We start from the raw sequence: 144179 nt of genomic DNA on the forward strand, positions 1-144179 counted from the left end.
ACCAATTCTAAGATGACTCAAAGTAGGTATCTAGTGAGAAAAGTTATCTGGATACAGAAAAGACCTCCAGGGAAGATGGGAGGGGCTTTCAAGAGGATGAAGGAAACTTCTGAAAATAAAGAATAATGGAAAACAAAGGTACATGTCTGTCACTGCACAATTGTCACTGGGCTGCCTGCCTGGCTTCATTAAACCTGAAAAGCTACAAAAACAGAACTTATCCTATCAACATTTTTTGGGGGGCTGGGTGGGATTTTGGAGATCCCAAGGCCTTGACCATGCAAGGCAAATTCACTCCTGCTGTATTACATCCCTGACTTACTGCCAACTCTTTTTATTTTTGTTTTGTTTGAGGCCAAACCCAGTGGTGCTCAGGCATCATTCCTGGCTCAGGGAGCTGTATGGGCTGTGAAATATTGAACATGAGTTGGCCATCTGCTGGGCAAGCACCTCACCTGCTCTACTATCTCTCCAACCCCCCTGTCAACTCTTAACAGTTTGACAAGTGAAACTTTCTTAGAAATAGGAGAATTTATGGATGAGAGCAATACTACAGCATGTAGGGAGTTTGCCTTGCTGGTGGCTGACCCAGGTTTCATCCCTGGGATATCATATGGTTCCAGCAACAGCAGGAGTTTTTCCTGAGTACAGAGCCAAGAGTAACTCCTGAGCACCAAAGGGTATTGCTCCAAAAACAAAATCAAACACAAAACATAGAAAAACTTGGGACAAAGTATATGGTAGAACATATGACTGTGACACTCTGGGTTCAATGCCTGTCACTGGCATAATAATGATAATGATAATAATAATAATGATAATGATAATAATAATGATAAACAATATTAGAAAAATAATGATTATTATTCTTTCTGTGTACTGTTCCCTGAATCACCAGGTCACTGTCCTCCCGTTGTTCATCAATTTGTTCGAGCGGGCCCAGTAACGTCTCCATTGGAGACTTTTGTTGTTACTGTGTTTGGCATATCGAATACATCATGGGTAGCTTGCCGTGCGGGCGAGATACTTTCGGTAGCTTGCCGGGCTCTCTGAGAGGGGCGGAGGAATCGAACTCGGGTCAGCCATATTGACTGCATGCAAGGCAAACGCCTTACTGCTGTGCTATCACTCCAGCCCGTTCCCTGAATAATGTTCCAATATTTCAAATTTATTTTATTTCTTCCAGAAATCTGAAGGTAGATGTTATTATTATCCTACACTGCAAAGGAAATAGACAACATGCAAAGACCTAAGTTCAGTTCTAGGTAGACTAGGTCTGTCTGTCCCCTCAGAGCCCTGAGCTCAGCCCAACAGGGGTGTTCTACACTCTGGCTCTGGAATGGGTGCTCAGAATTTTTGAGCATATTTGAAGACTTAAAAGGCATTCAAGACAGAGGCCATTTAATAACTAAAGATTTTGAATACAGAGATTATGAGATATACCAGTATTGTCTTAAAGACCTCTTGTTTTCCTAGTTTTTAACAACTCATAATAAAGACAAGATATTGGCAAGGCCTTCAAACGATAAACCAACTTTCTGTATTCTATGATAGGGAGCATAATTCTGTGTTCCAGGAAACCCCATGCACAGAAAACTCACATGATGAAGTTGGTAGTGTGATTTCTGAGGGGAAATAAGGAAATGGGCCACACCCAGTCATGCTCAGAGGAATACTCTGGGGCTTAGTGGTCAGAGTACTTTGGGGAGTCCAGGGCTAGAACTTAGGCCTCTGGCATGCAAAACACACACTCCAGCCCACTGAACTAGATATCCAGTCCCAGAACAAGCTATCTGAGACTATATTGAAATTTTAACTGACATATTCTGTGTACTTAGTAATTCTACATCTGTGTGTTTATTATATAGAAAAAAATACAACTTTATAAACACACATTCAAGGATGGTTGTTATGTCCTTCTTTGAAATAGCAAAGATCCATAAACTGAGAAATAGTCTTCCAGATTATTGTCGAAATAATTATTTTTTTCTATATTAGACATGGCAGTCTCCTGCCCCCGCGCCTGGCTGTCCTCACTGGGGCCCGTTGGAGGGGAGCGGGTTGAGCTTTCCTCCCCACCCCGACCAGGGCTCTGGCAGCCAAAGACCTCCAGGACCAGCCACCACCATGCTGAGACCACTCTCCACACACATGAAGGTACTGGCAGAGGGACAAAGCCACGCGGGGTTCCGGGGCCGAGATCTCCAAGCCTACTCGGATTGGGGCCGAGCATCCTCCACCCAGATCCTCCAAATTCCAGTAGGCGGGGGTCACACCTACCAACTGGCCCCCTGGCACCGTGTAATCCCATCATCAGCCAAGACTCAGAGACTATAAAAACCAGCTCCCGGAGGAGAACAGTGCAGTCTCCTGCCCCCGCGCCTGGCTGTTCCTCTCCGGGGCCCCTTGGAGGGGAGCGGGTTGAGCTTTCCTCCCCACCCCGACCAGGGCTCCAGCAGCCGAAGACCTCCAGGACCAGCCACCACCATGCTGAGACTATAAAAACCAGCTCCCGGAACCGCGCGTGACATCTTATTATGACATCTTATTATCTCATTCCTACTTAGACAAACTGACAGGCTATCGAATGTAGCCTGCCCACACGGCAGAGTCTGGCAAACTCCCCGTGGTGTACCCAATATGCCAAATACCAGTAACTATGATGTGTCTCATTCTCCTAAAGAGCCTTGAATATAATCTCAGGGCTAGGATGAAGGAGACGTTTCTGGGGCCTGCTCGAGGCAATCGATGACTAACAGGATGATTTGTGATATTAGACATCTTCCAGTAGGTAGGCTTTACACCCACCAACTGCCCTCGGCTCCGCCCTTGTAATCTCATCAACGGCCAAGACTCAGAGACTATAAAGCCAAGTTCCCAGAAGAGAAAAACACAGTCTCTTACCCCTGCGCCTGGCTGTCCTCACCAGGACCCCTTGGAGCTGGGCAGGTTGAGTTTCTCTCCCTGCCCTGAGCAGAGCCCTGGCGGCTGAAGACCTCTGGAAGCAGCCACAACCAGGCTTAAGAACACTCTTCACACACTCAGACGAGCCTCACGCATGAAGGAACCGTCAGAGGAACACAGGTGTGCAGGACCCAGGGCTGAGATTTCCAAGCCTGCTAAGATCCGGACTGGGCCTCCTCCATGCAGATCCCCTATCTTCCAGTAGCTAGGCGTTACACCCACTAATTGCCTCTGGCTCCATCCGTGTAATCCCATCAATGGGCAAGACTCAGAGACTATAAAATCAAGCTCCTGCTAATGTGGCCGCGCAACCTCTTATTGTCTAGTTCTTGCTCTTGGAGAACCCAGCAAGCTACCGAGAGTATCCTGCCCACACGGCAGAGTCCGGCAATCTCCCCGTGGCGTAATCAATATGCCAAAACCCAGTAACAATGATGGGTCTCATTCCCCTGACTCTGAAAGAGCCTCCAATGTGGCACTTGCTAAAATCTCAGGGCTAGGACAAATGGAGACGTTACTGGTGCCTGCTCAAGGAAATCGATGAAAAATGGGATGATGGTGATACAGTAATACTAGACATCTAATAGAATAATATATGCCTATGTAATCTGAAACAGACAACTATCTTAAATGTTTTATTAACTTAATCAAAAAACAGAGAAAAATATTTTTATAAGATGCAATTTCACAAATAGAAGTCATTCAGGGGTGCTCATGAACAATATTTTAAAGGCAAATATTCTAATAAATGGTTGTCTCTGGGATGGAGATCAGAGGAAAGACCCACTGTCTATGTTTTGCCTATCTTCATGCTTCAAATACTTAATGGATATATTTTGAATTTATTTTTCAGTTTTGGGGCCAAACCCAGTGGTCCTCAGGGTTTACTCCTGTTTTAGTGCTCAGGGATCACTCCTAGAGTTGCCTGGGCACTGACAGAAGTGACTTCTGAATATAGGCCCAAGAGTAATCCCTGAGCACAGCTAGGTATAGAAAAAACAAAAAGGGAAAGAAAAGTTAAGAAAAACTAAAGCAGGGATGGAGAGATGGTGGAGTTGGTAAAGCATTTGACTTGCACACAGCCAACCCAACTTTGATCCTTGGTACCACATCTGTACCCCTAAACCCTGATAGGAGTAACCCCTGAGCACAAAATCAGAAACAATTTCCAAACACAGCCAAGTGTGGTCCAGAAAACAAAATACTGTTTCAAAGTTACACAGCCCCGTATGTGACACACAATTTAAGAAACTAGATTATATTCTTTTTAGCAATGTATTGTTTTCATTAGTAAAAATATAATTAATACCCCCTTTTACTGCTGTTCTGATCTAAAATCATCATCTTTGTTCAGAGAGTCCAGATTTTTCACTTGCCCGAGTAGCTAAAATTCATGTGTAATCCTCAAAGCAACACTGCCGGGACTTTCATGATATGCAGACTCACATAGTTACCCCAACTTTACGCCCACTCACAGGTTGGCCAAGGTGACTGGGACTCCCTATTTCAATCCACAGTCTCTTTATTGTTGATTTTTGGCATTTACTACATTTTGGTGTGCTTTCTGTTTTAAAAGACCCAAAAGTATAGTGCCACAGTGCTGTCTACTTTCTTAAGCACAAACTATAATGTATCTTACAGAGAAAATGGAAGTGAAAGTTCATTCAGATGTTACAGTTCTACTAGCTATGAGTTCAGTGCAAATGCGTCAATAACACACACATACGCTCATATACTAATATGTGGGCTGGAGCGATAGCACAGCGGTAGGGCGTTCGCCTTACAAGCGGCCAACATGGCCGACCCGAGTTCGATTCCTCCGCCCCTCTCGGAGAGCCCGGCAAGCTACCGAGAGTATTCGATATGCCAGACACAGTAACAACAAAGTCTCCAATGGAGACGTTACTGGGCCCGCTTGAGCAAATCGACGATCAACGGGAGAGCCTTTACCTTTACCTTACTAATATGTATTATATAGTGCTTTCTTAGTTAATTAACCACAACATTCATCCTGTGAATTTATGTACTAATCAGTTAATAGAAGTATGGCCAAGTAAGGCTATAGGAATCTAAGTCTGGGTTTCTTCTGAGAGCAATGAGTGTGCTAATTCTAATACTAATTCCATATTCATACAAACTTTCTAACACATAACTTCTATGAATGGCAGAAGCAATTGTGCTCCAGTTTGGGCAGTCTCGTTGCACATGGAGGCTTCAGAGCTTCAGTACTATTCTCATACATCTATTGTTCGAATCCAAAATCCAGGCATGATGAGCCAAGATTTTAACTACTAAGACTCCTGGGTGGGCTAGGGAAGGTGGATAAACAACTTTTTAAAAATATTGTTACTGAATCACAATGAGATACACAGCTATAAGGGTGTATATGATTGGATTTCAGTTATAAAATTCAATGACTTTATTTACAGGACTTCAGTCCTAAACAGGCTTTGCTTTTTCTTTCCCCTCTAATCTCTAATGAAAATCCAGTCTCTTTTCATAAACATCCCATCTGTTAACCTCCACTCTGGCTTCTTGTCATCCTGGCTGCTGTGTAGGCCTTTTTAGGTGGTGCAGCTGCCTAGAGCCGAGTCTCATGGCGTGTCCTTATCACAATAACTGAAGATTGCCAGTAACCACAACTCTGGCCTTTTTTTAAAAAAAATTTATTAGTGAAACACCATGAGGTACAGTTGTAGATTTACAAATTTTTGTGCTTGGGTTTCAGTTAGCTTTGCCCCATTGGCTTCTCAGCCAAGCACACACACCAAATGTCTGAAACTGCGGTTCCTCAGTTTATTCGGTTTATTGGGGTCTCCCAAAGAGGAATCGAAAGAGCTATGCTTGGTGTATCATGTTTCACTCAAATGAGAGAAAGAATCCGGAGTTCCGACCTCTGTCCACGATCAAGAATCAGGGATGCTGTCTCGTTTGCCAAGGCGTCAAAAATCAGATGGGCTGGACACATAATGAGATTTGGAGATGACCACTGGACTAGAGCCGTTACCGACTGGATTCCATGGGATGTCAAAAGACCGTGTGGCCGCCCACCTACCAGATGGTCAGACTTCTTCATCAAGATCCTGAACGATTGGTTTGAGGCTCTTCGTGTACCTAGAACTAACAGACGCCATAGGGCTACACTAGCACGCGACTGGGACAAATGGAGACATTATTGGCACCCACTCGAGCAAATCGATGATTAACAGGAAGTCAAGTGATCAAGTGTGTTTCAGTTATACAATGATCGGGTACCTATCCCTCCACCAATGCCCATTCTCCACCCCTAATGATCCCAGTATCCTTAACACACACACCCATCTCCCTCCCATCCCACCCCACCTATGTGGCAGGGCATTTCCTTTTGTTCTCTCTCTCCTTTTGGGTGCTGTGGTTTGCAGAAGAGGCATTGAGTGGCTATCATGTTCGGTCCATAGTCTACTTTCAGCATGCATCTCTCATCCTGAGACAATCCTCCCAACACCCTTTACTTGGTGCTCCCTTCTCTATCTGAGCTTCCTTTTCCCCTAGCATATGCGGCTGGCCTCCAAGCCATGGAGTGAACCTCCTGGTACTTATCTCGGCTATTCTTGGGTGTTAGTCTCCTATTTTGGTTACTTTATATTCCCCAGATGAATGCATTCTTTCTATGTCTATCCCTCTCTTTCTGACTCATTTCGCTTAACATGATATTTTGCATGCAGTACCACTTGTATGTAAATTTCATAACTTCATTTTTTCTAACAGCAGCATAGTACTCCATTGTGTAGATGTACCAAAGATTCTTTAACCAGTCATCTGTTTCTCGGGCACTCGGGTTTTTTCCAGATTTTGGCTATTGTGAACAGTGCAGCAATGTACATAGAAGTGTAGATGTCATTTCGACTGTAATTTTTTGCATTCCGGAATATATTCCCAGGAGTGGTATTTATGGGTCAAATAGGAGCTCAGTTTCTAATTTTTTGAGAATCATCCATACTGTTTTCCAAAAGAGCTGAACCAGTCGGCATTCCCACCAGCAGTGAAGGAGGGTTCCCTTCTTGCCACATCTACGCCAACACCGGTTGCTTTTGTTCTTTTGGATGTGGGCCAATCTCTGTGTTGTGAGATGATATCTCATTGTTGTTTTGATCTGCATCTCCCTGACGTGAGCATTTTCTCATGTGCTTTTTAGCCATTTGGATTTCTTCTTTGAGAAAGTTTCTGTTCATTTCATCACCCCATTTTTTGATGGGGTTTGGATGTTTTCTTCTTGTGGAGTTCATTCAGTGCTTTGTATATTCTTGAAATTAACCCCTTATCGAATGGGTATTGGATGAAGATCCTTTCCCATTTTGTATATTGTCTTTGTATTCTGGTCACTGTATCTTTTGAGGTGAAGAAGCTTCTTAATTTAAGATAGTCCCATTTCTTTATCTCTGTTTCCACTTGGTTGGTCAGTTGGAGTGTTGTCTTTGAATATACCGTTAGCCTCAATATCGTGAGGGTTTTGCCGACCTTGTCTTCAGTGTACCTTATGGATTTTGGCCTGTTGTTGAGATCTTTAAACCATTTTTATCTGACTTATATGCATGGTGTTAGGTCGAGGTCTAAGCCCATTTATTTGCATGTGGTTGTCCAGATGTCTGGCTTTTTTTGAAACTCAGGATGATTCTACAAGGTCCCCCAGCTCAAGAGGTTCACTTTTCCAGTACCAGTTTTTGTCCATCTTATAGTTTTAGCTATATTTATTCCTTTCTTATTTCACAAAGACAAAAACATTTAAATTCTTTAAAGATGTAGGAAATCATAATTACAGTGATCATGTTTCTTACTTTTGGTATAAGACAACTATAATACTTTCTATAAGTACTCTCATCCCTGTATCACATTTTAGAAATCAGTAAGAATTCTTTCTTTTAAGTGTAATAGTAACAAAAGGAACATCCATTTGTGAGTACTTGGACCACAATGCCTTTGCCTAATTTGGCACAAGTATTTGTGGGTTAGTGAATTCTTAGTATCTTTGTATTCTGATTTTTTTCAGGAAATCATCCACCTTGGCTTTCATAGTAACAATTGCAAAATGCATACTCATGGATCCTGAAATCACTTAGTGGTTAAAAACACCTTCCTTGCAAGAGTGAAGCCATGAATTTAATCCCTAGTGTCAATTATGAGTACCAAGTGCTACCCCTGCAGCTTGTGTACCTGAAACACTCAGAATAGCAACAGAACAATCTGAAGTATACCATTTGTCATGTGAAATCACTGCAAAGAAAACTCTGCAAGTTCCTTTCAAGCACCATGAATGCGATGTGTGTAGCTAGGAGAGCAACCCCTGGTATACGTGTGTGTGTGTGCGTGTGAGTGCACACATACTTGATTGCACATGCTACACAAATCCTCAAAAATACTGCAATAAGAATGTTTATGAGCACTACACTGGAGAAGTGTGCCTCTAAGCAAGAACCAGCTACTGTGGTGTGTGACCCCAGCAAACACCACAAACAAGTGTGTCTACACCACAACTAAAAAAGTGAATTCTTTGTTCATCTCAGCAACATCAAAACAAAGAGAAGATAAGGGGGAAATATGCATGCTCAGCTCTACAAGTGAACCACATGGGCTACAGTTGACCATGAACAATAAATATGAAAACTCTTCTAATCTTTTTGACATAGTTTTCTTTAAAATTCTTCAGTAATAATTTAAAAAGTAGTAGCTTTCATCATTTTCTTCTTTAATAATTTTAAATGATATTTTATGAGTTAAGGGAAATTCATAATAGTTTACAACTTTATTTTGTAATTTTAAACATTTTATATTAACGTGTAATTTTATTGTAAAATTTTATTGCAAAACTTCACTGATAGTAGGAACAATCAATGGAGACATCATGCACAGCAGTTGCCATCTGTGGGCAGACCTGATCTGACACGGAGAGGATCTGTCACTGTCACTGTCCTGTCACTGTCCTCTCGTTGTTCATCGATTTTCGTGAGCGGGCCCAGTAACGTCTCCATCATGAGACTTGTTGTTACTGTGTTTGGCATATGGAATACGTCACAGGGAGCTTGCCAGGCTTTGCCGTGCAGGCTAGATACTCTCGGTTGCTTGCCGGGCTCTCCAAGAGGGGCGGAGGAACAAAACCCAGCTCAGTTGGGCTGGCAGCTTGCAAGGCAAATGCCCTACCTGCTGTGCTATCGCTCCAGACATGGAGAGGATCAAGATTATAAAGTAAAGGCCCTCCCGTTGATCGTCGATTTGCTCGAGCGGGCCCAGTAACGTCTCCATTGGAGACTTTGTTGTTACTGTGTCTGGCATATCGAATACTCTCAGTAGCTTGCTGGGCTCTCCGAGAGGGGCGGAGGAATCGAACTCGGGTCGGCCATGTTGGCCGCGTGTAAGGCGAACGCCCTACCCGCTGTGCTATCGCTCCAGCCCAAGATTATAGTGAATGATTAATATTATCAATTAGTTTCTACCAGATAAATTTTCTAGAGCAGCGCATAAAACTATAAATTCATGATAAGACTAAATAAAACACTTTAATTATGGATTATCAATGATAAGACATTAATTATATTGCCTAATGAATTACAATGCAGTAAAAGTCCTGATGGCTAAAAGCAGAAGTAACAATTTCATCCTGGTATCAAAACTGCAGGATGATTTGTACATCAGTAACAACATTAAATATTATCACTATGACACTACTGATAAAAAAGGTAAAGGTAAAGGCCCTCCTGTTGTTCATCGACTTGCTCGAGCAGGCCCAGTAACGTCTCCATTGGAGACTTTGTTGTTACTGTGTCTGGCATATCTAATACGTCACGGGGAGCTTGCCAGGCTCTGCCGTGCAGGCGAGATACTCTCGTTAGCTTGCCGGGCTCTCCAAGAGGGGCAGAGGAATCGAACTCGGGTCGGCCAAGTTGGCTGCGTGCAAGGCAAACGCCCTACCGCTGTGCTGGGCTGGAGAGCCCGGCAAGCTACCGAGAGTATCTCGCCCGCACGGCAGAGCCTGGCAAGCTCCCCGTGACGTATTCAATATGCCAGACACAGTAACAACAAAGTCTCCAATGGAGACGTTACTGGGCCCGCTCGAGCAAATCGACGAACAATGGGAGGGCCTTTACCTGGACATTACTGATAACATATTTAAATATTTTGTACTGAAAGATCACCATTTTGGGGCTTCTGATGAAAAAGTGGAATAGACATGGGCAAAGTTCCTGCTTTAACACAACCAGAAATCAACTATATATAAAAATCCTCAGACTCGTTCAGCCATGTTTGCGCATATGTCTGATTGAAGGTGTGTTACCACAGCACAGATGGGAGGAGTGGGACCAGTCAGTGCAGCATCCCAAAAGGCACAGTGCACACCAACTGCCAAATGTGGGCAGACCTGATCTGACACAGAGAGGGCCAAGATTATAAAAGCATGATTTCAAACAGAAGTGAAAGACTATTTTACTAGCAGAAAATAAGAACTTGGACCAAAACAAACAAGCAGCTGAGCTGACTTTTATCCTAGCAGCGGGACTGGCTGTTCCCATGCTTCCTTCATCGGCTGGGGGTGCAGAAACGCGCTGTGGCACAGAGCTGGAGACCTTTAAGGCAGATTTTTTGGCAGAACTAGGAATAAGGAGTGGCCAAAGAGTCAATATGAAATCTCTGGGCTATTCTCCTCTTACCGCACTGAGCATCCTGTGATGAGTCACGGATGTTCCATATTTTTATTGGCCTACCCTTCCCCATTATGTCCACAGAAACAGAGGAAAATTGATATATTAAGGTCATAGCTAACCTGTCAAAAATAGAAAGTTAACCCAGATGCACGTGCAGAAAAATGCTTCAGGTAACCACTGCCAAAAAGACAAAACAGAATTCCACAAATAAGTCTTCAGAGGAAAAACTTAAAAGCAAGGAAATAGTGAAGATAATGGAATGAGCAAGAAGCATTGTAACCAAAATTAATGAAACTTGATAATGTCACTAAACACAGAGAAGCAAATTAAGATATCACTAAAAATATACAAGGAGCCAGAGATAGTATAGGAGGCAACACATTTATCTTGAATGCAGCTGACCCTGCCTGGTTCATTCCCCCAGAACAATACAAGGTCTCCCAAACACCACAGGAGTGATTTCTGAGTGGAAAACCAGGAATAAGCCCTGAGCACAACCAGAGATGGCTCCAACCTTTCCATCCCCCAAAAGTAAAAATCCAAAAAGAACATGTTGAAGGAGAACTTTTACATGGAAAGAAGAAAAAAAATAACAGAATACTAATTATGGGGTAATAGTAACAGTAACAGAAGTATAAGCAACAGAGATATGAAAGAATGACAACAGATAATTTAGAAGGGGTAAAGGATAGAACTAATACAGTCAAATAGTCACGTAATACAAATACGCAAAGAAAAAACTTTTAGGTATAAGAAATGTGAAAGAATCATAAATAACTGTAAAACGATGGAGAAGAGATAGTTATAAAAAGCAATGAAGACTCTGAAATAATGACCAGAGAAAATATTCTTCACAAAAACACAAATAAATAGAGGAGAAGACAGAAAATAAAATATTAAGTGATAATAAGTAAGCTTCACTATCAATAATCACCCTAAGTATAAAATGTCTAAATTTACCAATCAAAAGATAAAAAGTGTCTGGGTACATTTAAACTATATAAACAAAAGTCTCTCATCAGATATAAAGAAAAATATTCAATATGCCAAACACAGTAACAACAAAATCTCCAATGGAGACGTTACTGGGCCCGCTCGAGCAAATTGATGAACAACGGGAGGGCCTTTACTTTTACTTTACTTTACTTATAAACAAATTGAAAATCTGACAGTAGGTGTTCAAGACAATATAGTGGAACAGAGAGAAGAAAATGTTATTCTCATTTCCAGTAAATTGGTTTTAATTAAATTGTGATCAAAGCAATGATAGATATTATATATTGATCAAAGGGTTAATCCATGAAGAAAATAGTAGTCATCAATATGCATGCAACCATCAAATGAGCACAACATATACACAGCAACATTAATCAACCTCAAATATTGAAATTAGAACAACATAATAGTTGTAAGGATTTCAATACCCTATTTGCATCAATAACAGATTACCCACACCAAAATAAAAACTGACAAGATGATAAAAACTGACAAAAAAACTGACATTAAGTGAAATATTTGGGAAAAGTGTTTCATAGATGTACACAGAAATTCTCATCCCCAGAGAAATGAATATACATTCTTCTCAAGTGTACATACCCAAGGATATATATAATATGTTACAGTAAAAATAGAAGCCTTAATAAGTGAAGACTGAAAAACTCCCAAACACCTTTTCCATAAAGGTGTTAGAAAGCAATAACATGAAAGAAAAGTGGGGAAACACAGCATTTTATTTAATTATTTATTTTTCAAAGGTAAAACATTTTTAAAAAATATTTTAGTATTAAATACCGTGGTTTATAATATCATTGATAGAGTTTCATATACAAGACAATACTCCACTGTAAACAATACAATATATATAAAGCACACCCATCACCAGTGTGTCCCCATCAATGCACCCCTCACCCTCATCCCTGCTCTGTGGTAAGAAACTAAGACCAGTTCTATGTTTCTTTTGTTTGGGGTACTTGTTACTCCCTCCACTGTTTTTTTTCTTTCTTTCCTGGCATATGAGAGAGATCATTGGGTTTCTGTACCTCTTCATCTGACTAACTTCAGTCAGCCTGATGCTCTTGAGTCATCCACATGGAAGCAAATTGCATCACTTCTTCTATTCTATTCTATTCTTTTTTTTCTTTTGCTTTTTGGGTCACATCCGGTGATGCTCAGGGATTACTCCTGGTTTTGAACTCAGGAATTACTCCTGGCGGTGCTCAGGGGGACCATATGGGATGCTGGGAACCAAACCTGGGTCGGCTGCGTGCAAGCAAATGTCCTCCCCGCTGTACTATAACTCCAGCCCCACTTCCTCTATTTCTAAAAGATGAGTAGTATTCCATTTTGAATATGTACCATACTTTCTTTATCTAGTCATCTTTATGGACATATTGGTTGCTTCCATGTTTTGGCTATTATAAATAGAACATTTTTGAATATAATTTTTGCCCATGGGGTAGATGCCAAGAAACAGGAAATGTCAATTCTTCTTCTTCTTCTTCTTTTTTTTTTTGCTTTTTGGGTCACTCCCAGCAATGCACAAGGGTTACTCCTGGTTCTTCACTCAGGAATTACTCCTGGCGATGCTTGGGGGACCATATGGGATGCTGGGAATCGAACGTGTGTTGGCCGCGTGCAAGGTAAATGCCTTACTTGCTGTGCTATCGCTCCAGACCCCAGGAAATGTCAATTCTTTTTTTTTTAATTTTATTTATTTATTTATTTTTTAATTAGTGAAACACCATGAGGTACAGTTACAGACTTAAAAATTTTTGTGCTTGGGTTTCAGTTATACAATGATCAAGTACCCATCCCTCCACCAGTGCACATTTTCCACCACCATGGGTCCCAGTATGCCTCTCACCCCCCCATCCCCCCATCCCTCCCTGCCTCAGTGGCAGGGCATTCCCTTTTGTTCTCTCTCTCTCCTTTTGGGTGCTGTTATTTGCAAGAGAGACATTGAGTGGCAATCATATTTGGCCTATAGTCTACTTTCAGCATGCTTCTCCCATCCTGGGAGGATCCTCCCAACACCCTTTGTTTGGTGCTCCCTTCTCTATCTGAGCTCCCTTTTCCCCTAGCACGTGTGGCTGGCCTCCAAGTCATAGAGCAAAATTCCTGGTACTAATCTTGGCCACTCTTGGGTGTTGAGTCTCCTATTTTGTTACTTTATGTTCCCCAGATAAATGCAATCTTTCTGTGTCTATCCCACTCTTTCTGACTCATTTCACTTAACATGATGCTTTCCATGTAGTGCCACTTGTATGTAAAGTAAATGTCAATTCTTAATTGTTAGAAAAGTTCACAGGGCTGCTATCGCTCCAGCCCAAGGCTGGAGCGATAGCACAGCGGGTAGGGCGTTCGCCTTACAAGCGGCCAACATGGCCGACCCGAGTTCGATTCCTCCGCCCCTCTCGGAGAGCCCGGCAAGCTACCGAGAGTATTCGATATGCCAGACACAGTAACAACAAAGTCTCCAATGGAGACGTTACTGGGCCCGCTCGAGCAAATCGACGATCAACGGGAGGGCCTTTACCTTTACCTTTTAGAAAAGTTCACACATTGTTTTCCAAAAATGAGGAATCAGTCAACATTGTCTCTGTTCTTTGACATGTGCCAGTCTCACTGTTATGAAATTATAATCTCGTTACTGTTTTATTTTGCATTTCCCTGATGATAACTGATACAGAACATTTTTTATATATGTGCTGGAGATTTATATATCTGTAACACTGTAGCACTGTTACTGTCCTCCCGTTGTTCATCGATTTGCTCTAGCGGTCCCAGTAACGTCTCCATTGTGAGACTTGTTGTTTCTGTGTTTGGCATATTGAATACAACACAGGTAGCTTGCCAGGCTTTGCTGTGCAGGCGAGATACTCTGGTAGATTGCCAGGCTCTCCAAGAGGGGTGAAGGAATTGAACCCGGCTTGGCTGGGAGGGCTGCACACAAGGTAAACACCCTATTGCTGTGCTATTGCTCTAAATATATGTGCATTTATACATATAAAATATATTTACGTATATTTTGAGGGAGTTTTTGTTCAATTCCTATTTTAATGGGGTTATTTGGGGTTTTTTTGTAAATTTTCATCAGTGCTTTACATATCTTGGCTATTAACCCTTTATCAAATAAGTGTCAGGAAAATAGTCTATCCCAGTTTATGGGCTGTGTTTTTATTCTGGTAATCTTTCCTTTACAGTGCAGAAACTTCTTGGTTTTTTATAGTCCCATTTGTTTATCATTGTTTCAATTTGCTAAGTCAATGACATTAAATCATTGAAAGATAGCTCCAGTTTTAATGTTATTAAATAAAATTCTACCTATATTTTTCTCAATATAATCTGTGTACTCAGATTTGATATTGAAATATTTAGTCCATGTTGCTTGACTTTTGTTCATTGTGTTAAACAGGGAACTAAATTCACTTTTTTCTTGTGACTCAGTTTACCCAACACAATTTGTTGAAGAGGCTTTCTTTGCTCCACATCATACTGTTTGCTCCTTTGTCAAAGATTAACTGTCTACATAACTGGGGACCTGTCTTTGGACTCTCAATTCAGTTCCATTGCTCTGAGAGTATACTCTTATTTAAGCATCATGCTGTTTTGATTACTACAGCTTTATAGTGCAATTTGAGATAGGGAGAGAGAAGTTTCCCATCTTCTTTTCTCTTAGGATTTCTTTGGCTACGGTGGGTAGAGGAGATTATTACCCTATGTAAATACTAATAATATTTTATTTATGCTTTTGAAAAATATCATGGGTATTTTTAGAGGGGTGGCATTAAATCTGTATAATGCTTTGTGCAAAATTGCCATTTTATATTTGGTGAGTTGGAACCACATTCAGCTCTGCTCAAGGCTTACAGCTGCCTCTGATTTCAGGTATCACTTCTGGCCAGACTTTGGCTATCATTTGTGGTTCCAGAAATCAAACCTGGGTCAGCAGCATGGCAAAAACCCTATCCTTTGTACTATCTCTCCAGCCCTGGCCAACATTGTCATTTTTACAATTGAATCATTCTAATCCATGAACATGAGATATGTTTCTGTATTTTAACCAAGATTAAACATCATGCTTCTGGAAACCTCTTTTGTCAGTGAAGTGATTAAAAGGAAAATGAAAATTGTCTGAAGAAGAACAAAAGCAAGGATAAAGACCATCAAATTCTATGGGGTGTAGCAAAAGTAATCTAAAAGGGAAGTTAATTATTATAAAAGCCCCTAGCAATAAACAAAAAATATTAGAAAAATAAATAAATTTTATATCTTAAGGAAAGGTGGAAAACAAACAGAAAAGTGAAATAGAGCAATAAGCAGAATCAAAAGTAAAGGGAAGGGATTAAATAATACAAATCAAAGCAGAAATAAATGAGATAGAAACCAAGAAAGCAATTCAAAAATTAAATAAAACCAAGAGCTTGTTCTTTGAAAGGATCAATGTAAGTGAACCTATTAAGAGACACACCAAAAAACTATAGAAAATTCCAGTAAAAAGAACTAGAATGATGGATGGGGCCCAAGCGATGGTTCAGCAGGTAGAGTGCTTTCCTTGCATGTGGCTGACCTGGGATCATTCCTGGCCCCACAGACAGTTCCCCAGAGCCTCCCCAGAGCGTAGACATTCAACAGCCCAAAGACAGGAATAAGCCCTGAGCATTGAGGGGTGTAGCCAAAAACAAAAAGGAAACAAAATGAAAAAGTGATATTGATGCTAATACCACAGAAATGCTAAGTATTAGAGAGTAACATGAACATCTACATGGAATCAAATTGAATGACCTAGAATAAACAGACACATTTTAGATCACTTTCCAAGATAATCAGGAAGAAACAAAATTTTAATAAACTACAAATTCAGAAATCAAAACATTATTCAGGTCTTTCTTAAAACAAAATATGAGGAATGCAATGTCTCCCCACACAATCCCTTTTTTTTGTTCTGTTTTGTTTAGGATTGAAAACTGCATGCTATTAGAACAAAGATAGACCTGTAGACCAATGGAACAGAATAAAGAATTCTGAGTTAAGTACCCAGATTTATGGCCAGCTGAACAGTGGAACTAAATAAGTAAAGTGGAGCAAAGAAAATATTTTTAACAAATGTTTAACAAACAAGGATTAAAGATCTTTGGATTGAAGCAGAATCCATAAAATACATTGAAGACAACATTGGCATAATTTTCCAGAAAATTAATTGCAGAGGAATTTCCAATGAGATGAGCACAATGACAAAGACAAGAAAAACAGAAACAAACAGATAGGATGACATCGACTTATAAACTCTGCACAGCAAAAGAAACCCAAGTCTTTTTTTTTTTCCCTTTATTTTATTTTATTGTTTTTTACAGTTGTAGATTTACAATTTTTTGTGCTTGGGTTTTGATTATACAATGATCAGATACCCATCCCTCCACCAGTGCCCATTTTCCACCACCATGGATAATATCCCTCCCACCCCCATCCCCCCATCCCCCCTGTCTCTGTGGCAGGGCAATCCCCTGTGTTCTCTCTCTCCTTTTGGGTGTTGTGGTCTGCAAAAGAGGCATTGAGTGGCAAACATGTTCAGTACATAGTCTACTTTTGACATGAATCTCCCTTCCTGGGAGGATCCTCCAAACATCCTTTATTTAGTGCTCCCTTCTCTATCTGAACTGCCCTTTCCTCTAGGATACCCGCTGGCCTCTAAGTTATGGAGTAATCGTCCTGGTGCTGATCTCGGCTATTCTTGGGTATTAATCTCATACTTTGTTACTTTATATCCCCCAGATGAATGCAGTCTTTCTATGTCTATCCCTCTCTTTCTGACTCAAGAGAAACCCAAGTCTTAATAAAAAGACACCTGACTAAATAGGAGAAAATATTTGTACAAAATACTTCTGATGAATGGTTAATATCCAAGATATATTAAGCACTAACTAATCATCCTAATAAAAAAATTAATGACTCCATTCATAAATAAGATAAGATGAACAGACACCTCCACGAAGAAAACATACAGATGTTCAATAGGCATATTAAAAAGTGTTCATCATCACTCACTCATAATTAGAGAAATGCAAATTAAATAGCAATGAGATGACTTCTTATACCTATAGAAATGGTACATATCAAAAAATCTAGAAACATCCTATACTGTCTGGGGTGTGGTGAGAAAGGAACTTTCATTAGCTGTTGATAGGAATGCCATCTGGTTTGACCTGTATGGAAAGCAATATGAAGATTTCCACAAAACAAAAGGGAGGAACTCCCATTTGATCCAATACCACTCCCTAGTAACTGCTCCCAAAACACACAAAAATTAATTCAAAAGTCTGTATATACGTCTATATTCATCCCTGCACTTAATATCCTTAATAGTTAAGTTTTGGAAACAACTCAAAGGCCCAACTACAGATCAATGGATCAAGAAAAAAGCTCTGGTATATATACACCATAGAATACTATGTAGCGCTAATAAAGAATAAAAACATACATTTTCAGCAACATGGATGGAACTAGAGTATATCATGCTGATTAAAGTCAGTCAGAATGAAAGGGACAGATACAGAATGATCTCTCTCATGTGTGGAATTTAAAGATATGCAACACGGTAACAACAATTACCCAAAGACAACATAATGGGGGAACTGACATAATTAAGTTGGGGATTGAGAGGGAGAATGACTAAAGGCCCTTGAAGGAAGAGAGATGGGTGAGCTTGTGATGGGAAATATGTCCATGAGATACCATTTTAATAGTGTCATAAATCAAAAGCTAAGAAATAATAATAAGACATTTTTAAAAATACAAGAACCTAGTAGCTTCTCCAGTAAATTTTACAAAACTTTAAAAGAAAAACTGACACTATCCTATTAAAACTCTTCTTAAAAATATTGAAGGAATATTCATTTTAGGTATGCAAAGTGGTTCAATCTACACAAATCAATTAATGTAACAAGTTAACACAAAAAAGATACCAATTATTGTGAAAAAAGCTTTTGAAAGTGTCAGCATCCATTTATGACTTAAAAAAGCATCATGGGTCAAAGCGATTGTACATCAGGTGGGGCATTTGCCTTGCATATGGCTGACCCAGGTTTGATCTCCAGGACCCCATATGGTGCCCCAAAACTGTAATTCCTGAAGCAGAACCAGGAGTAAACCCTGAACACTAAAGGATGTGACCCCAAAACAAAATAAACAAAAAGGCTCAACAATTTTGTAACATAAGTTGAATAGGTCAACATAATAAAATTACATATGAAAAACTCAGAACTAAAGTCCTACAGAATAGTTTTTAAAATGCAAGTATTTTCTTTAGTGTCTAAAATGCAATAATACCATTTTGTCAGTACTTTTCAACATATTTTTGAAAGTACTGTCCAGAAAAAATAGACCAAAAAGATTAAAAAGGAATTAAAATTTGAAAATAAGAAATTAAATGATTGCTAATTTCATATGGTTTAATAACATAAATAGACATGCCTGAAGACACCATCAAAAAAACTACCTGAAATAATTAATGAATTCAGTAAAATGGCAGTGATAAAATCAATACACAAAATATTTTTCATTATCATATTTAAGAAATGAACTGAGAGAGAAGGGATCACTAAGTCAATGATGGTTGGAGGGATTGCTCAGGATGGGATACGTATGCTGAAAATAGATAAAGGACCAAACATGATGGCCTCTCATATTGAAAACCATAATGCCCAAAAGTAGAGAGAGAGTAAGAGGAAAATTGTCTGCCATAGAAGCACGGGGAGGGATGGGATGGGGTGGGGGTTGAGGACGTGGGTGGTGGAAAGTGTGTACTGGAGGAATTGGTTTTCGTTCATTATATGACTAGAACTCCAGCATGAAACTTTTGTAACTGTAGCTCATGGTGATTCAATATTTTTTTTAAAAAAGCAAGAAATGTACTGGATAAAAGTTAAATGAAGAAAATAAACCCATTTACAATTGTATCAAAATATAAAGGATGAAATATCTTGGAGTAAATGTAATAATGAAATAAAGGATCTAAACACAGAAAACCGTAAGTCATTACTAAACTAGATAGAAAAAATGCACAATGAAAAGAATGGCATTCTCGGTTCACTTATTCAAAGAATTAGCATTATTAAAGTGGCCATTTCACCTAGACAAGTCTAGATATTCAATTTAATCCTTTCCAATTAGCAATGAAAATTTTCAAGAAAATGCAGCTAACATTCAAAAAAATATATGGAATGCATAACATAAGCATTACCATAGCAAACATAAATATTCAAAGTGACTATAATGTTAACTTTTTTTTGTTGTAGTCCTGAATTCATTCCAGAGCCTCCAAAGACTCAGTGGAATAAAGATGAATGTCCTTAGAGAAACCTCCAAGTTAATCCTCGATAAAGGAAGAAAATATATGAAGTGGATCAAAAAAAGTTTCTTCAACAAGTGGTGGTGGGAAAACTGATTAGTTTTATACAAAAAATTAACTCAAACCTCTTTATAATGCCATGCACATGCACAAAAGTCAGCTCAAGATGGGTAAAAGACTTTGATATCAGATCTGAAAGCATAATATACATAGAGGAACACATAGGCGAATTTCTCCATGGATTGAATCCAAAGATATCTTTAAGGATGAAATACCACTGACCAAGCAAGTGGAAGCAAAGATAAACAAATGGGACTACATTAAATTAAGAAACTTCTGCACCTCAAAAATGATGACCAGGACACAAGGACAACACATAGAATGGCAAAATTATGTATCCATCATTGATCTGATAAGGGGTTAACATGTATAAGGCACTGGTAGATCTTCACAAGAAAAAATATCCAACCACATCATGCAAATAGGGAGAAGAAATGAACAGAAGAAACACAAGTGTCCAAAAGACACATGAAAATAATACTCTATTTTGGGAAGATGCAAATCAAAACATCACTGAGATATTATCTCAAGCCACAGAAACCAGCACACAACAAAAAGAATAAGAATAACTGGTTCTGGCAGAGGTGCGAAAGAAATGGATTCTTATTCACTGCTGGTGGGAATATCCATTGGTTCAACCTCTGTGGAAAATAATATGAACATTCCTGAAAAATCAAGTAATTGAGCATCCATTTGACCCAGCAACCCCATTTCTTATAACACTCCCCAAAGGCCCAAAAACAAAAAGTTGAAAAGACATTTGTTTCTTGCAGCATTATGCACAATAGCCAAGTCTGGGAACAATGAAAATTTTCAAGAATAGATGATGGGATAAAGAGACTGGCTTTCCTATACACAAACAGTGAGAGAGAAGAAAGAGACATGAAAAAAAAATCCTGTTCAAAATCGTGCCCCAGAAAATCAAGTACCTAGGAATCAACTTAACTAAGGAAGAAAAGGACCTGTACAAAGAAAACTACAAAACGATACTTCAGGAAATAAAGAGGACATGAGGAAATGGAAAGATATCCCCTGCCCATGGGTCAGGAGACTTAACATTGTCAAAATGGAAATACTTCCCAAAGCATTGTACAAATTCAATGCAATCCCTATAAGGATACCCATGACATTCTACAAAGAAATGGAACAATACTCCTGAAATTCATATGGAACAATAAGCCCCCACGAATATCTAAAGCAATTCTTGGGAAAAAGAAAATGGGAGGAATCAACCTCCCAAACTTCAAGCTCTACTACAAAGCAGTAATAATTAAAACAGCATGGTACTGGAACAAAGGCAGAACTGCAGACCACTGGAATAGGGTTGAAAACACTGACATCTCCCCTCAATCAAATGATCATCTAATCTTTGATAAAGGTGCAAGAAATGTGAAGTGGAGTAAGGAAAGCCTCTTTAACAAATGGTGCTGGCAAAACTGGACGACTACATGCAAAAAAATGGGCTTAGAACTCTGCTTAACACTATGTACAAAAGTAAGATCAAAATGAATTAAAGACCTCAACATCATACCAGAAACCATAAGGTACATTGAAGACAAAGTTGGCATTGAAGCTAATGGTATCTTCAAAGATGTCACATCACTGCCCGAGCAAGTGAAAACAGAGATAGATAAATGGGACTTTCTTAAACTAAGAAGCTTCTGCACCTCAAAAGAAACAGTGACCAAAATACAAAGACAGTCTAGAGAATGGGAAAGGATATTCCCCGAATACACATCTGACAAGGGGTTGATATCAAGGATATATAAAGTACTGGTTGAACCCCACAAGAAGAAAATATCCAAGCCCATCAAAAAATGGGGCAATGAGCTGAACAGAAAATTTCTCAAAGAAGAAATCCAAATGGCAAAAAGGCACATGAGAAAATGCTCTACATCATTAATCATCAGGGAGATGCAGATCAAAACCACAATGAGATACCATCTCACACCTCAGAGACTGGCCCACATCCAAAAGAACAAAAGCAACCCATGCTGGCACGGATGTGGCAAAAAAGGGACACTCCTTCACTGTTGGTGGGAATGCCGACTAGTTCAGCCCTTTTGAAAAACCATATGGACGATTCTCAAAAAATTAGAAATTGAGCTCCCATTTGACCCAGCAATACCACTCCTGGGAATATATCCCAGGGAGGCAAAAATGTATAGTCGAAGTGACATCTGCACTTGTTTGTTCATTGCAGCACTCTTTACAATAGCCAGAATCTGGAAAAAACCTGAGTGCCAGAGAACAGATGACTGGTTAAAGAAACTTCGGTACATCTACACAGTGGAGTACTATGTAGCAGTTAGAAAAGATGAAGCCATGAAATTCACATGCAAGTGGTACTACATGGAACGTATCATGCTAAGCAAAATGAGTCAGAAAGAGAGGGACAGAAATAGAAAGATTGCATTTATCTGGGGGATATAAAGTAACAAAAAACAAGATTAATACCCAAGAATAGCCGAGATCAGTACCAGGAGGATTACTCCATAGCTTAGTGGCCATCCGGGCATTCTAGGGGAAAGGGCAGCTCAGATAGAGAAGGGAGCACCAAATAAAGGGTGTTTGGAGGATCCTCCCAGGAGGGGAGATGCATGTCGAAAGTAGACTATGGACTGAACATAATTGCCACTCAATGCCTCTTTTGCAGACAACAAAAACCAAAAGGAGAGAGAGAACAAAAGGAAATGCCCTGCCACTGAGGCAGGGTGGGATGGGGGGGGATAGGTGTGGGGGGAATACTGGGATCCATGGTGGTGGAAAATGGGCACTGGTGAAGGGAAGTGTATTTGATCACTGTATAATCGAAACCCAAGCACAAAAAATTGTAAATCTACAACTGTACCTCATGGTGTTTCACTAATTAAAAAAAATTAAAAAAAGAAAGAAAAAAGAAACTATGCGGCATATACACAATGAAATATTACTGGACTACAATAAAAAGTAAAGTCATGAAATTAACTGCTACATGGAGGGACCTGGAAAATATCATGCTGAGTAAAGTTTGTCAGAAGGAGACTGATACAAAATGATCTTTCATATGTGGAGCATAAAGAAACATAATAACAAAGGCTACCCAAAGGTAGTGGAAACAAAGAACACAAGGACTGTTATTCACTAGGGCAAGTGCTACTTCAGGAGGCTAGGGGATAGGATAGGGAAGAGAAAAGTCTTTGGTGGAGGGATACATTCAACTAGGAGAAGGAGGTGGTGTTGAAAGGTGGTTAAGTGTTATGACAGAACCCTACCAGCAACAGTACTGTAAATCACATAGTACCACGGTAATTTTTTTAAATTGCCTCTTGTGAAAGCAGGGTGGGAAGTAAATGTGCATGGATGGAGGGAAGCAGACACTGATCAGTATTGAAACATTTTATGTCTGGAACCCAATCATAAATAACTGTAATTTTATGCTTATTAAATTAAAGGTAAAGGCAAAGGCCCTCCCGTTGTTCATCGATTTGCTCGAGCGGGCCCAGTAACGTCTCCATTGGAGACTTTGTTGTTACTGTGTCTGGCATATCGAATATGTCACGGGTAGCTTGCCAGGCTCTGCCGTGCGGGCGAGATACTCTCAGTAGCTTGCCGGGTTCTCCAAGAGGGGCGGAGGAATCGAACTCGGGTCGGCCATGTTGACTGCGTTCAAGGCAAACGCCCTACTGCTGTGCTATCGCTCCAGCCCAACACAGTAACAACATGCCAAACACAGTAACAACAAAGTCTCCAATGGAGACGTTACTGGGCCCACTTGAGCAAATCGATGATCAACAGGAGGGCCTTTACTTTGCTTTACTTTTATTAAATTAAAAATTTATATTAAAAATAAAATCAAGATGCAAAGTGTCTATGGTCTCACGGTCCTCCCATTGTTCATCGATTTGCTCCAGCGGGTCCTCCCGTTGTTCAGTAACGTCTCCAATATAAGAGTTGTTGTTACTGTGTTTGGCATATCGAATACATCACGGTGAGCTTGCCAGGCTTTGGCAAGCTTTTTTTGCCCAGCGGGCGAGATACTCTCGGTAGCTTGCCGGGCTCTCCGAGAGGGGCAGAGGAATCAAACTCAGGTCGGCCATGCTGGCCGCTTACAAGGCAAACGTCCTACCTCTGTGCTAATTCTCCAGCCCATCAATAGAAAAAACAAAAAAAAAAAACTTTCATCCACTAAATAGAGCTCAACAAGTAAGAGAATTTAAAAAAAAAAAACCTGCGGGCTAGTGAAATACTACAGCAGACAGGGCACTATCCTGGCTGACCTAGGTTTGCTCCCTAGCATCCGATAGGGTCCCTGGAACACTACCAGGAGTGATCCTTGAGTGCAGACCAGAGAGGACAAGTCCTGAGTACCCCTGGTGGGACCCAAAAACCGAATAATAGAATAAAAGGGAGGAAAAGAAAAAGACGAAAAACTTCCCAGGATCCTAAAAAGGAAGAGTGGCGTCTGGCTGAGGAAGTAGCCAGCAGCCCCGAGAAGGTTCCCACTAGGAGATGACCGAGCTCCTGGGCGTCTGCTCCTCTCTCACACACACCCCCAGCCCCCCGCGACCAGCTGAAACCAACCATGGAAACTCTGTTTTCATCTCTCAGAAAACCTGTTTCCTAACAAATGCTTGTTCTTTGAGCTGCTAAATTTGGGGTATTTGTTCTACAGTAACAAAAAGTACAAAGGGGCCAGAGTGGTGCCGGACTTGACACTCGCACCGGGAAGGAGCTCGGGCCAAGCCTCACGCTGAGCCATCGGAGGTGACAAAGTCGAATGTCTTCTCTCCTGGCGTCCACAGCATCCACGAGTCCCACGCTACAGAAACCCGCACCTGCACCCATTTCGCAAGGGACCCGACCCGATCCAGCAGCCCGGCGCGTTTCCAAAGGAAAGGCGGACTCCTCAGCTCTCACCACCTTGCTCCCATTCTCAAACTGGTGGCGTCTTCTGTGACGTGGCCCGTTAATGGTTTTTAAGACAGTCCTCCTTCAACAAATCACAGTATAGCCTGTCAGCGGTGGAAACAGACCTCTGAGCAGTCCAAATCTAATCAGAATCAGAAGGAAGCGGAGACTCCGCAGCTGAGACGCAGGCGAAGGGTGAAGGGAGCTGGGGCGTGAAGAATATGTGGGTCCCCTGGGCCCTTCCAGGAGTGATCCCAAGGCTCCTTGCAGGAGTGATCCCTGAGCACTACTGGGTGTGGCCTTCTCCCCTCCCCCCCAAAAAAAACAATAACAAAACTAACTCACCAAAACAATATAAGCGCACTGTGGTGTTTATTTAGTAAAGTTAGAAAACTTTCAAGTTGATAATGGAATTTTCTTTACTGTTCAGTTGAGACAGAGGTCTCTCAAGAAGCTTTTCTTGAATAGACATTTACTCTTAAATAAAAGTTTGGAATTTAAAACGTCTCAACTTTTCTAAGTTTGCATACTAGCTCTAGCGATGTTGAATCTGCTTCTATATGGAAGCCGCTACCTGTACCTGTATAGATGAGTTGATCATATTATTCTTTGTGTTTTTGATCCGTATTTGTATTCCAACTCGAATATGTTGTTTCATTTTATGGAAGCCGCAGCTGCTTCTGTAGGTTTTTCTGGAGGAATGCGGGTGTCAAGTGAAACGTGCGTTTTGTGTAAGAAGAGAGGAGGGTGTGGGTGTAAGGAAGGAGGATGATAGGAAAGGTGCAGATATGGAAGTTCATGGTCAACCCGGGCCTTATTTTGTGTGTGTAGTGTCGGGGATTGAACCCAGGACCTCTCACTTGTAAAGTAAGTGCTCTGCCTCTGAGCTACCTCCCTGGCCCTAGGCCCTTCCACATTTTGTGGGGGGCAGAGCGATAGTACAGGGGATAGATAGGACGCATGCCTTGCCTGGGCATACTCTGGTTTGATCCCTGGCACTCCATAAGCCCCTTGAGCCCAGAGACAGGAGTAAGCCCTACGCATTTTGGATGCACCTCAGCCCCCTTCCCCCTCAAAGGGGGTAAAAAAAAACTATGGAAATTTTGTGGGTCCTGTTTGAACCCCCTAAGTGTCACTTAAAAGTTTTAAAGGTGAGCTAAAATTGCTTAGGCGTCGGGAAAATAGGCCAAAACCCTCCTTCCAAGCCATATGATTGGGAAGATCTTTTGGCACAGAGTTTGAACTTTCAGATTTCTTAGCACAGGAAGTCTGCATGTTGCGGGTGTTTTCCTGTCCGTGTGCCTGAGGCTGCGAGATGCCTCCTGTGAAGGCAGGGTCTATAGTAAATTTGCTTTTATTTGGTCAAAGATTTACATGATGCTTCACATGTGAAAACGCCTTAATCACAATAAAAATGCCACTGATGATCTCAAAATAACATCTTACAAAGTGTGGCAAAATAATTGAGGGGTGGTAGTAAGAAGAGGCAGACTGAAGATAACAGGAGCAGGGTTCAGGGGCCCTGCTACAGAGGTTGTGTAGGAGTGTGAAATACTTATATATTTGAACCACAGAGCAAACAACATTGAAAACACGAGGCCCAAACTACGACAACCAAATTTTAACATGTGGCTCTTAAAGAGGCAAGTTTCAGGGTTGAAAAAGAATCTGGGAACACTGGTGGATATAAGTCGAAGCTGGTGTTGGGTTTGACGTTGGAACATTGTATGCCTGAAACTATGAAGAACTTTGAAAGTTGTTCTTGAATACACCATCCACCTAAAAAAACTGAGATCAAAGGAAAGTTCTCAAGACTTCTTGGCAAAGAATCAATATTAATGGAAGTTAATTTCCTTTTTCATTTTAAAAAGGAAAATATCTTGTAAACTTAAGCAACTGAAAATGCTAAAGGAACTGTTTTATATATAACATACTTACTGTTATATCCTAACATGTGGGTTGAAAACTTAGTCATTGATAGACAATATTTTATTTTTATACATATTTTTTAAATTCTTTTTTTAATTGTTTTTTGAGTCACCATGAGATACAGAGTTACAAAGCCGATCAAGGTCAGGTTTCAGTCATACAGTGTTCCAACACCCCTCGCTCCACCAGTGTGAATTTCCCATCACCAATGTTCCCAGCATTTCCCACCACCAATGACCTCAGTTTCCTTCCCACCACTCTTCCCCCAGCCTGTCTCTATGGCAGACACTGTTCTTCTTTCTTTCTGTCTCTGTCTCTGTCTCTGTGTCTGTCCGTCTCTCTGTCCCCCTCTTTGTCTCTGTCTCTGTCTCTCTGTGTCTTTCCCCTTTGGGGCATTATGATTTGCAATACAGGTACTGAGAGGTTATCATGTTTGTTCCTTTACCTGTTTTTGACATGCAGTTCTTATCCAGAGTGATCATTTCTAACTGTCTCTGTCATGGTGGTCCCTTCTCTATCCCAATTGTTTTCTTACCTAGCATTTGAGGTAGGTTTCTGATTGTAGACCAATCCTCTGGCTCTCATATTATGTTTAAAAATTATTTAAAAGCACAAGCATTTGCACTTTTTTTCAAGTGCACATGGAATATTTTCCAGGATAGATCATGTGCTGGGGTATGATTCAAATATCAATATGGTCACAAAAACAGAATCATGATAAGTATCTTCTTAGACCACAGTGACTTGAAGGTAGAAATTAAATACACACACACACACATAAACACACACACAAATACAGTGACAAAACCTCCAACTGGAATCTGGACAACATATTGTTAAATAGCAACTTGGTCAAAGAGGACATCAAAGAAGAAATAAAAATATTTCTCAAAGTGAATGAAACTGAAGGATGATCAGAACTTATGGGACACATCAAAAGTTATGCTGAGGGAGAAGTTCATTAGCAATACAGATTTACATCAGAAAATAAAAAAGTTCTAACCACACAGCGTAAGAAACTAAAAATGAACTGAAAATTAATTCAAAAGTCAGTTATAGGAAAAAATATAAAATTTAGATTATTATTAATTTAGATTGGGCTTTAGCAATGACACTTTGGGTAGGGTGTTTGCCTTGCACACGACCCATGCGGCCGACCCGGGTTAAATTCCTCTGCCCCTCTTGGAGAGCCCGATAAGCTAGTGACAGTATGCCACCCACATGGCAGAGCCTGGCAAGCTATCCGTGATGTATTCAATATGCCAAACACAGTAACAACAAGTCTCACGAAGGAGATGATACTGGGCCTGCTAGAACAAATTGATGAACAACGGGAGTACAGTACTACAGTGCAGTGCTATTAATTTAGATTACAGTAATGATAAAGAAATCAAGAAAGCAATACAAAGGATAAGTGAAAAAGATTTTTTTAAGTTTTTATTAGTGAAGCACCATGAGGTACAGTTGTAGACTTACAAATTTTTGTGCTTGTGTTTCAGTTATACAATGATAGAGTACCCACCCCTCCATCAGTGCCCATTCTCCACTACCACTAATCCCAGTATCCCTCCCACCCTCCATCCCCCCATCCCACCCTGCCTCTGTGGCAGGGCACTCCCTTTTGTTCTCTCTCTCCTTTTGGGTGCTGTGGTTTACAAAAGAGGAATTGAGTGGCAATCATGTTCAGTCTATAGTCTACTTTCAGCATGCATCTCCCATCCTGGGTGGATCTTCCCAACACCCTTTATTTGGTGCTCCCTTCTCTATCTGAGTTGCCTTTACCCCTAGAGTGTGCAGCTGGCCTCCAAGTAAACCTCCTGGTATTTATCTCAGCAATTCTTGGGTGTTAGTCTCCTATTTTGTTACTTTACGTTCTCCAGATGAATGCAATCTTTCTAAGCCTGTTCCTCTCTTTCTGATTCATTTCCCTTAGCATGATACTTTCCCTGTAGTACCACTTGTATGTAAATTTCATGACTTCATCCTTTCTAACAGCTACATAGTGAAAAAGATTTTTTTCAAAGAGAAAAATTAAGCTAGACAAACCCTTAAACTCATAAGAAAAAAAGAGGAAAAACCAAATAAATCAGGCATCAGATAAATGGTGAGTAATTACATATACACCTCATAAGTGCAAAAGCTCATATGAGATGATTATGAACAACTCAATGCCACTAAGCTTAAGTCACTGTTACTGTCCTCCCGTTGTTTGCTCAAGCGGGCCCAGTAACGTCTCCATTGTGAGACTTGTTACTGTGTTTGTCATATTGATTACATCCCGGGTAGCTTTCCAGGCTTTGCTGTGCGGGCGCGATACTCTGGGTAGCTTGCCAGGGTCTCCGAGAGGGGCGGAGGAATCGAACCCTGCTCGGATGACGTTCTGTGCAAGGCAAACACCCTACCACTGTGCTAAGAACCTAGCAGAAATGGAAGACATTTTTGAATAGTACATTTTTGAATAGTACAGTCTCTCAAAATTGAATGAGGAATGTATAAATCCTGAACTGTGGGGCTGGAGCAATAGCACAGTGGGTAGGGTGTTTGCCTTGCACGCGGCCAACATGGATTCAATTCTCAGCATCCCATATGGTCCCCTGAGCACCACCAGGAATGATTCCTGAGTGCAGACCAGGAGTGACCCCTGAGCATTGCCAGGTGTGACCCAAAAAGCAAAAAAAAAAAAAAAAAAGAAAAAAAAAGAAAACCTGAACTGACCAATCATGATTAAGGAAATTGAAACAATAGTTTACAATCTCTCGGGGCTGGAGTGATAGCACATTAGGTAGGGCGTTTGCCTCGCACGTGGACAACCCGAGTTCGATTCCCAGCATCCCATATGGTCTCCTGAGCACTGCCAGGAGTGATTCCTGAGTGCAAATCTAGGAGTAACCCCTGAGCATCTCCAGGTGTGACCCGAAAATCAAAAAAAAAATCTCTCTAAGAACAAAAACTGTGGTCCAGACAGATTCAATAGTGAATTCTATCAAACCTTCATAGAATACTTACATTATATACTCCTCAAATTATTCCAAAATATTAAAGAAACAGGAACATTCTTAACAACTTCTATTGAGCCAACATTATCCTAATGTCAAAAGCAGAGAAAGATTACTAAAATTATATTACTAAAATATACAGGATTATATCCCTAATGAACATTGATGTACAAATCTCAACAAAATCTCAGTAACTGAAACCAACAATGTATTTAAAGAACCATACGTAATCAAGTATAATTTAGTCTAGTGATTCAAAGATATTTTAATATATGAAAATCAGCTAACAATATACAATGTAGATTAAAAAGAGAAACAAAGATTGCATGATCATATCAATTAATGTAGAGAAAGTTTTGATAAAATTCAACATACATTCTTGATAAAAATTCCCACCAAAATAGGGATAGAGGGAACTTTTCTCATTAAAGTAATGGTCATTGGCCACAAACCCATAGCCAACATCATACTCCATGGCAAAAAACTCAAAGTCTTCCCTTTAAGATCAGACACAGGGAGAGGATGTCTACCTTCACCACTCTTTTTCAATATAGTCTTGGAAGCACTCACCACAGCAATTATACAAGAAAAAGAATAACAAAGGGATCCAAACTGAAAGAGTTTAAACTATCACTATTTATAGACTACATGATAATAGACAACACTATGTATTCTACTAAGAAAAGAATTAAAACAATAAACCAGTAAAACAAAGAATCAAGCTACAAAATTTATACACAAAAATTCGTTGCCTTTCTAGGTGCAAACATTGAGTTAGAGGAGAAAGAGATTAAAATGGTTACTTCATTTAGAATAATATCCCAAAACATCAAGTACCTACTAATCAACTTAGTAAAATATGTGCAAGACCAATATCTTGAAAACTCTAAGTCACTTATGAAACAAGTGGAAAAGAGAGGTTCATAACTAAATCTCAAAAGAAATACGAGCCAAGATGCTATAATTCATGGGTACACCAGTCTCTTATCTGAAAACTCTGGGGTTCCCTGCGGGTGACAGGGGTGGGCTGAGTACCAGCTCTGCCCAAGACCCAGCAGCTGAATCCACACTTGACAGACAGCTGCTGCCATGGCAGTGACCCAACTGAACTGAATCCACTAGTCTGCAGAGACACCAAACAGATAAAAATTCCAGGTACACCAGTTTTCAGGCTGAGAATTCTGGAGTCTTTTCAGAGTGAGGAAACAAGTCCTTCCACATTTCTATAAACCATGGAAGCCACACCCACATCTCACAGTCCCTGTTATGTAAACTCATTGGTCCAGTTCCATAGATCCTAAAGTTTCTGGAGCAACACCTCCAAATTCCACAATAATGACATCCCAGTAGAAGTACACAAAATTCTATGAAAAATAACAGAAGACAACTAAGCTCAATAAACAACAACAAAAAAATAACCCAGAAGGTTCAGATAGCAAAGACTTCAGAGACTTAATAATACTGTGATTAGATATAACAATTTTCACAAATTTTCTATTACTGAAATATTTTTTGATAAGTTCATTAGCCATTTAGTTGTAATAGGCAATATAAAGTAAATTATTTTGTACCTGCTTAAAATAAAAGGGGAGTGGCTTAGGGAATAGATGGCAAAATGGAAACCATAATGGGTTTTAGCTCACTCTGGTGATAAGATTGGTGCTGGAACGTTAACTCCTGTGACATCTGTATTATGAACAACTTTGTAAACCATGGTGTTTAAACAGAGAAAGATTTTTTAAAAAGAAACAACCCAATAGGAAAATGGGTAGAGGCACCAGGCAAGTCTGTGAGTCTGGAAAGTTATTCTGGTGTAAAGCTAGTAAGAATTTCCAAACTCTTCTGTTATTTGTGCTTTGATAATGACCAGGTAGCGTACAACCATGAGTTCTCCACGCCCCCCTCTATTTCTTTTTGGTATTGGGGCCATACATGCAGTACTCTGATCATAATCTTGGCTCTGTGCTCAGGGATCACGTCTTCAGTGTTCAGAGGACTGAATGTGGTGCCAGGCAAGCACCCTACCTGTGGTAATGTTTCTCCAGCCCAACCAGGAGTGTCTATTTCTCTAGGGAGGTAAAAGATGTGTCCCCAACAATTCCTTTAAAAAACTGAGAATCATGAAGTCTAAATAAAATAATATTTACATCCCCCACTTGACCTCTCACCCGCCCCCCTCACACACAGATACATACATACATACACACACACACACACACACACACACACACACACACACACACACACACATACCAGACAGAGATGTCTCAATGGACAGAGGTGCATACTTTCCATGCACAAGTCCCAGGTTTGATCCGCACCTCATTGTCCCCATAACACTGTTGCAAACAAGTAAGCTGGGAGTAGCCAGTAATGGCACCTGATGTGGCCCCAAAACAAAACAAAACAAAAAAGGCAAATATGCATCTTAAAAGTTTACTTTCCTAAATCATGGAGATATTTAAAGGGCTGGAGCCTGAACCTTTCATGCAGGAAGCCAAGTTTAACCTCAGTCACCACATGGTCCCTCAAGCACTGCTGAAAGCAGAGCACTGGGAGAGAGTAGCCCCTGAACACCACCAGGTACCATCCAAAATGAACAAACACATTAATTCCTGAGGGCCTTATGGTTACTTTGAAGAGGGAATAGCAAAATCAGTTTGTGAGCATAGATGTTAAAAAGACCCTGAGCTGCCAGTTGCAGTCTAAAAACAGTGGCATTTTAATTTTATTTCCTGTTTTGAAGAACTTCATGACAACCTCCAAAAAAGATAGATTTTACATATGAAAGCATATAATTTATGTAAGTATATAGAAAAGTTAGGTTATATTGTAAGTCTTATGAATAGCATCTCATCTGTTCTCATTCTGTAATTCACTTCCTCAGGCCTGAAAACAGACATTTTTCACAGAAAAGATTGATACTGTGTGAGCCACCAAATATATGCATGTCTGTGTATCGTCAGTGAAGAAAAAAGATATTAATATCCCAGAGAAAATTAGTTTAGAGAGGGAATGTAAAGAAAGAGAAATAGAAAAGATTTCTAGGGAATGGGAAAATATTTCATGTTCTTGGACTAGAAAAATAAGTATTGTCAAAATGAGCATTCTATCTAAAGTACTATAAAAATTGGATTTTTATTGCCATAAAAATTCCAATATTTCAAGGATATAAAACAATCATGAAACACCTAGATATCCAAACCGTTCTAAAAAGAAACTGAGAAGTATAACATTCTCTAATTTTAAATTATGCTACAAAGTTATGTGAGAAAAATAGCATGATATTTAAATAAGGATAGATTATTTGAACAAGTCTTAGAATTGAGAGCTCAAAGATACAACCTCAAATCTATGGACAGTATGTGAAAAATGGGCTGGGTGCATGAAGTGAGACAAGGAAACATTTTTCAACAAATTGTCCTGGAAAAGGTGGATAGATACATGGGGGGGAAGGGGAAGAAACTATATCTCACACTGTACACAAAACTTATTTCAAACTGGAACCAAGACCTTGAGATTAATTAATTAATCCATAAAATATGTTGAGGAAAATGTAGATAAAATGCTGATTCCATTGGCAAAGATAACAGAAAAGAGTAAAGAAATAGTACTATGTAAGAATTTAAGAGCTTGGTGTTGAGAAGATAGTATAATAACTTAAGTAGTACCTTGCATATGGTACGCCCAGGTTCAAGCCTATGACTCTGATATGGAGTTCTACCAGGAGTGATCCCTGACAACACATTCAGGAATAACCCCTGAGAACCACCAACTGTGGCCCAAGAACTAAAAAATAAATTCCAAAAATGTTTTTGCATGTTAAAGATACTCAAAGTAAAATAAAAAGTCACTGTATGGAAAGGGAGAAATACTAGCACACAATACATCAGATAAAACAGTAATATCAAGGATACATAAAGCCCTCACAAAGTTCAACAATTAAAGATACCAATAATACATTAAAAATAGGAAGAAGAGATGAGCAGATATATCTATAAAGAGGATGTGTACCCAATATGTATACAAAAAACTATTCATCATCACTTAATAAGAAAATCCAAATTTAAATAATAATGAGGTATTGGGGCTGGAGAGATAGTACAGAGAGTAGGGTGCTTTGTAAGCAGCCAACTGACATTTAACTGGCATCCATATGATTCCCTGAGCTCACCAGGAGTGATCCCTGGGCAAATACCCAAAAATGATACCTGACAACCACCAGGTGTTGCCACAAACAAACAAAGAACCAAAAATATAAAATAATAATGAGGTGTTCTCTCACACCAGTGAGAAAGTGTACATCAAAAACAATATAAATACAAGTGTGTTTGGGAATGTGGTAAAAAATGAATTCTCATTCACTGCTAGTGAGAATATTTTCTGATCAGGCTCCCACGGAAAGCAGTATGGAAATTTCTAAAAGAAGTACAAATAGAATTTCCTTAAGATCCACTTCTGAAATATTCACCAAAATACTAATTCAATAAGATTTATGCACCTGCATATTAATTATAGCATTTAGTAAAATAGCCTGGATATAGAAGCAACTCAAATGTTGAACAACAAACTAATGGATAAAGAAATTATATAAAATATGATCATTTGGAATATCATACATACATTAGAAAGATAAAAATTATACATTTTGCTGCAACTTGAATTGAACAAATGGGTATCACATTAAGCAAAGTTGTTCAGAAGCAGAGGGATGGCTATTATATGTTCTTCCTGCAGCTATCATATGTTCTTTCTATATGCATAGAAAGACAAGGTAATGGAAGACATTAATGGAGGCAAATGCTTGACCTTAGATTCTAGACATGAAAATGTCAAGGAAGGGATGTTGGGGAGGGGACGAGAGTGATAAATTTAAAAATTCAAGTATACAAGTATATCTAGTCCAATGTAAAACGAAGTATGAACAAATAAATTATTATATATTTGAAAATAGAGGACCTGATGGTACAAACGTGGAAGATCAAGTATAACATCATTAGTCTGACTGAGATGAGAAGGCATCAATCACATCACGCCATTTTCGACACTGGAGAAGAACTCTTTCTTGGAACATGCAACAAAAGAGGCGTCGGTGGTGTTGGTGTCGTTGTCAAATGAACTTATCCATGATAATTGATTCATTCGAATGCCTAACAACCTGAATAGGATGATTACACTTGAATAGATGTGGCTCACTACCAGCAGTTTCTATCTTCATTGTCTACACATCAACATCCAATTACGATGAAGAAGAAATTGAGAAGGTCTACATGGAGCTGGAGCAGTTCTATAAAAAAGATCACACCTTCTACAAGATCATTGTCAGTGATTTTAATGCCAAGTTAGGGCAGAGAAGATCAGCCAAAGAACTCCACATCAGGACCCATGGCCTAGAATGGAACGAACAGAGTGAAAGACTGTCTGAGTTCATCATGTCAACCAAGACCATCCATGGAAACTCACAGTTTCAGAAAGTCAAATCTAAACGTTGAGCATGGGAGTCTCCCAGTGGATGGTTCCACAACAAAATTGACCACATCATATTCAATCGACGATCTTGCCTGACCAATGTCTCTGTTGTCCCCAAATTCCAGATGGGATCAGACCACCATCACCTTCTTGCAAAATTCTACTTCACAGAGCGGAGAGAAAGGGCTGCAAAGTTTAAGAAGAGAACTCCCAGAATGACCACAACTGGGAGCTCTTTGGCACTATTGAAGCAACATGGAAAGATGCCATCATTGACAACATCAACAAAGAATAGGATCGACTGGTTCAGCACCTCCATGATTGTGCGAGAAACGCCAAAGAGAGAGAAAGCCACAAAAAGATGGCTGTCTTCGGAAACTCCTGAGCTCATTCGCCAACTTGGCATGGCGCAAGCCTCAGGCAACCACAAGCTGATGTCCAAGCTCTCAAAACAGTGCAGAGAAGCGATAAAGGAAGACCTCAAAGAAAGAAGAGCAGCAGTGCAGGCAGATGCAGCAGAAGCCAGGAAAAGCATTCGCAATGCCCGCCTGTCCTTCGCCAACTACAAGACCAAGATGACTGCTTTCCAACATCCTGATGGATCTATCATATCTTCTAGAAGGGCAATGGAGAAGATTATCCATGAATTCTACTCGGATCTCATTGAAAGCCATGTCAACCTGCCCACATACCAAATTCCGCAGGATGGATATGTTGTTCCCAACGTTCTCCCTTCCAAAATTCAACAAGCCATTTCGTCTGTAAAGAAGCGAACAGCACCCAGCCCAGACAAGGTCAGACCCAAACACCTGAAGAACCTGCCATCAGTACTCATCACTACACTGACTCAGCTCGTCACAGTCTATCGGCCTGAATGCAAGGTTTTGTCCCAGTGGAAAACCAGCAGGACTGTTCTACTGTACAAGAAGGGAGACATCCACAACATTGGCAACTATCACCCAATCTGTCTGTTGTTCATCGTCTGCAAGCTGTTCACTCAAATCATCCTGAATAGGATTGGCAGAACAGTAGATGAAGGACAACCATGCAAGTCAACCAGGTTCTGAAAAAGGTTCAGCACAATAGACCATATCCACACAATAACCAAGCTCACTGAGGTTTCTCGGGAGTTCAAGATGCTGCTCTCTCTCATGCTCATCTATTTAAAGAAGGCCTTTGATTCTTTCAAGACTGAAGCAGTCATCGAAGCCCTAGCTAAACAGGGCATTCAAACTCAATACATCAGGATCCTCCATGAGCTGAAGTATGGATTCACCACCAGGATCTTACAATTCTACAAGGAAGTGATCATGTACATAAGGAGTGGTTCAGCAGGGTGACACCATTTCACTGAAACTCTTCAGTGACACCCTCGAGATGGTCATGTGACGACTGGAATGGGAAGAAATGGGAGTGAAGATAGATGTTTGGCAACTACACCACCTCCGCTTCACTGATGACATCGTTCTAATAACACCAAATATCAGCCAAGCGGCATGAATGCTGGCCAACTTCGACCGTGAGTGTGGAAAGATCAGACTGCAGCTGAATTTCACAAAGACAATGTTTATGAGAATGACTCATTTCAATGGAACGAACATCTCCAAATGCAGCAATTATATGTACCTAGGTCGATAACTCAACATGATGAAACACCTGGCACCTGAACTGCACAGGAGGAAGAGAGTGGCTTGGAACGCCTTCAGTAGCATTGAAGAAATTGCTAAGAGGATGAAGAACCTCTGGCTCCAGGCACATCTCTTCAACTCCACCATTTTTCATGCATTACCATATGCCTCAGAGACCTGGACCCTATGAAAACAGAATAAGAACGCTATTCAGGTCTCCCAAAGAGGAATTGATAGAGCTATGCTTGGAGTATCATGCTTCACTCAAGTGAGAGAAAGAATCCTTAGTTCCCACCTCCATCGACGATTGAGAATCTGGGATGCTGTCTTGTTTGCCAAGGCATCGAAAATCAGACTGGCTGGACACATAATGTAATTTGGAGATGACCGCTGGACTAGAGCCATTACTGACTGGATTCCACAGGACGTCAAAAGATTGAGTGGCCGCCCACCTACAAGATGGTCAGACTTCTTAATCAAGACCCTGAATGAATGGTTTGAGGCTCTTCATGTTCCTGGACTGAGCAGACACCAGTGGGCTACAGTAGCACATGACATTTACAAATAGAGAGGTTACTGGTGCCCGCTCAAGCAAATCGGTGATTAACAGGATGTTGTCAAGTGATCAAGTAATTTTTTAAAAATGAAATATTATTCAACCTTTTTAAAAAAAGGAAAGAATTTTAACACATGGTACAGTGTGAAAAACTGGCACAATATTAAAGGTAAAGGTAAAGGCCCTCCCGTTGATCGTCGATTTACTCGAGCGGGCCCAGTAACGTCTCCATTGGAGACTTTGTTGTTACTGTTTGGCATATCGAATACATCAGGGGGAGCTTGCCAGGCTCTGCCGTGCGGGCGAGATACTCTCAGTAGCTTGCCAAGCTCTCCGAGAGGGGCGAAGGAATCGAACTCGGGTCGGCCATGTTGGCCGCTTGTAAGGCGAACGCCCTACCGCTGTGCTATCGCTCCGTCACAAAAAACAAACAGCACTTTTATGGGGTGTCCAGTGTGCCTAAACTCATAGTTACAGAAAGTACAATGGTGGTTTCCAGAAGCTATGAAGAGACTGGAAGGGGTGTGCAATAGTGTGCAGAGCTTCAATTTGGAGAATTAAAAGGTGCTGGAGCTTGTTAGCATAGTGATATAAATATACTTAGCACTTTGAACTGAGGACTTCAAGGTGGTTTAGAAAATAATTTATGTTTTATATATTTTCTGTAATTTAAACATATAAAAGTGAAGACTGGAGAGACAGTACATTGAGAAGGCACTTACTTTGTATGCAACTGATCCAGGTTTTTTTCTCCAGCACTCCATATGGCCCCCTGAGCCCACCAGGAGTAATTCCTGAGTGGAGAGCCAGAAGTAACTCCTCAGCTTGTGAGGTGTGACCTCCAAACAAAATAATAATAATAATAATAATAATAATAATATTATGACTGGTTCTGGAAGTTTTCAGCTGCCGGGGCTCTGCTTGGGGCAGGGAGGGAAACTCAACCTGCCACCCTCCAGGGGGCCCTGGTGAGGACAGCGAGGCACAGGGCAGGGGCAGGATAGTCTGTGCTGTTCTCTTCCGGGAGCTGGGTTTTATATCCAGAATCAGCCGCAACTATGGTGAGACCACTCTCCACATGCATGAAGGTACTGGCAGAGGAACAAAGGCATGCAGGTCCTGGGGCTGAGATCTCCAAGCCTGCTTGGATAGGGACTGAGCATCCTCCACCCAGATCCTCCATCTTCCAGTAGGCGGGAGTCACACCCACCAACTGCCCCCTGGCACTGTGTAATCCCATCAACGGCCAAGAACCAGAGACTATAAACACAGCTCCTGGAAGCGCGTGGCTGCAAATGCGGCCAGGTGACATCTTATTATCTCAATCTTACTTTGGACAACCTGGCAGGCTACCGTATGTAACCTGCCCACACGGCAGAGTCTGGCAAACTCCCCTTGGTGTACCCAAAATGCCAAATACCAGTAACAATGATGGGTCTCATTCTCCTAACCCTGAAAGAGCCTTGAATAAGGCACTTTTTAAAATCGCAGGGCTAGGGCGAAGGAGACATTACTGGTGCCTGCTCCAGGCAATCGACGAATAACAGGATGATCGTGATCGTGAATAATATTATTATTATTATAAATGTAAACATAAAGTTATGTAACCTTCCCAATATGTTATTGAGAGTTTTTTAAGGTCGTGAGCTAGAGCTGAGTTGAAAGCAAGAATTCAAGAGAAAGTCCAATGCCATTTGCAGAGGTTCTCAGGGGAGTGAAACTCCTGCAGCCCATGGTGCTCATTGCATGCTAACAGTCAGCCTAGGCCTCATTCCCCACTCCCTCCCCCTTCACTCTGTCCTCAATATTTCTTCATTCATGTCCCAAATGAGCCTTGATTTCTCTTCTCAGGATACTCAAGCAACTTCAGGCACCTTTTGGTGGTGATTTATACAGCTGCTTGCAAATTTCTGCTCTTTAAAGCAAAGAAACCAAAAATGATGATTGCATAGTGATGAAGGGAGGACATCTTAACTTTCTAACTCTCTGGTTTCTTTCATTCAAATATTCAACCAGAGACCTGGGGTCTCCTCATTTGAACTGGTTTACTCAACCCACGTATAGACACTGAAATCCCTTCCAACCCAGTTTGCATGACAATTTCAGGTCTGTGTACACTTCATAACTTAACTCCCTGTAAAATTTCCAGAGGGAAATCAACGTCTGCCTGTATATTTATTTGTTGGTTTTTTGAAGTCAGGTGGGCTGTCTGTGTTTATCAACTTCGTCTGGCATGCATATATATTGCAGATAAGAACAAATCAGGATACTTCTCGTAGTGCTTTCTTTTCATATGCTTTCTTGTGTCTTAATATTTTCATGGTTGGGATGAAAGCAGAGAAGATAGACAAAGGAGGAGACAAAAGTGAAATATGTTGTTTAAATTTTCAGCAGATATATTTACCTTTAAAACGTAAATTTCAAAATGCCTCTTTTGCAAACCACAGCACCCAAAAGGAGAAAGAGAACAAAAGGGAATGCCCTGCCACAGAGGCAGGGTGGGATGGGGGATGGGTGTGGGAGGGATACTGGGATTAGTGGTTGTGGAGAATGGGCACTGGTGAAGGGATGGTTACTCGATCATTGTATAATTGAAACCCAAGCACAAAATCTTGTAAGTCTACAATTGTACCTCATGGTGTTTCACTAATAAAAATTAAAACTAAAAAAAAACATAACTTACATAACTTATCCCTGCCACTTATTTCATATAATTGAAATGGAAAAGAACAGTGGGAGGTAGCGTTGGATTGTAAATTCCCATACTGTCTGAATTTTAACTGGTCTCCAAGATGGGACCTCTCATTCCACCAGAGCATGTCTGTTGCTCCTTTATTTCACAGTGGGAATGATGGGAGAGAGTTTCAAATTATCCAGATTTTACTTCAATGCACATATATTCATTATTCACCTCAATGCCAAGCTACTAACTAGAGAAATCGAAAATAATTAGCATGTTTTTGCCCAAGATAAATATAGTCTATATAGAGAGAGAAAATGTATTCTAAAATGGTATTAAATCAGGATGGGTACTAAAATATAGCACTGTAGCACTGCACTGTCCTCCCGTTGTTCATCGATTTGCTCGAGAGAACCCAGTAATGTCTCCATTGTGAGACTTGTTGTTACTGTGTTTTACATATGAATACACCACAGGTATCTTACCAGGCTTTGCCTTGCGGGCGAGAAACTCTCGGTAGCTTGCCAGACTCTTGGAGAGGGGTGGAGGAATCGAACCCGGGTTGGTCGGGCTGGCTGTGTGCCAGGTAAACGCCCTACCGCTGTGCTATTGCTCCAGCCCTGAACAGGTATGTTGTATTAAGATGGCTGAAAGTTTGAATTCTGCTAAAGAAATTAGAACAGTTTTCCCTGGAAAAGAAGAACCTCGTTGAAAATATAGGCAAAGGGTGCTGTCGCCAAGACTCAGAAGCCCATGCCTGGGAGGAAGCTGAGTCATCAAGGTGTTCTATTCCCCCTCTAGTTTCTGGATGAGAGGCAGGGGACCATTGAAATCAAATTTGTTTCTCAGACATAGTCTTTGTGCCAATGTGGCTGTTTTTCACAAGTGTTCTAATAAGAATTTTGGGATCAAGTGATTCCTGGTCCATAACCAAAAGCAAAATCAGCCTACTTCTCGCTGGGAACTGGATTTGGATGAAAACTCATAATAAGATCAAATACAACTAACTCCAAGACATTGGAGAAGAACCAATGAATCCTTAAGCAGTCATGCAAATTGGACACGCATGTGCAGGGAAAGACATGCCCATCTGGCACACCAAGGGGAGATATTCACAACCGTAAGGTCATCTTTGCATGATTAGGAAAAAAGTTTTCCTCTCTGCTTCTGTACCTGGTTTCCAACTCAGCAGCAAATTATCTGGGGCAGGGGGAGCCTAAATTAAGAGAAAATTTTGAATATGAGTAAAACATAGCACTGTAACACCGTAGCACTGTACTCCCTTTGTTCGTTGATTTGCTCGAGCAGGCACCAACAACGTCTCCATTGTGAGACTTGTTGTTACTGTTTTTGGCATATTGAGTACACCAGGAGGAGCTTGCCAGGCTCTACCGGGTGGGCAGGATACTCTCAGTGGTTTGCCAGGCTTTCGAGAGGGATGGAGGAATTGAAACCGGGTCGGCTGCGTGCAAGGCAAACACCCTACCCACGGTGCTATCACTCCAGCCCATCGGTAAAACATAAAGTCAATAATCATCTTGTTGGGTAACATTGCTTTGTCCTTCAAGAAACTTAGATTTTATCTGGTTACACCCATTAATCTGATTACACCCATCAATCTGGTTACACCCATCACAGTGCTCCTGAAGCACTTCCACTTCCATTGTGTTTACATGTGAACATGTAAACAGTCTTCCCTATGCTCTCCTTCCCACCCAGTTAATCAGCTTTCCCCTTAATCAGACTTTGTTAATTTGTAAGATCAGTTTCCCAGAAATCTATGATTTTATATTTATGAGTGAAATATTGCCTTTCTCCTCACCTTATGCCTTATGAACAGTTTACCTTAAAGTAATATCCTTTTTGTATAGATACAGAAAGAACGTTAACATTATACTTTGTAACTTAGGATTTGATTGGCCTTGAATATTGTTCACTCCTGGGCATCTTTCTCGACTTAAGCCTCAGTTGCCCTTAGTTCCTAACACCCCAAAAGCAGGGTCCCGACGAGGGACTGAATGGACCCAGGGCAAGCAGTGAGCTACCCTGGCAGCGAAATGGGCCAGGCCAAGGTGCCACGATTCTTAACTATAAGTTAAGAGTTTGATCATGGACAAATGCTGTCATGATCCAAGGTAACGACAAGACTAGGATCCTGCTAGGGGTGGGAAAGACTATCTGGCCTGAGCACCGTAGTCTGAGATTGAGATGGCCCTAGGAGAGCAATTCTATAAGTTTAAGATATTTCTTACTGTATCCATACAAAATGATTTATATTATACTCTTGTATGCTTGTCAGACAAGGAAAGGAGAGGCACGCCCATGGGATTCTGCTCTAGGGTGGGTCCTCCTGCTGAGGAAGGATCTGTCCTAGGAGCGGTCTTCCCTGAGGCTAAGATTTCTACCCCTATTGATTTCTACCCCTATTGATTGTGACCGCACCTATGTAATTGTTTTCCCCAATTCCTCATGGAGAGAGGATTTAACTGTACTGTAGGAGCGGGCTGAGCAGAAGGAAGAAGAGAGTTCAGAGAGGACCAGAACCCAGACTCCAGAGAGAGGAGGATGAAGTGGGGTGGAGAAGGAGAATGAAGTAGCTGGAGGAGGAAGAATGGGGGGCAGAGAGAGACGGGGAGAGACAGAAGGAGAGATGAGGAGAGAATCAGAATAAACTACGACTAATACCTACCAGCCTGGCCCTCGTTCCTTCCTCTGCCTGACCATCGCCATCAACCTCTCCTGGGTGGGAGAAGGGTGAGACTACCGAACGCGGGCGGCGGGAGAGATCTAGCCGCCGCCGTGTGGGTGCCGTGCCCCCTCTTGTGTGAGTTTACACATCATCTAATATGTAAGAGTAAAAAATATCAAGTAAATTTAAAGACCACATTTAAAAAATAACTCTCCAGAGAAGTAGGGCCTTACAATACTAACCCACCTAAAATATCTCAGCATAAGAGCAAAGGTAGGGAAAAGGCTTAAGAGGATTTGAAGACCAGTGTGAGTTGCAAAATGTAACTGCTCTTATCCTCTTATCTGGTTGTTTAGAGTGATGTCATGAGTAAAAATAATTTGCTTGCACTCTTATCTTAAGCCTAAACCCGCACAAACTGGGATTATAGAACTTGAGTCTGTGTGAGACATAATTCATACAATTCACCCATTTTGAAAGTTAGGCTGCTTTCAGTCTCCTCTGGAAAACACTACATTAATTGAGATAAGCTAATAGTAAAGCCGTACTATTAGCTAGAAGTCAAACTAAAATCCTTACAGGACAAATGAGGAAATCACTTCTGATACAAATGTGTACTATTATGAAAAAAAGGTATAAGAATTTTTACCAGAGTGTTAAAAAACAAGGCACTTCAGTCTCCTTGTGTGAAACTTAAGAAATAAAACTAGAGAAACACCTAGATTTTGAGCTACTGAGGAAAACTAAGAGTCAAGTAAGTCCTAAAATTTTCTGGAAAGAAACCCAGTTTTCTCACAAAGAAAAGAGAAAAACTAAAAACAAAAAAAACATGATGGTCTCATCTAAGTTCTAGAATTTTAATCTCCCTGATGGTATCATTCAAGGGTTGGGCAGTTAGTTAATGAACAGCACTGGGGAGGGAGGACAGATGATAAGAGAATTTTTTTTAACCTGTTAAAAGCAACCTAGAGCTAACATTTTATAGCTCGATCTTAGAGAAATAAAATGGATATAATGTGGAATACCCTATCTGAAATAGAAAGAATAAGCAAACTGAGTTTAATAATGCAGTTTACTTAAAAATAAATATCTAAGATATTGCCATTTCAATATGTAATCTATTTTAAAAAGTCTTAAAGAGGAATTTTACATTCTTTTTCTCTCAGTTTTTGAAATATAGAAAATATTTTCCTCTTACAATTCCTCTCATTTCAGTTGAGGCCTTTAAAAAATGCACAGCAGTTATGTGTGGCCAGCTGGTACACAGCAGGTACTGTGCTGGTCAGCAGTTTTAGATGACCTAATAGTTCTACTAGGTCAGTAAGGTCAAATGGTCATCTCAGTTCTACGTGATAGTAGGCATGAGAAGAAAAGGGGAGGAAAATAATGTCCAAATAAAACTTAACCAGCAAAGTTTTATTTGGGATGGAAAATTAATTCTAGACATTGATAAAACAAAATTGAAATCCTGTTAAGCACAGAATGAGTGATAAAGTACTTACTAAATAATAGAAATACAATGTATAATTTTAAAAATTGCAAAAATCAACAAAATGTTGATAAATCTATGAAAACCTATATTCCCATAGTAAACACTGTAAAAAAGTATATTTAAAAGTGAGATGGTAAGAATATATCAAAATAAATCAGTAATTACACCTAATAAGAATTGATGAAATCCATCAATTTAAAGACGATAAATTCTCAGATTAGATTTTAAAAGGAAAATAGATGGCTATCTTTTTAAGAGAAACAGTCATAATTGAAACAATATGGAAAAACATCTAAACAGAAAAAATTTAATTCTGATTCCTAAGTTTTTACTATTCCGTATTAAACTTTATCTCTCTTACTAACACTTGAATTCTTTCCTATGTATTCTGGTCCCCAGACCTGAAACTTTGTCACTGTCTAGGCACTCCTACAACACAAAGATGCCTGAGTCATGTCAACTGTGCTTTCTCAAACTCAACATGTTTCTTTCCAGTTCATACTGTCAACTAGGAAGCTCTTTCTGCTTCAAGGGTGTAACTTGACATTGGTGATGTTATTAGAATTTGAAACTTGTACCTAAAATTCAATTATGAGTAACTTTGAAAACCATGGTGCCTCAAAGAAAGAAAGAAAGAAGGAAAGAAAGAAAGAAAGAAAGAAAGAAAGAAAGAAAGAAAGAAAGAAAGAATTGCTAACAAAAAAGCAAGAATAGCTAATGACAGAAAACAATAAGTCAAACAAACAGCAAAAGAGCAAATAATAATTTATACTCATTAAAAAACTAACAGGAAAATGTAAGATTTGATAAACTTTGTTTAAATAATATAAAATAAATACTAAAAATATCAAAGGAGAGTTATAATTCTAAAAATATAATATATTTTAAAATATATTATAATTTATTTCTTGGATTTATGTCATTAGAATTAATCTTTCTCACCAAAATGCAAAAATGTGAAAGATTATATTTTGTTTTGGTTTGTGGGCTACATCTGATGATGCTCAGGGCTTACCTCAGGCTTGATCTTCCATGTGCCATAAGGGTCCCTGTGTTGGCCAGGAGTTACCCTTGAATACTGGGAGTTCCCTACCCTGCTAAAAGTACCACCTGTTCCCATTTGAACTTCTCAGGTCTATTTCTGTCCTTCAAAAGATAGTGACCTTTAGACCCAGACTAATAAACTAAAAATAAAAGTGATATTAATGATAATGAATAAAAACTCATCTCTCCTCTGTTGTCAAGTTCTAAGGATTCCTCACAGTGGTTTCCATTAGCATCCACAAAATGGTCTTTTTTATTTTTACCTCATTGTGTGCTAGTTTTGGAATTTCAGTTCTCTTCTCTTCTTGATTAAAGGAAATATTTGGCAAATTCTTACACCATGTAACAGCCACACGGCGCACCACTCACAAAATTCTAGAGACAATGGCTGTATTCCATTAAAATGATACTTGTTTTTTCATTGTTAATAGATAGTAAAACTGAAATTCCCCAAGCTGATATTTAATAGAGAAGATGTAGGTGTTACAAAGGCAAATCAACTACTGTTCACTATTTCTATGTTCATCTGTCACTATACAAATCACTGTGTGGAATGGTCACCACCGGGATGTTAATCCTTGGTTGGTATTTCCTTATCTTGCTATTGAAACACCGGTGCCCACTTGTTTTATACACTGTGCCCAACACCAAATATTTAGGTGGCCAGAATGTTATTATCCTCCTTTCACTCTGATGCCTCTCTTTTTGGCTTTACAGGGAAAATAACTCCTGCCCCAATTTTCAGTATGATGTGTTTATTTGTAAAAATGTCATTTTCTGAAATTGTTATTCTCATACTTGTTTATTTATTGAATATTATATCTTAGTAATGCACATTTCTCAAAAATGAAACTTACTTTGTTCTCAACAATGTCTAGAATTATGTAAGATATAATTTTGGAATGAAAAGATATTTGATATAACAATAAACAAATAATTATTTTTCCCTCTTAACATTCAAGAAGCATTAACTACATTACAGTATAGGGTTCGATAATATGAGACTAACACCCAAGGACAATAGAGACAGAGCCAGGAAGATTGTTCCATGGTTGGAAGCCTGCCTCACTAGCTGGGGGAGAAGGTATTTGGATAGAAAAGGGATCACTAAGTCAATGATGTTTGGAGAAATTGCTCAGGATGGGAGATGTGTGCTGAAAGTGGATAAAGGACCAAACATGGTGGCCTCTCAGTATCTGTATGCAAACCATAATGCCCAAAGGAGAGCGGGTAAGAAGGAAATTGCCATAGAAGCAGGGCTGGAGTGGAGTGAGGTGAGTGTCGCAGGAGGGATACTGGGGACATTGGTGGTGGAAAACGTACACTGGTGGAGGGATGGGTTTTTGATCATTGTATGACTGAAACTTAATCATGAAATATATATATATATATATATATATATATATATATATATGGGCTGGAGAGATAGCACAGCGGGTAGGGCATTTGCCTTGCATGCAGCCGACCTGGCTGACCCGAGTTCAATTCCTCTGCCCCTCTGGAAGAGCCTGGCAAGCTACCGAGAGTAGAGAGTATCTCTCCCGCACAGCAACGCCTGGCAAGCTATCCTGTTTGGCATATTTGATCTGCCAAACACAGTAACAAGTTTCACAATGGAGACGTTACTGGGCTCGGTCGAGTAAATCAATGAACATGGGAGGACAGTGCTACAGTGCTATATATATACATATATATATTAATATATATATATAGTTGGCTGTGTGCAAGTCAAGAACACTAGCTCTGTGCTATCTCTGGCCCCATAGAGATAATTTTTAGTTGGTCTAGTTTATGGACTAGAAGAAACCAAAGATGGCTCTGGTTTTTAATTTGAGGGTCTTAGTAGATAGTAATGACCTTAAATTCAGTAAAGAGGCAGGAGGAAACAGAACTTAGATTACAAGTGACTCACCAATGACATCACCATTTGGTATGGGTTGTGACGTGGCTCATACGCTTTTACTCCTGACTCTTACTCAAAGATCACTCCTGATGGGTTTTGGGGACCATGTTGGGTGCCAGGGATCAGCCCATGTTAGCCACACATGCAAGGCAAGAACCCTACCTACAGTGCTCTGTCCAGCCCCAACACATAACCAGTTTTTAAAAGAATGATTTCAAAATGATCCCAGAGTACATTTGGAAGTAAGTATGGGGGTTCTTGCTACTTTCCTCAGAACTCAGTATTGAAACTTGGGACCTACATTGAGGGTAAGGTGGAGAAAAAGATAGGTTACCAGAGAAACACTGTAGCACTGCACTGTCCTCCAGTTATTCATCAATTTGCTTGAGAGAGCCCAGTAACATCTCCATTGTAAGACTTGTTGTTACTGTGTTTGTCATATCGAATACGTCATAGGTAGCTTGTCAGGCTTTGCGGTGTGGGCAAGATATTCTCGGTAGCTTGCCGGGCTCTCCAAGAGGGGTGGAGGAATCGAACCCGGGTCAGAAACACTGAAAGGAATTTTTTTTTTAGGTCTTAGTATTTATTTATTTATTTATTTCACGGTCACGGTCCTCCCGTTGTTCATCGATTTGCTCGAGCGGGCCCAGTAACATCTCCATATGAAACTGGTTATTACTGTGTTTGGCATATCGAATACTTCATGGGTAGCTTGCCAGACTCTGCAGTGCAGGCGAGATACTCTTGGTAGCTTGCCGGGCTCTCCGAGAGGGGCAGAGGAATTGAACTCGGGTCGGCCATGTTGGCTGCGTGCAAGGCAAATGCCCTACCGCTGTGCTATCGCTCCAACCCTTATTTATTTATTTATTTATTTATTTATTTATTTATATTAGTGAAACACCATGAGGTACAGTTATAGACTTACAAATTTTTGTGCTTGGGTTTCAGTAATACAATGATCAAGTAACCATCGTTCTACCAGTGCCCATTTTCCACCACCATGGGTCCCAGTATCCCTCCCACTCCCCTACCCCTCCCCCCCATCCCACCCTGCCTCTGTGGCAGGGCATTCCCTTTTGTTCTCTCTCTCTCCTTTTGGGTTCTGTGGTTTGAAAGAGAGGCATTGAGTGGCAATCATGTTTGGTCTATAGTCTATTTTCAGCATGCTTCTCCCATCCTAGGAGGATCCTCCCAACACCCTTTATTTGGTGTTCCCTTCTCTATCTGAGCTTCTAAAGGAAAATTTGACTTGTTGAGAGTGCAGGATATGAGACTGAGTGGAACAGAAGAATTACTTTACTTTTATTGTAAGTAAAGTTTGCAAACATAAAGTTAAATTTTCCAGTAATTGTTTGGTGATGTGTAAATAAGAGACATAGAATTGGGCATGTTATTGGGTCAGAAGTTAGAGAGGACCCCTTTAATACATAATCTCAACTGACGTGCTAATTTGAGACACATAGGTGAGCTGTAATCAGAGGAACCAGCCATTTGTTAATGACATTGAAATGTCAGCATATGCTTTGGGGACATTTGAGCACACAAGTGTTAGTAACATTACTGAATTGGACCTAAATTTATTTTTATTTTCTTTTTTTTCTAGAATTATCTTTAATGAACTGACCTTTATTTTTTGATCCTTATCCAGAATTTCAACTTAGAGAACTGCTTGATTTCCTTATATTCTAATAAGTATATGAATGAAACTCACATTAGCTGTTATTTCCCTCTAGTAATTGTATATTACAGATTCCTAAGAAATATTTCAAAAAAGTAATGCTTACACAATGTTGAATATGTACTTTAGAGATTATTGATTCAACAAACCCAAATAAACTTCCAATCAAGAAGAACTGAAGTGATTTCATAATGTGTCTAAATATTGACCCTTGTTCTTCAATTTTGGGGTGTTTCAATAGCAAGATAAAGAAATATCAACTAGGGATTAAAATCCAGCATCGTGACCCTTATACATAGTGGTTTGTATAGTGACAGAGGGACATGGAAGTAGTGAGCACTAGTTATTCCCTTGGCTGCCTTTGCAACCCCTCCATCTTCTTTACTACAGCTCAGCTAAGGGAATTTCAGTCTTACAATTCATTAACAATAAATATTCTTCCCCTTTTAATTTAAGAAGCATTAATTATATAACACTTGTCACTCTTGTTTCTATTTTGATGACACTAAAACTTATATGTTATATTTCTAAGTGACATTACTCAGGGTGACATGAGGTCTCAGAGAGGTTAGCAACATGCCAATACACTTGCAACTGTGACTTTCTTTTATCACCAGTGATGTTTAAAATGTATTGCACAATTTATTGAACTTTCATTCCTATCATCTATACTTCCTGGGAATGAGAGAATTTGTATCCAGTATTTTATACTATTTTTAATGAGATCAGACATATCAGAACCACCTGGATTATACGTGTGATTTCTAAAGAACTTTCTAGTTTCTAAAAATAAATTGCTATTCCTTTGCTTCTGTGATACATTTTGATCTTTTCAAAGCTGAGTTTGCTTTCTTTACCTAGAATATTATGTGGCTAGTGTATAAAGGTAAAGGCCCTCCCGTTGATCGTCGATTTGCTCGAGCGGGCCCAGTAACGTCTCCATTGGAGACTTTGTTGTTACTGTGTCTGGCATATCGAACACTCTCGGTAGCTTGCCGGGCTCTCCGAGAGGGGCGGAGGAATCGAACTCGGGTCGGCCATGTTGGCCGCGTGTAAGGCGAGTGTATATATATATATAAATATATATATATGTATGTAGTCTCAAAATATTTCACACATCCTATTAACTCTATTTCACTTTTACCAAGTAAATTATATTCATGAATAGTCATGTCTTTATTAAACATGGAGGCTAATAGATCATAATTTTACTTGCTTTGCTTCCTAAAATGTAAGAATTAGTCACTAATCAATTGACACATTGATAGATGAGACAAATTTCTTACAATAACATTACTAGAGATTCACTAGTGCTCATAACTAACCTTATCTCTTAATATAAGTTTAAAAGAGAAATGACAAAATAGTGATGCCAAGGATATGGTAGCTTTTTCGGTTGAAGACACCTTTGCTGCCTTACCATTTAGTCCTTTACTGATAAAAGTGGGTGGTCCTCCACTCCCAATTGCTCATCTCTATATTTCTTTGCTTGAAATTTTTGTTCATTTCCTTTCGTCATATCTTTCAAATAGTTTATTGATTAAAATTTCTGGGAAATCAAACCTCAGATTAAATATTTCATCCCCTTGTTTCCCTGGTTAGCCTGACTCTGGGTCAAGTTTTCTAGAGGTTCTTAGAGTTCTCCAGTTAAGTTCCTGTTTTCCTCAGAGGTGACTGGCTTGGTAATATGCCCTTTACAAATTGTCTTTCTCATACCTCAGCTGCATGACCAGGATTTCCTGGAATCACTCCCTAAATAAACAACTAGCTTATGAATCCTTGATTTTAGTCTTCTTACAGGGAAACCCAATACGACAATATGAACTGACCCACATTTACTCTGATTAAATGTTACTGAGAATAGACCCACATTTATTACACATAATACTGTGTAGTATTAACAGTAAGGAGTAGGAGTGCACTCAGAGTTCCTGCTTAGTACTACCTCACCGATGAGTTTTCTAAGTTCTGGTTGAGTGAAAGTGACCCACTTCTGCATCCCTTCCAATTGGCACATCCGCTGCCAAAAGCAGAAAGCATTGGGGTAAACATGACATTTTCCTTATGCTCAGAAAGACAGGAAGTTCATTAAATTTGGTATAAATCTTTGCCTTTAAAGTGCCAGTTGGTGATTTATTTTCTCCTTCTATTTAGATTTTTTAGAGTGTAGGTGCCAACCTCTGGAATCCAATCCAAAACCCCAAGCAAAGTCCTGTTGATAAATCAACAAAAGCCCTGTTTGCACAATGCAAGCCAAATGCAAATCCCTTATCCTTGAGAGCTAGTCTAATGATCATTTTTCAATGTTATAAAAGGTGCCATGTCAAAGCATCTTACTAATTCTCACCTTGGCTTCTAAAAAACATCCTCTGGCTGCCTTCCTTCAAAGAAAATCCACAGATAAATAAAGCTTCTAAAGAAATACCATGGCAGCAAACACATCTGAGGGGGAAAATTGCTTCAGGAAGCAGTTGGTGGGCATATTTTCCGCTTATCTCTATATTATATTTGGGCAGTGCTAATCATCAGTGTGTGTTTCTCCCTCTACTAAAGGGTTTATCATAATTTTTATAACAGATCTTAGATAAACTTGTATATTATTGATAAGACATTAATTTGTATTTGTTGTATTAGTCTAAACCTGGTTAAACAAATGAATACATATGATTCTCTATTTCTTGCTATTCAGATTGCTGAAAGGAATAAATGCATCCCTGATTGTTCACTTATAGAAGAAAAATTTATTAAGCATCTACTTTGTGCCAGAAATGGCTATCACTGGTGATATACAGGTGAACCAAAAAATTGTGGCCAACAAAAAGGTCAGTGTCAGTGAGGCAAAGAAAACAGAGACAGACAGAAATAATTGAAGCTGAAAATGTTGTCATGAGATGGAGCATACTAGGACCCAAAAGCTGTGATGAGGAGTTTGGTCTTTACAAAGAGCATTGGAAACCATTCTATCAAGCAAGGGGCAATGGGAATTAACTAAGGGCAAGAGGAGAATAGACTAAATTACATAATACTATAAGGCTCTCAATAGGGTCTGGCACAGCATATGGTGCGTTCAACAGATGTTAAGTTCTTGACCTTTTTTTCTCCTCTCCACTCAAATATAAGTCATTCTGTGTTTATTGCCTCCTTTAAGACAATTTTACCTGGAAACTGTTAAGAGGTCATCTACCTCTGATTCATTAAATTACTCATGGAACAGAGATCATTTATTCTTTAGGAGAAGGAGATTGGGAGTTACGTTTTATGAACTAGCCTTAAAAAGGCATCTGTTTAACAAGAATCATGAAGTTGTTTTACTTTTAAAATCAATGCATGTAGTAAAGTATAAAAGAAATTATGGGATTCTAGGAATCATAAATGGTGGTGAATGAGGGATATGTGTAAGGTAGAAAATTCAATTAGATTGCATTAGAACTTCTGATTATAAGTTTTAATAAAGGAAACAAATCTTAGATTCTATAAATAAAAATGAAACCACATGTTGTTAGACAAAGTGATTTCTATAGCACAGCGGTAGGGTGTTCGCCTTACAAGCGGCCAACATGGCTGACCCGAGTTCGATTCCTCCGCCCCTCTCGGAGAGCCTGGCAAGCTACCGAGAGTATTCGATATGCCAAACACAGTAATAACAAAGTCTCCAATGGAGACGTTACTGGGCCCGCTCGAGCAAATCGATGATCAACGTGAGGGCCTTTACCTTTACCTTTTTATCATTAAAATATGCAAAAGGTGATGAGAGTCAAAGAAAAAATTATATCATTGCCAACAATCTCTAAAGACCTAAGAAGACTAACTATCAATGGTTTTTTCAAAAAACAAAAATACTAAATGTTTTTCTGGAAGACATTTTTGGTTTTGTTTAGATCAAGGAAAAGGGAGAAGTATCCCCACTAATGAGAAGAGACAGCTTAGACTTGGTCAACTATCAAGAAGAATGATCTTACAGTTAGAAATTTGAAAGAGACTAAATATTCAGAATTGATGAAGTGCTAAGAAATTATCTACTTTAAGCTGAGAACTGTCAGAGCTTGGAGAGAAGCGAATGTTGCCATGCTTTCCAAAAACTTAGTAGGGTTATTCTAAAATTTAATCAAGAGAATTTTTCATTAATTTTTAAAACTCTAGATTGAAACTTCAAGTTAATGATTTCTGGATCTCTTTGTATAAGGAATAAGCATTTGAAGTTGAAATAAATTCAACAAATAAACCATCCCTGTAGTTGTTCATTTCAATTCACAAAGTGAAGAGAGAGATGGGAACCATTAAAATACATCCTCTGGGTTTACTGTTGGGGTACACGGACAATCAACTACAAAAAGATAATTGTGTCAACTATTCTAATAAGGAAGATTTATGCTGATATAAAATGAACTCCTCATTATGTTAAACCACATTAGACTATTCAAATTTTTTTTTGAATTTAGTATACTAGGTCTAAATTTTCTCTGTGTGGGGAAACTAATTGGATAATGTGTTAGGAACTGCTATGAATTTTTAGACAAATGACATGTTATATCAATATTCAGTTGCACTTAAAGTTATCTATTCTGGGAATGGATAAGCAATAAGGTACCATCATTTTCTGGATAAAGACAAATCTTTAATAGCCTGTAGAAAAGCAATTGAGTTTGGAATTAGCTAAGCAATAAGCATCCTCTAGACCTAGACTGAAGTTCCAAGGTGAATGAATATTAAGGAAAGCATCCCTTCTTTTTAGTAAGCATTGAAGTTTGGCCCATATGCCACCAGGTTCTCCTTCCACCTGGACAGTGAAGCTGCATTCTTATCCAGTGTACTCCATTCCAACACGGCCCCCGAGAAGCTCTACACTGCAGAGCCCTCACATCATCTGCACTATATGTATACTTGGTCAGGCTGTGTAAACTTTGACATGTGGGTGTCAATCTTTCTCATATTTGCAGATGGCTTTATCAGAGCGTGATTAGTTTCCAGAACAAATTTGAGCAAAAGAAAACATTACCTACAGTATGTAAGCCAACAGACCAGCTAGTTTTCAGATTTGTCTATTTACATGGGCACTAGATGTTTTGCTAAGGCTCTCTAAAACTGATGGTAATTGAACAGTGCCAGTGTGTTAGTGGAAGCTGATGAGTTGTAAAGGTTTTATAAACAACCAGGGTGGATTTGGCCACAGCCTTTCTAGTAATGTTTGTTAATCTCCCTGAGCAAGTGTGCACCTAACACAATGTAAATACTCCAGAATTTGGAGGTGTCAATAGTGTAACTTTTACTGTTTGTAAAATCATTCTTTGATATCATCAGTAAGTTTACTGAATGTCCCATGGCCAAATATAATAAAACCTTAAGTAAGCGCTTGCTGAGAAATAAGGGAAAACATGTGTTTTATTTTTACCTCATCTTATGTTTGTTAAGGATAACCATAGACTGATAAATACAGTTATGACTGTGTCTATCTGTGGATTTCTGTTTGGCTTCCAGTTAGGGCTAGTTTTATTCTACTCTGAGAAAGGGAAGTATCTGCTTACAATCCATAGATCAGTTAATTGACATATTTTGCTGACAAAGACGCCCTGTAGAATTTCCAGGGAATTTGTTTTTCTGAATCCTTACTATCATCATCCAAGATTAAGTTTCTTAAAATATCTATTTAGGTAGAATTAAAGGCGAGTGTGTGGTCAGTAATCACCATGTAGGTGTGGAGATTCCTATGCTGGCGTCTGTTCCTCTGCTTATAGATGTCGGAGGAGGCCTCCTGTTACTCCTGAGCAGCCCAGTGACCGCTAGAGGGCCTGCCCACTCGGAGAGCTTTCTGAACCTGGACGGGGAAAAATCCTTTGGATTATCAGAGGCAAAAACTAGCTTTGAAAATTTTTGAAGTGTGAAAGTTTAGGAGCGACTGCTCCCACTTCTCCCCAACCCTGATGTTTCTATATCAGCAAAATCTTTGGGAACTGGCAAAGGCCTGGGGCCATTGAACAAGTCTACAGATCTTGGGGTTAACAAGTAGTTTTTCTGGCAGATGTATTGATGGATGGCAGGGAAAATGAAGCTGCAGTGACATTTTAAAGAGGAATTTGTGAACCACAGATATGAGCATGACTGGCACAGCGTAGCAGCACATAAAATCAATACAAATAACCCACACCTTAATACCTTGATCCAGGGAAGAGGCGAGCTTTATCAGACACTCAGAGGGAACAGCCTGCAACCACCTGCACTGCCCAGGCTATTGACTTCCTCTCGACAGGCATTAACCAGCCACAATGAAAAGACTGCCCTGTTTTTCTTCCCCCAGAAATAATCTCCTGGATAAATATATAATTTTTAAAAAATATTTGAAAAGCCTTCTTTCAGTGATCAGGCTGTGTTGCCACTGCAAAAGAATTAGGTAGCATGTACTTCCTTTCTGTATTTTACAAATTGCCTGTTTTTAATTTTGATTTTAACAGAAATAATCTGAAGCATACACTGCCTTTCTCCAGTGTGGGAGAAGAGCTGGGGAAAAGTCTTTCATTTGGGAAATTCATGATTATTTTTCTGTTTACTTTGGGATGGAAAAATCATTTTCTCTTCTTTGTAGCATGAAATTCTTATATGCATATGTAAAATCTAGTTTGTGAAACTAGATTTTTTTAAAAAATTGATGGAAGCTAAACCCTGTATTATGAAAGGGAAGAAGTCAAATGATTGCAATATAAAATGTTTTAGTTGTTATAATATAACATATGTTATAAGTTTATGTTATAAAAAAGGAATGGACAAAAAAATTGCATGACCAATTTAATTTGGAAACAGTATTTTTAAAGAGTCCATTCCTTGTTTTACTCTCTCTTAATATATCCTGTCAAAGAATAACTTTAATTTTCCAAAAACATGGAATCAAATACTTACCAATGTTTTTGATGCAATAAGGCATATAAAAAATGTCTGGTATGGATATGGAGAAGACAGTTTTATTTTATTAGTGAGACACCATGAGATACAGTTGTAGACTTACAAATTTTGTGCTTGGGTTTCAATTATACAATGATCAAATACCCATCCTCCACCAGTGCCTATTTCCCACCACCACGGATCCCAGTATCCCTCCCACCCCCCATCCCCCCCATCTCACCCTGCCTCTGTGGCAGGGCATTCCCCTCTGTTCTCTCTCTCCTTTTGGGTGTTGTGGTTTGCAAAAGAGGCGTTGAGTGGCAATCATGTTTGGTCCATAGTCTACTTTCAGCATGCTTCTCCCATCCTGGGAGTACCAAATTAAGGATGTTGGGAGGATCCTCCCAACATAGGAGAAGACAGTTTTTTAGGCACAATCTTACCTGTTTTTATGTGTAGCTCTTGTTCTATTCCATATAGAAGAAAATATAAAGCCCAATAAACACAAGCATCTCCTAATATCAGGGTAGAAATCCAATCATCTGTTAATATATTCAATCTTATGTTATTCATTAGTTGTCTGAGTAAGCAAGTCACCTCACTTACAATAGGCAAAGACTTGGTTGACTAAGGGCAATATATGAACACAAGGGGACAAGATAGATCACAAAAGAGAAAAAAAAATTAAAAGTGAGAATTCATTTTTCCATCATTCCATTCTTTGTAGGAGTGTGAATAACTGTTTTTTTCAAGACCACTGCAAGTGGGGAAAAAGCTGTATTCCTCTCCCTTTATTAATTATTTACTTTTTCAAAGGATGACCTTCTGCCTTTTAATTATGTGGGATGTGGGCCATCACCCAGGCACAGCCATGCTGAAACCATTCTCCACATGGTTGGACAAGCCTCGCGTTTGAAGGAACCGACAGAGGAATCCAGGTGTCTGGGACCCAGGGCGTATCTCCAAGCCTGCTCGGATTGGGACTGGGCGTCCTCCACCCAGATCCCCCATCTTCCAGTAGCTAGACAGTTACACCCACCAACTGCCGTGTAACCCCATCAATGGCCAGGATCCAGAGACTAAAACCAAGCTCCCGGAAGTGCAAGACCGCATTTGTGGCTGCACGACCTCTTATTCTCTAGTTCTCACTCTCAGAGAACCCGGCAGGCTACTGAGAGTATCCTGCCTGCATATATTCCTGACTGGGAACACCTGTAAAGGTGATTAAAGGTGCCCCAAAGCCTCCATCCCTCTCTGAGAGCCCGGCAAGCTACCAAATGTATCCCACCCACACGGCAGAGACTGGCAAGCTACCCATGGAATACTCAATATGCCAAAAACAGTAACAATGATGGTCCTCATTCCACTGACCCTGAAAGAGCCTTCAGTATGCCATCAGGCTACACTAGCACGTGACAGGGACAAATGGAGATGTTATTTGCACCCGCTCGAGCAAATCGATGAACAACGGGGTGATAGTGATAGTGGGCCATCTAGGTACAATACATTGTCTATAAAACTGTCTTGCTGAACCGTGAGGAGACAGAAAGAGAAATGATCCTCACACTTGGGTGTGGTTTGGTCTCAGGCTAAAAGCACCCCAACCCAGCCCAAGTTTCTTCCCTGCCCTCATTTGTTCTTGATGAGCCAGGTGCAAAAGTCCTAAAACTGAAAGCTCTCAAGAGACAAAAACTCTTGGGTTCCAAACCTCCCGAGCCCTGTGCAAACATATGTGTGAACCCAGGACTCGGCAAGGTGAAAGCCGCAGCAGCACGGAGTTGCGTGTGTTAATGTGTGTACAGAGGAACTCTGTTTGTTTGTAGGTCCTTAGTAGAAGGGTGTCTAATGTTGACTTTCTGAGGCTAAAATTGTTTGAATTTTCTATTCCAACTCTAAGCCACCTTCCAGAGGGCTCTTTTTCCCATGTTGTTTGTACATTCATTACCTTTTAAAATGTCTTCAAGCAGTAAACAGTTCAATAGTCCTGCTCCCATCCATTCATTGTCAAGAAGAATGGGGCCAGATTGCCAAGGGCAGGCAGCCTCAGTTGCTGTCACTTGCTGCTTGCCCTGGTAATAAATATTTGGAGTCGTGGAGCAATTATTCACACACATTGTGTTGTCCTGAAAATCACTTGTTAAAGCCAAATCAGATATTTGGAGAAACCTCATGGCCCAACACATGTTTATAGACATACATTTCTGCTGATATGATTGACACCAGGCTCTGAGTTTTGGGTTGACAAATTGTGAAAAAATGTTTAACAGCTGAAATAAAACCTCTCTGTGTGGATGTGTGGATACATATATATATATACATATTTATATATATATATAGAGAGAGAGAGGTTCTATTACACACACATTTAAGTTTTATGCAAGTTGAAGAAAATACATATATATGATACAAATAAATATACATATATACATACAAATAAATATATATGAATGCCAAGCTGCAGTTTTTTAGTTCTAGCTATTGTAAGACATTTAATATTTTCTTCTAAAAAATCACTTTATTCCTGCTGGCTTATTCTCAGTTTTTGTGCGTGGGAATTTAACTCTTGTTTTCATACCTTGAGCTTGGGATGGTGGGGGGGGGTGAAACACAAGAATGGGGTGTATCTGATACTCTGTCCTTGCAGGCCAGTGAGTTAGAGAAAGCCTGTAATGACTGCATTGTCAGATTAAATTAAACACAATGGCCTCTTGGTGGCCTATCAGCTTAAGGGACAACTGTCCTTTTCAGAGTTCCCATGAGTTCCTTATGGTGTGGGATAAAGGCCAAGCCAATCTCAATCTGTGTAGGAACTTCTGAAATAAAGTCCTAGTGCATTTCAGCCTTAGGTTTGTCATTGAGAGTCTCTTCCTTAGTGGGTGTCTTCAGTTTAAAACTACACTGGCTTGATTTTAATACCATGTCTATTCAGAAGTACTGCTGGTGAGTTCAGCGGGTTAGTTATGCCTGGAGGGATGAGATATCAGAGACGGGGACATGAGGGATATTAACTGAAGCAGGAACAAATGCAATCTCCAGGTTGTAGGTGAGTAATCATTAGGTGTCATTTTCTTCATTAAAATGACCTTCCTTGAGGACTAATGTGCACTTCCCGAAGACAGAGCAGCTGGATGCATCCTAACCAAAGACACCAATGGTCACCCTGGGAGGTTTAGTTGGAGTTTGCAGTGTATAGAACAAGATCTGCCTGATTCACCTGGATGAGGTTCAGGATGTGGTATTGAAAGCGCTTGGTTAGAATCCCCATTTTTAACTGTTTCTGAGCAAGGATCTAAACGTATCCTTTGGCCTTTATGAATCTACTGAAACCTAGTAGGTACAATTTCTTAATTTTGCAGACTTCAGTGATTGTCACTGAGTTAACAGATGCACAAATAGTAAACCACAAATTCAGGAAAAGCAAAAGGATTTACCATCTAGGAAAGAAAGAAAGCTGTCATTTGTGTTATTTATATTTAGAAACAGTTAAAAGAAAAAAACGTTTTGGCAAAATATGGAACAAGGAAAATAGTACTTTCCCCTGTCTCTAACTTTGAAGGCATGTTCTCCAATCAGACAAAACTGCTGGAGCTTACTGCAGTTTAGAAATAAACAAGTTCCTGGAACCAGTTTAGGACCACAGAAAGGACCACCTTACATCCATTCTTTGTAAGTCATAGCAGAACTCAGTGTCACACAAGAGGTTGGCTCTTGAAGGCAAACACTGAAAGTTAAGAGTACAAATGTTTATTGGGAGAAGAGAAAATATACCATGGACCCGACAAAGTATGTGCCTCTTAGGAGAATTATCCAACAACCAGAAGCTGCTAGATACCTGTACCAAAGTCTTCTCCAGCATTGGCTAGGAGTTTCCCTAGAGAAACCAAAAGCTCGGATATGTCTGGAGGGAATCAGCCCTCCCCATTCCTCAGAACTAGAGAGACTACCAATATTTCACAGGGAACCTAGGGGCACATTTCTGTATTCGCCACACTGACAAGCAACCCCTCTCATTATCATACCTGTAGTCAAAATTCAGAATGTGATAGCCAGTAACCAGCAGTGGTTAACTCTTGGGCAGCAGGGAAATCCCTCATGGATCATGATTCAGGACAATGTATCACTTGTGCTGTGTGTGAAATATGTTCACAATTGATTATTTGTGGGTAGAACTGAGAGGTTTCACCAGCAGTTCACGGGCTGCCCCTAGTTTGCTTCTCGGGAGTCACTCACACTGGTGCTGAAAAACTGTGCAGTGTTGGGAAACAAACCAAAGACATCAGATTGCAAAGCATATGTGCTCTGGCCATTCGAACAATCACCCTGAGACCCTGGCACTGTAGTAGGAGTTTTCTTAAAGATAGAATCAGTTCAACCTGGGAGTTCAATTCCAATAAACGTGAAAAAACAATCATGATTCTTTCTTTTTTTTTACCACATGGGAATGAAACTATTATAAGATTTCTCTTTTTGCACTGACTTCCAGTAATCTAATAATTATAGGAACTTTAATAATCACTTAATCACTTGACATTCCATTACTCATCGATTTGCTTGAGCGGGCACTAGTAAAGTCTCCATTTGTCCCTGTTGTGTGCTAGTATAGTCTAATGGCATCTGCTCGTTCTAGGAATACGAATAGCCTCAAACCATTTGTTCAGGGGTCTTGATGAAGAAGTTTGATGATCTCATAGGTGGGCCATGCGATCTTTGAATGTCCCTTGGAATCCAGTTGCTGGCTCTAGTCCAGTGGTTGTCTTCAAATCTCATTAGGTGTCCAGCCCATCTGACTTTTGACGCCTTGAAACAAGACAGCATCCCTGATTCTCGTTCATCGACAAAGGTCGGAACTCTGGATTCTTTCTCTCATTTGAGTGAAGCATGATACTCCAAGCATAGCTCTTTTGATTCCTCTTTGGGAGACCCGAATAGCATTCTCATCCTGTTTTCATAGGACCCAGGTCTCTGAGGCATATGTTAATGCAGGAAGAACAGTGGAGTGGAAGAGATGTGCCCAGAGCCGGAGGTTCTTTGTCTTCTTAGCTATTTCTTTGACGCTCTTGAAGGTGTTCCAAGTCGATCTCTTCCTCTTGCGCAACTCAGGTGCCAGGTCATTCGACATGTTGACTTCTAGACCTAGGTATACATAACTGTTGCATTCGGAGATGTTCATTCCATTGAGAGCGAATGGAACACCAGGAACGAAACCATTTCTCATAAACATTGTCTTCGTGAGATTTAGCTGTAGTCTGACCTTTCCACACTCATGGTCAAAGTCGGCCAGCATTTGTGCCCCTAGGCTGCTGTTTGGTGTTATAAGAATGATGCCATCAGTGAAGCGGAGGTGGTGTAGTTGCTGACCATCTATCTTCACTCCTATTCCTTCCCATTCCAGTTGTTGCATAACGTTTTCGAGGATGGCACTGAAGAGTTTCAGTGAAATAATATCACCCTGCTGAACCCCTCTCTTGACATCAATGATTACTTATTTGTAGAATAGTGAGATCCTGGATCCTGATAGTGAATCCGCAACATAGCTCATGGAGGATCCTGATGTATTGAGTTTGAACGCCCTGATAGCCTAGGGCTTCGATGACTGCTTTAGTCTCAACAGAATCAAAGGCCTTCTTGAAATCAATGAACGTTAGATAGAGTGGCATCTTGAACTCCCAAGAAACCTCAGTGAACTTGGTTATCGTGTGGATATGGTTGATTATGCTGAATCCTTTTCAGAACCTGGCTTGCTCACATGGTTGTCCTTCATCTAGGGTTCTGCTAATCCTATTCAAGATGACTCGAGTGAACAGCTTGTAGACGACAAGTTGCCAATGTCATGGATGTCTCCTTTCTTGTACAGTAGTAAGTCCTGCTAATTTTCCATTGGGATGGAACCTTGCATTCAGACAGGTAGTGTGTGCAAAACTGAGCCAGTGTATTTATGAGTACTGATGGCAGGTTCTTCAAATGTGCAGGTCTGAACTTGTCTGGGCTGGGTGCTGTTCACTTCTTTACCAATGAAATGGCGTGTCAGATTTCGGAAGGGAGAGCATTGGGAATGACATATCCATCCTGTGGAATTTGGTATGTGAGCAGGTGGACACGGCTATCGAATATATCCGAGTAGAAGTCATGGATAATCTCCATTGCCCTTCTGGAAGATGTGATAGATCCATCAGGATGTCGGAGGGCAGTCATCTTGGTCTTGTAGTTGGCAAAGGACAGGCGGGCATTGCGAATGCTTTTCCTGGCTTCTGCCACATCTGCCAGCACTGCTGATCTTCTCTCTTCGAGGTCTTCCATTGTCGCTTCTCTGCACTGCTTTGCAAGCTTGGTTGTTCGCTTGCAGTTGCCTGAGGCTTGCGCCAAGCCACGTTGGTGAATGAGTTCGAGAGTTTTCAAAGACAGGCATCTTTTTTATGGATATCTCTCTCCCAGTGTTCTTCGCACAATCATGGAGGTGCTGAACCAGTTGATCATATTCATCTTCAATGTTGTCAGTGACGGTATCTTTCCATGTTGCCACAATAGTGCCAAAGAGCTCCCAGTTGGTGGTCATTCTTGGAGTTCTCTTCTTAAACTTTGCAACCCTTTTTCCCCACTCTGTGAAGTAGAATTTTGCACGAAGGAGATGGTGATCTGATCCCATCTGGAATTTTGGGGCAGCAGTGACATGGTCAGCAAGATCGTCAGTTGAATATGAGGTGGTCAATTTCGTTGTGAAACTGTCCCCTGGGAGACTCCCATGTCCAACGTTTAGATTTGGCCTTCTGGAATTATAAGTTACCATGGATTTTCTTGGTCAACATGATGAACTCAGACAGTCTCTCACCCTGTTCATTTCATTCTAGGCCATGGGTTACAATGTGGAGTTCTTTGGCTGATCTTCTCAGGCCTATCTTGGCATTAAAATCACTGACAATTATCTTGTAGATGGTGTGGTCATCTTTATAGAACTTCTCCAGCTCCATGTAGAACTTCTCAACTTCTCCTTCATCATAATGGGATGTTGGTGCATAGACAACGCAGATAGAAACTGCTAGCTTGAGCTACATCTATTCAAGCGTAATTGTCCAATTTGTGTTGTTAGGCTTTCGAATGAATCAATTTGTATGGCTAACTTAGTGTTGACAAGGACACCAACACCACTGATGCCTCTTTTGTTGCATGTTCCAAGGAAGAGTTCATCTCCATTGTCGAAAACAGCATGATGTGATTGATGCCTTCTCTTCTCAGTCAGACCAATTATGTCGTACTTGATCTTTCACACTTGCACCATCAGGTCCTCGATGGATGCATCCAATGCCAGCATACATGCATTAAAAGTACAGTCATTTTTGTCCTTCGTTTTGGCAGCCTAGTTCAGTCCTGAGATTTTATCATCCTCTCCTTCCTCATTTTTTTAACACTGCCGTATTGGTGGTTCTTTCAGGGTCAGGGGAATGAGACCCATTGTATTTACTGGTTTTGGCATATCGAATACACCACGGATAGCTTTCCAGGCTCTGCCATACGGGCTAGACACTCTTGGTAGCTTGCCAGGCTCTCCGAGTGGGATAGAGGCTTTTAGGGCGGCCTCTAATGCCCTTGCAGGTGTTTGCATGGTTCAAACCATGTTTGAACCCCATCAAATATGGTGCGTTAATCTTGTATTAAGTGTTTTATGATGTGCGGAAAGCATCCTGGAGTGTGGCGGTGGCTGGGTAGTGGAGGTATTGGAGGTGATGGAGGTCTGCCAGGCTGCTGGGAGCAGGCAGAAGATCTCTGTTTCCAGGTTTGTTGAGCCTGGAGTCCAAGGTCACAGAATTCCACTTCCCTGGTTTTTTGGGGCTTCACTAGTGCATGAGTCTCGGCTCGAGTGTCCGGAAAGCGTCCTGGGGCATGACGGTGGCTGGGTAGTGGAGGTAGTGGAGGTAATGGAGGTCTGCCAGGCTGCCAGGAGCAGGCAGAACTTTAATAATATTTTTATCAAAACTTCTTTATTCTTTTTAACTTATGTTTATTTTTTTGTTTCTTATATGTTGTAGTCTCCATAAACATTTTTTGAAGATATGAAATATAAGAGGAAGATGTAGATGTAGAGATAGAGATGTTTTTCAAGAATTATCAGGAGTGAGGGGGATAAGCCCAGGTCAGCTGCTCGCAAGGAAAGTACATTACCCACTATACTTTCTCTTCAAGACCCCTCTATTAATTTCTTGAATGACAGGCATTTTCTCTACTTTTCTTATATGTATTTTGACACCTAGAAGTGTTAGTAAGGGATTTATTTTCTATTGATCACAATGATGATTAAACCTCATAAAAGCTATCATTTCATCAAAATGTTTAGCTGAGTTGGAAGGGCAGCGTACTGCTCTTAGTTCTGATGAATACCCCACATAGATGTTTTAAGGAAATACAGCTTTTGATATTGCCCCTTCTCTTTTATTTGTTTATTTATTTCTTTTGTTTTGTTTGGGGGGTCATACCCAACTGTGCTCAGGTCTTACTTCTGACTCTGCACTCAGGGATTGCTCCTGGCAGTGTAGGATACTATATTCTAATTCTATACAAGGAAAGCATCTTACCCACTATACTAGCTCTCAGGCCTGCTCTCCTATCTTCATAAAAACAAACTAATGTTAAAATTGGTATAACCATTTGCTCATGAGGTCCTTTATTTCCTAAGCCATCTGGCAGTGCTACAGGTGTGACAAATTGGTATTCGTGGAGATGGATGCCTGGGAAGCAGTCTGTTCTCTTGCTGAACTGACAGCGATGATGGAGGATGGTAAACTAGCCCCCGATATCAGAGAGCACTCACCCATATCTATAATTAACCTGCCTGCATAGTAAATGCTCAACTAAAAGACCCATTTCTGAAGAATAAATACCTCATATTTTCATCACACACATATGCATACCTTGACATGCTTTACTGGGATATTTAACAATTATATATGGATGAGACCAAAACAATTTCTATCCACTTTATCCTACATATCTTTTCTTGATCTAGCCCAAATATCCCCTAAAAATGTATATAGTACTACAAAAATATAGCGCAGCAGATAAGGAGCCCGACTTGCCTATGTCTGACCAGGGCTCAGATCCTGGCAACCAATATGATCCTGAGTCCAATCCTGGAGTCCAGAGCCAGGAGTACCCTGAGTACCACGGGATGTGGCCCAAAAAGCCAATAAAAAGAGAAAAGTAAAAGATAAAAACCTATGTGTCTCTACAAAGTCTTATAATGTGGCTTATTGGAATATTTCCCAGGATACACAAACAGGAAGATAATATTAAATCATATACTTAGATTATCAATTAGACAAAAGCCTGGCAAGCTCCCCGTGGCATATTCAATATGCCAAAAACAGTAACAAGTCTCACAATGGAGACATTACTGGTGCCCACTCGAGCAAATCAATGAACAACAGGAGGACAGTGCTACAGTACAGTGCCATTATTCATGTTTATAAAATTCATGATTATTAATATATCAGTATGTGTGTGGTATATGTATATATAAATTTAAATACATAAAGTACTTTTGCGTGTGTTAGTGTACATACTATTCTGTAACATCTCAGAGAAATGTTACATGCAGTCACTGCCAAAATTTTGTCATTCATTCATGCACAGACTCAGAGATTCCCAAATTTTAACTTTGGAAATAGAAAAATAATGCTGCTGCTTTCCAAAATGTAATGTTTGTCTCAATCACCCACTCTTTCACTATCTCTGATTTTCTTGCACAAAGAGTATTTGTTAAGAGTAAGCATGAGTATTGACTTCCATATGTTGAAAGATCACAACTCATTTTTAAACAAACACCTCATACTAGAAAGTATAATACATGCTGCTGCTTACACTCTGAACTTCACTGAACACAAAGAATAATGCCAGGTAACATGTCCCAGACTTCTTAATACAGGACAAATCATTTTAAATCACTACTGCATACCTGAGAAAGTCAAAGAAACCCTAATATTTCCCAAGTTGTTTTAAGTTTTCCTCTAAGGCAAAGACCCATGGGGGGAGCTTTAAATTTGTTTTTCTATCTGCATTTTCTACAAAAAAATGTTTTCCATGGGATCATTTCTTCTCTTGATCAAAAATATAAAGAAACAATCGATTCCATTTCTTTTTGGAGGGTGTACCTAGCACTGTTCAAAGGGTACTCCAGTGTCTGTGGTCAGGGGTTTTGACGTGGTGCTTCAAGGAAAATTAGGTGGTGCCAGAGATTGAACCAGGTTGAATATATGCATGGCATGCAACTTCATCTTTGTACTATCTCTGCTTCTACAACAATTAATTCTATTACATTAGAATGTCTTCTGCAGTATTTCCAAGGTTAGGCATTGGTAGCCCACTTACTTAACTGTTGGCTTGTATATGATTTTCTTGTATATGGGTGAGAAGGAGGTGTCCATCCACACTTGGCATTATTGGGCACTACTCCAAGCTTTGTGCTTGGTATCACTACTAAGCAGTACTTGAGGACCCATGCAGTGCGTGATATAAAACTGAGGTCAGATATATACTAGGCAAAGGCCTTAACCTGTGTACTAACTGTCTAACTCTGATTTTTAAAATGCTGAAGTTGTTGTCAGCATTTAGCAATCGAAATTTTTGCAGTTCACTCTTCTGAAAACACCTGAGATCCAGGCAATCATGAGTTTGTGGGCAGCCCTTATTCCACTGTTCCCTTTACACCATCATCTGCCAGGGAAGCAGGTCAGCTATTTAATTTGAGGTGTGGGTGCTTATTTAATTGCCTGCCAACTTAGGGCAGAGGAACTTGTCATCTCTAGCATGAAAGCCAGCAGGAAGCAGGGGAAGAAACTCAGTTTACTTGTTTTCCAGTGGACATGAGGCTGTTTAAAGGGAGGTGTGCTTCCAGAACTCAACTGCCACCCTGCTCTTGGCCGCTCTCCACATGCTCAGGCCGAGCATGAGCATGTGCACGGATGAACCCCCAGAAAACCCAGGTATGCGGGACTTTGTGATTGAAAACTTTGGGGTCAAGGGAACCTGGAATGGGGATCCTTCACCTGTATACCTCTGTTTCTGGCAACTCAGCAGTAACACCCATAAGCCGCCTCTGGCTGGTGCCAGATAATCTTGTCATCAGCCATGATCCAGAGTCACATGTCCTTCTCTCCAAGAAGGAGCATAAAATGACACTTGCCATAACCATGCCACTGGACCCTGCGCCAGGCTGTTTTATTTGGGGCTCCTCAGAGGGGAGTGGGTGAGACCCGTCCCTGCCCCAAAGGACCCAGCCCTGGCAGCCAAAACCCTTCAGAACTCAACCACTGCCCTGCTCACAGCTGCTCTCCACATGCTCGGTCTGAGCCTCACCCACAAGTGAATGTATTCCTGGATACTTCATACCACACACCTTACCCATACTCCAAGAGTACCTACCGCACCACATTTGATGAGGTTCAAAGTAGGAGGCAACCAATCTTAGAGTTAAATATTTTTTACATAATACACACACACACACACACACACACAGTTAAACAAACACTGTCCTCCCATTGTTCATCGATTTGCTCAAGTGGGCCCAATAATGTCTCTATTTTGAGACTTGTTGTTACTGTGTTTGGCATATTGAATATATCATGGGTAGCTTGCCAGGCTTTGCCGTGCAGGCGAGATACTCTCGGTAGCTTGCTGGGCTCTCCGAGAGGGACAGAGGAATCGAACCCGGCTCAGCCGGGCTGACTGCGCACAAGGCAAACACCCTACTGCTGTATATATGTACAAAAATATAAGTATACAAGGCTCAACCTTTAACAACATGTTAGTGATCTTTCACAGAAGGGCTTAGTGGTCCCTGGGTGACATACAACAATCTTCACACTCTTTCCTCTAAGGAAACTTTTCTGTACCATTTTCAGTGGTTTTTCACAACAAACAGTACAAAATATATTATTACGGTTCTGCTTTGGGGAAGAGGTTGGGGTTAGAGATGGAAACATCTGAAATACGGTGGTGGGAAAATGTAATGGTTGTGGAATTGGTGTTTGAATATTAAATGTAATCAAATATTGTGAAATACATCATAAAAATGAAGGGAGGTGTGCTTGGTCAGTAAAAGATAAGACCCAGCAAAGGCATTTCCCCAGATCTCTTAGAAGGGAAAGGCACAGGCAGATAGGTGGACTCCTGTTGGGTAACATTGCTTTGTCCTTCAAGAAGCTTAGGTTTTGATCTGGTTACACCCACCTCAGTGCTCCTGAAGCACTTCCACTTCCATTGTGTTTATCTGTAAACAGTCTTCCCTATGCTCTCCCACCCAGTTAATCAGCTTTCCCCTTAATCAGACTTTGTTAATTTGTAAGATCAGTTTCCCAGAAATCTATGATTTTATATGTATGAGTGAAATATTGCCTTTCTCCTCTCCTTATGCCTTATGAACAGTTTACCTTAAAGTAATATCCTTTTTGTATAGATACAGGAAGACCGTTAACATTATGCTTTGTAACTTAGGATTTGATTGGCCTTGAATATTATTCACTCCTGGGCATCTGCTTTCTCGACTTAAGCCTCAGTTGCCCTTAGTTCCTAACACCCCAAAAGCAGGGTCCCGACGAGGGACTGAATGGACCCAGGGCAAGCGGTGAGCTACCCTGGCAGCGAAATGGGCCAGGCCAAAGTGCCACGATTCTTAACTATAAGTTAAGAATTTGATCATAGACAAATGCTGTCATGATCCAAAGGTAACGACAAGACTAGGATCCTGCTAGGGGTGGGAAAGACTATCTGGCCTGAGTACCGTAGTCTGAGATCGAGATGGCCCTAGGAGAGCAATTCTATAAGTTTAAGATATTTCTTACTGTATCCATACAAAATGATTTATATTATATTCTTGTACGCTTGTCGGTCAAGGAGAGGAGAGGCACGCCCATGGAATTCTGCTCTAGGGTGGGTCCTCCTGCTAAGGAAGGATCTGTCCTAGGAGCGGTCTTCCCTGAGGCTAAGATTTCTACCCCTGTTCATCTCCACCCCTATTGATTGTGACCACACCTATGTGTAATTGTTCCCCCAATTCCTCAGGAGAGAGGATTTAACTGTACTGTAGGAGTGAGACAGGGGCAGGAGAAGGAAGAAGAGAGTTCAGAGAGGGGCAGAAGGAAGAAGCAGAAGTTCAGAGAGGATCAGAAGGAAGAGGAGGATGAAGGGGGATGGGGAAGGAGAATGAAGTAGCATGGGAGCAGAGACAGGAGAGACGAGGAGAAACAGAGAGAGATGGGAGCAGAGAGAGAGAAGGAGAGACAGAAGGAGAGATGAGGAGAGAATCAGAATAAACTACGACTAATACCAACCAGCCTGGCCCTCGTTCCTTCCTCTGCCTGACCATCGCCATCGACCTCTCCGGGGTGGTAGAAGGGTGAGACTACCGAACGCGGGTGGCGGGAGAGATAGAGCCGCCGCCGTGTGGGTGCCGTGCCCCCCCACTTTGTGTGAGTTTACACAGACTCCTCTCAAAAAGAAGCCAATGTCTCAGAGCTTATCAAAAGGCAAACCAAGCCTCCAGGTCTTTTCAGGGTTGTGAGTCTCCAGTCTTCATCCAGGACCTTTCCTCAGAATTCAGTGAAACTTAAACCTGCTAAATAAACACAGGCACAAAAAAATTATTGGGAGTTATTCACTTGTTATCCATCATTGATGCTTAGTGTTACTCATCCTGACAGCTTTCTGCAGGGAGGGAGCTCCAGGAACTCCAGAGTAAAGGCAAGGAGAAAGAAAAAAAGAGAAAATAGAAATGAAAAGAAAAATGTGATATTGCAAGTGATTAGGAAAATAAAAGGCAGGAAATCCCTTATCATCAGAAAGATAAATTTAAAATTGTATATGAGGTCTCTTTTATGAACTTTACAATGGGACCTCACTTTATCTTTTTTGTTTTTTAATAGTGGCTGCACCCAACAGTGTAGTGTGCGTGTGAGCAACCCTTGGTGTGAGCTGACATGGAGTTGCCCTGCATACCTAGCAGTGTGTCTGGCAAGACAAGAACCTCTCTCATGCCAGGCATGTTCTCTATCACTGAATCTATCTACCCACAGTCTTGAATCTCATCTTAATATAATATGTCCCTGAACCAAGCTCTTTCTGGGGCAAACACTGCCTCTAAGACTTTATTTATCCATTCATTTACTACTTCATTCACCCATTCATTCTTTTATTCATTCAACTATTATTATTGTTTTTCCAATTATTGAGTTTGCAGTAATGAACCATCTAAAAGTCCTTCTAACTAAAGAACATAAAATGTAAATAAGTGTTTGCAAGAATATAGCTTATCACACAGTGATAGATACTATGGAATCCAGTAAAAAGCTGAAAATTTGTTTAGGTCATCAAATCGGAAAATGTGACTCTGATAGAAGGTATGGAGTTGATACTTGAAGTCAGAAAACATCATTAAATGATCGTGAGCAAAAATTTCTTGAGAAAATGACAGCAAGTAAAAACAGCATGCCCTGAGAGATGAACTTACCTATCAATACTATTAGCTATACTTAAGGTGACGTTTTCCCAGAACTCAGATCTGTCATGGTAATGAGTCTCTAAAGACCTAAGTTGAAGACAGGCCACTTAAGGGGACGATAGGACAAGGAAGGAGCAATGACTGGTGGAACAAAGAATTCAACCAGGAAGAAGGGGTGGTGAAAAGTAAAGTGCTATTATGAAATCCTATCAGCAACAGAACTGTAAACCATAGTGCGAGAACATAAATAAAAAAAGAATAACCACCCCTTGTAGATGCAGTCTTGTGATGGGAGGCAAATAGGGTGGGGAACTGGTGGAGGGGAGTGGATAGTGGTGAAGGGATCTGTGTGGAAACATTGTATGCCTAAAACTTAGTTGTAAGTAACTTTATAATTTAACAATGACTAAATAATATAAATGTAATTTTTTAAAAAATTAAAAAATAATTTTAAAGACCCAAGTTAAGCAATTTACTGGGATTGGAATGAGTCATGCAAGTATATACAGGAATGGCTTCTTGCTAGCCCAAAGCAGGTGGATATCTTCTGGAGAGACTCAGAGGTCATCTAATTCAGTCCATAGATGCAGAAGAAGTATTTAGGTGACCATAGGCATAAGATATTCATATAGTTAGTTAAGATAATCAGAGGAGACCTGAATCAGAGGGTAGAGTTCTGCTCTATAGTCCTTCTGAAGATAATTTTCCTGCTGGAAGCTCTCCTAAATTCTTGAGAAAACTGTGACCAAGTTCAGGTAAAAGCTCAGTTCATTATTTATACAGGATACCCTGGTGAATGAATTTGTATCAGTCTCTGCTCTTATATAACATGCATAGAATACGTATACATATTAAAATACATATATAACATCTATGAAAATGAGGATCCCTGACATATGTTCATTGGAAACCAACCTCTCAGCAGTGGGGAACCCAGGTCATGAATATATAGAACTCTTCTGATGATAGCCTCTCTGTTACCTCTCTTTGCTACTACATTTCTCCTCCATCTTCCCTTTTCTGTCTTATTTCATACCACCAACAGGTACTTCTAGCTTCAAATCTCAAACAAACACCTTGCATTCACATCCTTTTATTCAGAGTGTGCTATCAAAGTATCCAAAACCCAGACACTACCCGAATTTTCCTAGCCTTCATGATTCAACTCAGAACTATTTCTTCCTAAATTTTTTTCTTTGTCTTCTCACTCCTTCCCCCTTTTGCACACAGTGGACTGGTTTTACTCTAGAATAATTTATAACACAGAGGAGATGTTCAATATTGGCTAACAAAGTAAAACCGTTTTGCATTCTCCACAGATCTCCAACAGAGACACTGACCTCCTTCCATCTTCCCTGGTCTCACCTTCCTTTTTTTATTGAGTTACTGTGAGATACAGTTACAAAGATTTTATGTTTGAGTTTCAGTCATACAATGATCAAATACTCATCCCTCCACCAGTGCACATCTTCCACCACCAATGTCCACCTGTATGTTCATTGCAGCACTGTCCACAGCAGTCGGAATCTGGAAACAACCCGAGTGCCCAAAAACAGATGACTGGTTAAAGAAACCTTGGTACATCTACATAATGGAATACTATGCTTCTGTTAAAAAAGATGAAGTCATGAAATTGGTCTCACCTTGTTTTTAAAATTTTTTTAATTGAATTGCCATGGGATATACAGTTATAAAGTTGTTCACAATTGAATTTCAGTCATACAATGTTGCAATACCTATCTTTTCACCAGTGTACATTTCCCTCCACCAATGTCCTCATTTCCCTCCTGCCAGCCCCGCCCCCCCACCGCAGTCCCCTAGCCTGCTTCTATGGCTTCTCTCTCTCCTTCCCTCATTCACACGCTTCTCCCTCCCTCCCTTTCTCTTTCCTTCCCCATCCCTCTCTCACTTTCTCTCATTTTCCTTTTAGACACTGTGGTTTGCAGTAATGTTACTGAAAAGGTACCATGCATATTACTTAACACCCTTTCTACTCTCATTTTTTGTCCATAGTGATCATTTCTAACTCTCATTGCCATAGTACTCACTCCTTACCTTCTAATCAAGCTCAGTCTGTTATTGGACAACATATTGATTATTACTTTCTGTTCTAGTGACAACTTGGCTCTTCTCAGAAAAGGTCAGCAAAAACAGAGTTAGGTCAGATTTAGACCAGCCTCCAGTTGCTTAATATTAGTTGTTTTTCCTGGAAATTTCTGTTGAACAGGGAATGTTAATTATCAATAGGGATTATTTCCCAAACAACAGTAGACACATGAATCCAAGCATACAACAGGTAGTGAACTTCAACCTTTAAGACTTAAAACTTCTGTTTCAACATTTGACCTTAACCATAATGAAGATATTTTCTTTGTCTTTTACTGGTAAAAAAGCCTTTTCAAGTTTAAAGGATCCAAGCACTAAGTCATTTCTCTACAGTTTAGGGGGGAAAGTATTTAAAGTAGATCACCTGCCAATAAATCAGATTACTTTCTTGGCTTCACACCAACATAAATGGATTTGTTGTTCTTGCATTTTTAAGTAAATGTTTCTCTTATACACTGCACTAGTTCAGCAGTAGTATAGAGTAGCCAGCAGTCACTGTTAGAAGAAATCTTTACCAGCAGAGCCACGGACAGAGCTGGGAAGGCTTGTTGTCCAGTAACAAAAGCCATACTAATAGAGAGCCATATTTCTTAGAAACAAAACAGAAGAAACATCTTCTGCAATTAAAAATGTTTTTTTCCTCTGAAATCTTTGTAAAAACATCAATGGCTTTATGGTCACATTGCTCAGGACTTTTGTAAAAGAAAATACAGTGAATGGGGAAGGGTAGAAAAAATAGATGAGAACCAATGGGTACAGGGGATCAGGGGAATTCAGGCACATTGGTGGTGTTAAGGAACTATAGAGCTAAATATCCAAACCACAGAGCCAGTAACACTGAAGTCATAAGACTCAAAATTTTAACAACCGAATGTAAAAGATGCCTGTAAAGATAGCAGGATGCAGCTGGGGTGGGGGAATAGGAAAGGGAACCTGAGAATCCCGATGGAGGGAAGTTGACAAAGGTGGCAGGATTGGTGATGGAACATGTATGTCAAAAACCCAAATATGAATAACTTTGTAATTCACAGTGCATTACTAAAATGATTGGGTAAAAGAAAGCTTTACTCAATTTTGAGGGACACTCTAGGTAGAAAAAATAAAAGGAAATGTAATTTGCAAATCTTTTTCAGGGAATAGTTACTTAAGAGAACATTTCATGAGGAAGGTATGAGATCAAGCCAACAAGAGTGTGAGCATGCCAAAGATGCTTCGTCATTGTTTTTGATACAATGGAACATGGATACATGGAACGCACCAGCAGAGTTCTGAGGAAATGGTTGGGCCACCGAAGAATTCATTTTTCCTGCTTTATGATATTACTCCAAACATCAACAGTGAGCTAACGATTCAGCTTATAGCACTGGTGAGCACACATGTCTCCATACAGACACAAAGGATTGGAAATAAGAGTTTGAAAAATAGGATGGAGAGAAATGTACAAAAGAGAAATGGGGATAGAATTGCATCCTTACTGTGTAAATCAAGGTCGAGGCAAAAGTTGGAGATTGTTGTAGATGACAGTCCTGGACAGGTGCAGAGAGAATAGCTACCTTACACAAAGAAAGATCAAGTTAAAACCACTGTGTTTACTATACAACTATATTCACCTTTTATGTCTTTGGGGCATTATTCACAAGCTCCATTATTACCCAGAAAACATTTATTTGACCAAAAAAAGAGGTTGATTCTTCATTTTGTCCTGAATAAGTATCAATGGACTCTTTGAGAATTAGGGAACCCAGCATAGTAATGAGGTCAACTCCTGAGAGACTCAGTCTGACAGTTTATAAACTTCTGAGTATATGAGGGAAGAAGGCTGACAATTCTTAGGCTCTTTCCCATCTAATACCACCTTTCATTTAGAGCAATAAAGCACTTAAGAAAATTCAAGTCTGGTATATCAGAGGGAGACACAGAGCAAAACAGTGGTAGAGGACTTCTGTGTTACATACTACCAGAATTAAAATCATGACAGTGAATGGTTTCCTTTTTGTATAATAAATTTTATAGCATAAAAATATGACTTTTCATGCAACTAACCTATAAGAAACTACTTGTGCTTTGGTTTTTGTTGCTTTTCAGTAACAATCTATAGATAAATGGATTGCCATGTGGCAGTACTCAGGGGTTACTACAGACTCCATGCTAAAGGTTATTCACACTAGTGACTGGGGTCCATGCAGTGGCAGGTATTAAACCAGAGGCTCCAGTCAGCCAATCACATACGGTAGTTGAGTCATGAACATATATTCTTTACATTTTCAGTAGAAATATTATGGGTAATTTTTATGTCCCCCCAATAATATTAGCCTAACCTAACAACTTCAATGTAGAAGCAGAATAAGTTTTGATTGAATCAGGTTTTTATTAAGCCAGATAATAAATAGATCTGCAAAAATGTAAAAAAACGCCACTCTTCTTTTTCAGTGTATTTGTTTGGGAAGATAGTCCTCTTTATATATATATATATATATATATATATATATAATTTAATATTTATATGGAGTATTATTATAAGAAAATTTCATATTAGAACATTAAGAATGAAATTTAAAGATGTTAATTTTATTATATTATTTATTTAAGTTCAAATATATTAAATATAGTCTCTGAGTCTTGGCCGTTGATGGGATTACACTGCGCCAGGGGGCCAGGTGGTGGGTGTGAACCCCGCCTACTGGAATTTGGAGGATCTGGGTGGAGGATGCTCGACTCCAATCCGAGTAGGCTTGGAGATCTCGGCCCCAGAACCCGCATGGATTTGTCCCTCTGCCAGTACCTTCATGTGTGCGGAGAGTGGTCTCAGCATGGTGGTAGCTGGTCCTGGAGGTCTTCGGCTGCCGGAGCCCTGGTCGGGGCGGGGAGGAAAGCTCAACCCGCTCCCCTCCAAGGGGCCCCGGCGAGGAACAGCCAGGCGCGGGGGCAGGAGACTGCACTGTTCTTGTCCAGGAGCTGAATTTTATAGTCTCTGAGTCTTGGCCGTTGATGGGATTACACGGCGCCAGGGGGCCAGGTGGTGGGTGTGACCCCCGCCTACTGGAATTTGGAGGATCTGGGTGGAGGATGCTCGACTCCAATCCGAGTAGGCTTGGAGATCTTGGCCCCGGAACCCGCGTGGATTTGTCCCTCTGCCAGTACCTTCATGTGTGCGGAGAGTGGTCTCAGCATGGTGGTGGCTGGTCCTGGAGGTCTTTGGCTGCCGGAGCTCTGGTAGGGGGCTCCAGACGAGAAAAGTGCAGTCTCCTGCCCCCGCACCTGGCTGTTCCTCACCAGGGCCCCTTGGAGGGGAGTGGGTTGAGCTTTCCTCCCTGCCCCGACCAGGGCTCCGGCAGTCGAAGAACTCCAGAACCAGCCACCACCATGCTGAGACCACTCTCCGCACACATGAAGGTACTGGCAGAGGGACAAATCCACGTGGGTTCCGGGGCCGAGATCTCCAAGCCTACTTGGATTGGAGTCGAGCATCCTCCACCCAGATCCTCCAAATTCCAGTAGGCGGGGATCACACCCACCACCTGGCCCCCTGGCGCTTTGTAATCCCATCAATGGCCAAGACATCAAAATTCAGCTCCCAGAACCGTGCAGCCGAAATGCGGCCGCGCCACATCTTATCAGGACATCATTTTATGACATCTTATTATCTCATTACTACTTTGGGCAAACTTGCAGGCTATCGAATGTAGCTGCCCACACGGCAGAGTCTGGCAAACTCCCTGTGGCATACCAAATATGCCAAATACCAGTAACAATGATGGGTCTCATTCTCCTAAAGAGCCTTGAATATAATCTCAGTGCTAGGATGAAAGAGACGTTACTGGGGTCTGCTCGAGGCAATCGACGAATAACAGGATGATGAATGAATGAATATTAAATATCACTATTAATAGATATAGATAGATAGATATAGATATATTACATATCAGTAAAAATTCTTTGAGGTCTTCAGTAACTTTTAATAATGTAAAGTCTCCAAGACCAATGACTATGAGAATGTCCACGATCTCATCCAACTTAGCTTTATAATGAAAATTGAAATCTTTCATCTACCAAACAATATTTGTTTATTCCAATCACAGAAATATCATGATCTTGAAGGACTCACCAAATGTTTTGGAGTTTCCACACCAGTATGTCAATGAAGTTCTTACATCAATGAAGTTCTGAGCTTAATCTCTTTGACTTAAAGTATTTCCATGGACTCAAGCAGATTCATAAAGGGAGAAGAAGATTTAGTCTTACAAGCCTTTCTAAACAGCCTTTTGCCTTTTAAGGAAGGTATTTCTATAAAATGTGGCTCAGTCATGGACAGATATAATTATGTCTTAAGAACATCCTTCATATAGCACATACACATGAGAGAGTCACCAGAGAACTAAATACAAAGTATTCACACAATCTCAACCCTAGTCTGTAAGAACTAATGAAGAAATGAAACTATGGCTGGATTTTCCTCTGAGCTACATTTTGTATTTGTTTGGATTCCTTGAAGTAAAATGCTGGAAAGTGTACTGTCAGATTGCCCCATGACCCCAAAGTTAAGCCCTGCAGAAAAGAGCTCCCATTTTCGCTCACCTGCAAAGATTAGAGTCATCCAACCACTGACTAACCCATGATTTTCAAACTACTAGGTGAGTGCTCTCGGTTCATCCTTAGTCCTGTTGCTGCTTCCTGAAGTATTAGAAAATTTCTGAAATATTTTTATATCTCGAGCGGGCCCAGTAACGTCTCCATTGGAGACTTTGTTGTTACTGTGTTTGGCATATCGAATACTCTCGGTAGCTTGCCGGGCTCTCCAAGAGGGGCAGAGGAATCGAACTCGGGTCAGCCATGTTGGCCGCTTGTAAGGCGAATGCCCTACCGCTATTATGAATAGAAAATAGACAATTTTGAGGTCCCCAACTGTGAAATGATATTCATACAGAGCAGCTTATAATCATAACATGGAGATATGATATTTTCGCTGTGGCTATTGAGGTTGGTCTACTTGGCCAAGGCTAAGGGTTCTATGTCCCAACCTTTTGTAATGCCAAGAAATCACTTCCCTTGGACAATCTCCTTTCAGAAAAATAACCTGAAAAGTAGGTTTAAACAACTATTTCAAATAAATGATGACATCTACCTTCTCTTACAATGCTGAAAATATCCTGCAGTACTTTAGATAATAAATACCATCTTATAATAGAGTAATTTTTCTGCTTTGATTCATAATGATACATTTACATTATTTACTGCATGATGTTTCATTATGTTTCTGTTTTATAATATAATCAAAATTATATATCAAGTAACATAGGAGATTTGCTGAATTTATAAGAAAATAGCAAAAACTCTGAAAGATTTTATTTCTACGAGAAAAGAGCCTATTTAAACATTTTTTTCTCTCCTAAGGTTACGACAGAGCATCACATAACAATATTTTAATATTTTTTGTTTTAGTAGAGGTTACTCGATGGTGCTTGGGAAGTCATATGGCACTTTGGATTGACCTTAGAACATTGCACATTGTAGGCATGTGCTCTACAATTTGAACTATAGTCCCACCCCCTCTTTTCTCTTTTAATTAAGTCATACATTGATTTGTTCAACAAAATTTAAGGTATAAGGAATAGAATAGAAAATTTCATAGAAATATTACTAATGATAATCATAGTAAATGAAAACAAAGTCACAATCACTAAGTAAATATAATGCTATATGAGTTTTCTAGTTTGCTTTTAATGCATTCACCTCTAACTGGTGGGTTTTATTTTTAAAATGAAAAGAAAAGAAACCCAGGAATTTTACAATCATAACTAATTTTTAAAATATATTGGAAGAAGTCACAACTAGACAGCAGACATAATTATATAACTTAACTTCTTTCACTTTTCTTTGAATTTAGATCCTGGTCATCTTCAATCAAATCTCTCCATACCCTATTGCTTGCTCCCCACTTCAGTCCTTAGTTATTGCATATAATCAAGCATTTATAAAAAAAAAAAAACAGAGCAGCTGACTCTGTCACAGAGAATAAAGATGATGAACACTTCTTTCCAAGTCAGTGCAGTTGATGGATGTGTCTCAGTTCCTGGGACTGTGCTTAAAGGGATACATCTGCCTACAGTGGCTAAGGAGAGATCCATTTCCATAGAGAGACCTGCCATAAATCAGAAGGAGATGAAAGCATTTAAAAACAATAAAGCATGCAACATTTTTGAGTAATTGAGCTAGCTTTAGAAAACAAGAAATGTCTGTGTCAGTCCTTGTCTTTCAAACACTATTCTCTGTTTGGTTAAGCTATACAAACATAAGTTTTCTGATGTAAGTAAGACGTTTCTTTTTGTACGTTGTTCATAAATGTCCTTAATCTCTTGAGTTAGGAATTTATTAGTTGAGTCTTCATGGGTAAATTTAGCAAACTCTAAAATTGTTTTCCCTCTGAAAAGCAATTTAGCAGGGAGGAGGCAGGGAAGGGTCAGTGATGCTGAAACCTGAAATTCAATCCCTTTCCCACTTTCACCTGTCCCAAAGAAAAGCATTTTCCTTGCTCAAGAGAAGCGAGAGTCCAGTTGACCTTTAGCAAGCTCAGGTGAATTCACCTTTTGTCAAGACGAGTCAAAGGGTCTACACTGGAGTTTTCCTGTTCCACATGAGGATGCTTGATGTTTGATAGCAACAAAAAACAAAACAGATCCATAACCTATAGTCATGCCTCATCCTTATGCAATGACTGCTTGCTCTTCACTTTTCTTTTTTCCATTTTTACAGCGTCTCAATCAAAATAACAAGAACCTGACTATTCCCCAAAGTAAGCCCACGAACAGAGATACAATTAATTATCCTCTCCTTTGTGAGCTGATGAGAGAAAGCAATAAGTGCTTTGAGGGGAGGAGAAGACAGCATAGCATTCAGACATATTCAATCATTTACTATATAGCCTCCTGCCACCTCCTGGACTGAGCAGTTCTGCCCTGGCATTGAATTGCAAACCTGCTAGACCAAGTACAGCTGGAAATGACCCCAGAGCCCTCTGGGAACCTCTAGTGAGTGTCCCTTCCCCCTTTCCCCTCACACACACACATATACACAAAGTGCTTTGGCTGTGGTTTTGTGGAGCCAGAGAGGTATTTAGAAGTTTTGTATAATTTCCATTCCCTTCCTCACTCAGTCTGCTTCTAGTCCCTGTCCTAATATAGATGATTCTGACTTCAGGGAAAAGTTCATATGGAATGTCTGTGCAATGCAATTAGACCTGTCAATGATTTTGCTTGCTTGTTCTAAAAAAGAAGGGTGAGGTTTTAATGTTTAAAATATATGAAAATGTATTAGCCTCAACTTTGAGTACTCTGAATTTTCATTCTTTTTCCAGGGAATTTCAAAGGATGGTTGTTAGATGTAAATCAAAGTTCTTGTATACATTGGGTGTAGTTTGATAGACAATACACATGTGACTTTTTATGGTTTTACAAACCAAAATCAAGGTATCATAGGGAAGCACATATCATACATCATCCACATTAACACCATCACCATCACGACCTACACACACAAACACTACACTGTACACATAAATGCCTCACATAATACTCACCTTCCACACACTCCTATACTGTATACACATGCAAAATACATGCTGTAAACACATCACTAGATAACCACTTTGAGTTTTCATTGTTTTAGTTATATCTCTTACTAATCACCCAACTTTACCCTGAACTTTGGTTATTTTTATTCTCTTGCAATTTTTTTCTTACTTGGAGCTTAAGCAGTTTCCATGATTATATATTTTTTCTTTCAAACAAATTAGGCCCAAGGTCACAGTGACCTCAAACATTAAGTGAACACTAGGTGGATATTGGGTGAATTATTGGGTAAATAACAGGGGAGATATATATGGGAAAAGTTGGACGAGTGGAAAGTCCAGGGGCCAATAGGAAAGCTGAGCTGACTATTTCTTTGACTTAAAATTGCAGGCACGATGGCAAAGATTCTTCGCTGACCGACTGGGTAACTAACTAACAGTGATGCTCTTCCAAATTCAGAATTAACCTAGGGAAGAAACACTGGTTCTATGTTGAACCAGTTACTTAAAGACATGCTCCAATGACAGCATTAAATGACCAAGAGAAGTTGGTGTTCGGCTAGAGACAAGGTCACGGCTGCTGAGGTCCAAAGGCTCAGTCAAAGCTCACATTTCACTGGGAAGAGTATACAAGGAGCTTCTGCAGACCTTGAGGGTGACCTGCCATATGACTGAAGCAGCACTTCAATAATGGACCATTAGGTATATTTATGTGGAAAAATCTCCATATTTTGCAAATAAGCCAGGTATGTGTTGTCTGCCTCATCGGGAATTCCACACACAGCTTGATATGCTCACAAATTCACATTTCAGAATTAATTGGTTTTTAGGCCATGCATTTAGGTCAGATCACCCAGACACTCCATTTCATGTGGTGAAAAGAAATTAAGTCAATTTTCCCCCTGCCAGACCCTGGGCTCTCATCTCACAAGCCTGGCGAGCCATTCCTATGCACGTACGGGAGGACGACAACCTTTAAAGGCATTCTCATTATTTCTCAGGGAGATGTCATTAAGTACTGTAAACATGTCCTGAATGAATCCATGTCACAAAGACTGCAAAGTGTTTATAGAATAAAAACCTATAAGCGCCAAAGAGAGATAAAACAGGGGAGAGAGAGAGAATGAGGGAGAAGAGGGCTTTCTTTCTTTTTAAAAATGAAAGATGGAAAGAAAATGTCTTCTTAAACAAAAAATTGTGCTAAAGAAGTTTACCATGAGGTAAATTTTCTCTGAGGAGTTTTGACCATAAAGCAAAGCATGGATGGAATCAACTTGGTTCAAAGGCCCACCCTTCCTGTTTCCTGACTCCTGTCAGGCATCACTAATCAATCACACTCTTAAGTCCTCTGAAGTCTCACCTGGCAAACATTACTAGTTTATGACACCTATCATATCCTTTGATTTGACAACTGACCTCAGAACTCTTGGCAACAAAGCATATCTTTCAAGAAGTCTAACTTGCAGCTTAAATTTACTGGTGTTACTCTGTACAAGGGGCTCTGGTATACCTCTCTCCAGTCTATGGTATAGCAAAATAACACGGAAAATGATTGGCCAAGATGAGAAAAGCATACTGTCTTATTTGAACATCACCTTATTTTTTTTACCCTTCATTGCTGTTTGCAATCAAGGTAAGATGCTTGAGACATCTGAGTTGATTTTAATCTCCCAGAACAGACACTGTTGCACACACAAACTTAAAAACATTTCTTGTAATATATGGCATGTGCAATTGAAAAGGATCCATGAGTTTATTTCCAAGATAAATGACCACAACAAGGTTCTTCTTCTGGGTTTTGTTCCTGACTAAAGAAAACTTTCACTATCTCCTCATCCACTTCCCCCATTTACCCACATACCAACTATTGGCAGTATTAAAGCACAGTCACTTTGCCTTGAGGTGTGCTCTTTCTTAGGGCACATGACACTGCAGAGTTCTGACAGGACCAGGTTAATGTTACCTTCTGCATGACTCTGAGATCTCACCCCTTTTTCTTTCCCTTCCTACCCTGCTTCCCTCACTCACATTCCATTATAAGGAATACAGTCTTAATGCATTACCACTTGCACACAGATTATCATGGGCACAGAAAAATTTATAAATAATAATCTGTGTTGTCTCACTTTGAATTTTCCTAGACCTGTTCCTATATACTACATGGATTAGAGAGCTCTTAGGGGCCCCCAACTCTGGTCAATTCTATATCTTGGAGGACAAGTGCCTAACTATCTGGGGAGGATTTTGTGAGTTGGATAAGTGGTATGCCTTGGTGAAAATGTGTATGGTTTGACCTATAAGAAATAGATAATGTTAATACTTCCTGCTAGAAAGTTCTTGAGAAATTGTTGTTGCCTCATCAACTGACTCAAAATTACTATACGTTACAAAAAAAAAGAACCATCATTTTTAGTATGACTTTTAGAAAAGACTTAGGTGTATAAAATAATTAATAACCTGAAAAATCATGAAGAAAAAGCTTTTTTTTTTTTTTTTTTTTTTTTTTCCCCTTTATTTTATTTTATTTTTTTTAAAGTTGTAGATTTACAATTTTTTGTGCTTTGGTTTCAATTATACAATGATCAGATACCCATCCCTCCACCAGTGCCCATTTTCCACCACCATGGATAATATCCCTCCCACCCCCATCCCCCCATCCCCCCGTCTCTGTGGCAGGGCAATCCCCTGTGTTCTCTCTCTCCTTTTGGGTGTTGTGGTCTGCAAAAGAGGCATTGAGTGGCAAACATGTTCAGTCCATAGTCTACTTTCGACATGCATCTCCCCTCCTGGGAGGATCCTCCAAACATCCTTTATTTGGTGCTCCCTTCTCTATCTGAATAGCCCTTTCCTCTAGGATACCCGGCTGGCCTCTAAGTTATGGAGTAATCCTCCTGGTGCTGATCTCAGCTATTCTTGGGTATTAATCTCATACTTTGTTACTTTATATCCCCCAGATGAATGCAATCTTTCTATGTCTATCCCTCTCTTTCTGACTCATTTCGCTTAGCATGATACTTTCCATATTGTACCACTTGTATGTAAATTTCATGACTTCATCTTTTCTAAGAGCTACATAGTACTCCATTGTGTAGATGTACCAAAGTTTCTTTAACCAGTCATCTGTTCTTGGGCATTCAGGTTTCTTCCAGTTTCTGGCTATTGTAAAGAGGGCTGCAATGAACAAACAAGTGCAGATGTCACTTCGACTATACATTTTTGCCTCTCTGGGATATATTCCCAGGAGTGGTATTGCTGGGTCAAATGGGAGCTCAATTTCTAATTTTTTGAGAATCGTCCATACTGTTTTCCAGAAGGGCTGAACCAGTGGACATTCCCACCAACAGTGAAGGAGTGTCCCTTTCTCGCCACATCCACGCCAGCATCGGTTGCTTTTGTTCTTTTGAATTTGGGCCAGTCTCTGAGGTGTGAGATGGTATCTCATTGTGGTTTTGATCTGCATCTCCCTGATGATTAATGATGTAGAGCATTTTCTCATGTGCTTTTTTGCCATTCGGATTTCTTCTTTGAGAAAGTTTCTGTTCATTTCATTGCCCCATTTTTGGATGGGGTTGGATGTTTTCTTCTTGTGGAGTTTAACCAGTATTTTGTATATCCTGGATATCAACCCCTTGTCAGATGTGTATTCGGTGAATATCCTTTCCCATTCTGTAGACTGTCTTTGTATTTTGGTCACTGTTTCTTTGGAGGTGCAGAAGCTTCTTAGTTTAAGATAGTCCCATTTATCTATCTCTGTTTTCACTTGCTCGGCCAGTGGCATGGCATCTTTGAAGATACCATTAGCTTCAATGTCATGGAGGGTTTTGCCAACTTTATCTTCAATGTACCTTATGGTTTCTGGTCTGATGTTGAGGTCTTTAATCCATTTTGATCTTACTTTTGTACATGGTGTTAGGCAGAGTTCTGAGCCTATTTTTTTGCATGTAGCCGTCCAGTGATGCCAACACAATTTATTAAAGAGGCTTTCCTTACTCCACTTCACATTACTTGCACCTTTATCAAAGATTAGATGAGCATATGATTGAGGAGAGATGTCAGTGTATTCAACCCTGTTCCATTGGTCTGCAGTTCTGCCTTTGTTCCAGTACCATGCTGTTTTAATTATTACTGCTTTGTAGTACAATTTGAAGTTCGGGAGGTTGATTCCTCCCATTTTCTTTTTCCCAAGAATTGCTTTAGCTATTCGTGGGGGCTTATTGTTCCATATAAATTTCAAGAGTGTTTGCTCCATTTCTTTGAAGAATGTCATGGGTATCCTTATAGGGATTGCATTGAATTTATACAATGCTTTCGGTAGTATTGCCATTTTGACAATGTTAAGTCTCCCGACCCATGAGCAGGGGATATCTTTCCATTTCCTCATGTCCTCTTTTATTTCCTGAAGTAGCGTTTTGTAGTTTTCTTTGTACAGGTCCTTTACTTCCTTAGTTAAGCTGATTCCTAGGTACTTGATTTTCTGGGGCACAATTGTGAATGGGATTGTTTTTTTCATGTTGCTTTCTTCTCTCTCACTGTTTGCGTATAGGAAAGCCATGGACTTTTGGGTATTGATTTTATAACCTGCAACTTTACTATACGAGTCTATTGTTTCTAAGAGTTTTTTGGTGGAAGTTATTGGGTTCTCTAAGTAGAGTATCATATCATCTGCGAATAGTGAGAGCTTGATTTCTTCCTTTCCTACCTGAATGCCCTTAATATCTTTTTCCTGCCTAATCGCTATTGCAAGTACTTCCAGTACTATATTGAACAGCAGTGGAGAGAGTGGGCATCCCTGTCTCGTCCCTGATCTTAGAGGGAAGGCTCTCAGTTTTTCCCCGTTGAGGATGATGCTTGCTGTAGGCTTGTGGTAGATGGCTTTAATTATGTTGAGGAAGGTCCCCTCTATACCCATTTTGGCTAGGGTTTTCATCATAAAGGGGTGCTGGATCTTATCAAATGCTTTCTCTGCATCTATTGATATGATCATATGCTTTTTATCTTTTCTTTTGTTGATATGGTGGATTATGTTGATTGATTTCCGAATGTTGAACCATCCTTGCATCCCTGGGATGAATCCTACTTGGTCATGGTGTATGATCTTTTTGATGAGTAGTTGGATTCTATTTGCTAGTAGTTTGTTGAGGATCTTTGCATCTGTGTTCATCAGGGATATCGGCCTGTAATTCTCTTTCTTTGTGGTATCTCTGTCTGCTTTTGGTATCAGTGTGATATTTGCTTCGTAGAAACTGTTTGGAAGTGTTTTTGATATTTCAATTTCGTGGAAAAGCTTAAAGAGTATTGGGAGTAAGTCCTCTTTAAAGATTTGGAAGAATTCACTAGTGAATCCATCCGGGCCAGGACTTTTGTGCTTGGGGAGACTTTTTATTACCATTTCAATTTCCTTGATGGTGATAGGTCTGTTCAGGTATTCCAGGTCTTCTTGGTTCAGCCTTGGGAGTCTGTAGGAGTCTAGGAATTTATCCATTTCCTCGAGGTTTTGATGTTCCGTGGCATAAAGCTTCTCAAAGTACTCCCTGAGGATCCTCTGAATTTCTGTGGTTTCTGTTGTAATGACCCCCTTTTCATTTCTGATTCGGTTTATTAGGGTTTTCTCTCTCCCTTTCTTTGTGAGTTTTGCTAGAGGCTTATCGATCTTGTTAATTTTCTCAAAGAACCAGCTCTTGGTTTCATTGATCTTTCGGATTGTTTTTTGGGTTTCCATCTCGTTAATCTCTGCTCTGAGTTTTATTATTTCCTTTCTCCTGTTCGGGTTGTGCTCCTTTTTTTGGTCCTTCTCCAAGCTCTTAAGCTGTGAGGTTAGGTTACTTATGTGTGCTCGCTCCTCCTTCCTGAGGAATGCTTGTAGAGCTATAAACTTTCCTCTTAACACAGCCTTTGCTGTGTCCCATAAGTTTTGGTAACTCGTGTTCTCATTTTCATTCGTTTCTAGGAATCTTTTGATTTCCTCTTTGATTTCCTGTCTAATCCACTTGTTGTTCAATAGTGCACTGTTTAATTTCCAGGTGTTTGATTTAGTTTTCTGTTTTTGTGTGTGATTTACTTCTAATTTCAGCGCATTATGGTCTGAGAAGATTGTTGATACAATCTCTACCTTCTTAATTTTATGGAGGGATGTTTTGTGGCTCAGCATGTGGTCTATCTTGGAGAATGTTCCATGTACGCTTGAGAAGAATGTGTATTCAGCTTTTTGTGGATGAAGTGTCCTGTATATATCTACTAAGTCCCTTTCTTCCATTGTTTCCCTCAACTGAAGTATGTCCTTGCTAAGCTTGAGTCTGGTTGATCTATCAAGAGGTGACAAAGCAGTGTTGAAGTCTCCCACTAGTATTGTGTTGCTATTGATGTCTTTTTCCAAATCTATGAGTAGTTGTTTTAAGTACTTTGCTGGTCTCTCATTAGGTGCATATACATTTATTATTGTAAGTTCTTCCTGTTGTACAGATCCTCTGATCAATAAGTAATGGCCTTCACTGTCTCTTATGACCTTCCTCACTCTGAAATCAATGTGGTCTGATATAAGGATGGCTACCCCAGCTTTTTTATGGGAGCTGTTTGCCTGTAGGATTGTTTTCCAGCCTTTGACTCTGAGTCTGTGTTTGCTTTGACTATTGAGATGCGTTTCTTGCAGGCAGCAGAATGTTGGGTTCAATTTTCTAATCCATCCTGCCACTCTATGTCTTTTAATTGGTGCGTTTAGCCCATTGACATTGAGAGAGATTATTGTTATGGGATTTTGTCCCATTGTTATGTTAAAATTGGGTGTATTTGAGGGGCCTTTCTGGCCTTAAAGTAGCCCATTTAGTTGTTCTTGTAACCATGGTTTTGAGTCTATGAAGTTCCTTAGCTGTTGTTTGTCTGTGAAACTGTGTGTTGTTCCTTCTATTATGAATGAGAGTCTTGCTGGGAAAAGTATTTTGGGGGAGGCATTTATTTCATTGAGTTTTTTTACTATGTCCCACCACTGTTTTCGGGCCATGAGGGTTTCATCAGAAAAATCAGCTGTGAATTTTAAGGATGCTCCTTTGTAAGAGATTTCTTTCTTCGATCTTGCTGCTTTCAGAATTTTGTCTCTGTCTAAGGTTTTGGTCATTTTGATCAGAATGTGTCTTGGGGTATTTTTATTCGGATTTCTTCTAGCTGGTACCCTTCGGGCCTCCTGAATGTGGTCACAAGTTTTCTTCAGCTCTGGAAATGTTGTAGCAATGATGTCTTTGACAGTTTCTTCTTCATCGAGGTTTTCTTCCTGTCCCTCTGGGACTCCAATAATTCTTATGTTACCCCTCTTGGCTTCATCACGATCTTCTCTTGCCATCTGTTCCCGAATTGTGAGTCTCTTTTCCATTTTCTGCTCTTTTCGGGAGAGTCTCTGAACTTCATCTTCGAGCTCACTGATTCTGTTCTCAGCCGCTGTTACTCTGCTGCTGAGGCCTTCCACTGAGCTTTTCAATTCGCCTACGAGATTTTTCAGGTCTGACATTTCTGATTGCATTTTCCTCATTTCTGCCTTCAGATCCTCTTGTCTTCTATTGGCATTGCTTTCCATTGTTTCTTTTAATTCCCTAAGCATCCTAAGTAGCTCCCTTCTGAATTCCTTGTCAGAGAGGTTGTCTAACACTACAGTACTGTTGGTGTCATCTGGGCTAGACTCTTCAATATGAGTGTTTGGTGGGCTTTTGCGTTGCTTTACCATTGTGAGAGGTGTGGTTTAGTCCTTCACGTTCAGTGTTACTATTCTGCTTGATATGCAGTGTGAGTTAAGATAGGCTTATGAGTTATTGGCAACTGTATTTCTAGTGGCTGAGCTAAAATAGAGAAGTTTCCATCTAAGAAGTTAGCTTATGGTTCCTATGGCATATGTAGTGGGAAAATATTTCGCGGCCGCGTTAGCGGCCGCGGCTCCGGAAAGAGTCCCTGGCACTGGGCGAGGAGTTGGGAATGTCTCCTGTTTGGAATTGGAGCCGTTCAGCTTTGTTGCCCAGAGCTGGGCCTCTGTGCCCGTCCCACGCGGCTCAGGGGTTGAAAACCGGCTGTCTCGGGGCTGTTTCTAGCTGCGCGTGCCCAGAGAGGAACCCAGGCCCTTGGGGGCGGGCTGTACCTGTTGGAATTGGAGCCGTTCAGCTTTGTTGCCCAGAGCTGGGCCTCTGTGCCCGTCCCACGCGGCTCAGGGGTTGAAAACCGGCTGTCTCGGGGCTGTTTCTAGCTGCGCGTGCCCAGAGAGGAACCCAGGCCCTTGGGGGCAGGCTGTACCTGTTGGAATTGGAGCCGTTCAGCTTTGTTGCCCAGAGCTGGGCCTCTGTGCCCGTCCCACGCGGCTCAGGGGTTGAAAACCGGCTGTCTCGGGGCTGTTTCTAGCTGCGCGTGCCCAGAGAGGAACCCAGGCCCTTGGGGGCGGGCTGTACCTGTTGGAATTGGAGCCGTTCAGCTTTGTTGCCCAGAGCTGGGCCTCTGTGCCCGTCCCACGCGGCTCAGGGGTTGAAAACCGGCTGTCTCGGGGCTGTTTCTAGCTGCGCGTGCCCAGAGAGGAACCCAGGCCCTTGGGGGCAGGCTGTACCTGTTGGAATTGGAGCCGTTCAGCTTTGTTGCCCAGAGCTGGGCCTCTGTGCCCGTCCCACGCGGCTCAGGGGTTGAAAACCGGCTGTCTCGGGGCTGTTTCTAGCTGCGCGTGCCCAGAGAGGAACCCAGGCCCTTGGGGGCGGGCTGTACCTGTTGGAATTGGAGCCGTTCAGCTTTGTTGCCCAGAGCTGGGCCTCTGTGCCCGTCCCACGCGGCTCAGGGGTTGAAAACCGGCTGTCTCGGGGCTGTTTCTAGCTGCGCGTGCCCAGAGAGGAACCCAGGCCCTTGGGGGCGGGCTGTACCTGTTGGAATTGGAGCCGTTCAGCTTTGTTGCCCAGAGCTGGGCCTCTGTGCCCGTCCCACGCGGCTCAGGGGTTGAAAACCGGCTGTCTCGGGGCTGTTTCTAGCTGCGCGTGCCCAGAGAGGAACCCAGGCCCTTGGGGGCAGGCTGTACCTGTTGGAATTGGAGCCGTTCAGCTTTGTTGCCCAGAGCTGGGCCTCTGTGCCCGTCCCACGCGGCTCAGGGGTTGAAAACCGGCTGTCTCGGGGCTGTTTCTAGCTGCGCGTGCCCAGAGAGGAACCCAGGCCCTTGGGGGCGGGCTGTACCTGTTGGAATTGGAGCCGTTCAGCTTTGTTGCCCAGAGCTGGGCCTCTGTGCCCGTCCCACGCGGCTCAGGGGTTGAAAACCGGCTGTCTCGGGGCTGTTTCTAGCTGCGCGTGCCCAGAGAGGAACCCAGGCCCTTGGGGGCAGGCTGTACCTGTTGGAATTGGAGCCGTTCAGCTTTGTTGCCCAGAGCTGGGCCTCTGTGCCCGTCCCACGCGGCTCAGGGGTTGAAAACCGGCTGTCTCGGGGCTGTTTCTAGCTGCGCGTGCCCAGAGAGGAACCCAGGCCCTTGGGGGCGGGCTGTACCTGTTGGAATTGGAGCCGTTCAGCTTTGTTGCCCAGAGCTGGGCCTCTGTGCCCGTCCCACGCGGCTCAGGGGTTGAAAACCGGCTGTCTCGGGGCTGTTTCTAGCTGCGCGTGCCCAGAGAGGAACCCAGGCCCTTGGGGGCGGGCTGTACCTGTTGGAATTGGAGCCGTTCAGCTTTGTTGCCCAGAGCTGGGCCTCTGTGCCCGTCCCACGCGGCTCAGGGGTTGAAAACCGGCTGTCTCGGGGCTGTTTCTAGCTGCGCGTGCCCAGAGAGGAACCCAGGCCCTTGGGGGCAGGCTGTACCTGTTGGAATTGGAGCCGTTCAGCTTTGTTGCCCAGAGCTGGGCCTCTGTGCCCGTCCCACGCGGCTCAGGGGTTGAAAACCGGCTGTCTCGGGGCTGTTTCTAGCTGCGCGTGCCCAGAGAGGAACCCAGGCCCTTGGGGGCGGGCTGTACCTGTTGGAATTGGAGCCGTTCAGCTTTGTTGCCCAGAGCTGGGCCTCTGTGCCCGTCCCACGCGGCTCAGGGGTTGAAAACCGGCTGTCTCGGGGCTGTTTCTAGCTGCGCGTGCCCAGAGAGGAACCCAGGCCCTTGGGGGCAGGCTGTACCTGTTGGAATTGGAGCCGTTCAGCTTTGTTGCCCAGAGCTGGGCCTCTGTGCCCGTCCCACGCGGCTCAGGGGTTGAAAACCGGCTGTCTCGGGGCTGTTTCTAGCTGCGCGTGCCCAGAGAGGAACCCAGGCCCTTGGGGGCGGGCTGTACCTGTTGGAATTGGAGCCGTTCAGCTTTGTTGCCCAGAGCTGGGCCTCTGTGCCCGTCCCACGCGGCTCAGGGGTTGAAAACCGGCTGTCTCGGGGCTGTTTCTAGCTGCGCGTGCCCAGAGAGGAACCCAGGCCCTTGGGGGCGGGCTGTACCTGTTGGAATTGGAGCCGTTCAGCTTTGTTGCCCAGAGCTGGGCCTCTGTGCCCGTCCCACGCGGCTCAGGGGTTGAAAACCGGCTGTCTCGGGGCTGTTTCTAGCTGCGCGTGCCCAGAGAGGAACCCAGGCCCTTGGGGGCAGGCTGTACCTGTTGGAATTGGAGCCGTTCAGCTTTGTTGCCCAGAGCTGGGCCTCTGTGCCCGTCCCACGCGGCTCAGGGGTTGAAAACCGGCTGTCTCGGGGCTGTTTCTAGCTGCGCGTGCCCAGAGAGGAACCCAGGCCCTTGGGGGCGGGCTGTACCTGTTGGAATTGGAGCCGTTCAGCTTTGTTGCCCAGAGCTGGGCCTCTGTGCCCGTCCCACGCGGCTCAGGGGTTGAAAACCGGCTGTCTCGGGGCTGTTTCTAGCTGCGCGTGCCCAGAGAGGAACCCAGGCCCTTGGGGGCAGGCTGTACCTGTTGGAATTGGAGCCGTTCAGCTTTGTTGCCCAGAGCTGGGCCTCTGTGCCCGTCCCACGCGGCTCAGGGGTTGAAAACCGGCTGTCTCGGGGCTGTTTCTAGCTGCGCGTGCCCAGAGAGGAACCCAGGCCCTTGGGGGCGGGCTGTACCTGTTGGAATTGGAGCCGTTCAGCTTTGTTGCCCAGAGCTGGGCCTCTGTGCCCGTCCCACGCGGCTCAGGGGTTGAAAACCGGCTGTCTCGGGGCTGTTTCTAGCTGCGCGTGCCCAGAGAGGAACCCAGGCCCTTGGGGGCGGGCTGTACCTGTTGGAATTGGAGCCGTTCAGCTTTGTTGCCCAGAGCTGGGCCTCTGTGCCCGTCCCACGCGGCTCAGGGGTTGAAAACCGGCTGTCTCGGGGCTGTTTCTAGCTGCGCGTGCCCAGAGAGGAACCCAGGCCCTTGGGGGCAGGCTGTACCTGTTGGAATTGGAGCCGTTCAGCTTTGTTGCCCAGAGCTGGGCCTCTGTGCCCGTCCCACGCGGCTCAGGGGTTGAAAACCGGCTGTCTCGGGGCTGTTTCTAGCTGCGCGTGCCCAGAGAGGAACCCAGGCCCTTGGGGGCGGGCTGTACCTGTTGGAATTGGAGCCGTTCAGCTTTGTTGCCCAGAGCTGGGCCTCTGTGCCCGTCCCACGCGGCTCAGGGGTTGAAAACCGGCTGTCTCGGGGCTGTTTCTAGCTGCGCGTGCCCAGAGAGGAACCCAGGCCCTTGGGGGCAGGCTGTACCTGTTGGAATTGGAGCCGTTCAGCTTTGTTGCCCAGAGCTGGGCCTCTGTGCCCGTCCCACGCGGCTCAGGGGTTGAAAACCGGCTGTCTCGGGGCTGTTTCTAGCTGCGCGTGCCCAGAGAGGAACCCAGGCCCTTGGGGGCGGGCTGTACCTGTTGGAATTGGAGCCGTTCAGCTTTGTTGCCCAGAGCTGGGCCTCTGTGCCCGTCCCACGCGGCTCAGGGGTTGAAAACCGGCTGTCTCGGGGCTGTTTCTAGCTGCGCGTGCCCAGAGAGGAACCCAGGCCCTTGGGGGCGGGCTGTACCTGTTGGAATTGGAGCCGTTCAGCTTTGTTGCCCAGAGCTGGGCCTCTGTGCCCGTCCCACGCGGCTCAGGGGTTGAAAACCGGCTGTCTCGGGGCTGTTTCTAGCTGCGCGTGCCCAGAGAGGAACCCAGGCCCTTGGGGGCAGGCTGTACCTGTTGGAATTGGAGCCGTTCAGCTTTGTTGCCCAGAGCTGGGCCTCTGTGCCCGTCCCACGCGGCTCAGGGGTTGAAAACCGGCTGTCTCGGGGCTGTTTCTAGCTGCGCGTGCCCAGAGAGGAACCCAGGCCCTTGGGGGCGGGCTGTACCTGTTGGAATTGGAGCCGTTCAGCTTTGTTGCCCAGAGCTGGGCCTCTGTGCCCGTCCCACGCGGCTCAGGGGTTGAAAACCGGCTGTCTCGGGGCTGTTTCTAGCTGCGCGTGCCCAGAGAGGAACCCAGGCCCTTGGGGGCAGGCTGTACCTGTTGGAATTGGAGCCGTTCAGCTTTGTTGCCCAGAGCTGGGCCTCTGTGCCCGTCCCACGCGGCTCAGGGGTTGAAAACCGGCTGTCTCGGGGCTGTTTCTAGCTGCGCGTGCCCAGAGAGGAACCCAGGCCCTTGGGGGCGGGCTGTACCTGTTGGAATTGGAGCCGTTCAGCTTTGTTGCCCAGAGCTGGGCCTCTGTGCCCGTCCCACGCGGCTCAGGGGTTGAAAACCGGCTGTCTCGGGGCTGTTTCTAGCTGCGCGTGCCCAGAGAGGAACCCAGGCCCTTGGGGGCGGGCTGTACCTGTTGGAATTGGAGCCGTTCAGCTTTGTTGCCCAGAGCTGGGCCTCTGTGCCCGTCCCACGCGGCTCAGGGGTTGAAAACCGGCTGTCTCGGGGCTGTTTCTAGCTGCGCGTGCCCAGAGAGGAACCCAGGCCCTTGGGGGCGGGCTGTACCTGTTGGAATTGGAGCCGTTCAGCTTTGTTGCCCAGAGCTGGGCCTCTGTGCCCGTCCCACGCGGCTCAGGGGTTGAAAACCGGCTGTCTCGGGGCTGTTTCTAGCTGCGCGTGCCCAGAGAGGAACCCAGGCCCTTGGGGGCGGGCTGTACCTGTTGGAATTGGAGCCGTTCAGCTTTGTTGCCCAGAGCTGGGCCTCTGTGCCCGTCCCACGCGGCTCAGGGGTTGAAAACCGGCTGTCTCGGGGCTGTTTCTAGCTGCGCGTGCCCAGAGAGGAACCCAGGCCCTTGGGGGCGGGCTGTACCTGTTGGAATTGGAGCCGTTCAGCTTTGTTGCCCAGAGCTGGGCCTCTGTGCCCGTCCCACGCGGCTCAGGGGTTGAAAACCGGCTGTCTCGGGGCTGTTTCTAGCTGCGCGTGCCCAGAGAGGAACCCAGGCCCTTGGGGGCAGGCTGTACCTGTTGGAATTGGAGCCGTTCCGAAAAAGCTTTTAAGTATAAAAATAATTCCATCTCTCAGAAATTACAACTACTTAAATTTTGATATGTATTTTTAGATTTTTATGTACACACATGCACTTTTACCGTAAAAATTACAGCAAACTCTTTTTGGAGTATTCTCATTTTCTTATAAATGTTAGCTACAGAGTTAGCATTTGTGAGAGGTCTAAGTAATTTACAAGGAAGTTAGGTTCACTTTAAAAAATGATTTTAATTTAATTAAAATATAGAAGAGAGTATATCTATAAAGTAAGGCGAGCAGTGGTCTTACAGGCCATCTGAAACCTAGGACAGGAATGATGCCCACAGCCTTGTGGATTTAGTGTCCTGTGTGAGATACTTGCTTGGCCTTGACTCATTTTATATGTTTCATTTCATGAGTATAATAAATCTTTCTGTTTTTAAGCAAAACAGGGAATTTTTGCACTAGCATGAGTTTTAGTTTTTTTTAGCCAATTAATTATCTGAGAAGTTTACTCTCTATTCAAATGAGGTCAGACTTAATCTAAACAAGCTTAATCTAACAATCTTAGTCTAAACAAGCCAAGACAATATGATACTTCTTCAAATGACCCAACATGATGGGTCCTTTCACTTGTTTAAAAATCTAATCAGATTAAGTCAGAGAAAAATGTTTGAGAAACATGAGAGAAATAGGTAAAGACATATGTAGACAAAATTAAAATGTGGCAAGAAGGTGTTGGATCACATTCTCTGAAGCCATTGCAGAGGACTATGTTTTGTGGAAGGACAACACAAAGAATAAGTCACCATTTTATACACTAGCCTTGAGAAAAACACCAACAGGTTCATATATTTGAATTTCTTTGTAAATTAGCTTTTATTTTTTTAATTTTGTGAATTAATTTTAATGGCAGTTCAATTAGTTCTAGAATATATTTATAGGATATTTTTATTTGGATTTCATATTTTATTTCTCTGAGCTTTTGCTCAAACACCAATACCTTAAGGTCCTATTCAAGACTCCTCAGCTTCCTCCAGACTGAATCAACTATCTGTTCAACTACCACAGACAAAAGCTCATCCTTTGCTTTCCCTGCCACTGTCTGAATAGGCCATTAGGAACTCCAATTTTTACATCTTTATCATTCTGTAGTGTCCAGTGCTACTTCTTTTGTTTTAGGATACAAAACTTGTTTTGGGAAACTTGAAATTCTGAACTGAAAAAAACCTCTCTCCATATTTGCATGTCAAGGAAACTAGATGAGTGACAATAGATAGCCCCAGGCAGTATTCTGCAGCTACACAGACTGTGCTGTAGTTCACAGTGCTCATCAAAACTTGCTTAATAACTCAAACATGAAAGCTTGTAACTATCTCATGGTGATTCAATAAAATTGGGGGGAAAAAAACTTCCTTTGTTATCTGTAGTACATGACCAGAAGCCACATGCTTCAGAGCCAGTGCAACATGGACTTTTCCCATGTTCTCTGTAACTGATTTTCCATCAAGAACATAGATGTCCAGAGAAATTTCACCAACATTGGGTTGGGGGGCCGTATAGGATAGGATAGCCATTTTGCCCCCCAGGTCAGGATTCAGCTTGTCTATGCTTCACAACCAAGATTTTACTCATTTTTCCATAACTCACCATAAGCATACAAAGACATCCTAACTATAGGTACCTAACCACACAAAAACACTCAAGAAAAAACTCCAGACTACAAAGGTCACAATGATAAAACAATGCAGAACCCCATAAGGCTTAGCGAGTGAAGATTCAAACCCAAAAGGCTCAACCAATAACAACAGGCTAAATTACCTCTCTGGTAAGGGATTTAGAGAGCAATTGTTGAGGTCATGTAAAGAACTCAAAGAAACAATGGAAAGGACTATCAATCAAACACAAGCAGAAGTGAGGGAACTATAATCAGAAATGACATCTCTGGAAAACTTGGTCACTGTCACTGTCACTGTCATCCTGTTAATCATCGATTTACTCGAGCAGGTGCCAGTAGCATCACCATTTGTCCCAGCCCTGAGATTTTAGCATTGTAAACTTTATGCTCTCTCCAGGGCTGTGGCACACCCGCTGGATGTCCTTGGGCATAATGGTGACATGTTTGGCGGAAAATGCTCAGAGACTGGTGGCCTCAAAGAGCCCCACCAGGTAGGCCTCACATGCCTCCTGCAGCACCATGACAGTTGAGCCCTGGGAGCGCAGGTCTTTCTTGAAGTCCTATGTGATCTTGCGCACCAGACGCTGGAACAGCAGCTTGCAGATGAGCAGCTCAGTGGAGTTTGGTAGTGGCCGATCTGGTAGTGGCGGTAGTGGTGGAGTAGCGCCACAGTGTCGGGCTGGTAGCAGTGCAGCTCCTTCACACCACCCGTGGCTATCGCGCTCTTGCGGGTCACCTTGGTGACCAGCTGCTTGCAGGATGCCTTCCTGCTCATTGACATGTATGCTGTCTGCTTAGTATGAGCCCTCTTGTTCTTCCCAACACAGCTGAAGACTCCTTCAGGGATAGAGAAATGAGACCCACTTTAGCTACTGTTTTTGGCATATTTGAAACGCACAGCTCTGTCATGTTGACTGGATACTCTTGGTAGATTGCTGGACTCTTCGGGGTGGGGGGATGGAGGCTTTTAGGGTGCTCTCTAATCATCTCTGCAGGTGTTCCCAGTCTACTGAGTGTAAGCTCCTGGTGACCGGCCTGCTGTAACAATTTGTACGCTGACACCATGCACCTGCCTGCATCTCCAGGCAGCACCTGGAGCATCTGCAGCCTCAGGTTGATCCCCTTGAGGTGGATGGAGTGTACCTGGAGGTTGTTGAATAACCGGCAGAGCAAGACCCCATTGCATAGGGTCTGTGCCAGGTTGAATACCTGTGCCAAAAACTTGGTAGGTGAAGTAAAACATGTACTGAAAGTAATCAGCAGCAGGGTAACAGCTGCTGAGGACAGAATCAATGAGATCCAAGGTGAGACGTAGAACACTTCAAGATAACAACAGAAGATGGGAAAAAGTCTCAAAAACAACAAATGTCAAGAAAATTTTAGAATAAATTGGAGAGGAATAACATAAGATTCAGCAGGGTACCAGGTTGTCATTAAGACAACCCTGATAAAGAAGTAGCAGTCAAAGCCATTGTTGCTGAAAAGTTCCCAGAGCTGAATAGTGCATGCACCCAGGCTCAGGAGGTCCAAAGGGTGCCAGCTAAAATAAATCCAAATAAAAACACTCCAAGACACACCCTAATCAAATTGATGAAAACCAGAGATAGAGACAGAATACTGGAACAGCAAGATCAAAAAGAGACATTATATAGAAAGGATCATCCTTAAGATTTACAGCAGATTTATCAAATGAAACACTCCTGGTCCAGAGACAGTGATGGGATCTAGTGAAAAACAATACTCAATGAAATGAACACCTAAACAAGAAAATTTTACCTAGTAAGACTCTCATTCAAATTTGGAGCAATAGCACAGCGGGTATGGTGTTTGCCTTGCACACGGCGAACCCAGGTTTGATTCCCAGCATCCCATATGGTCCCCCGTACACCAACAAGAGTGATTTCGGAGTGCAAAGCCAGGAGTAACCCCTGAGTATCGCCGGGTGTGACCCAAAAAGCAAAATTAAAAAAATTGAAGGAACAATTCATACCTTCACAGATGAACAACTCATGAACAACCTAGATTCAAAACCATTGTTACAATAACTACACAGCCTACTTTAATACAAGACAAGCCCCAACAACACCCCAAATTCCCACAGAAAAAAGACATAAAACCCTGTAACAATAATCTCTCTCAAATCAGTGGGCTAAATGCACCAATTATGAGTGCATAGAGTGGCAGGATGGATTAGAAAATTGAACTCAATATTCTGATGCTTGCAAGAAACACAGTTGCATGGTCAGAGTAAACACAAAGTCAAAGGTTGGAAGACAATTCTTCAAGCAAACAACCCCCTCAAAAATGTAGGAAATGGAAGACGGAGGGTTGGAAGAATGGGAGAGAGGCATTTTTTTTCCTCAAAAGGCCCTGTGTATTCTCCAGTGAACTTGAGACAGTCACCAAAATAGAACTCATGCTGGGAGATAAAACATACCTCCACAGAGTCAAAAGCTTCTGAACCATATCAACTATCTTTTCAGACCATGACACACTGAAAGTCGAGGTTAGCCACAAACAGCAATAGAGAAACAACTCAAACAAAGAAACTCAAAACTGGAAATTAACTAGCTCATTACTGTACAACCAGAGGGTCAGAGAGGAAGTCAGAAAGGAAAAGATTCAGGGAAACAAATGACAATGAGATCACTACCTACCAGAATTGGTGAGATATAACAGAAGTGGTTATATCTAAGAGGAAAGTTCATTGCTATGTAAGCAATAATCAGAAAGGAAGAAAGGGTCCACATAAGTAAAGATTACACAATTTAAGAAACTGGAATATGACTAACAAAAAAGAGCTCAAAGTGGGAAGGAGTAGCACTGTCAATGGTCCTCCCATTGTTCATCGATTTACTAGACCAGTATTGTCTTCATTGTGAGACTTGTTACTGTTTTTGTCATATCCAATACACCACAGGGAGCATTTCAGGTTCTGCATGCGGGTGGGATACTCTCGGTAGCTTTCCGGGCTCTCCAAGAGGGATTGAGGAATCAAACCCAGGTTGCCATGTGCAAGGTAAATTCCCTACCCTCTGTGCTACCGCTCCACTGGGAAGGAGTAAGGAAATAATAAAACTTATAGTGGAAATTTATGAACTGGAAACCAAAAGTAGAGATCTCAAAAAAAAATTAAACCAACAACAAAAAACATAGCTCTCCAGGAGTCAAGATGATCATATAGTGGGCAGGGCGCTTGCCATACACACAGTCAACCCAGGTTTGATCTGCAACTCCCCATTTATTTCACCAATTCCTACCACAAGTAATCCCTGAGCACAAAGCCAGGAGTAAACGCTGAGCACCCCTCTTGGTGTGGTTCCAAACCCAAATAAATCACTTGAATAACTTGTTATCCTGTTGCTCATTGATTTGCTTGAGTGGGCGCCAGTAATGTCTCCATTTGTCCTCGTTGTGTGCTGGTGGAGCCCAATGGCATCTGCTCGCTCCAGGAACATGAAGAGCCTCAAACCATTCATTCAGGGTTTTGACAAAGATGTCTGACCATCTTGTAGGTGGGCAGTCAGGTGTTCTGTTGACGTCCCGTGAAATCCAGTCGGTAACAACTCTAGTCCAGCAGCTGTCTCTAAATCTCATTACATGTCCAGCCCATCTGATTTTTCACACCTTGGCAAACGAGACAGCATCCCTGATTCTTGATTGTCGACAGAGGTTGGAACTCCAGATTCCTTCTATCACTTGAGTGAAGCGTGATATTCCAAGGAAAGCTCTTTTGATTCCTCTTTGGGAGATTTGAATAGTGTTCTTATCCTGTTTTCATAGGGCCCAGGTCTCTGAGCATATATTAGTGCAAGAAGAATGGTAGAGTTGAAAAGATGTGCCTCTTCATTCTCTTAACAACTTCTTAAACACTCTTGAAGGCGTTCTACACTGCTCTCTTTGTCCTGCGCAGCTCAGGTGCCAGGTTGTTCATCATGTTGCGTTCTCGTCCTAGGACACATAAGTGCTGCATTCGGAGATGTTCATTCTGTTGAGAGGAAATGGAATGTCAGGAACTAGTATGTTTCTCATGAACATTGTCTTCATGATTCAGCTGCAGTCTACCCTTTCCACACTCATGGTTGAAGTCAGTCGGCCAGCATTCATGCTGCTTGGCTGATGTTTTGTGTTATTAGAACAATGTCATCAGTGAAACAGAGTGGTATAGTTGCCAACCATCTATCTTCACTCCCTTTCCTTCCCATTCCAGTCATCTCATGATGTTCTCGAAGATGGTACTGAAGAGTTTTGGTGAAATGGTATCACCTTGCCAGATTTCTCTCTTGACATTGGTGATCACTTCCTTGTAGAATGATGAGATCCTGGTGGTAAATGTGCAATACAGCTCATGGAGGATCCTGATGTAGTGATTTTGAACACACTATTTGGCTAGGGCTTCGATTACCTCTTCAGTCTCAACAGAATCAAAGACCTTCTTTAAGTCTATGAATATTAGACAGAGTGGCATCTTGAACTCTCGCAAAACCGCAATATGCTTCGTCACCATGTGGATATGGTTAATCCTCTGAATCCCTTTTGGAACTCAGCTTGCTGGTATGGTTGTCCTTCATCTAGTGTTCTGCCAATCCTATTCAGGATGACTCGAGTGAATAACTTGTAGATGATGGACAACAAGTGATAGTCGCAGATATCATAGATGTCTCTGTTCTTGTACAACAGAACGATCCTGCTGGTTTTCCATTGGTACGGAAGCTTGCATTCAGACCGGTAGCATGTGAAGAGCTGAGCCAGAGTATTGGGAGCATATTCTTCAGGTATTCTGGTCTGACCTTGTCTGAACTGGGTCCTGTACGCTTCTTTACCAGCGAAATGGCATGTCATATTTCGGAAGGGAGAATGCTTGGAACGGACATATCCATCCTGTGGAATTTGGTATGTGGGCAGGTGGACGTGGCTATCGAAGAGCCAAACAGAAGTTGTAGATAATCTTCTCCATTGTCCTTCTGGAGAAGATTTGCCCTTCTGGCAGTGGAGAAGATTTACCATTAAAGTTTAAGTTAAAGATGGTTGAAACTTATAATGGTTAAAGTTTAAGTTAAAGATGGTTGAAAAGGTAAAGGTAAAGGCCCTCCCATTGTCTGTTGATTTGCTCGAGCGGGCCCAGTAACATCTCCATTGGAGACTTTGTTGTTACTGTGTCTGGCATATCGAATACGTCACAGGGAGCTTGCCAGGCTCTGCCATGCAGGCGAAATACTCTTGGTAGCTTGCCAGGCTCTCCGAGAGGGGCAGAGGAATCGAACTCGGGTCGGCCATGTTGGCTGCGTGCAAGGCAAACGCCCTACCGCTGTGCTATGGCTCCAGCCCAAAGATGGTTGAAACTTAAACTTAAACTTAAAGTTTAAGTTAAAGATGGTTGAAACTTATAATGGTAAATCTTAAAAAAATAACTCTATAGTAAGCTTAACATTGTAATTCAAATGTTATATAAACAAATTTATACAATATAATAAACTTATATTATACAATATAATAAACTGGGCTGAAGTGATAGCACAGCGGTAGGGCGTTCACCTTACAAGCGGCCAACATGGCCAACCCGAGTTCGAGTCCTCCGCCCCTCTTGGAGAGCCCGGCAAGCTACCGAGAGTATTCGATATGCCAAACACAGTTACAATAAAGTCTCCAAATGGAGACGTTACTGGGCCCGCTCGAGCAAATCGACGATCAACGGGAGGGCCTTTACCTTTACCTTTACCTTAATAAACTTTTATTTATCACATTTACCCACAGTTTTAAAGAAATACTAGCCTCTTCAAAATTAAATATTTAGGACTGGAGAGATAATACAGAAGTTAATGTGCTTGCCTTGCTGGTGGCTGACTCTGGTTTGGTTCCCAGCACTCCCCAGGTTCCCCTGAGCTCTACCAGAAGGGATCTTTAGGGGATCTGGGACTGTGGTTGTGATCCCCTATAAAATACCCAAAACTCCCCGAACTAAAACCAGAATTTTCTCTACAATACTAATAATCCTGTACCCAGGGAATTGGATCAGTAAAGATTTTGTATTTAGGATCTGTAAATCAAGATCCTGACAAGTGTAGTCAACTATGAACAAAGTACAGGAAGAGTACCGATAAAATGACATGTCAGATTTCAGAAGGGAGAACACTGGGAACAACATTTCCATCCTGAGGAATTTGGTATGTGGGTAAGTGGATGTGGCTATCAAAGAGATCCAAGTAGAAGTCATGGATAATCTGCTCTATTCCCCTTCTGGAAGATGTGATAGATCCATCAGGACATTGGAGGGCAATCATCTTGGTCTTGTAGTTAGCGAAGGAGAGGCAGGTGTTAAGAATCTTTTTCTGGCTTCTGCCATGTCAGTGAACACTGCTGCTCTTCTCTCTTTGTGGTCTTCCTTTATTACTTCTCTGCACAGCTTTGCTAGCTTGTGATTGATTGCCTGAGGCTCGCACCAAACCACATTGGCAAATGAGCTCAAGAGTATCCTAAGACAGCCATCTTTTTGTGGCTTTCTCTCTCTCTCTCTCTCTCTCTGCATTCCTTGCACAATCAATGAAGGTGCTGAATCAATTGATCGTATTCTTTGTCAATGTTGTCATTCACAGCATCTTCCCATATTGCCCCAATATTGCCAAAGAGCTCCCAGTTGGTGGTCGTTCTGGGAGTTCTCTTCTTAAACTTTACAGCCCTTTCTCCCAACTCCATGAAGTAGAATTTCACACAAAGGAGACTGTGGTCTGATCCCATTTGGAATTTTGGGACAACAGCAACATCAGTCAGGCAAAACCATTGTTTGAATATGATGTGGTCAGTTTTGTTGTGGAACTGTCTACCAGGAGACTCCCATATCCAGTGTTTAGATTTGGCCTTCTGGAAATGTGAGTTACCATGGATGGTCTTGGTCGAGATGATGAACAGTCTCTCACCCTGTTCATTACATCCTAGGGTATGGGTCTGATGTGGAGTTCTTTGGCCAATCTTCTCGGCCCTATCTTGGCATTAAAATCACCAACAATGACCTTGTAGAAGGTGTGGTCTTCTTTATAGAACTTCTCCAGTTCCATGTAGAACATCTCAATTTCTTCTTCGTCATAGTTGGATGTTGGTGCATAGACAACGAAAGATAGAAACTGCCGACAATGTTCTACATCTATTCAAACAAAACAAAAAATTATAGCTCTCTGCTTTGAAAGAGCTTAGAGAAGTAAACTGAGACAGTAGTGATGGGGAGGCTAAAAACCAGACGGTGAGAAGACTAAGCTCTCCAGTCACAGCTGAATGTTTGCCATGCACAAAATTTTCTAGTTGTAAAACGAGAAAAAAGAAACAGTGAAATTATAATTTTAAAAACCATTTTATTGCAGCAAATACTTCAAAATCTTATTTTTAATGTTATAGATGTTTTTAATTATTGAAATATTATGTTTCCAAAGTCATAAATATTTTAATTATTGAAATATTATACTTTTTTGGTATTAAGTACTCGGAATCTCTTTGCACTATTCAATTCAGATTAGTCAAATATGAAGTGTTCAATAGTGGAATAACAAAATGGATAACAAAGCTGGGGGGGGGGTCATTTTAATTGTTTTGAATTTTTAAAAACTGGTGCACTTGAAACCAGAGATTTCAAGTAGCCAAAGTGGAAGGACACATGTCAGTGTATATGAGGCCGAGTACTGTCCCCAGCCACATGTGAACTCTCAGCTCTCCAGATGCCAGGCGGAGGGTGCCCTGATGGCCACCGCCAGACACTCAGGGTTCAGTATCTTAAACACTCGTGACAGCACTGCTGGGTGTGGCCCTCAATTGATGTTTTAAGAGGGGAATTTAGAGAACAGTAAAACAAAAAAGAACAAACAAACAAGCCTAAAAATCAAATAGGCAAACAAAAAAACAGCTCTCTGACATAGCTTTGTCTGGAGTAAATTGTCTGAAAATTACAAGAGTTAAATGCAAAATTTTTCTTTGCAGGAACTATGTGTAACTTTTAGCAGATACTGAAATTGGTCTTTATTCATTTTTCATTTCTGATACAACAAAATACCACAAACTTGGTGGCTTAAAACAGGTTTCTTTTCTGACACTTCAGTAAGTTACTGGTTCTACATTAGTCTCAGAGGACTAACAAGAAGCAGAGAGAATTGTTCTCCCTTTCAGAGACTCTGGGAGGCCATTTTTTTAAAGAAAATCTATGTCGTTTCTCATTCCAGTAGGCAAAGGTCTCTGTGGCCTTTTTTTAATTATTATTTATTTATTTGTTTGTTATTGAATCATAGTGAGATAAACCATGATTATATATTTTACTGAATCACCATGAGATCGACCTTACAAAGCCATTCTTGGTTGGATTTCCATCATACAGCATTTCAACATCCATTCCTCCACCAGTGTACATGTCCCAGCACCAGTGTCCCCAGCTTCCCTCCCATCACCCCCACCCCCACCATATTTTCAATGTTAAAACCAAACTCTCCCAACAAACTGGTCACACCAGGTAGAAATTTCTAACTCAGTGAAGGACATGAACAGAACACAGCTAAACAGACTTCACTAGCTGATATGTATATGTGCATGCATGTTTGTGTATTTTTCTTTGTGTGTGTATTAAAGTATTAATGGGAAAAGCAAAGAAAGTGACCTAGAGATGAATAAAGTTGACTCACCTTTCTCCATGAGTAGCTCTCTTTGAAAACATTGACTGCACTTCAAATGCATTCCAGACACTGGGCAACCACTGGCACATACCAAAAAAGTTTGTTTGAAGGCCACATCTGAAAGTTCTCAGGGTTTATTCAGATCTGTGCTCTAGGATCACTCCTGGCAGTGCTCAGGAACCACATGCAGTGCAAGATCATATACAAGAGCCCTACCCACTGTTCTGTCTCTCCAGCTGAACACATACTCTTTTTTAAACCTCACAAAAACCCTATGAACTGAGGACAGTTTTTGTCTAGAGTTTGCTGAGGAAGAATCCAAGAAGGAGATAACTTGACAAACATCACAGAACTTAAGTCATGTTTGCAGAAATAGACCCTGACAGAATGAATCAATTATTAAAGAAATGCTTTCAAATGAAACCTTAAGACAATTGGGGGACCTGACCAGAAAGAGAAAGAAAACAGCAAGACTGAGATCTTAGGAAAGTTCCTAGAAGACAATTTCATTCAGTTCCCTTCAGACATCTTTGAGATATAAGTTACCTCTGGTTTTTCCCAACAAGAAGGTTTGTTCTTCCACACGCTTAGTGACTGGCTCTGGGACATCACAGGCATGTAAAATTCCTGGGCATTTCTTGTTCTCTCTGAGGTGTGGGCAGAATACTAACCCTCACTTTCATATCATCTGCTTTTATGTCATTAAGAAATAATAGGAGGAAGAAGAGAAGAGTGGTAATGGTGGTAGGTGTAGTTTGGGGGCCAAACTCAGTGGTCATTGTGGGGTACTACTCCTAGCTTATTGTTCAGCAGTCACATGTGGTGGACTTAGAGGATCATGTGATTTCAGGGTGCTTTCATACTTCCAAATTGACTTAAACCCTAAGGGTTTGTTTTTCATACTGGGGGAAGGAGGGCTCTGAGCAGTACTTAGGGAACCCACGAGTCACTCCTAGTGATGAAACTGGTAAATCCAACTGGAAAATTCACTGCTAAGGCCCACAGATGAGGCACTGTGCATGTCAAACAGTGCTGGGGGCCACCAGTATTACTCTGGGGAGCCCCAGGACTATCCAGAGTACCACTGGGGGAAAGGCATGTGCCTTGACCCCTGAGCAATATCCATGGTTCTTCACATTTTCCTTCTATCAGGATGGGTTTACTTTCCCTTTCCCTTTGCTGTTCTTGTGATGATAGGGTTCACACACAGGTTGATTGTGGTTGTCGCACAATTGGCTGTGATGCTAGCACATCGCCATATGTTCAATCCTCACTAGCAAGTCACACTCTTTAGTTGCAGTGCTTGAATGTAACAGGCTGTGCTATTCCAGAGTGTGAACCAGGAGTACCAAACAGTAGTAGTGCCAGGCCATCACACTCAGCACATAAGGTAAGGTAAGGTAAAGGCCCTCCCGTTGTTCATCGATTTGCTCGAGCGGGCCCAGTAACGTCTCCATTGGAGACTTTGTTGTTACTGTGTCTGGCATATAGAATACTCTCAGTAGCTTGCCGGGCTCTCCGAGAGGGGCGGGGGAATCGAACTCGGGTCAGCTATGTTGGCTGCGTGCAAGGCAAACGCCCTAACTGCTGTGCTATCGCTCCAGCCCGCACATATGGTTTAAAATAGCAACTGAACTCTGCCTCATGCTTGCAAAACATGTGCCTTTAGCCACTGTAACATCTTTGCATGCCCCTCCTAGATACTTTTTAACCATCAGTACTGGTTTAACACAACTACTGACACTCAAAATGGGTATGATTCAGAATCCACAGTGTAGCATCATTACATGTAGTAATCTGCTCTTGTTTCACTATGACTCTTGATTTGGAAAAAAGCAGAGAACTAATTAGCATGTCACCAATAAGATTGTGAAGATGAAATGCAACTGTCTACATTTCAAATACTTTTCAAATGGCATTTAGGCTTCTGCAACCCATTTGAAAACATCCACTTGCATCCTAGATGCAATTATGTTATTGCCTTTGTATAAATGGAAGACAAAGAGGCAGTATTATGTTTTTTCAGAAATATTAAGAGAAGTAACTCCTAATTTCAAATATCAAAAGACCTTCTTATACAGTGTAAATGTGATGTTTTAGCATGACCTTGGCACTTTATATCTGGAGAACAGATCCTTTATGGGCTCCAGATGGAAAGTATAATGTTAATGACCCCTTTTAGACTAACACTAATATGTTTTCCACACATTGCAGAGACATACTTTGTTCATAGTGTCATTTATTCAAATTAAGTAAGCTTATAACCTTGATATATTGCTGTTTTCAACTTTGAGAGTAAGCATAGTAAAAAAATACTTCATATAGACATAAAATGTGAAGGAAAGAATGGATCATTTGAATGAGTAAGGAATTACCACCCTCTTTCAATAATATGTGTATGCCCTATGTATGCTTGGAATATGCCATTCTCAAGCGCAAAAGTAGACAAACACAAAAATCATTATTCAAAATGCCAAGTTGCTTTTAGGTATTTGTATTACTTAGGACTTGGTTTGACTATAAGTAACAGATATTTATGTATATATGTACATATACACATACATATAGATATATGTACAAATATCCCCAAAGCAACCATACAAAATTTTGCTTTGAGCTTGGCCATAGACTGGCTATACCCAGTCATAGGGAAAACTGGTAAGTATAAACTTTTATATGAGTAAACAAAAATATTGCTAATGCATTACTTTGGATGAGGGATAATTAAATTATAGGCAATAGAAATAGACTTTGTCAGAAGCATTTACAGTTAACTGTAAAGTTGTCAATATGACTACTTTCAACTAGGATTATTCTTGTTTTTTTATTTTTTACATTTCATTTTATTTCAGTCACTGAGATTTACAACACTGTTAATGACAGTGCTTTGTGCACAAAACACTCCAGCACAACACCCTCCACTCCCTCCACCACTGTTCACAGCCCCCTCCATCCTCTCATGGGGAGAAGCACCTGCTGAAGACCTGTTCTCTGTTGCTGTTACTTTTGGGCAATTTTTATTTTCCAAAAAATATATATTATTTTTCTTTATATTCTACATATGAGAGAGATCATTCTGTATCATTCCCTCTTCTGACTTTACTCAGTATGATACTCTCTAGTTTTATCTGGGTAGCAGAAAATTGTGTGATTTTGTCTTTTCGTATATCCAAGTAATATTTCATGTGTCTTTATGTCCTTATTATATGCTATTTTCTTTATTGTGTCTTTATTGCTTTAATCAGATAGAATTTCCTTTTGCCATTGGTTTGTTTATTCCAGGGCAAGAATGAAATCTGAATTAAATTCTAATTTTACCGTTGAAATAAGGTATTTTGGAACATGTGAAGTCAATTTGAAGTAACACTAGATCCTTTTAGCAGGAGTGATAGCACAGCGGTAGGGCGTTTGCCTTGCACGCAGCCAACATGGCCGACCCGAGTTCGATTCCTCCGCCCCTCTCAGAGAGCCTGGCAAGCTACCGAGAGTATCTCGCCCACACGGCAGAGCCTGGCAAGCTCCCCGTGACGTATTCGATATGCCAAATACAGTAACAACCAAGTCTCCAATGGAGATGTTACTGGGCCCGCTCGAGCAAATCGATGATCAATGGGAGGGCCTTTACTTTACTTTTTACTATATTCTATAGTGGATAATTTGATTGCTTCAGAGTCAGGCCATTTCCTCACCCTGAAGGCCATGTCCGTGACTCACCCATATGAGGCCTAAAGACCAGCCTTTTCCCCATGGAGAAAGATAGCTCTCAGCAGTCTTCCCGGACTTCACCAAGAGGCTACCTGAAGCTTTCCTGAATCGTCTGGAAATTCACGCAATCTTCTAGTCTGCATCATCCTTGTGCCTGCCCATCTCCAGGAAAATTACCAGGAAAATTCCCCAGTTATTTGGTGCTTGTTCTGGATACAAAGTACGATTATGCCACAGAGATGAACTTTCTTAGATGATTTTAATTTCCTTAGTCCAAGAGGTATAGGAAATTAGGATGGTAGAATCCCAGATCATTTTTCAGAAAAGACATGGTAAGCTTCTCAAAAATGGATGCCACTAGCTTGTATCACTTCCCAACCCAGGGTGGTGCCAGTGGTGATTAAGAAACTCAGTCCTTTGCTTGGCCTTATATGATGAAACAAGGGAGACAAGAGTTTTTGAGTTCTTAAAGCTCCCAGTCTACTTCCTATCCTAGCAGAATTGGAAGGAGAGGTGACCAAAATATTTAAAAAGAACAGTTTTTACCATGGATGGGGGACGATGGTGGCAGTAGCAAAAGCAGTTCTCTGCATTCACAACAGCCCTGAGTCAGATTCTCAACAGATGGTTGGAGATATCAAAATATGGTGATAACTAACAAACAATATAACAAGCACATAATAACACTAAGAAAGGGCACTTCATAATAACCCTGAGCTCTATCTCTATCTCAGGGGTTAATTTCCAGGGAAAGGGTACAAGTCAAAGGAGCAGCTGAAATCTAAATCTGAGCTTGATCATTCACTACTTGCAACTCTTTCACTGTTTATTTTCTCTACAGTGTGATTCTCAGGTCAACTGTTGTAGTCAACAACTTTATGCCTCCAGAAAGAGGTGGCTCTGTTCAGATCTTTCACATAGTAGGAACTCTTCCTTATTCCAGGACTGCTCACTGTGAAAGCAGACATGCCTTGGGTAATTAATTAAATCTTTACAGAGAATATAAAGCATGTTGAAAGAGTATGAGCTTTACCTCGACCCTGTTCGATCCAGGCGACAGGATCCAACTGTATAACAGGTTTCCTCCAATATAACATGAGGACAAATCCTGCTTGAAAAAAAAAACATTGAAGGTGTATGGCAGGAAAGGCATGAGGCACTTATCTGTGTCCCACTGACCCTGGTTAGAATCCCTGGCACCACATATGGTATCTCCAGCACAGCCAGGCATCTTTTTTTTTTTTTTTTGCACTGTCCTCAGCACTCCATCAGTAAAAATAAAATTAAAAGTCATGAAACTTTTATGACACATGACTTGAAAAAGAACTCCAGCTGCTGCTTGATGGATCTGACCACACTGCAGGCAATAAAGGGCTGCTGAACCTGCTTTATTTGCTTTCTGCTCAAGATAAACATTTATCACTGGGTGTATTGATTAACACCATATCACTCCCCACCTTGCACTTTCACAATGGGAGTAGGATCCCCATGGGAACTCGAACCTTTGTGGATCACAAGAGAGCCCAAGTACTCCTGTGACAGCAAAGTACTAGTCACAAACAAAAAAGGACCCCCACCCCTGCCATGCAGAAGCCAGTTATCATATCCTAGCACAGGTTTGATTATTAGCAAAATGCTTTTCCCCAGTAAAAATGCAAAGTGATTGCCACAGAATAAGATGTGAAGCTCACAGGAAGGTGGGCTTCAGAAAGTAGCCCTATGCTAGGGCAGAAACTAAAAATGTGTACATTATTAATGGTCTGGAAAGTATGCTGCAAAAAACAAACAACAAAATAAAAAATAAAAAACCTTCCATTTCTTGATATTCTGCCTTGTTATTTTGTTTCATTTTTTTAAAATTTACTTGTGGTAGGGCCTAAGGGAAGCCTAACATTATGCATCCTAAGAGGGCTTTTATTGAATGAAAAGGATAATTCAGGAAATGGCATTCTACCCTAATCTATTTTTTTTCAAATTCTTGTGACATAAAATTAATAGGTAGATTATGTTTTCGAAGAAATTTTGAGTTGTTAGACGTGAAAATTTTGTATTTATGTAAAATTATACATTGTATTTCTCATTATTCTCTTGCTGTTTGCATGGACTATGGTGATGCCATTTCTCTTTCATTGCTGGTATTAGTAATCTCTGCTCTCCTATTTTTATTTGAAAGGTCCAGTCTTGATAGAGTTTTATCAGTTTTATCTATCTCTTCTAAGAAATAATTCCATGTTTTATTATTTTAAAGTTAATAGATTTCTTATCTCTTTCAATTTCTTCTCGATTTTGGACTTATTTTATCTTCTTTCTTTAGGTTCTTAAAATGGGAGCTTATATTATTGATTTGAAACTCTAACCCTTCTCTAACATGTGCAACAGATACTATAAATTTTCCTCTTATCTCTGCTTTACTCAATAAAGTGGCCTTTTTCACTTATATTCAATTCAATTTTATTTACATTTGAGACTTCCTCTCTTACCCATTCACTATTTGGGAGTATGTTGTTAATTTTTTAAAAAATAGGTATTTTTCTTTTTTCTTGCTAAAACTGATTATTACCCATATTTAATGTGGCCTGAAAATACACAGACAAAAAAAGACCTGGGGATTCAGTTCTTTCTTTCTCTCTCTCTCTCTCTCTCTCTCTCTCTCTTTCTCTCTCTCTCTCTCTCCAAGTTTGTCAATTTTATCAATTTCATAAAACAATTTTAGACTTTCTTTCTTTTCTCTAACATTTTTCTATTCTCTATTTGACTTTATGGTATTTCTATTTCCTTCTTTCTTATTATTTTAGACTTACTTTCCTTTACTATAGTTTGTCTATTTAAGATTTTTATCCCTTTACAATGTAGATTAATTGTGAAAATTTTGCGAAGCATTAAAAATTTAAAGGATTAAATATAGCTAAATTTTAGTCTTTGGCATGTAATTTTATATCTCTCATATAATTTGGTTTTCTCTGTTATGAAAATACATAATCATGCATATTCATAATCATAGCAATGTTATCTTGCTAAAACCAGAATTAAATAATATCCATAATTTTTGTTCTAGTTGTGTGAGCTGTGAGCCAACAGTCAACAACTCAGACCTACATATTCAGGTAAAGAAACCTCATAGGTGTGTGTGTGTGTGTGTGTGTGTGTGTATGTTTGTGTGTGTGCTTGTGTGTTTGTGTGTGTGAGAGAAAGACAGAGACAGACAGAAAGATGGACAGAGGCAGAGAAAGAAAAAGTGTGTGTGTGTGTGTGTGTGTGTGTGCTTTCTTTAATTAGTAATCTAGCCGAAAATTTTATTTAAATATGAAACCTTGGCTATCATTCTAGTTTGGATAAAATGCCTTTCCTATTGTAGCTAATTGCTTAAGTATCTTCAAACTGATAAACTCTTTGTAGACATTTATACCATTCTCTTTTTATAACTTTATTTCATTTTTTCTTCATTCTTTTTGTGTGTGTTGACTCAAAGCACCTTTATTGCCTCATACTGATAAACTGTACTTTATGAGTGCTGGTGTGATTGAGAGCAGTCGAAGCAGCATGCAATCATACACACATATAAATATTTGATCAAGAAAAAGAAAGTCTGTCTGATGTAGGCAATGGAAGAAATGCATTTAAACAAATAATGCCACAGAAGGACCTTGACGCTAGACCAAGACCAAGAAAAGTCACCCTGTGTATTCAATCACTGTATGACTGAAACGGAATCATGAAAGTTTGTAAGTCTGTAACTGTATCTCACGGTGATTTGTAAGGAAAGAAAGAAAAGGAAGGAAGGAAGGAAGGAAGGAAGGAAGGAAGGAAGGAAGGAAGGAAGGAAGGAAGGAAGGAAGGAAGAAAGAAAGAAAGAAAGAAAGAAAGAAAGAAAGAAAGAAAGAAAGAAAGAAAGTAAGTCCCCCTGTGTCTGCTCTACCTTTCCGGTGGGTTCAAGAGGCAACCAAGGCCAACTTCCGAGCCAGGTCATTCCAGAGTCCACGCAGAGGGTTCTCAGCAAGGACACACTGGCAGGCTCGTGACGTCATTGCTTTTGCTTGCTTGTTTGGTCCGGATAACTAGCATCCGTCCCTCTGAGAAGTTTAAATACGATCCTGCCAGCAGTTAAAGACCTGAGAGATTTTAATTAGTTTACCCTGGTCTTTGCGTTGATACCTAAGTATTACTTTGGGGTTCAGGAAGGTGATAGATGGATCTCTCTTGCCCATGTTTGCCTAGGGGCTTTCCCCCATTTCATCATACTGCTTGTGAATCGTTGAAAATGAGTGCAAAATGACATTCAACTTAGTAAGAGCACCAGGAAGCAGAACTGGAGGCAAATAGAGCAGCTCATTTCTCCAGGCATTGCTGGTGCTGTCCGCGGTTGTCCCTGACAGCGGGGCCGACTCGGAACCACCTGTGTTTGCTCACTAGCTTTCCCCAATCTGCGAGAAAATGGCCCAGGCCGGTCACATGGCAGCCAGATAGGCCAGGCACCATGGGAATACAAAAGCCAGAGCTTTTAGCAGAGTTAATCATTAATGCGCCTTCTCTTTGTCCCATTCAGGAGTGCTGACAGGGCTTTGATAGCCTGTATTTGCCGTGGGGTGGCTGCAGTCAGAGTCAGGTACTAATGAGCCCCTTGGCTCCAGCTCGCCTTGTAGTGCCCACAGAGCTGATCTAGACCTCTCTGCTGCCCTTCCACCTGATCCCGGCTGGCATAGAGCCTTCACCAGTGTCCAGAATTGAGTGCTAAGTGTTTCAGCAAATTACCTTAATCCACTAGAAACATCCTTGACTATTCTCCCTTCCCTATGTGTTACCTTTCCCCAAAACAAAACAAACAAACAAAAAAAACCCAAATTAAACTGAATGTGGGTTTTTTGTTTTAAAGTGAACCATGAATAAACCATTTTGCCTTAACAAACAATGAGACCTTGCCTCACTTAATTTATGAATTTACCTGTGGGCATACTCTGATACTTCTGTCTCTGCAATAGATATTCGAATGTCCATGACTTTTTTTCGATAGAAAAGCCCACCTACAGTCTTGGCAGTGAACAGCTCCTATGCCAACTGCCAACTTTCCGTGCAGGGTAAAGACAAGCTGCACGGAAACCCCTTTGCTACCTTCTCTCTTATCTGGGTCTGTGAAACTTTTCTCCCAGACATAAGATCTCTAAATCCTCCCAAAGCTGTGCTTTTGCTTTCAGTTTGCTGAAAATGTTCTTTGGATTTGGTTTGCTCTGTACTGGGAGTGCCTTTGAGAGCATAAATGGGGCTGCCAGTCTCAAAACCATGAACGCCCCATTGTCCTTTAGGAGTTACTGAAAGCAAGCGAATAAAAAATGTCTAAGGCCTAGTTTATAAAGGAATCGAGATTTTCAAGTTTCAAGCCATTAAAAAGAGGTTTAAATTTGTTTCATTTTGTTTGATAAAAACTTGAACACGTGAAACTTTTGCTGACAACTGTTGGCTATGTATGAAAATATTGTCTGAAAAATAGTCCATTTAAAATATGGCACTGCCACATGTTCACAGAACTCTCTTTGGCCAGAGTCATAAAACCTTTAACAACTGTATCCAAATGATCTTTACAGTATACAGGGAAAACGGGATGATGACAAATTTTATTGCTATTTCTTTCTTTTTTAACCTATGAGGAAGTGAAAGTGAACTGCTAGCATACAACTGTAACAGCAAACAGAAGGTCAGAAAGCCAGAAGGTGTCAATTGCATAGCCAATGCTTTTTTTTCCCTAATGTAGCACTGTAGCACTGTCCTCCCGTTGTTCATCGATTTGCTTGAGCGGCCCCAGTAACATCTCCATTGTGAGACTTGTTGTTACTGTGTTTGGCATATCGAATATATCACGGGTAGCTTGCCAGGCTTTGCCATGCGGGCGAGATACTCTTGGTAGCTTGCCGGGCTCTCCGAGAGGGGTGGAGGAATCGAACCTGACTCGGCCGGACGGCGGCTTGCAAGGCGAACTCCCTACCGCTGTACTATCGCTCCAGCCCCTTACTAATGTAGGAGTACTGCTATTTATTCAGCCACTGATTAAGCTGATTGAAGTGGGCATGAACTTCACATTATTTTCTTTAATTTTTAAAATACTTTTAATTTTTCATAAAGTTGTTCACAATAATTGTTTACATTCAATATTTAAACACCAATCCCACCACCATTGCACCTTCTCATCACCGTTTCTTTGAATCTTACCACCACTTTCAGCCAGCCCATTAGGCAGTTGCTAAATAACTCACTTTGTATTGCTTGCCGTGAATAGATGAGGTGTCACGTGGCCATAAAAGTGGCCACGTGCTTTTGGAATTTTAAAATTTTTAAATATTTGGGATGTGGACGCATTTCTAGGGTTTGCTGCTCTCTTCCAAGATTCATTTGTGAGACTCTTAATCGCAGCTGTTGAGAACTTAAATGGTGCCCAGAGGCAGTTCTTGGGTGTGACTGCCTGGAAACCAGAAAGGCGGGCAGATGGAAGGAAGTTGCCTATTCCCAACTCCATGAAACCTGGAGTTTTCCATCACTGAGACTGCATACCTGGATTTTTTAGCAGATTCATTTTCATATGTGGTAGGCTTAGACAAGGCATGGCTAATCATTTAAGGACATATTTTGGGCTAGTTATTGTTATCCTTCACTCTGCTCCTTGAGGTCTGGTTTTATTCTTTAGAAAATTGCTCAATATCCCTCAAGTTAATTGGTATCTACTACATACAACAGAGTACCTGACTCTAATGGAATAAAGATGGAGATACTTTGGTTCCTGTCATGAACAAGTAGTTACGGAGATAAACATGTACACAAATAAATACAGCACAATAAGAAAATGTGAGCAGCATTTAACTGTCACAGGAAATAAATGTCTAAACAGTTACATTCAGGTAGATATTTGCCTAAGGTCTGAACACTTTCCAGTGAGAGAAAAAAAACTGTTATTTTGTAAAGCCTCAATATTAGAATGTGAAAATGTTCAATTCAAATAATGCCATCACTTTTAACATAATGAACTACATCTGTGGTATAATCAGTCTGTACCTTTTAAACTCTTCATACAGGGGGTACGACCAGTTTGTATGGTCTGTACAGACCATTCTTATCATCTATCAAGCAGACTTATCTATAAAGTATAAAGTTTAAATGCTATAGTCCCCATTGTAATTATATATACACATATATATGTACACACACACACACACACACACATATATATATATATATATATATATATATATTCATCCCTTTATCCCTTTTTGGTGTTTTGGTCACACCCATTGGTGCTCAGGAATCACTTTCATTCCTGGCTCTGTCCTTAAGGATCACTCCTGGCAGGGCTCAGGAGACCTTGTGTGGTACAAGGGATTGAACTCTGGTCAGGTATGTGAAAGTCAAATGCCTGACCCACTGCACTATAGCTTCAGCTACTATTTGTTCCTCTTCTACCAATGGTTAGCCTGAAAAATTATCTTTGACTTTGAAAGGGGGCAAGTTGTGAACTAATCTTGTGTTCAAAGAAATATTTCAATGTATACAAAGGGCATAAGAGAAAATATTATTTGGGAAAAATATATTAATTACTCTGATAAAACTGGCAATTATATGGCCATCTAGGATAAGTAATGAAGGTCAAGGTGATAGGGTGATAATGGTGTATTAATATTCATTAATATTCTTTTTATAATTAACTTTGATGACATCAAGAAATAAAGAATAGATTTGTATTAGGTATCTTCTTGTTACTTGGGAGAAAGACATAAGTCTTAGTTTAGGAGATCCCAAATGTAGCTCCGAACTCAATACTTTAAATGCAAATTGTTTACTTGTAGTGTAATCCTATGAACAGGGTTGTGGAAAGGTGTGAAGGGTACAGAAAGGTTGGACAACACTTCAAGGGGTGTGTCACTAATTAGGTTATCAATGTGCATAACTGGAGCTTAATCTTGCTGTGTACCCAGTGAGTAACTTGTGGAACACTGCCCCAGATTTCCACTAAGGGAAGGAGCATGAGTTATTCGCCCAAGTTCTTTGTTAAGGGTGTTTCTTTGGAATGTAAACTCTTCAGTATTCTGAGCACAGGTCGACTGGAAAGCATATTCCTTTGCATAAAAGACACTCTTGTGGAGAAGAACCATAATACATAAATGATTACCTACAATGGACCGAGGAAATAGTGAGAGTGCTTCTATTGTATAAGCCATAAGAAGCATCACTGAAGCAGAGGTCAATGGAACAGAAAGGTAGTTAAGATGTAAGACTAACTAAAGTCAACATAGTAATGCAATAAGATGCTGTTTCTTGGGTCAGCTGTAGTTTCCTCTGATGCCTTTCATTTGCAATACAAGTATACCCCAACACAAAGAGAGGTACTCCAAGGGGCCTAGAGGCTGTAGGTATACAGTGGGTTTATTTTAAAAGCACAAGGAAGTCATTGCCAGGTATAGAAAGCTCCATTTCAAAAAGTTCTCATATTCCCCATGTGGTCCCTATTTGAAATTCACCTTCCCAATAATTTAGAAATGTCTTTTGGGTTCATTTTGGTTATGTTTGGAATGAAGAACTAAGAAGTGGAGTAAATGTTTTTATTCTTTTATTCATGTTTTCAACTGATACCATAGTCATAAAGTCCTGCTGTCTTCCTGTACAATATTGTTTTATAGATTCTATTTAATGAGACTCTCTAAGTTGCAGCATACATTGCTGCTGGACCAGTTCTTCTCAAATTGTGGTTTCTAGATGTGTGGCATCAACATCCCCTAAGAACTTTATAGTAATGCAAATTCAGATCAAGGTCTACTCCTTGCACTTGCTCTGGCAGCGGGAAAGATAGAGCAATGCATTGAGCACATGCTTCACAAGCAGGAATTTCAGGTTTGATCCCAGGCACTGCAAGGTACCACAAGCACCATCATGAGTGAACAGTGAATTCAAAGCTGGGGCGGAGGGAGGAGAGGAGAGCAGGGCAGGGCAGAAAAAAAAGAAGGGGAGAAGGGAAGGGAAGGGAAGGGAAGGGAAGGGAAGGGAAGGGAAGGGAAGGGAAGGGAAGGGAAGGGAAGGGAAGGGAAGGGAAGGGAAGGGAAGGGAAGGGAAGGGAAGGGAAGGGAAGGGAAGGGAAGGGAAGGGAGACTTGAGATGCGGGCCCAAAAATGTATGTGCTTGTTTGGTTGATTAAGTGGGATTTTGTTGTTGTTGCTGATGTTGGGGGAGGTGCTGTCTGGGCACACAAGGCAGGTTTTAGCAGCTGTTCCTGGCACTGTGCTCAGCAGTGATCCTTACCTATGTTCAGAGGACAATATGTGGTGCCAGGAATTCAAACTCAGGGTGGCGCCTGACCCTCATGCAAGGCAAGTGCCTTACCTCCTTTTTCAGGGTCCTAAATTTGTTTTTAACAATCTCAGAGGGAGACTTGGGGGCCTGTTGAATTGTAAGGTCACCAGTGTGACCTCTCCAGAAGAACCCACTTTGAAACTCTGCTTCCTTTTGGATCATCATGTAAACCTTAAGGTATTAACCCATTTCACTTTGTCCCTAGAGTAATGTTTCAAATATAAAATACATATAAAATACAAAATTTAGCTAATTTCATGTCACATCTAGATATGAAAGTACACTTGAGGTAGGCCCAAGAGTTGTTGCCAACCACTTATGATTCTTGTAGAAAACATAAAAACATGAAACCACTCATAATACCAAGTTTTAAAAAACCCAGTATCTATTAACAGGTAAAAAAAAATAAACAGTAGTACAGTCTTTCAGTGGAATACTACTCACCAGTGAAAAAGAATGATTTTTTATACAAACTGCAACATGGGTGAATCTCAAAGCCATGATCACTGAAAGAAAACAGAATCAAAAGAGTACTTGTATGATTGCCCAAACATGAAGTCCCAAAGCAGGAAAAACTAAAATTTGGAAGAAAATAAAGGTTAAACAGTGCTATTCTTTGTAAGGGAAGGAAGGGAGAAAACTTTTTGAAGTTATAGAAATGTTCTATGTTTTCATAGACTTGCACAATACTGTTGTCCACATTTGTCAAAGTTCAGTGAATGATACAGTTAGACATTTCTCTGTATATAATATTTACCTTAAAGGTAAAGGTAAAGGCCCTCCTGTTGATCATTGATTTGCTCGAGCGGGCCCAGTAACGTCTCCATTGAAGACTTTGTTGTTACTGTGTTTGGCATATCGAATACGTCACGGGGAGCTTGCCAGGCTCTGCCGTGTGGGCGAGATACTCTCGGTAGCTTGCCGGGCTCTCCGAGAGGGGCAGAGGAATCGAACTCGGGTCGACCATGTTGGCTGCGTGCAAGGCAAATGCCCTACCGCTGTGCTATCACTCCAGCCCTTAAAATACTTTACCTTAAAATTGCAAATACGCACTGTAGCACAATCACTGTCCTTCCATTGTTCATTGATTTGCTCGAGGGCGCACCAGTAATGTCTCCATCGTGAGATTTGTTGTTACTGTTTTTGGCATATAGAATATGCCATGGGGAGCTTGCCAGGTTCTGCCATGCAGGCGGGATACTCTCAGTAGCTTACTGGGCTCTCTGAGAGGGATGAAGAAATTGAACCCCAGATCGACCATATGCAAACGCCCTACCTGCTGTGCTAACATTCCAGGCCAGCAAATATGCAATCCCTGTTAATGATAAAAGTGCATATTCCCCTGTTTAGGGTCATGAATATGTGCAACTTACTGTGAATGAATCAAAGTAATAATGCACAGGTAGAGGAGTGTGCACAGGCGAGGACAGAGAATGTTATAAATGTTAGCAAGTCCTGCTCTTGGTGGTCGATATACAGGCACTCTCTGAACAGATCACTCCAAATAGTATTTGTGTTCGAATTTTTCCTTATATAATCCTTAGGGCAGGGCCTAAGAGCAGAGGAAGAGAAGGGCCCTAAGATTCCAGGTCAGGGTCATGAAACTAACACTGGTCATTTGATTGCCTGTATGCTATAGGAATACCTTCAAAAGGCCCATGGCCACAGCAAGTGGTTAGGCAGAGGCAGAGGAAGAATGCCTCAGAGAAGATGGACACACTTGAGCAGAGGTGGGAGGAGGCCAGGATTCCTGGAATTTTGACTTAGGGATGATAGAAGGACATACAACAGTAAAACTAATCGTATTTCTTTATTAACACTTATTAAGCTAGTGAAGTTTACAAAAAATGAAATATGTATGAGTATCAATTCTATTTAACAAGAAAAAAGATTGAGCTCCACAGATGAGGATCGCTCAGCGTCTTGTGGTGCCCTGAGAGTCGAGCAGAGTTCTGAATAGGATGCAGTCCATGGGGCCTGCTGCTCAGCCCTCGTCTGCTCATTGGTGCTGATGGTGGCTAGTCATAGGAGTGCTGTGATGATTCCATAAGTAAGGCTTACAGGTATAAATAAATACTTTGGGGGGGAAATCTTATTTTTATCAAGAATGACTGAATTTAGTTTTCCTTTCAGTTCTAGAAAAGACAAATTGCTCATTCATCTACTGATAAGAGCGCCAGGTGTAACACAGTGAATTTCCCAAAGAATAATAGATGCTGGTTGGCCACACAGTGAAGTCAAAGCTCCGGACGTTCCTGCTGGCATGAGTGATGACTTTATAGGCAGATGGCAGAGGTAATGAAACGCTGAGTAGATCTACAAGGAACACCTGCTTGCAAATAAACTCTGCCCCCATCCCTGTCTTCTGTTGGCAGACAATCGAGCCATATTTGTTCCCTCAGCTGCAGGAAGCTTCAAGTGATGATGTTACCTGAGTTGATCCAAGAGCAAGGTCATATACACTATGCTTGGGCAAGCAGATGAGCACCTCACCTTCTTTATTGCAGCAGCTGTCATGACCGTGTGACCCCCTCATCCTCACTTAGAGCATGGGCAGTGTGAGTGTGGACAAGAGACAACGTGGGTTGCTTGGGATCCACCTGCTTTAGAACTTGTTTACGGACCTCCTCATCTCTACCTCTGCAGGGGTAGAGTGTGCTCAGCAGATGTTTGGCCAACACAGTTTTCACAGGTAAAGCTTTCTCTTCTCCATTCTCACACCTACATTTTTCCAACTATAAAAGATCCCCCAAACAGGTGTCTAATGGAATGCTTAATTCTAAGATATCTTAATTCTAAGATACATGTCTTCTGCAAACAACAGCTTGCATCTGGAGTTACCCTTGTACTCATACTCTCCCTTAATGCTCTAACCAGACTTCTTCCCTTGCCAAAGGTTTCCTAAAGAAAGCAAAGCTGAGTTGCATTTCTGATAGTGATTCAGCAATTCACAAAGTTCAGCTAATTCACCATGTCTTCCTCCTCCCTCTGATTGGTGGCCTTGGTGCCTGAGAGATATTCTAGACAACTAGAGCTGTTTTGTCTAGTTTAAACTACTTATTTTTTCTTTTCCTAGAATTATCTTTTAATAAAAGATAAATTTATTTTGCCTGTCACACAAAATTTTGCCTGTCCATGAGAGCTAGTTATAAAAATGTGTCCTCAAATGGCCAAAAGGCACAAGAGAAATTGCTCTAGATCACTAATCATCAGGGAGATGCAAATCAAAACAGCAATGAAATATCTCACACCACAGAGACTGGAACACATCAACAAGAAGAAGAACAACCAGTGCTGGCACGGATGTAGGGAAAGAGGAACACTCTTTCACTGTTGATGGGAATGCTGACTGGCCCAACCTTTCTGGAAAACAATATGGGAATTCCTTCAAAAATTAGAAATTGAGCTTCCATATGACCCAGCAATACCACTTCTGGGCATATATCCTGAGGGTGTACAAAATCACAGTAGAAACGACATCTGCACCTCTATCTTCATTGTGGCACTGTTAGCAATAGCCAGAATCTGGAAACAACCCGAGTGCCCAAGAACAGATGACTAGTTAAAGAAACTTTGGTACATCTACACAGTGGAAGACTATGGAGCTATTAGGAAAGATGAAGTCATGAAATTTGCTTATAAGTGGATGGTCATGGACATTATCATGCTAAGTGAAATGAGTCAGAAAGAGGGGGACAGACATAGAAGGACTGCACTCATTTGTGGAATATAAAATAACATAACATGAGACTGACATTCAAGGACAGTAGACACAAGGGCCAGGAATATTGCTCCATTGTTGGAGAATGCAGGTGGAATAGAGAAGGGATCACTAAGTCAATAATGGTTGGAGGAATCATTCAGGATGGGAAATGTGTGCTGAAAATAGATAAAGGACCACACATGATAACGTCTCAGTATCTATATTGCAAACCATAATGCTCAAAACTAGAAAGACAGTTGGGGGAAATTGTCTGCCATAGAGGCAGGGGGAGGATTGGAAATGAGGGGGGATACTGGGACCATTGTTGGTGGAAAATGTGCACGGTTGGAAGGATGGGTGTTCAATCATTTTATGACTGAAACTCAAACATGAAAGTTTTGTAATTGTATCTCACGCTGATTCAATACAAATACATTAAAAATAAAAATGTGGGGGCTGGAGCGATAGCACAGTGGGTAGGGCATTTGCCTTGCATGTGGCTGACTTGGGTTTGATTCTAGCATCCCACATGGTCCCCCAAGCACTGCCAGAAGTAATTCCTGAGTGCATGAGCCAGGAATAGTCCCCTATGCATCTCCGGGTATGACCCAAAAAGTAAAAACAAACAAACAAAAAATTGTGTCCTCAATCATCAAGCAAGAGGGCAGACAGTACTCAGATAAGGAATATTTCATAAAAAGGGAATGCAAAAGACTGAGAGGATGCATAAAGATTATCGTTGGAGGCTCCAAACCTTTGTTCTTATTGTACATAGGTAAAATGGGTATTAGGGCTAGGGTTTCTTCTGTCACTCCCTATTTGGACTCCTGATTGCTATGTCCATCACTATCCATTACACACTAACCTCAGGCATTTATGTCCTCCTTTAAGAAAAAACCTGGCTTTAGAAATTTCGTTAAGACAACCAACATAGTCAAAGAATGCTTTCTTAGTAGATGTTGTTATTAACCAATTTGCAACAAGCATCACAAAAAAATGTAGACAACATCATAATATTTCTTAACACTGGAAAATAAATTCCAAAGTTGTCAATAAATTGTATTTCTATACTCTTGCTTTGAGATGCCATAGAACTTAACAATTGCTGCCACCCTTTACATGGTGAGATGAACAGAACACTGTGCTTTGGATCAGGATATATGGGCTTGAGTTCTATTGTTACCAACAAATGTTCTAGAAGAGTCACTGAGCTTTTTAATTACTTCAAATGAACAGTTATTCATCTTCCAGAATTTCAACCTTGTTCAGCAAAAACCAAATTGGAAATTAGGAATGATAGCAGATAAATCATTTTCAGATGTATCGGATGCAGAGAATCAAGCTGTGATAAAATACTTTGAATAAATCCATGCTAGTTTTGAAAAAAAAAATTGGACACATGAGTGGTAGCTACAAAGAGGAAACAGTTCTCATGCTTCTTATCCCAAACCTCCCCATCATGATCCCTATCCTACAGTGAGTTGTGATTGTCTTCTCTCCTCCTTCTCTCTCTGTCTCTGTCTCTGTTTCTTTCCCCCTCTCTCTCTAGAGAGAAGGGGGGGGGGGGAGAGAAGGAAGGGAAAGCCCTGTCTTTTAATTTTATTTTGGTTTGTGCTTCTCACTCAGTGGTACTCACTGGGTAAAACCAGGATTTACTCTTGATTCTGCACTTAGAGATCACTCCAAGTAGAACTCAGGGGACCATACATGGTGCTGAGGATCAAACCCAGATTGATTGCATAACATCCGAGCTCTTTTTTCAGTGTACTATCTTTCCTGCCCCTGTGCTTATATATTCATATTGACTAATGATACCTCTGTAATCTTCTGCGAATTTTTTTTCTTCCAGGAGTATATACAAAAGTTTAATCATTGCAACTGAACAGACAGTACAGGGATTTTGGAGTTCACCTTGCATGCAACCCATCCTGGAGTGATCTCTGAGTATAGAGCCAAGAGTAAGCCCTGACACTGCTGGGTGTGACCCAAAACCAACAATAAAGTTCAGTTTTTATCATAAATCATTCTTTTCTTTGTATTCACCTTTGCAAGATTTCTCACCCAATACAAACCTCCCAGAGAATTCCACCCTTCCTGGAACAATGAAAATGGAAAAATTGAAAGAAGATCATAAGAGACTGTGGGTACAGAAATTATTTTTTTATGTTGCGTTATTGCAGTTGTTGTTTTGGTGCCACACCTGCCAGTGCTCAGGCTTCCTCAGGCTCTATGTCTAGGGAAATGTCCTGGGGAGGATCTGGAAATCAAGCATACAGGATCCTGGGGATAAAACCTAGCTCAGCTATGAAAGCAAGTCAAGTGCCTTATCCCCTTATCACTAGAGCCTCCTGTTGTACATTTTTTTAATGATAGCTTCATTATCAATTAATTGTCATAATATTTTTCAAAGAGCGGAGGTTCTTTTCTGGAAATCAATAGCGATACTTCTGAGTACTTTTTCTGATACCACCCACCTTCTAGAGGTCAGCCAATATAAGCAGAATGATATCTAAAGTCTACATCAGTAGTTCCCCACAAGGGGTTTCTGACAGCGTGTGGGTTTCCATGAATGGCAAGTAATGTAGAAAAATCTAAAATAATTATCTAAAATCTAAAATAATATCTAAAATAATTATCATTCTCTACATACAGAGTTGGGGAAAGGATGGACTTTGGGAAATGAAGAGAAGTCACAAAATCAAATCGTCATGTAGATAGGGAGAAGCATGTTCGAGAGAAAGGAGGGCTTCTCTGTGGAGGTGTCCATGGAAGCAACGCCCAGGTCTTGGTAGCAGTAGTTGACCTGCTGTGACTGTAAAGATAGTGTAGCTGGTGGCAGATGGGCGATGGTGCCTGGTTCATGGGGAGGGCACTGCACTGGACAGGACTTGGGGAATAGGGATCGGCAAACAGGAAGGAATTAAAGTGTCTCTACAGAAGGAAGATAAGCCTTTTATAGGGGGCAGGCTGAGCAAGAATCTTTTTGCCCCAGAAGAACAAAGAAGTCATTCTTTGCCCTCTTCATGCAGTAGGAAGTGGGGGTGGGGAGAGAATGAGGAACCGCCTACTCTAAGCCTTTCAGGAAAATAAGGCAGCCTTTGAAATCTCCATTTTGAATTTAACAACCAGTGTTTATCCTGTATTCACTGGGTGGAATGAGGTGACAAAGAAGTCAAAAAGTGACTAGGTCAGAGAGATAACATAGCAGGTAGGGGCACCTGCCTTGCATGCAGCCAACCTGGGTTGTATTCCAGCATCCAGCATGGTCCCCGCAGCAGAGCCAGGGTAATTCCTGAGTTCACAGCTAGGAGTAACCCCTGAGCATTGTTAAGTGTGTCTCCCTTTAAAAAAAAATAAGAAAAAAAAAACCTTCCTGAAGTGGCTAGTAAGGTTGAGTCCCAGGTTAGCCTCTTTTGGGTGTGGGTGTGGCAGGTGCTAAGAGCAGATACTGGTTTCGAGCAGACACAGGCTCTAAATGAAGAGATGACCCTGAACAAGCAACAGACTGGAAAGAGAGTCCATACTCAGCGAGCAAAGGTAGGGAATGCGAATAGAACCCCTTTATTGGGATATTGTGAATTTGCCTGAAAGACAGAGGAAAGGAGAGCTACAATTCATTTTAGCTCTACTAGAGACCACAGGGTTCCTGTGAGACTCACAGGCTCCAGTGAAAGTCAGACTTAGGCCTTGAGTCACTGGGCTCCATCCAGGAACTGTTTGCATAGTTGACACAATCAGGTCTGCTTGGGGAGGTCAGATTTATTTAGAAGCAATCCCACAATTTCATCACCAAGTTTTAAAGTTCGAAGCTCTACCTAAAACTCTCGAAGTGCTGTTTCGCTTTGGAATCTATTTGGAAGTTGAGGTTAATTCTTCACAAATCTGTGCACTGTGCAATGCCTCTCCCAAAAGTAACCAGCAAAGCAGAGGTGCTGGAAGCCTGGGTCCAGGACAGAAAAGAGGCTCCAAATTCAACACAGTACAGGAGTTTTGGCAGGAGTCACAGTACCGCTGTGAAACTCTATGTGTGTGTGTGTGTGTGTGTGTGTGTGTGTGTGTGTGTTATAGGAATTGCCTCAGAATGCAGCTTGGATAAAAAATATAGGAAATATGCTGTTTATAAGTACCACATCAAAATTCACTAGGCCTGTTCTGTGTCTTGTCTATAAAGTGTACAAAGGTCACACATGGACAGGACAGAGATAAAGAACAATTCTATCACCACAGAAAATTCTGGTGGACAATGCTGTCCTAGAAAATTCCATGTCACTAAGAGTCCTTCCCATATTTCCCATTGACCTCTGTTTTCCAGTACTGATTGGTAAGCAGAAATTTAAGAAGAAATTATGGAAAAATTGTGACAGCAGATAGGGCACTTGCCTTCTGCATGGCCTACTATGTTAGACCCCAGGCACTCCGTGTGACCTCCCAAGCACCATAAGGAGTAATTCCTGAGTGTAATTTCAGAGGGTGAGCCCTGAGCAGCAGCAGGTGTGGCCTTGAAAGAGAAACAAACCTCAAAAGTTATGAAAAAGTTCTAGTATCTCTGGACCCTCTTTTAAACAGCTCTGTGTACCTGATCTCTTTTGATTTAGTTGTATATATCACTGGCTTGTATGTGTTTTATATGTGCATGTACATTTGAATGCTTATGCTTAGAAAAAGGCGATGCAGTCTTTAATCCTGTGTTCCAGTCAGAGCTAAACCCTCTCCATCAAGCAGACTAACCAGTTCTTATTTTGTTTGTGCAAACCTCATTTTCCACCTCCATCACTAAAAACAAAAACCAAAAGACCCATTTCTTCCTACAAGCATCAAAGTGGGTCAGAGTTCCAGGGTCCATCTGGACAGATGCAGCCGCCCCAGGCACCCCCAGGCAGCCACACGGGAGCAGCAGCATGGCAAGGAGGCTGCTCCTTTTACCTACAGCCTGCCCCTCCAGGTGCAGAGAACGGCCTCCAGAAAAAGGAAACAACACCACTCACCATGTCAAAATGAGAAAACGACCTCTGTTGTAAGTAATGGAAGAGAAATGGACCACCAGGTTCATATGACAGGGACTTGGGGGAAAGTGGCCACACTGGACTGAGCACTTCAGAGACTGAGCACATGACTCAGGAAGGATTTAGGTAAGTATGTCCAGCCACGCGCTTTGTTTCAATGGTTCTTCCTGCCAGCCTGGAGATGATAAAAAGGGTTCAGAAGAAGATGGAGAACAGAACTATTCCTGCACTGATTTATTACAGACTCTAGGGCCTCCTGCCAGAAATGGATCCATGATCATTTTGGCTAAAGAAAGACTCAAAACAAAGTAGCAAACAAACAAATAGAAACCAAATTTTTGTTGTCTTCACACTTCATGTGAAGATAAAGTATCAGTGATAAAATATGTTTATTTTCCATCCATATGTTGGTTATCTAGATCAGATATGAGGAGAGATCATGGGGTTAGTAATTTTCTATGGCCTTTAGGTCCTAGTTTGTGTTTTTTCAAATTATAGACAACAGGTTGGGCTGGAGCCATAGCACAGCGGTAGGGCATTTGCCTTCTGCACAGCCGGCCTGGCCAAGCCGGGTTCAAGTCCTTCACCCCTCTCGGAGAGCCCCGCAAACTACCGAGAGTATCTCATCCACACGGCAGAGCCTGGCAAGCTACCCGTGACATATTCAATATGCCAAGCACAGTAACAACAAGTCTCACAATGGAGACGTTACTGGGCCCACTCGAGCAAATCAAAGAACGGGAGGACAGTGCTACAGTGCTACAGACAACAGGTTAATTCACATATCTTTATACTTTTGAGGAAAACATTCAAAGCATCTTAAACATATTTTAAAATTTGAAATATGCATATTAAACTGTCACTGTCACTGTCACTGTCACTGTCCTCCCATTGTTCAATGATTTTCTTGAGTGGGCCCAGTAACATTGTGAGACTTGTTACTGTGTTTGGCATATCGAATACGTCACGGGTAGCTTGCCAGGCTTTGCCGTGCGGGCGAGATACTCTTGATAGCTTGCCGGGCTCTCCGAGAGGGGCGGAGGAATCGAACTTGGGTCTGCCATGTTGGCTATGTGCAAGGCAAACGCCCTACCCGCTGTGCTATTGCTCCAGCATATTAAACATTAAACAAAAAATTTAATATGCAGATTAAAATCTATAAAAATAGATGGCTTATTTTTAGAATGCAATTGCTGATATGTTATTGGGGCTCAAGTGGTTGTACAGTGGGGAGAGCTTTTGCCTTGCACATTCCGACCAGGGTTCGATCTCCAGCATTTCACATGGGCCCCGAGCACCACCAGGAGTAATACCTGAGTGCAGAGCCAGGAGTAAACCCTAGGCATCACCTAGTGTGACCCAAAAATCCCCCTCCACACACACACAAACACACACAAAGTCATTGTGCCACTATCTTTAATTCATTTTAAAAGTTTGGACATGTAGGCAAGCCCTAAATACATAACAGGAGCGTTTCCATATACTGGAGGCCACCCTGAAAGGCTTCCTCTAGATTTGATGAGCAATCCTGGAAAGGAAGAGAATCCCATCAACCTTCAAACCTTCTGCAACTCTTTAATGGGCTTCCAATCCTGGTTAATTAAGAACTTTGCAGGTACATTAGGAACTACGATTCCCAAGGTTTGGGGGTTCTTGTTCCATCAATGATAATGTGGGACTTTTTAAAGAAAAGTGCAAATGGGGAATGCAGAGCCTCACCCCACAGCAGATAGGAAGAGCAAGGCAATGACTCCTTCTTTCTGAAGATTTTTTAAAAGTTCATGATGAATTCAGCGTAGGGTACTGGTTATGCTATACACAGGCATGCAAGGTAAAGCCAGGCTCAGCTCCTTTTACAGAGACCACGGCAAGAGGGAATCCCTGAGCAAAGCCCAGAATAAGTCCTGAGAACTGCCTGTGTGGCCCAAAGAACAAATTCTACACTGAAGTTGATACAACTAACTCTTTAAAACAAAAGTTCTGTTTAACCACAGAATCAGCATGTTACTCATTTTAACTTTGTGGAAATGGGGTCCCTTTAAATTAAGAACTAGAAAAAGAACTAGTTTATCAGTTACTTAATGAAATATTTTTAAAAATCTGCTTCTCAGGTTAAAAAGCTTGTGGTTCCCATGCTCATGGATAGGGAGGATTAACATTATCAAAATGGCTTTACTCCCCAAAGCACTGAACAGATTTAATGTGGTCCCTATCAGGATATCCATGATATTTTTCAAAGAAATAGACAAAAGCACTCCTGAAATACATGTGTAATAATAAACCTCCATGAATAGCTAAAACAATCCTTGGGAAAAAGAAGACGGGTGGCGTCACCTTCCCCAATTTTAAACTGTACTACAAAGCAGTAGTAAATAAAACAGTATGGTATTGGAATAGAAACATACCCACAGACCAATGAGGCAGAGTTGAATATTCTGTCAGAGACTCTTAAATATATGATCACTTAATCTTTGATAAAGGAACAAAAAATATGAAGTGGAACAAGGAAAGTCTCTTCAACAAGTGGTGCTGGGAAACTGGACAGCTATCTGCAAAAAAAAAAAATGAACTCTGACCTCTGTCTAACGTCAGGCACAAAATTCAGATCAAAGTGGATTAAAACCTAAATATCAGACCTGAATCCATAAGGTACATATAGGAAAATGTACGGAGAACTCTTCATGACATTGAAACTAAAAGCATCTTTTAGGATGAAACACCACTGACCAAGCAAGTGGAAACAAACAAAACAATTAGGACTACATCAAAAAAAGAAGCTTCTGCACCTCAAAAGAGACAATGACCAAAATACAGAGAGATCTCACAGAATGGGAAAGAATATTTACTCAATACCAATCTGTTAAGAGATTAAATATCCAGGATATACAAAACACTGTACGAATTGTACAAGAAAAAAACCTCCAACCCCATCAAAAAACGGGGAGAAGAAAAGAACAGAAGCTTCCTCAAAAAAGAAATACAAACAGCCAAAAGGTACAAAAAAATGCTCCATATTGCTAATCATCAGGGAGATGCAAATCAAAACAGCAATGAGATATCATCTCACACCACAGAGACTGGAACACATCAACAAGAACAAGAACAACCAGTGCTGGCACGGATGTAGGGAAAGAAGAACACTCTTTCACTGTTGATAGGAATGCTCACTGGCCCAGCCTTTCTGGAAAACAATATGGGCATTGCTTCAAAAACTAGAAATTGAGCTTCCATATGACTCAGCAATACCACTTCTGGGATATAACCCGAGGGTGTAAAAAAGCACAGTAGAAATGACATCTGCACCTCTATCTTCATTGTGGCACTGTTCGCAATAGCCAGAATCCGGAAACAACCCGAGTGCCCGAGAACAGATGACTAGTTAAAGAAACTTTGGTACATCTACACAGTGGAAGACTATGGAGCTATTAGGAAAGATGAAGTCATGAAGTTTGCTTATAAGTGGATGGTCATGGACAGTATCATGCTAAGTGAAATGAGTCAGAAAGAGGGGGACAGACATAGAAGGACTGCACTCATTTGTGGAATATAAAGTAACATAACATGAGACTGACACTCAAGGACAGTAAACACAAGGGCCAGGAATATTGCTCCATTGTTGGAGAATGCAGGTGGAATAGAGAAGGGATCACTAAGTCAACGATGGTTGGAGGAATCATTCAGGATGGGAAATGTGTGCTGAAAGTAGATAAAGAACCACACATGATAACGTCTCAGTATCTATATTGCAAACCATAATGCCCAAAACTAGAAAGACAGTTGGGGGAAATTGTCTGCCATAGAGGCATGGGGAGGATTGGCAAGGGGGGGGGGAATACTGGGGACATTGTTGGTGGAAAATGTGCACGGTTGGAGGGATGGGTATTCAATCATTGTATGACTGAAACTCAAACATGAAAGTTTTGTAATTGTATCTCATGCTGATTCAATTAGATAAATAAATAAATAACAATAACTTGTGGTCAGTTTGAACTTATTTGAAAATTGTTGCTAAAAATGTTTGAAAACTGTAGAAATAATTCAACTTTCCATTTATGGAAGACAAAAATGAGACAAAAAGAGATAAATTACCCCAATTTGTAGAAAGAGCTAAGCTATGTGTAGTACCTTCTCTATATATGGTATAAAATATATTTGATTTACTCCTCTCAATTCTCAAGAAGTTCAGAAACAACATGGGAGTTACAAAATTATCTCTTAAGTAAAAATAGACAGAAAATCTTTGTGTGTATATTTATACAAATCTTAAAATAATATTGAAAATATATATTCTTTAGTTTTTGGGTAATGCTCAAGGCTTATTCCTTGTTCTACACTCAGGGATCACTCCTGACCATACTCAGGGCACCATATGGGGTGTCATTGGTGGAATCTGGGCCAGCATTATGCAGGGAAGCTCCTTATCTGATAGATATATATACATATATATACATATATATATCTGGAGCAATAGCACAGCGGGTAAGACATTTGCCTTGCATGCAGCCGACATGGCCAACCCAGGTTCGATTCCTCCACTCCTCTCAGAGAGCCCAGCAAGCTACCAAGACAAACCATGGCAAGCTACCCATGACATATTTAATATGCCAAAAACAGTACCAACAAGTCTCAGAATTTGTTGTGACATGTTACTAGTGCCCGCTAGAGCAAATTGATGAACAATGGGAGAACAGTGCTATATATATAATATATATATACATATATATAATACATATATATATTAATTTGTAAAGGCTAATTGAGACACCACCTCTTCAAATGTCACATGGACTGTGATTCTCATCTGAATCATCTCTTCCTGACATGAGGTCCCCATGGTGAGCAAGCACCCAAAATTTTGGAGACAGCCACACCACAGGCTGAGGGCCAACAGTTCAGCATTACTCTCTGATGGAAGGCTCTAGAAGGGCAGACAGGCCAATGTCCTCACCACAGTTTCATCACTGACTCACTAGTCACCTAAGGCCACCCAAAGACATTTGTATCTAAATTTGCAAAAATAACTAGCAGAATGACAATGAGGAATAAGGCCATTTTCTCTCTGCTCAAAAATGGAAGATATATGGGAGAGTGACAGAGGGAAATGAGATGTTACAATAGCAGCAGTGACAGTATGTGTTAGTGGCTCTTCGGTCTCCTACTCAGAGGAACCTATTTCCTACTGGCTCACTTGATCAGTTTGTGCAACCAACTAGATGATGAAAATGGAACAGAATCTATTCCTTGCTTTGCAGGTCAGAAACCTGGAGCTTAAATCAATTTCTAAAATTGTTACTAATTCTACAAGACAAGCCTCCAGCTCTCACAAGGCCTGAAATTGTTCTTATCTTGCCATCATACCTTCCCACTTTGGAGGAAGAAGCTCTCACTAACAAGGCACTCTCAACTTATCATTTTTAGATCACAGGTCTGTAGGTTTCTAAAGAGCTCAGGATTCATCAAAAAGCGAAGAAGGAGAAGACAACAAATCAAGTAACAGCACATCCTAGATATTAGTTTCTCTATACTCACATTGAGTTTTGTGCCACTCAATTGGTCTTTGGATACCATTGGTCATCTACTTCCTTGAATTTTGTACTACCTATTTACCTGTTTTATCAAGGCAAGGGGGAGTGTGTTGATGATCAGCAGGACATTAATAAAGATAAGAAAAACCATAGCTATCAGAGTTTTTAAACGCCCTTCCCTGGTTTTCCTGGATGCCTCTGTGTGCACAGACACACACAGTCACTGATGCAGGAACTATTATTGCCATCAGATCATTGTCATTGTAATGCCTATTCAACTGCCTCTTTGTAAGTCCCTAGAGGGCAGGGACAATGTCTTGGGCTGCTTTTCACGCATTCATGCCTTCCTGCTTCCATTCACTCATCCTACAAACGTTTATTGAGTGCAATACTCACTGTGCCTGCCAGAGTGAGGAACTCAGAAAATATGTGACATCTGTGTGTCCTCTGTAGCAGAGTCCTGTCACAGTCAGTCTTCAATCTGCACTTCCAGGAATGGAGCTCAAACAGAGCCCAGGTCACAGATCTGCAGTACTCATAGGGCCGTGCAGTGTGTGTGAGGTCATGGGTGCGTTACTTCGGTCAGCATTTTTCCTTCCAAATTTCTTGGCGTTTTTAATAATAGAAATAACAACCTCATATGTACTTACTGTTTAATACCTGCATTCTGCTTTTCTCTTTTTTCTGCCCATTTGAATCACCCAGTAGATGTTCAGGTACTGACTTTAGGTCCCAAATACAGAATGCCTGCTTGCACTGGCTTGCATATTGGGAGTTTTTAAAGCCTTGAGTTCACTCCTACTTGTGGTCCAGGGTAAGACGAATTAATCAACCCAAGTCTAAAGAACAACAATTGTAAGCTCACAAGCAGAGACTTGTGATCTTTGTGGATTGCTTTTGCTTGGTTGTTTTTGGGGCCACACCCAGCTGTACTCAGAGCTTACAGTGCTCAGAGAATAACTCTTGGTGGGAATTGAGGAACCATTGGCAGTGCTTGGGTCAGTCACATGCAAAGCAAATGCCCTACCCACTGCCCTATCTTCCTGGCCCCTGAATTGCTTCTTTCTGAATCTGCTCATGTGTCCGAGTGACCCTGGCTTTGATTCTCTCTGTCTTAAACTCTTACTTCACAGTGGAAGCTAGGAATTCAGTATTTTATTACACTCGCTGTCCTTCCCTCTCCCGGTCAGAACACTGTATCTCCATCCCTTCCTGTCCCCCACTCCCTGTCAGAACACTGTATCTCCATCCCTCCCTCCCCTCTCCCCATCGGAACACTATATCTCCTTCCCTCACTGTCCTACCCTCTCCCCGGAACACTGTGTCTCAGTTCTTGCTGTCTGGGATCCATGATGTCCTGTGAAAGGAAAACCCTGCTGAGACATCAGCTCTTGCTGCCAGCAGGTGACTGTAAGGGGTGGGAGCGGGGAGGGTGTCAAGGGATGTGTCCTGAGAAACAACAGGAAATCTCTCACCTTTGTCCTTGAGTTATTCCAAAGGTCAAGTGTACAAAGGTCACTCCTGGAATGCACAAATCAAAGCCACATTGAGATACCATGTCACAGCCTCTACAAGGATTGGTTGTGATATTTTAAAAAAAAACTTAAGTTTTGAAAAAGACATAGAGAAAATGTCATTCTTATACTTTACTTGTGAAAGCAAAATGATTTATTCATTGTAGAAAAAACTTTGATAATGCCTCAAAAAGCTAACATATTTATATAGCTCACCAATTCTTCTCCAAGATGAAATTAAAAGGAGGCTCAAATACAAGTACATATATATACATTATAAATATATAAAACATATACACCTTATAAATATATAAATCATGTATGCCTTATAAACAGTAATTACTCAGTATAGCCAAATTGGTGAAAACATCCTAGATGTCAGATGGATGGACAAATAAAAAAATTGAAATACAGTGTTATATATTGTTAAATGTCATCCTTTAACAAATGACATATAAATAAATTGGATCAATATAAAATATATTAAATATTATATCATCAGAAGAATCATATAGCACACATCAAATTGAAATTGAACAATAAAATCAAAACAATGAAGAAACTTCTTCCCTTAATTTCCCTTCACTTGTTTGCAAGAACACCCACATTATTGTTTTCCCTTGCCTAAAATTCTGAGTTAAAATATAAGGTTTTTTTTCTGTTTTTTGGGGGGGGGGATTTGGGGTGTTATTTTGCGGAGGGGGACACACCCAGTAGTATTCAGGGTTTACTCCTGGCTCTGCACTCAGGGACCACTGCTGACAGTGCTTAGGGGACCATGTGGGGTCCCAGGAATCAAACTCAGGTCAGTCTGAAAGCAAGCAGCTAATCTGATGTACCATCTCATTGGATTCTGAGAGTCAAAAATCTGAAGAGATACCCGATGTCTTTTTTTCCTAAGCTCAGTGAAACTTTAGATTCAATCCCTACTTAGGTGTCTCTGCTCTACTGAAAAAGCTGTGGTTTAAGATGTGCCCTCAAAAATGACCAAGCAGAGGCAAGCCATCAAATCAAGACTCTGGTTCTTAGATACAATGTAGAAACATATTATCAGGAGATTCCTAAACACAGAGCTGTTTTCAACTTTACACTCTAGGCTTTTTGGAGTCCCCATGTGTCTACCTGGTGTTTGCCTTTTAGCAAGCCCAGACTTTGATAGATAAGAATATCGTGTCCTGAGAGTCCAAGTGAAGGCTGGAGATAACCCAGCAGGGTGTGACTGGGGCTCAGGCCCAGGTCTGGGTCCCTGGTGCAAGGGCATGAGGGTGAATTTTAAGGACAATTTCCACAGGAACACAGACTCCTGAGGTTGTTTTCATTAAAGTGTATCTTGGACAATAGCAATTATATCAAAGGAAATCGTGATATCTAGAAAAATAACACACTGGACACCACTTCTGAGCATGAACTCAAGAGTTATTCAGAACTGGGCAAAACAGGATAGGAAAAATAAATTGCAAAAACAAGCTCTATGCTAAAAATTGCTATTTTCAAAATGAAAACCATGAATTATATTAGTTATCTTATCACACCTCCACTCAGAAACATACAGAAAATATGTATGTTGAACTTGATGAAAATGTCAATATGTAATTCTTCAGGCCTATTTCACTGAGATATAAAAAGTGGAGAGAGAGAAAACTGTTTTTAATTTAATAACAATTCTCTCCACATGAAAATTAAATCAACAATAGTCACATTTGAATGAATAGTAAAATTCCTCTTAAAAGAGGAAAAGTCAGAAAAAAGTAAAATAAGCACACACATTTGGTGATAATGCATGGACAGACACAAAATCCACACACCCTTTTCTAAACGGCTCTGTGCCAGCCAACTCCACATAGGACAAACCATAGTCAAGAGAGTTGTTAAATTAATACAGTGCAGAAAGATTTCACCGACCAGTGAGCAGACAGCAGACATGCTGGTGGGGCCAGGGTTCAGACAAAGGCTCCTGTTCAGTGGGAGCAGGTAAAGACAGATGGTTTGTTAAACATTGCCAGCATACTTGAGCAGTGCCATTTGGCGGTCAGACCCCGGATAATGGTCACAAGGACATTGTGTAGCAGTGGGTTGGCTAATTTCAACCCAGCTAAAGCTATTGCTTATCTTTGTTGGTTTTGCAAAGATTAAGGTCATTTTTCGGCTTTGAATGCACCTAAGCAGCGGTGCAAAGCATTCCTGAAGTTTTGTCTGAATTCCCACTAAGAGAGGCCAGGCAGAACTTGGCACATGCAAAGACTTGCTTTGCTGGAAGTTGACGTTTCTCCTCCCCCAAAGACCAGGAAATCTCTAACTTCTGGGTGAAACATTCTGAAATATTTTAGTCTTCTTGGTAAAATCTCCCCTCACGGGCTTCAAAATGCATCTCCTGTGGATTTATATACCCTATTAAGACTGATCCATTTGCTACTTTTGTGGAAAGGGTAAACACCATCGTAAATTCCATCCGGTGAATCATGGGGAGGTGGTGGTTCAAATTAAACGTGTTTGCTTTCGGAAGGGGCCCTTGGCTTCTTATCTTTATGTACAGAAGAAAATAGAACCTGGTCCTGCAGCCAATAGAAGCACGTTTGGCTTCTGCTAGCTAGCTCCAAGTGGCTTCTCCTTTTGACTGTTTGCAAAAAAAGGAAGAGGGCATGTATGTGAAGTAGAGGAGTTGGCCCTCCAGTGTACTCCTAGGCCTACAGAAAAGAGGAGACGATTATAGATAAATGTGGGTCACTCTTTGGGGTATGTTTACAAAAATGATTGTATTCAATTGGGTATATCCAATGGTATTCCCTAGGCCTACAGCAAAGGAGGAGTTTATATGTAAAGGGGGTCACTATTTAGGTGCAATTTTAAAGGGTGGTGCCTATTCACTTGGGTATAAAATGTCTTTTTTCTGAGTCCATGATTTACAATTGCATCCATACTTGAGTTCAGGCATATAATATCCCAACAACAATCTCACCATCTGTGTCAATTTCCCGTCACCAATGTCCCTAGGTTCTCTCTCACCCTATCTTCCAGTGCCTACCTAAATAGGCACCTAAATAGTAGGCACATTTTTAAGTTCTGCTACCATGGTTTGGGTCCCATACTTCAGTATCAATGGCTCTGTGATTAAGATAGATCAGCTTTCTACATCACTGATGTGTTCGAGGCCCCTGACGCTTGCCCCTGTAACTCCCGTATGCCTTTCTTACTTCTCTTGCTATTTATCTCTTTCCTTGGCTTTTCATTTTTATAGTGTAGGGCCAAGGGTTGGTAGTGCATGGCAACCATACCTCACTAAATCTCTATGCATATTTATCAGTATCTAATGCCTAAATTATATCACTGCTGGCTAAAAAATTAAGAAACTGTACTCATAGATAAGCTTTAAAATCAGCATTTTTGACTATATTTAAAGAAAAAGAAAACAAATAAAGTTTTTTCTCCTACCTCTCTTTTCCAGTTTCTCCCAATTCCCTCTCAAAACACATACAAAGCCAGAATCATATGCAACCACCTTAAGATTTTAACTTGGCATCCAGCTTTGCTATGGACGAGTCTGCAATCTTCTGTGAGCAGCTAAGGTTTTAGAAATGTATGCGAGGAAACTGAAGCTAGTTCACTCCTAATGAACGTCCCACTTAGAAATTGAAGACTGGCAGAAACTGTAGGAGAGGACACACTAAATTCTGTGTTATAAGTTTGGATCTTGGAACAGGAGTGATCTCTGGCGTGTCAGTTCACATCTTTCATTTGACTCATCTGGGCCAGGACAATTTTCTCTTGTGCCATTGTCCATTTTATACCAGTTTCAAATAGGTTGGTGCATAGAATTTTATCCCCACCTTTGTTATCTCACTTTTGAAAGAGTCATATAATAATAGGAATTTGGGCTATGGCATTGATTTGCTTCTTTCTTCTTTTATGTCTTTCTTATTACTTTGGTTTTTTTCTTACTGTTCTTTCCCCTTTTTTACTTATATGCTTGATATGCCATTAGGTCTTTTAATTTTCACTTTGAGGACATTTTAATAAAATTATTAAATTCACTTTTGTGCACTTGATCTCTGTTTATATTTAAATTTACAGGCAGAAAACACAGCAAATGGGCACATGCTCTGCGTGAATAGGAGCCTGGTCAATCCCTGGCACTGCGTGAGTCCCTGGCACCACTGTACCCAAGGAACATCATATTCCTGAACCTTAACATTGACCCACCTGACACTGTTGGCCAAGCATTGCTAGGGATGGTCCTAGGACTCCCTGAGCATTGTTTGGGATAGATAAAATAAAAATTCTGCTCCCACTTGAATTCACTATATTTCCAGTTGTTAATACTCACATGTAACTTTCATTGGGCAACAAATTAAGCTGTTATTGAATGAGGTTTTTATTCTGTTATGAGACCTGATCTTAACAATTTTTTTAATTTCCTTGTGTGTCCTTGAGACGCTACCTGTCTTGGAAGGTCAGTTATCCCTAGAAGGAAAAACTCCTCACCCTCACTCTCATGGATGGTTTGTCAGAAGCCCCTCTGCAGAAGCCCTCAGACTGTATGCCTTTCCCACAGCTATATTCTTCTTTGAAATTGTTATCCACCTGTCTTTTATGGCTGCTGGAACAGTATATGTTGCAAGTCCCGCTTCCTACAATCACCTCTGTTTCAGAGGTGGCCTGTACTTGTGAGTATCGGGCTGGTAGCACTGGTTCCTGCCAATGTGAAGGGTCAAGCAGTTATCCTCTCTAAGGAAATGTGGGTAATGAAAAGTACAGAACTGGGAAATCCCTCAAAAAACTCCCACTGGTCCCTGACCCTCTCTCTGCTCCAGGTTGCTGCTTCCCTGAATCACTGAGAGAACCGGCAACCTTTGACCTCCATCTGTGCTCAACAAATGTAGGTTTAATTAAAAAGAAAAAAAAGTTCTGTTTTGTTATTTCTCCATCTGGCGGGGGGGGGAGGGGTTTCACAGAAAATGATGTTTTAAAATACATCATTTATTTGTTAAAAATCCCATTTGTTAAAAAATTGTTAAAATTTTCACAAGTTTATTTTAAATTTCCAATTTAATTTTACTGTATTATTTCATTGCTTTTTATTTAACAATTAATTACAAATTCCCGAAACTTAGAATGAGAGCAATCTCGTTGAAATGTTATTTTTTGTTATTGTTGCTCTTTTAGATTTTCTCAGATGTCATCAGGGAAACAGGGCAAATAATGATAAGTGTTTCTTTGGTTTTAAAGAAAAGTCAATAAAAATGTATTAAAGTGTCCAGCATACAGTAAATTCTCATCAAATAGAACAGATATTTCCCAAACTTGCTTCAAATTCCTTTGACTAACCAAAGCTATTGTGTAGTCAAATGGTTGAAGTTCTCAGAAACCGCAGTATCAAAGGACTTCTAACAGGTCAGTTGTTTCTTAGTTTAGCAACAAAGAGTAAATATGAAAAATTGCAAAACAGACCCAAGGCTATCATGCAATTTTTCTGAATCCTCAATTGATGATTTTTTTCAAAAGTTTAACTAGTTGGGGAAGAAGAATCATAAATACCTTCTCTTGCATTGCTTCTTAATTCAGAAGTCTTGGACCTAGGGAAACAGAAAATCTGATCTAAACATATGCACTCGAGCAAAAATAATAGGAAAATCCCCACTCTGCTGAATCAAACCTGTTACATGTCTCTGAGTGCCAGGACACTGATTTTTTTTTAATAATTGTTAATATGACTGAGAATTAACAATCAGAGTTATAAATCACTAATAGGGTTTATATAGTCTGAAATTATCTGTTCAGACTTCATAAATTGAAGGTTGTAGAGAATTGCATTGTCCAATTTGATAGCCATGAGCAATATATAAAAGACAAGGAGAGTGATCTATTTAGAAATTTGTATTTAATCCAATTTTAGTCTTTACTAACCATATTTTAAAGATGTAATAGGCAAGACAACTTATAAAATATTTCATATTGACTACATACTAAAACAATCTGTGGCTATATTAGGTCAAAAAATTCACTTTTACAATTTGCTTTGAATATAATTATTCTTTTCTGGGTTTGTTTGTTCATTTATTTGTTTTGCTTTCCTTTGTTTTGACGCGGTCATATGCATTGATGTTCAAGACTAATCTCTGCAGTGCTTGTGATTAAAACGTGCTATAGGGGAAACGTAGGCAAGGGGAAACAATAATGGGGGTGTTCTTGCAAACGTGGTATTGGGGGTCAAAATATCAGTTTCTTAAATGCCAATCATGTGTTCCACTCCTTTGTCTGTTTAAATTATAGAACAAAATAATTTTTTAAATACTCTGGGAAATTCAAACGAGTGGACGGCAGTGACTCTGATTCACTTCCTCCTCAAACTCACTGAATCAACGGCTATGTCTGGAGTAATTTCTTCTCTCTAGAGCCTATAATCTGATTGAATGATGAGTATGCTATCACCTTTTAAGATCTACTATATTTTTAGGGTTTGACTATAAGAATGAGTTTATAATTAACAAATATGATTTTCTAATAATAGAAATAGTAATAACTGAGGACTCTGAAGAGATAGTGCAGCCAGTAAGTGCTTACCTTGCAAGTAGCTCACTAGGGTTTAATCCCTGGCACCCCATAGGATCCTTTGAGTCCCACCAAAAGTGATACTTGAGCAAGAGCTAAGAGTAAGCCCTGAGGACAGCTGCATGTGACCTCCACAAAATTATTAGTAGTAGTTGTTTATTCAATTAAAGGACCATAATTTCGATCAAAATTTTAGAAAGAGGACTTTTCTAATGTGTATCATTTGCAAATGGTTCTTAAACATCTAAAGTGAAATTCAAATTATTTCAAAGAATTTTTGACTATCCATTGATTAATTTGGAAAAAAACTATTGACCACCTTCTGCAATTGGGGAATTGTTCCTACTATTTCCTTGTTCTTATGAGGTATTACTTTTATGAGCAATGAAAGAGCTAGTAAGCAATAAAAATAGAAATAAGTGAATTTTCAAGTCAGTTCAAAGCCAATGAGTATTAAGGGGGAAAAATAAGAAGAAAGGGGGTGTGAGGGAACTATGAGCAAGTGGGAGGAGAGGATTTTACTAAGGCCAGCAACTAGGGGAGCTGGAGCACATGAGCAAGGAATAGGGGAGTAGTACATGATCTCAGTGGCTAGGATAACTGAGCATGTAGAATTTTTCATTTTAACTCAGTGAGATGGTAAAGTCATTGATAAGTAGCCTGATATGGTATGAGTTAAACCAGAATATATTTTGGCTTTATGGACATTAAATGTTGGGTGGTCAAGATGAAACATGACAGTTAATGAGAAGTCTTTTGCAATAATCTGAAGAAAGCTGGTACTGGATCATACAGTGGTTGTAAGGTGAAAGAAACAGACTCTAAATGTACTTTTCAACAAAGTCATGAAATTTACATACAAATGGTACTACATGGAAAGTATCATGCTAAGTGAAATGAGTCAGAAAGAGAGGAACAGACATAGAAATATTGCATTCATCCAGGAAATATAAAGTAACAAAATAGGAGACTAACATCCTAGAATAGTTGAGAGAAGTTACAGGAGGTTTAATCCATGGTTTGAAGGCCAGCTGCACATGCTACGGGAAAGGGCAGCTCAGACAGAGAAGGGAACACCAAGTAAAGGGTATTGGGAGGATTCTCTCAGGATGAGAGATGCATGCTGAAAGTAGACTATACATAGAACATGTTTGCCACCACTCAATGCCTCTTTTGCAAACCTTAGCAACCAAAAGGAGAAAGAGAACAAAAGGGAATGCCCAGTCACAGAGGCGGGATGGGATAGGGGTATGGGAGGGGTGGGAGGGTTACTGGGATCATTGGTGGTGGAGAATGGGCACTGGTGGAGGGATCATTGTATGACTGAAACCCAAGTACAAAAACTTGTAAGGTCAACAACTATACCACATGGTGTTTCACTAATAAAAAAATAAAAAATAAACAAATGTACTTTTCATGTAGAACAAGTAGGATGTCTTAATGGCTTAAATGTATGGGCATATTCTCTTCTACTCAGAGAAGAGAAAAACCAAGGGTAACTCGAAGAGGCCATTACCGGCAGTCAGGGGACCATATTTGGTTTGTTATACCCATGTTCTTTATCCACTGTACTCCTCTTTGCATCTTCTACTATCTCTCTGGATCTTCTAGAAGGAAAAATTTATATCAAAGATGGTCCACCTAGAGGAGAGGGAAGAGCTAGCTCTTCACCCATTGTTAGGGAAACATTTCAAGCTTCTTTGATGTAAGAAGCATGAGAATGCTCTTAGGAAGTTGTTCAGAAGAGTTCTGGGTATTTATGCATATAAACTCAGACACATGCATCAAGAGGATATGTGTGGGGTGAAGGCAGCACCATGATAAAGTTTCTTACCAGATCTTGTGGAGATGCTGTGGAGATGCTGCTATAGGCAGTAGAGAATTCATAGAAGAGATTTCCAGAAGTCAAGGGAGAGACAATGATTCGGAAACTCTAACATATTTAGCTAATATTAGCACCAACCTCTTCAAGATAGTTCATGCTCTAAATATCCCAAGATAGAGGCATTCAAGATACTTCAGACCTGAATTACAGATGCATGCCCTGTCTGCCTATCCCAACCAACAGGTCTCTGATGAACTTGTGCACAAACTCTTTTCTCTCGATAAAATTCCACTCTATTGGATGAGCCTTAGGATTTTAGCCCTTCCTCTTCAGAAAGGGCTATGTTCCTAACAATTGATTTTTATAGACTATGCCATGACTAAATAAGAGGGTGTCTCAGTAATTTCACACTCTCACACAACTTTCTAAAGGGTAAAGGTGGGAATGTAACTCAGTAGTAAAATACTTGCCTTCTAAGTATGCAGCCATTAGTTTTAGTCTCAAAACCACACACACACACACACACACACACACACACACACATTCACATACAATAATTCTATCATGAACCAAACTTAGAAAAAAATGTAGGAGAAATTTTCCTTTGAGAATAAAGCTATATCCTTATTTTAAAAAATAAAAGAAGAAATTTGGGAAATCTCTATATGCTTTAAGGAAGTTACCAGTAGGATAAGTGGTTTGGAAATGGGGTTTTAAGTGAAAGTAAGCAAACTAACATTTTGAGGTGGCAGGGAGATCATCTCAGTTGAGCCTCACCAATCAACTGGAACAAAGTTGCTCTGGAACAAAGTTCTCAAAGTATTTATTTATGGTAAATTCTCAGTCTGCAACCTTAAGGTTTTATAGGCTTTAAATCTACCTTTCAAAGATTGTGAGTAAAGTCTTGGGAGAATCTTGTCTTAGAGCTCTTCAAAACCTATCTCTGTTTATTACTAATTAGGTCTTGGATGGGCTGGAGCAATAGCACAGCAGATAGGGCATTTGCCTTGCATGCAGTCGACCCTGGTTCAATTCCTCCACCCCATTAGGATCGCTTGGCAAGTTACCGAGAATATCTCACCTGCACGAAAGCCTGGCAAGCTACCCATGACATATTCTTATGCCATAACCAGTAATAACAAATCTCACAATGGAGATGTTACTGGTGCCCGCTCCAGCAAATCGATGAACAGGAGGACACTGCTGCAGTGCTACAGATCTTAGATAGGTCACTTGGTCTTTCAACACCTCCACTTTCTCATTTGTACAGTGGTGACAAGATCCATCTCATACATTTGTCTTTTCAAACTCATATGGGTTATTGATAAAATGAGTGCTATCATATCTCTTGGACTTTTATTTACTTTCCTATAGCTCTGGTCATCATTTGTAAGCCATGGCATGAAATAGTGTAAAAGGCAAATAGTCCAACCATCCATCCTAGGGTCCCAGGATTGTGGTTCAGAGGCACTAGAGGACCCTTTGGATTCTATATTTCTAGAAAAGCTCTGAACCATTGAGTGTTCTCAGAGATTGGTTCCTCATGGTCCTTTCCAACTGTATGACATTAAGTGACTTATATCACTGCTAGGCATGCAAGAAAGGAATGACAGTTTTAACTACTCTGCTCAATGCTTCTATGATTCCACATTTAAGATTGTCACCTTAATTAAAGCAGACCCCAATGACTAGAAAACAGAGGTAACAATAACTTTATCTTCCTAATGAGTGCTAAAAGCCCATTCTCAGAAACATTTAAGCTTTATCAGTCCCTAAGCAGATGACTCTACTATCCTCACCTCCAATCGTCACCAGTAGTTTCTCCTGCTTGCACTCCATCAAAGGGATAAGAGGAGAGATACCATCACGTCACTTCCCAATCTTAACAGGATGTTACTTCCCAATATTAATAGGAGATACTTTTAACTAAATTATAGTAAGCTTCATTTTCAACATAGGTAAAATTCCAGTTCAATAAGTAAAGAAATAGATTATGCATGCAGCCTTTTGATTATAAAATCACAGTTCTGAGGGGCCCACAGTGACAATATAAGACATGAATAAATTTGAATCCTATCTAGTGAGATATATTTTCTCTAATACACCTCCCACCTTGGCCCAGAAAAGCATATGCCATGTAGAATGATGTTGATTCCGGCAAATGTGATGAGTCAGAGACATATGGTGTCCCCAAGCTCTGTTTGTTCTTGTACCTGAGGAGATTAGTCACCTGAAGTTCAGAATCAACCTGGATGCCATCTGGCCATTCCCCATTGCAAGCTGGAGGTGGGAAGTCAGCCCTACATAACTTGATAGCTAGGTGAAGCTTGGATAAACTGAGAATCTCAGGACACAGTCCTGAATTAACACCTAGGTTCATGTTGTATCAGCATTTCTCACTGAACAATAGGATTAACTACATTCTGCATAAAGGGGATCCTTTGTTATGTCTTCCAAATCCTAAACTCCTAGAAAATTGTAATCACAACTTCCTTCATTGTTCTCCACATCTGAGAATAGGTAAAAAATTTATGGATATTCTGCATTTTAAACTAGTGCTTCATCAATGGAAAGATTCTAGGTTTAGAATCTGTGATCACTTGTATTATTCACTGATCTTGAGATATTAGCTAGCATTTTTAAGCTCCTAAGTCTCCCTCTCTTTGTCTGCTAAATGACAATCCTCACATGTTTGTTGCTTAGCATAAATTCACCCAAAATAATCTCTACGAAGTACATGAATTTAGTAAGAGGTCAATAAAAGTGAGTGCTATTCCCTTCCTCTGGATTATTTTATGCTATTCCTCCCCACCAGAGATTCCTTTGTGAATAAAAAGCTGTTCAGTCATTAAACTATAACCCTCAATAGTGAAATAAAATTCTCATCAAAATAATGTTGATGCCCTGTTTCATATTTGTGCAACAGGAATCATAATGAAGGAAAAACAAAGTTTAGACTCTTGGCTGAAAGAAAGAGGTTATGAAGTTAAAGTCTTGAATATAGGCTAGCACCGGGGAATCTGAATTCTTCACTCGGGGATGTCAAATGGTGTCATCTTTCAAGAGATTTTAATAAACTTGCTTTGGACCAAATTCCTCCAAGAATTCTTCCAGAAATATCCTCAGAATTGTATGGTCATTTCTTGAGTTTGTCTCAACCCTTTCAGAAGTGACTAGTTCTCAGTCCACCTTTAGAATGAGGCCAACTTTTCTTTATTTTTTTCATTTTTTATAATTTTATTTATTGAATCACTGTGAGAGCAGTTACAAAGCTTTCGGGTTTAAGTCTCGGTCATACAATGAAACACCCGCACCTTCACCAGTGCCCACTATCCACCACCAAAATCCCCAGTATACCCCCATCCCACACCCTCCCCCTACCCGTAGGGCATATGATTTCCAAATTACTC

At 41.0% G+C, this 144179-nt stretch overlaps 1 pseudogene; it reads right to left on the reverse strand.

The window, feature by feature from the left end:
* Window positions 1–31132: 31132 nt before the first annotated feature.
* LOC130030388 (histone H3.3C-like) lies at window positions 31133–95763 on the reverse strand (annotated as a pseudogene).
* Window positions 95764–144179: the final 48416 nt, after the last annotated feature.

This window comes from Sorex fumeus, unplaced genomic scaffold (assembly GCF_029834395.1).
Source record: "Sorex fumeus unplaced genomic scaffold, SorFum_2.1 ptg000044l, whole genome shotgun sequence".
NCBI lineage: Eukaryota > Metazoa > Chordata > Mammalia > Eulipotyphla > Soricidae > Sorex > Sorex fumeus.